This window comes from Mercenaria mercenaria, chromosome 2 (genome assembly GCF_021730395.1).
Source record: "Mercenaria mercenaria strain notata chromosome 2, MADL_Memer_1, whole genome shotgun sequence".
Classification (NCBI taxonomy): Eukaryota; Metazoa; Mollusca; class Bivalvia; order Venerida; family Veneridae; genus Mercenaria; species Mercenaria mercenaria.
Genome location: NC_069362.1, coordinates 118,070,937 through 118,206,548, shown reverse-complemented (window position 1 = coordinate 118,206,548; position 135,612 = coordinate 118,070,937). Strand labels below are relative to the sequence as shown.

At 36.4% G+C, this 135,612-nt stretch overlaps 4 protein-coding genes across 4 annotated transcripts; 1 reads left to right on the top strand and 3 right to left on the bottom strand.

Annotated features, from left to right (window-relative positions):
* Nucleotides 1-11,207: 11,207 nt before the first annotated feature.
* LOC128550070 (uncharacterized) lies at nt 11,208-19,905 on the bottom strand. Its single transcript, XM_053528103.1, has 3 exons — nt 19,876-19,905; nt 11,893-11,951; nt 11,208-11,670 (listed from the first exon to the last, which is right to left on the bottom strand). Exons 1-3 carry the CDS (start codon nt 19,903-19,905, stop codon nt 11,451-11,453), a joined length of 309 nt encoding a protein of 102 aa, XP_053384078.1. The 3' UTR covers nt 11,208-11,450.
* Nucleotides 19,906-20,546: 641 nt separating this feature from the next.
* Nucleotides 20,547-31,902, bottom strand: LOC128546016 (uncharacterized). The gene is made up of 7 exons (XM_053537662.1): nt 31,669-31,902; nt 26,946-27,428; nt 26,313-26,460; nt 25,624-25,881; nt 24,586-24,749; nt 22,115-22,154; nt 20,547-21,661 (listed from the first exon to the last, which is right to left on the bottom strand). Exons 2-7 carry the CDS (start codon nt 27,411-27,413, stop codon nt 21,618-21,620), a joined length of 1,122 nt encoding a protein of 373 aa, XP_053393637.1. The 5' UTR covers nt 27,414-27,428; nt 31,669-31,902; the 3' UTR covers nt 20,547-21,617.
* Nucleotides 31,903-55,325: 23,423 nt separating this feature from the next.
* On the top strand, nt 55,326-76,268 carry LOC123565040 (uncharacterized). The gene is made up of 3 exons (XM_045359034.2): nt 55,326-55,387; nt 66,999-67,083; nt 69,437-76,268. Exon 3 carries the CDS (start codon nt 69,470-69,472, stop codon nt 72,863-72,865), a length of 3,396 nt encoding a protein of 1,131 aa, XP_045214969.2. The 5' UTR covers nt 55,326-55,387; nt 66,999-67,083; nt 69,437-69,469; the 3' UTR covers nt 72,866-76,268.
* Nucleotides 76,269-79,681: 3,413 nt separating this feature from the next.
* Nucleotides 79,682-118,488, bottom strand: LOC123563011 (glutaminase kidney isoform, mitochondrial-like). The gene is made up of 15 exons (XM_053537647.1): nt 118,118-118,488; nt 116,223-116,319; nt 106,057-106,193; nt 101,014-101,143; nt 99,817-99,896; nt 99,316-99,479; nt 93,376-93,467; nt 90,986-91,044; nt 89,357-89,423; nt 87,964-88,014; nt 86,859-87,035; nt 86,247-86,378; nt 85,853-86,007; nt 82,483-82,623; nt 79,682-81,909 (listed from the first exon to the last, which is right to left on the bottom strand). The coding sequence occupies exons 1-15, from the start codon at nt 118,183-118,185 to the stop codon at nt 81,753-81,755; spliced, it is 1,707 nt and encodes a 568-aa protein (XP_053393622.1). The 5' UTR covers nt 118,186-118,488; the 3' UTR covers nt 79,682-81,752.
* Nucleotides 118,489-135,612: the final 17,124 nt, after the last annotated feature.

Genomic DNA, 135,612 nt, shown 5'->3' with positions numbered 1-135,612 from the left:
TGCATAAATGATCTCGCATAATTTGCGCTGTTAGTGTTAATTGGCAGTATCAAAATGAGGAAATCTATGTCAATGCTGATTATCGATATTCTATAAATAGCCTAATCAACATGTGGTCATATTTTCGCGTTTTTGATACGAAAAATTCGGCAGATCACTAGAGTTGCATTTATATAATATCTTACAATTTGTTAGCTATGACGAACATTAAGTTTATTCTGACATATTTTAAAATTAATACAACTTGCTGGAAAAGCTATGGGAGGTACAAACTGGTATTGTCTATGGACCGGAAATGTTTGGAAATTTCCGTGATGTCTCTTTTCCGTTGAAATTCGTTTCTATTTTAGCCATGGGTTATTGCTGTCAAAAGTCATCGTTCTTTATCATATACAGTCTTATATTTCGGGTAATTATGTATACAAATGACACTGCGGTTAGGAAACAGGTTTCCCAAGATCAGAACTTGAGTTGTCAGTCTGGATTCCAAGGCTAGGTTTCCACCTTTTCCATGTTATAAGCTACGTGACCTCTAGGGCAGTACAATGGTATGGTACGATGATAAGGAACAACCAATAGCTATAAATATCATCGCTCCAGTTCAGGTGACATGAGGTCATCGTTTATTCACGTGACCATAAATTTGCATATTTGTATTCCTACACGTGGTTGTTTTAATTAAAACGTTGACTTCAGTTTATGTTAATTTTAGCCGCCGAATTTACATTAAAACGGTATTAAGGCATTCCTTGTAGCATTGCATATTCTGCACGTTGTGTAGATAATTGTTTCCCTGGAAAGCCTGGAACTATTTTTGGGGGCAATGCCCCCAGATTTAACAAACCGTCTTTAAATTTTCTTGTCGAGCTTATGACCAAACTGATAACACACAGAAAACAAGTTCCAAAGTATTTACCAAACATAACTTTCATATTGCATTTTGCAATTATATTTTTGATCCAGATATGATTAAATAGATCTACACATTTTATATTAACAACAGTATGTGAAGAAAACTAAACTGCATTATAAATATAAATTATAATATTTTCTTAAGCGTTGGAATAAAAAAGACGCTTGATTTGATCACGTGATCGATTCTGAAATCGACACTTGTTTTGATCATGTGACCTATTCTGAAATCCAATAACTAGTTTCAATACGCTCAAAAAATGTCTTCATGATTCTGTGTGAAAATAGCAACTACTAAGTTCACTGATAAGCCGATAGATTATTGATTTTTTCATCGCCGTGCCTCGACACTGTTGTGGATGTGTATTAGGTTAAAGGTCAGTAATTCAAACCCTTCTTTGTTCCATATAAAAACGACAACTTCAGGTCGTCTTTACGTATCTTTAGAGAACATCACTTTTTCCTACACCTATTTTTCATGAAAGTTCTATCACAAATCAACGAAAAAATGAAAAGAAAATAGGGGGTTATGTAGTTCCTAGTGAAATGCCAATCAGTTGTGGTCTGCTACCCTAAAAATGGCACATATTTGCTCTCGTCCGCGCAATAAACACCTACTTCCGGTTTCGATCTGCAAAACTTGCCATGTGGGGTGTATGAGCATGAAAACCATCTCATTCCATGCAGAATGTATTCTAGTAGTGAAAAATGATGATTTAAGCACTCGTTCTACACGAATTTGCGCAAAAAAATCGGAAAATTAGGATCTATTTATTATGGACTTCTTCCGACTACATCACGGAAGCATTATTTTTCACTTGGATTCTGAAATATCATTCATTCCGTCATGAATAAGACCCAGAGGGATGCATTTTGTGCATTTTCTGACATTCCGGAGACAAAATATTGGCTTTTTAATCCCAGAAATCGCTGCTGAATAGGCGCATCTACTCAAAATATGGTCAAAATTCAAAATTTTTCAAATTTCACTATTATTTAGTATTGGAAACACCCTTTTATATCGTATACAACGATCTATGACTAATAAGACTAATTGCGATGTGTTTCGAGAAAGTCTTATTTCAGCTCTTATTATGGAGAAACTTTATCAGTTTGCGGCGATCAGTACCGTTTATCAGTAGACGAATCTATAAATATGCGGCAACATTCTATAGATCCCGATTCGCAATCTGTTAAAATATCTTTTCTGTGCAGGTGTTATTTCTAAAATATTATTTCAGAAAATACAGTGCTGAAATGAAATACTTTTCGCATGTCTGTGATTTATAAAAATTAATACTAGATCTATATGAAAAATAATAATAATAAAAAATAAAATAAAAAACAGTGTTTTACTTGAAATAGAATAGGTAGAAAAAATTCATTACTTATTCGTCAGTTTGAATTTATGACTTATTTGGTTCGGGGAGTGGGGAGGGGGGAATTAATTTGACAGTTTGATTTTTTGTAATTATTATCTAATCTAATAATCGTCAGTAGATTTTTTCTCTCATTGTTCGAATTCGTAAAATCAACTATGAACAGATTACTTCTGTTTTACACCAACTATTAAGAACATTTTAAAGCTTAAAGGCATATTTATGTACTTGGTCGGACCGTCCTTATTCGTGATTGTATATTATGTATAATTATATATTTTGATCTTGAAATCAGCTGTAAATCATTAATCAAAATGTCTTGTCCACAGAAGTTGCATAAAAATGAATTGAATTTCAAATAGTTACTAAAATTTAATACACAATTGCACGGTGCATATCCATATCGGCGGACTCTTTGCGAAATATGCTTTATCGGCGGTTTCTTGCGTCAGCACCGGCGATTCTTTGCTATAAACAGGTTGGCAGTTATAAAAAAAACAGATAAACATACCAAATTAATTAAGTTATAATGTTTCCAGATAGTCATTAGCCTAGAGCCTCTCTGTGCGTAATGCAGAGAGCCTGCCTATGCATAGGGAAAAAAACTGATATGCAGAGAGACCGCCGGTGCCACGACAAAACCGAAAGTAAGTGGTTTTGAAAAATTCCATTTACATTTCGGCCTATTTACCTTTATTATTTGGAAGAATATTGATAAATGAATACAAATAGTGCGCTTGATATATGTACGATATCAAAGCAAAAACTGCTAAAAGACTGTGGAAAAAGTCGGGTTAGTGGTCCATGTGAGTACACCATCAAAGAATTTCATCGAGTTGCGAGCAAAATCGCTGATAATTAAAAAGTAAACACTATAAAACATTGAAAAGACAATCTTATGTTCCCTGCTCGACTTATTTTTGAGCAGCATACCTATGATCATGGATGGCAGCTCGATTTTTCGCCTCCCATACCAACCTGGGCACTGTTTGAAGCAAAAAATAGCCGGTGCCGACGCAAAGAAACCGCCGATATAGCAGATTTCGCAAAGAGTGCGTCAATATGGATATGTACTGTGAATTGGAGAGAGAATCCTGAATATACATGCCATCTAGGGAAGGTTTGAATCCATGGAGATGTTGTCAAAAGTTATGGCATCAGAATCTTGTGGGCATGCAGTAATTTCAATAGCAACCACCACGCCACCGCAAATCATAGTCAGGGGAGATATTTTTTTACTTTTTCCTGAAATCCGACCTCACTATAGGGCCAATAGAAACGCGCTTATTACGGAAAAGTGCAGCATTTCCCAAACTGAGCATGTGCCTGATTCTTTAGTCTAAAGATCAGAACATTATGTATATGACGTGTTTAACATATAATGTTCGGGAAAACCTTGAAAAAGGACCGAAGAAAAAATTCATTCCCAATTTTTTATATAAAAAAAAACGCCATATCCGCGATGATAACTTGCCGCAGGGGCCCGTTATATTTTGGCCTCATTTTCTTGGTAATTATCCCTGCGGATGTACATTTATGTTACCAGTTTAATGTATTTCATCTATCTGAGGGTGCAAATGGTTTCTGATGGTGATATTCGAAGACAGAACCACCAGAAATCTTGTTCTTTTTCACGGGCGTTTCGTATCCTAATTTAATCGAACCTAACTGTATACGCCAGTTCGGTAGGTTCATTGATATGACGAATCACGGTTTTCATAGTGTTTAATGTATTTCTTATATTATGATATTGATAGTTTGAAATACAGGTGTGTATCAAATAACCTAAAATTGAAACAGACAATGTTATTTTGATCAACAAACATAACAAACAATATGAATAATAATATCATCATATATCATGTATGTTTTTAAGAAAACAGTTACTGACTTTTAGCAATAGTTGGAATGGAAAAAAGTTAGATCTGTAAACATATTTTTTACGGGTGTGTCTTTTAACTAATGACGACTCCTTATTAAAATGATGCTTATTTGTAATAAAAACATTCCTGACTTTTTTAATTGATAAGTATTGTACACATTAGAAACATAGCCTAGATTTTTTCAATGTCAGTTCAAGGAAATCCTGTTCCTTTAAACTTTCACATATTGGAATATTTTGACTTTCTTTCCAAACTTTCATAAGGTGTTACAAAGTTTGCCTGTTTCTGTTAGACTGTCAAGAACACATGATGTCAGGACATAGAGTGCAAACAGAAGTAATGAAGAAATTGAAATACATTGTATAGCTTTATCTTTTTCATTTTATCAAACCTGGCAATGAAAGGTTTTTGTTTGTCGATGAACAACTGCTATTGAACAAGACTAGATTCTTTTATCTTTACCTTTTGAACAAAATATAGAAGTGTATTGAACACAAAGTTAATAAATTTTATTGTTGTGCACTGTTAAAGTTGTGACCACTCCATTTCTTGCCACACGCAAGTGCATTACATAATGCCTGCAAGTACTTTTCTGACATAAATGGGTTACATCAAGTCTTGAAACTGCAAAGCATTTCTTTTTGACACTGGTGGCAGCAGCCACCAACTATGCGCTGTGGGGACAGAAGCAACTTACAACGTACAGTTTTGACGAGACTTGATAAACTGTATACGTTTATTAACCCTTAGCAACGTAACCATTAACAATGTATGGTTGTTTGTAACATAGTTTTGAGATCGAACACCTAAAGTTTGACAACTCTGTAAATTTGTATTACTTGGAAGATGTCTAAAATTCTGTTCAGTACAGTAATATTGCACTTTAAAATTTTTACTGCATGACATTTCAAACCACGCACTGTTTTAAATAAAAGGCATTTTCCAACAAAACTAGGTTGTAGTTTACACAAAAACTTGTTTCCCCACACACTTCGTCTCTTCATTAATTTTAGACATAAACAAGAGGCTCATGATGACCCGATATCGCTCACCTGTTAAACTTGGCTTTGGAATCATGAAGATACATGACCTAGTTGCAAACTTGGGCTATTGTTACTTTGCGAAACGGAACGAAACGAAACGGAAAGAAGGGCACCATACGGGGGAAATTTAAAAAATCAAATTAAAATTTTTAAAATCAATATATAATAGTAAATAACATGAACCGTGTATAAACTTTAGCTGTTGAAAGATGTATAAAGTCCGATGAAACTCGTGATTCGCAAAACATCAAGTATGTGGGTATTGGTATTTTGCGAAACTGAACGAAACAAAACTTAAAAGGGGTTAGATATATCGGTGAAAACTAATAAAACCCTATCTTTTCTTTGATATACATTCATAGTAGTTAAAACATAACACTGACGGATTATAAATGCATACATGCTAACAAGCACACTAGTAGTTGGACCAGAGCAGAAGCAGAACTATATGATGTACCGGATATATATATAGTCTGGTAAACATATAAGCTGTCGAATCATGTATAATGCCCGATAAAACTCTGCAAAAGCCAAAATAACCCTTTAAGGGGCCAAACCACTGCAACCCATGATGGGATCTGGCCAGTTTCCGAAAGGAACCGAGATATTATGCTAATACAAGTTGTGTGCAAGTTTGATTAAAATTGATTACAAAATGTGTTTTCTATCGTGTTTACAAGCCAAAATAGCAATTTTGACACTTTAAGGGGCCATAACTCTGGAACCCATGGCGGGATCTGGCCAGTTTTCGAAAGGAACGGAGATATTATGCCTAATATATACAAGTTGCGTTTGATTAAAGTCGATTGCACAATGTGGTCTCTATCGTGTTCACAAGAAATTGTGAACGGACGGACGGACGACGGGCGATCACTAAAGCTCCCCTTGACAGGTGAGCTAAAACAGCTTATTTGACCTTGTTTTAACTGATCTTTGTCCTCCAATGTTGACCATGACCGTAAACCCGCATGGTTTAAAGTTACAGTCTGCATATCGTCCCATTGTGGTTGTGTCATGCGATACAATAAACATTGAAAAAATGTTTTGGTAGACATGGAATTCTACCGACATGACTTGATCATTACATGACCATGGATTCACAGGCCAGAAGAGATCGTCTGGTAATCATTGAATGAACTGTCACCATTGTAGTTCCAGATGTTCTCAAGTTATTGACTGGAACCGTGTTCAGTCTCAAGGTTACTGACCTTAACATTTCACTCTAAAACAGAAGGTGTCATCCACCCACTACAGACATTCATCCTATTAAGATTGACAAGTCACAGCTAATGGTCGAATCATCCTCTAGTTCTTGAATGGAAACAAATGTTCCTCTGATAAAACTAGAGCTATCACTGGAATGATTACTACCTCCGCAATTTGTGAAAGGAAACTTAGCCAGTCTGTGTTCGGAGCCAGGGGCAATAAAAATGTCAATACAGAAACAACCTGCTGGAGTTACTTCACTGTTAATGAAGAAAATTCATGTATATATATGAGAAATATGACAGAACAAACATAGGGACGGGAACCAGTCTAGAGGAAACTAACTACATGTATTTCATGTTTGAAGTTGTGCAGTGGATAATCAAAGCCTTGAGATTTCTGGTGGTTGCGGGTTTTGTTAGATTTAGTTTCTGTTTAAATGCCAATCTATAAATATACATGAATGAGAAACAAATTAAAAAATATACAAATGTGCCTCATATCTTAGATGAACTTTGCCTGACCCAGCTTGTGATGTAACCGTGGGCTGGAAAACCTTATCATTGATAGATCTTATGTAATTCAAATGGTCAGTGTAAATGGATACAGGTTGAATCAGAACTGCTTGATCATTGATAATTCATCCAATGCGGAACATCCTTTGGAAGTGATTTGGAATAAAATAAAGATGCTATATGATTGTCAGAATTACACTTGTAACTTTGGTAGCGGGTAAACCCGCAACCAAAATACCAAACACGCAGTCAAGTTACAATATACTTAGACGCAACGTTAAGCTGATATATGCATTTAGTACATTTGAATAAGAAATAATTTAGATATCAAAACAAATCTTTAAATTTTCTAGTGAGTCATTCCACACCATGAAAATATCGTCTAAAAACCGTAGCCATACCTCTGGAATTATGGTTAAAGATTTCATAAAATCCTCTTCAAACTTTCCCATGAATAAAGATGAGTACGACGGTGCCATGGGACTGCCCATAGCCACGCCAATTTTCTGTAGATAATTTATGCCATTAAATTGGAAATGATTGTTTTCCAGCGCTAATTGAATAAGTTTGGCAATATCGTCATCAGGCAGTGTATTTATACCACTATCTTCTGATAAAAAGTATTTACACGCACGTATACCGTCATCATGAGGGATGTATGTATATAAAGACGACACATCCAGGGTTACTAGACAGGAATTAGGTTGGAGACGTATATTCTTCAATTTATTCATGAAGTCCTTGTGTCTTTTACGTATGATGGTAGTTTCTGCAGTCTGGGTTTCAGTAAAAAGTCAACATATTTTGAAATATTTTCTGTGCATGAGTTGTATCCAGATATAATGGGTCTCCCTGGATATCCCAGTGGTAGCGATTCATCATGAGATTTATGTGTTTTGGGCAATACATAAAACTGGCCCGGGGTATGCGTAACTCGTTTGGGAAAATGTCAAATTCATCACTGATTCTCTGGCAGTGTTTCTCAATTTCCTTAATACAATTTTGAATTCCACTTTTTATTTTTTCACATGGATTAAAATTAAGTTTTTCATAGTACTTTTCATCATTCAGTTGCCTCTCTACTTCATTTTTATAATCATCACTGTTCATTATTACAATTGTGCTAGATTTATCTGCCTTTTTTATCGCAATGTTATTATCATTGGCTAACTTGTGTAAAGCAGACATTTCCAACTTAGAAATATTACTAAATAAACGTGTAGTTTTCTCACTACGTAATAATTCCTGTGTCACCGCCTGAATATAAAAGTCTAATTATACATCACGTCTAGTGGGAGGTGTAAATGAGGATTTTTTTTTTTTTGTTAAAAAATGGTTTATCCTGAAAAGGGTTTCTCACTGAACTTTCATCATCGTTAAAGAAATAGTCTTTCAAACGTAAACGACGTATGTATTTAAAAGTTTCTTCCGCCAACTTAATTTTGTTGACGATTTAGTTCTAGGACAGAAACCGAGTTCTTTACCGAGCTAAATATATTCGTCATCTGTCAAATTTCGAGATGATATATTTAGAACGGTTGTCTTACCCGTCTGTATTTGTTTGAGCCTCCGTTTCTGTTTCCGCCATGTTTTATTTTTTGTTGTTTTTTTGTTTGTTTTGTTTTGGACGCGGATGAATCGCCTGATTCCTTTCTTTTTTCATATGTTTTTTTTTTTTCGTTTCTAACAGAAGTTTGTTCACCGCTGTCACTAGCATGTCCGGCGTCTTCCGTAGATATATTGGTGGCTGGATTTGTTTTTCCCCGTTTCGAACGGCCTCTGCATATGTTTTGCTGATGCCCAGGGCTGTCAAGTTTTTTTTGACGCTGCTTGAGGTTTTGTTAGACTGGATTTGGTCCCTTTTCTTTACTGAATTATTTTTGTTATGAGACTGTTTTTTGTTGTCATGATTCAATTTTTCCTTCTGTTTACCGCTATCTTGTTTTGCAATGTTTCTATGTTTTGCCGTATCTTTCAAGTGTTTATTTTCAACAGTGGATCTTTGTTTCTGTGGTTTGTTGGAAACAATGGCGGGACTACATATTTTAAACTCAGACAGAAAACGTTAATAGATATGGACCTACAATAGTATCTTACAATGCATTCCTTTATATAAAATACAGTAAAATACTTCTTAGAAGTTTGGCTGATTCTTTTTATGGAATAAATAAATATACGTAGTAAAAGGTGTATTTTTTCACAATGTGTACTTATCTAGACAATATTTATTTTAAATCAGTTTGCTAGTAAGTGAATTACATACACTTGTAATGCAATCAGGATTCTTGATGCTCTCAAATATACTTTTTGATTTTAAGTTAGAAATAATTGTGTAACAAGAACTTAACGACTCGTGTCCTCCTTTTAATAAGCAGACAATTTGTAAAAAAGGGAATTCTAGTTCTGCGTTAGTGAAAAGTTTCATCTGCAAAGAGAAATTCTTGTCTACAGTGCTTTCGCTACCATGTTTGTTTGTTGTTTGGGATTTCAGTTATGTAACGGCGGACATGTAACCTACCCAGTGTTTCTAGATTCTGTACCAGTACTAACCTGTTCTCCGCAAATAACTGTCAACTTCCTCACTTGAATCAGAGGCGGAAGACGAATTATTTCAGCTAGAATGTTTTTTTATTAAATCGTCACGAAGAGCATACGCCCCCGCGATCCATAGATCTGCGCTAACATTGAGCTTAGCGCGGAGGTTTTAGTTACCTTGACGTAGTATCATTGTTTTGAATCATGTGTAAGAAGTTAGTGTAATGGTCACTATTATGAAGGCATGAAAACATGAGGTTCTTGTAGCGGTAAATGAGAAAATGTAGTAAGCAATACTGCATGAACAAAATATTCATAATCATTGGCTCATATGGCACTAAAAGCGACATTTTGTTGGGTAAGGCAAATTGTACTAAAAAACGTTTTATATATTTATATAGAATATCATCAGTTTATTCAAACGTTAACTAATAATTACAATATATACAAATGTATTACTAATTTATCATATCAAAAAATTAAAACAAGATAATAATACAATATGCAGTTCAATTTGATAACAATGACAAACAATAATTATGACAGAACAAAAGACTGATTACGATTAGTGTGATGCAAATAATACAGATAATTAAGGAAAATGACGATGAAAAACTCATGTTGATTTTGTGTATTCATACAAGTATGTGATGTAAGATAAATTATATTCATATTGTAATCATAGATATAACAGTTAAAACGTAATGTTTACATAATTATGAAATATGACAGAATTTTAGCTAAACATATTAAGCATAAAAATTACACCATGTAATGTGAATATGTTCAGGTACATGTATATGTGTTAAATTATAACTGCCAAATTATTCTGTGTTTAATGGTTTGATCGAAAATATCTAAGTACTTCTGTTTCTTTTTTCAAATCATCATAACATCTTTGACAAAACAATTTTTGGTATAATGGACCTTGTTTGAAAACATTGCCTGTGATATTTGTGGGTCTAAGAGTCAAAGAAGTAACAAACTAGTGCCATTCTCCTTCGAATATACAGTAGCCAAAATCAGATTACCTATAAATAATTCATTCATATGAACTTACATATAATTTTTACTTTAAAGTAAATAACATTATCAGTGTCAAAATTGTTTTCGATACGTTTTGCCATAAGTCGTTTCGAAATTACGCCAAAAGACAACTTATAGACAGACCCTTCCTAAGTGGCATGTTAAATGAACAAAAGCGAGTATATGACATAGCAGTATTCATCTGGTTTGAACTGAAAACTCTTCCCCTGCCACCGCCCTCTTCTCTGGCTTGGCATAGAGGCAACAGGATAATCTAGTAATACATTGTAATTCAAATAATTTTACATTAAATGTTATAGAGGACTAACAACTGAAAATAAGATAAACTTGTGCAAATACCCAAAGTAAAACATACATACGTACATGTATATCTAACGTTGAATTTGTTTATGATTTAAGGGTGTTGTGGCATTTTCTAATCTTTCAAAAAATGGAATTTGTAATGAACCAAGGTCTGTGTACTTTGAAAAAATATATTTTTCCATTCCAAAGATCAGTTTGAGAAAATACAATTTTAAAACATGAGGTGATTTTATTGCTGCCAATGTGAGCCTCTTTTTTAAATTCATGTAAGATATTTTGTGACCTGCCCATAACGGAATCTTTTATAACAGATGTACCATTATTGTTAATTATATGACAACAGAAATATACATGTATATATCAAAGCGTTCATAAACATTGAAAGATTGTGCCAGGTTTACATTAAGTTATAATAATTTACAAAACAGATCAAATACAGAAATAAAAGATGAATAAGATTCAACATTACAGTTTGCAGTAGATTTGCTCCTTTCAAAACAAAACTATTTTTAAAAGTAAGTCTCCTGTGTGGTGTAAATAAAATTAGTCTGTACAGATGTTGAGCAGCTATATGCATCCTTGTCCTAATAATACAATATTGTCTTCTGTGCATGTGCGACATTTGGTTTACAATTTAGTACTTCTGCTTCCTGTTGTATTTGACCGGCTCAGTCCCTTATTCTTTTCCTTTTTATCCTCACGTACACTCCCCGACAGTGTGCCCGCCGACCGTGCCTGAGCGGAACGGTTTGCATGTATGGTTCTGCCGTCCCACGGGCGATTGTATTGATCACCTTTCACCTCTTCATCGTCTATTGTATTGTATGGACGAGCTTGCCGGTTAAATCTTTAAATAATAGTACTATTTATATGTAAAAATGTAAAGTAAAAACATGAACACTATCTGTAGAATTTACTTATCATAATTCTTCATGCTGTTTGAAACAGGTGACTTTTTAATAAACATTTTTTTAAATATTAGCTTGAAAATACAGGAATACTTATAACTCCCGCTTAAATATATTTCCAGTCAAGTTTATGTATGAGTAAGTTAATAAAATCTACATACTGATACCGAGGACTATTACCAGTACTCGCAGAATGTTCTGGAATTGTCATTGAAGAATCCTGCAAAAATAAAAAGCTAACTTTTGAAATTATCAGGACTCTAATGATTAAACAGCTTCACAAAACAGGTAAAGCAACTAGCTGAATGTACAAACAGCACTTTCTGTGAAGTATGTCTCCTTGTTTATGTATAGGGCGGCTTGACACATAAAGTATGTGCTCTTCACCACTGTACCTATGAGTCGTGCAACATCAAGTCTTAAAAATGAAATGAATGAACTGGCACGCAGAAAAGTGCCATTCAAATATTCCACATGACAATGCAAACACAACCAGCCGTGTCCAACTGTATAAAAACAGTTTGGTTAATTCCGAAAGACACGCATCAACACACCCCGACATGCACCAACAGTAGCCCGATGAACTCCCCGGAAACAATACCAGATAAATTCCCTTGCGAAGAATTAATGGCAAGTTAAGGCCTTTACGCGCGCGCAACGCTCCTTGCCTATCCGGCCCGAATCAAAAGCAACCCCCAAGCAAAACTGTTCACATGTCTTCTTCAAAGTTAATATCTTCCATGAAAAAGTGATTATGGAGATTATTGTAAACCATTTGTTTTAAATCATTATTCATTTTGTGTAAGGACCTGGCTGGATCCTTATTGAAGGTGGCCACCAGTTCAACCGTGTAATCACTATGAATATCGTAGATGATAAGACAAAAGTGTTATGTAGTAATTGTGATGACCATCTAATCTGCCTTCTGTTCCCAAAAATATTTTATATTATATGTGTCATTGGTTACTTGCATTTGATTCAGATCAAAACGGCTGCTGTTTGCCACCCAAAAAACATCTACTGAGTCAACAAGCAATCTATCCATCCTAATATCCATGTGATCATAAAACAATTCAGGCGGCGAGACCACATCCGAAATCCGAAACCACACTAACCTATATCTCAACCCTAAGACAACAACAACAATCCTCTCCAAATTGTGACAATGCGAGATACTTACCTTAACACAATGAGTGAAACCATTAGGGCACCGCCATAGAACCATGTAAACTAAAATTTCGAATTCCGAGTATGTATCAAATTTTCGTCCGAATTTTGGACAGAATCTCTAATATTTAAACAATTTCAACGACCAAAAGCTTCTAGATCACCCATTCGTCCAGACCCCCAGTCATACCGTACGAACCTCACCTGCCCGAACTAAAATGGACCAAGCAGAAATGCGCCGAACCGCCCCTCCAACACGCAGAGATACACCGCAACATAAAATCAAGCAGAACCAATTACCAAAGCATGTTCCGGATCTTGGAAAACTATCCCGGCAAAAATATCGTCCAACGGACGTAGCTGACCCCCAAAAAACTCAGACAAGCATCAAATGTCAGTATCTAATCAAAAATTTTAGTTAATATATTAAGAAATAAAGCATACAGTAAAATCTAATTTGAATCATAGAGTGAACAGGTGCTGGAAACAACCGTACGTTGCATCAAACTTCCATATACCTAAAAATGTAAACATGCCCGCAAGATCTTATTCCCAGTTATACACAGTGTTCGTCATTACTAGATGTAAGCGCCCACGACCTTGCCTCCAAACGAACGAAACCAAGCAGAGATGCATCGAAATGCAATAAAATTATATACAGACACCTCTTGGAATACTGAAACAATTTATAAACACCTGATTAACTCCGGAACGTTAGATAAAAACCCGTCGATTACCAAGCCACTACAATCTGACACGCGTCCGAGGTTAGTATCTAATCAAATATTTTCAGTTAATGTATTTAGAGTGAAAATATATGGTATTATCAAATACGGGAGTGTAAACCAGCAGTCCATGAAGCCGAAATGCCAGTTAGAGACAACTGCATTGAAAAACAGCTGGGCACCGTCTTAGAATTATACGACCCCCAAACACATCCGTAATTCAGTGTGCTCGCAAGTCATGCAATCACCCGCCATAACTACACACAACGTAGTAGGCTCCCAGAAAAACTCGGGCAAGCGTCAAATGTTAGTATCTAATCAAAATGTTTAGTTGATATATTAAGAATTAAAGCATACAGTACTATCCAATTAGAATCAAACAGTGAACAGCTGCCGGAAACAACCGCACGTTGTATTAAATTACCATACACCCTGAAGATGTCAACATGTTCGCAAGGTCCCATTCTCAGTTATACACAGTGTGCGTCACCACTGGATTTTGCCTTTAAACGAATGAAACCAAGCAGAGATGCATCGAAATGCACTAAAATCACACAAAGACATCTCGTGGAAATACTGAAGCAATTTACAAACACCTGAGTAACTCCTGAACGCCAGAAAAAGAAAGAAAAAACTCCGTCGATAATCAAGTTACTGTTAACAGACAGGCGTCCGAAGTTAGCTTCTAATCAATTATTTTCAGTTAATGTATTTAGAGTGAAAATACATGGTATTATCAAATACGGGAGTGCAAACCTGCGGTCCATGATGCCGAAATGTCAGCCGAAAGACAACTACATTTAAACACAGCTGGGCACCGCCCTAGAATTATATGACATCCAAATATAACTGTAAGCCAGTGTGTGCGTAAGTTATGTAATACCTCAAACATATTAAAAACAGTTATTCAAATGCCAAAAGGAAAGCATGGTACCGTCTTACACTGCAGCATTATAAACTGTCAGATTTTAACCAGTGTGCGGCATTACTTGTACTCTTGTTCCTGGACTAGATATGGTTATTTCTTAAATAAACTCCCCCTCACCCCTCAAAAAATAAAAAGAATTTGTCTATAAACTCTGTGAAAATATATCTACGTTTATGTATAGGGCGGCTTGACACATAAAGTATGTGCTCTTCACCACTGTACCTATGAGTCGTGCAACATCAAGTTGTAATAATGAAATGAATGAACTGGCACGCAGAAAAGTGCCATTCAAATATTCCACATGAAAATGCAAGTACAACTAGCCGTGTCCAACTGTATAAGAACATTTTGGTTAATTCCGACTAGATACTGAAATAGTTTAATACAATAATTTAGCACAACCATTCTAAAGCATCAAATACCACCACAATCCGATAATGTTACAATATGTAATTAATTCAGAATTAACAGTTCTATCAATTCAGTGTTCAATATAATATTCAAAATTTATAATTCAATATTCAATATAATATTCAAAATTTATAAAATTATAAAGGTGTGGGTTTACCAACAGCGATCTGCATATATTTAAAGTATTGAAATTAATATTTAAAGTAGCAGTCCTAAGGCAGTGAGTTTCATATATTTTTAAAGTATTAATTGAAGAGGAAACAAAAATAAAGCAAAATAAGGTGTCATGCATCCTTAGCCAGCACTACAGACACTATCTTTCGGTTCAGCCTGTGCTGGAAAAAAGACCCAAGAATATATGACATTATACATTCCTTGTGAAAATGTAGTGGTGCCTTAAACATGTTTTACTCAGCTGAAACACTCGGCACTCTAATGTCACACATTCAAAATGCAATCAGCACAACAGACATAACTGACTAAGGAGAAGACACAAACAAAGGATAATGGAATATTTAATAAGGTAAAGATTCTATTTATATTGTTTAGTTTTTTAGTGAAGAATGTGCTCATCTTTAATTTAAATTCCCAGTTGTATGGGCAATAAAAGTTGAAATTATCATCTATATTATTTAGTTTCTCTTAACAATAAGACAGGGGGGAGTGTTGGTCTATAAAATTTAGTTTCATATAAATGCAGACTGTGCAGTTTTTAAAATTTAGTTCCCAGTTGTATGTGCAAAAAAGTGGAAATTATTATCTTTAGTTTTTTAGTTCTCTTGAAAATAAAACAGGGTGGAGTATTGGTCTATAAAATTTAGTTTTTCATGAAAATAAACATGGGGAGTGTTGTTTTATAAAATTTAGATTATCTTAGTGCAGACTGTGATATTATATAATTTTAGTTACCAGTTTTATGGGTAGTAACAGTTGAAATTAATATCTATATATTTTAGTTTCTGTAGAAAATAAGACAGGGGGGAGTGTTGTTGATTAAACCGTAACGTATAACACAACGCATAAATAATAGTCCATCTATCTTTTAAAATATTTAAGCCATGTGCACAGACACTATGAAAACTAAAACACCAGTCTGCTGTACTAAAATACATGTCCGAGAAACGAATGTAACCCCTGTAGCCTGTTGTATTCTTGAATCTTACAATATTTACATAAATATTTCATCCCAGCCCTAATTAAATAGTTAAAAAATGAAATGGCACATACCTCTGAACAGTTTCCAAAGACATTTTACTTCTAAATATCTATATCATCACATTCAGTCCATTTCTATAATGTATCCTTTCTTGGCGGATTATATCCGAACATGACTACACTACGGCGCAGTGTTCACAAGGGCATCATGTACATTTCACAGTCTAAATAGACATTTCTAAAGAAAATTTGACTATAACAATTAGAGCAAATAGCAATGGAATTATAATAATACCATTCAATTCATAATACTTTACATAAACTTGGATCATTTCTATCGTCTGCTACGTACACCGGAAGGCACGGAGTGTAGCTTTCCTGCCGTACCATAACCGTATTTCAGTATGAGTAAACTGTATACTGACCTAGGGGTCTATATGAAAATTTTACAAATATCTTTAGGAAATGAACATTATGATAAGAAAACCGACTGATGCAAAATGTAATACAGTCTGTATTAGAAAATTAGCTGTACAAGTACTATTTAAGACATAACTGGATACTGGATCAGGTATTATAACCGTTCATTATCACTTACAATTCACCGACTATCGAATTGTGACGATAATCAATGTATTCTGGTACAAAATTAATGAAGAATTAAGGAGAATAGTGAAATTTTTACATTATCGGCTGATATGATACAGAGTTAGAATGAATGAATGAATATAGAAAAACAAAACAACCTACAATCTTATTTTGTCTTTATTTTTTATTTTTTTCTTCCGAATATATGATAAAATTCAGAAATTGTTTAAATATTAGAGATTCTGTCCAAAATTCGGACGAAAATTTGATACATACTCGGAATTCGAAATTTTAGTTTACATGGTTCTATGGCGGTGCCCTAATGGTTTCACTCATTGTGTTAAGGTAAGTATCTCGCATTGTCACAATTTGGAGAGGATTGTTGTTGTTGTCTTAGGGTTGAGATATAGGTTAGTGTGGTTTCGGATTTCGGATGTTGTCTCGCCGCCTGAATTGTTTTATGATCACATGGATATTAGGATGGATAGATTGCTTGTTGACTCAGTAGATGTTTTTTGGGTGGCAAACAGCAGCCGTTTTGATCTGAATCAAATGCAAGTAACCAATGACACATATAATATAAAATATTTTTGGGAACAGAAGGCAGATTAGATGGTCATCACAATTACTACATAACACTTTTGTCTTATCATCTACGATATTCATAGTGATTACACGGTTGAACTGGTGGCCACCTTCAATAAGGATCCAGCCAGGTCCTTACACAAAATGAATAATGATTTAAAACAAATGGTTTACAATAATCTCCATAATCACTTTTTCATGGAAGATATTAACTTTGAAGAAGACATGTGAACAGTTTTGCTTGGGGTTTGCTTCGGATTCGGGCCGGATAGGCAAGGAGCGTTGCGCGCGCGTAAAGGCCTTAACTTGCCATTAATTCTTCGCAAGGGAATTTATCTGGTATTGTTTCCGGGGAGTTCATCGGGCTACTGATGGTGCATGTCGGGATGTGTTGATGCGTGTCTTTCGGAATTAACCAAACTGTTTTATACAGTTGGACACGGCTGGTTGTGTTTGCATTGTCCTGTGAATTTGAATGCACTTTCTGCGTGCAGTTCTCTTTTCATAAGACTTGATTTAGCACGAAATAGGTACAGTGGTGAAAGATTTTATAAGTTCAAGCCGCCTATCATAAATAGAATTGCATTGAAGGGAATCCTGAAAATAAACAGCAACTTGATTTATCGGTCTCTAATGATTAAACAGCTTCACAAACGGGTATAGCAACTGCTGAATGTACAAACACACTTTCTGTGGCGGTGCCTTATTATAAACTATTCTATGTTACATGATGCATAAAAATTGTTGTTGTGGTGGTCTTGTTCTTTAATATTTTTGAATCGCGTGTTTACCGTGAAATTTGCTGACGCAAAATAATTGAAGGATAACACCTTAAATCGCAAGTATTGGGAGAAGCTTTTGGAATCTTTCAAAATGGTAAAAACTGGGGTTTTTTTTCACTGGATCAGCCCATGTATTAACGGGAGAAAAATCTTGTACAAACAAGGCAATTCACATGCTGTTATTCATGATTTTTATTTTGAAGCTTTGCAGGGAACTATTAATGCACAGATTAACACCTGTATCTGCTCTTTTTTCTCCAAATAATTTCCTTCGCCTACATCCATGGTTCACGGGATTACAGCTTCGGTTCGATTTTTGTCGATAACCGTGAATTTATAGAGTTGCGTGTAACTTGTGAGATTGTTTGTTTTTAGGAACTTTAAAAATGCAATGATTTTGTCGAAGTATCAGTCGGTATGTTTTTATTCAATTTCACACAGAATTCATATCAATCTTGAAAGCTTGTTGTACTCCTCTGCACGCAATAGTGTTCGTACCCAATAATCGAATGTAAAATTCTTATCTTGAATTTGTGTCCTGTTTACCTATTTTAACTATTGTAAAATTAGAGTATGTAACGTTTGTAAAACGAGAATAAGAACATTTTTCGAAACCTCAATTACTAGTACAGCTTTTGTAGTGTTGTTGAATTTATGGTTTCGAATGGAAAATGGTATCTAAATGACAGAATGATTAAAACTATGCGAAACGTAAAGTCTCACATGGAAAACCGATGCCTTAGTCTTTGGTCTGTTCTATGCAAAAAAATAGCGACATATATTTGTTTTGTGTATTAACGTCTACAAACGCCCTTTGGATATGTTTGTGAACTCGACATTCGTCTTGGTTACAACCATTCCCACGGGCTACTCCAGACGTTAATACAAAAGAAACGTGTATTATCCCTATATTGACATTGTTTTAAATAAGTAGTAAGACGCGTTATTACAGTTTTCAACAAGTAGTGACAAGCATTGAACTTTACAATGCGATGATATCACAACGTTACTTAAGCCATAATTTTTATGCTATTTGGATGCGTAAAATTTTGTTTATATTAATTTTGTTTCATTTCCTACTGTTTGGAAGTGAAAAAATGCAAATAACTGAAAATATTTATGGGTAATTTTTTTATTGTTGCTCTAAAACGCATGCCATACTTTGGTAAAGCCTGCATATTTGATGTTTCCGTCTGAAACAAGCAACAGTTTAGTTACTTAATTTCTTAATTGGTTTCGTAAAGCAGTCAGATGCAGCTTCAATATAGATTTACAAAGATTTTTGCTCGTAACTCAAGTAATTTTGGCCATGTTTCTCGTTTACTGACACTGTTCTTTCGCAAACATCTTATGTAGTATTTTTTTAAGATGTAACTCACATATTGATAACAACAACGTCCATGTGAATTGTACGATAACATACATGAATACAATCCACATACAATGCATTATTGCATGGTTTACTTTTTAACCTGAGCGAAACAGAATTTTGAGACGCAAATCGGTGACTTCATGGCATGAAAATACAGTTGAAAATAGTTGATTTAACAGGTGACATGGTAGTCTTCGTGTACAATGTAAATCATTTTATATAAAATTTATACAGAAAAAAAAACAACAGGAGGAAAGAATGTTAGATAGTCACACTGTATGTAATGCAAACATACAAGGGTTCTATCCTATTTTATTATTTTATATTGTATGTCCATGTCTATGTGACACTGTTTATAAAAGAGTTTTGTTTATCACTAAATTAAACCATTCTTACTACTCCAATCTACTTCTAAATTGGTAAAAGCTTACCGAACTGCCACCACTGCCTTGCGAAGCCATCCACTTTCTCTGCTGTTTTAAAATAAAATTGACCGTTATGTTATATAAAAAGACAATCAAGTTCAATTGTAACTTAAAGCACTTAATTTTCTGCAAAACGAACGTAATAGATTTCAAAATTAAATACAAGGAAAGATGCAGAGGTCTATTATGTGTAGCTGTATTCTTTAAACAAGTGAAGTTGAAATGGTTACTAAGATTATAGCAATGAAAGCACCAAAGATGAAAAGGCAAACGCAAACAAACAATTAATACCAGATCGTTGGAGATTCGTCACTGTTATGGCTAATACGGTTTGTCGTACGCCGATACAGGAGGATGAGGGGTGTTACAGTTTCATACGTCGAATGAAGACTCGGTCAAACCGAATCCGCCATTATTTGCGTATTGCGTCTATGCATTCAAGGCATAATTGATCTGCTCCGGTGAGAATGCCAAAAAAGGCGTCACTTTGGTTAAGCGGATGGTGATGGTTTATTCATTTATCGAACCTTAGGAGGCATAAACCACCCAGCTAATAAATAGTTGTCACATTTCTAATGTACATCTAATATTCTTGGTCTCTTTGGCATAGATATTCTTTGCATTCTGATTATTGTAACCCATACTATAAACATAATGGTCAACCTACAACTAAACAAGCATCATATTAATGTTCTTGTAATACAGTATGGTACGTGTCAAGCATCATATAATTTCTACATACTGCTTTTCATATATGTATTAAGCAGTCGAAAGACAACATGTTTTATGTAGTTCGTAATTTCAGTATTCTTTACAAGATTTGATCATTGAAAATACAGAATATAGTTTTGCACCTTTATAAGATAAAAGTAAGCCTCAATACATACAGTTTAACTAGATCACTTTTACATGCAGTTTGTTTAGATTCTTTACTTACAATAAAAGTTAGTAATTTTTAATTAAGTCTGGATGAAAATCACAATATTAACACAATACTGCTTAACATTTGAATGGCAAAGTATCGTTCTTGGATGCTGCTTACCTAATCTACAAGGGAATACTGGATACCTTTCTTAAGGAAAAGTTGTAGGGTAACAATTTTGAATACTTACAATTCTGCATTGTCATTTCCGGACAAGAATGATTTCTTCGCGTGCTTCCAAAAATAAAGCGTTCTGCATTTCAAATAACTTGCATTGAATACTTATTAGATGAGTTTTTAATGTAAGTAGTTAGCAAATTCATTAATGTTTCCACGGGCACCTGGAATGATGCTTCCTACAGTACATTAAGTTCTGTCTCATGAAATATCTAAACATAGTTAGTACTCCTGTCACATGAAGGTAGCCATTCCATGCGTGTGTCCTTTATAACTGTGTATCTTATAATTTAACTAAACAGCGTTATTTCATTGCTATTTGTTTTTGTTTTTTTAAACAATTTTAAACAAGAGCTGTCACTAATGGTGACAAATGCCCCCGCAGCGCCTTGGCCTTTGACCTGGTGACCTTGACCTTTGATCTGGTGACCCCAAAGTCAATAGGGGTCGTGTACTCAATAAGTACTATTAGCATGTGAAGTTTGAAGGTCCTGAATGCAGTGGTTCGCGAGTAAAGTGCCTTCATGCAAAAAGTTAACGTTGCCTTCATGCAAAAAGTTAACATTGTGACGAACGGACGGACAGTTGAAAACTAATATGCCTCCCTTGGGGACATAAAAAAAATATATCAGGAACACTCTATCTGAAATTAGCACTCACCGGGTTTGAAGGGAGACCCAATTGGTTGTAGATCTGTAACAAACGATTTTAAGTTACTGTTCTGTAGCTTATAGCAGAAAACATGGTACAGTCAGAAAATAGGATGAAGCGGAATAATTTTCATAAACAAATACGATGACGTGGAATTATTTACAGAAACAAAAGATGAGGTAGCAGCAAATATAATGATTGCAGAACTTTATGTAATGGGAATGATGGAATTAAATATGTAAGCTGATTAAAGCGATGTTTGCAGCAACATGATATTAAACAACGAGTATTTCGCAAAAACTTAGCCGAAACAATTTTATCATTTATCTAGTTAGAAATGATTTCTAGGATTAAGTACCAGTAACTGTATCGGATAAGAATAATGCATATTCCCACCTCAAAATAAATATAATATTTGTGAAAATGATATTTCCTTATAAGTGAATTTATAACTTATGATTTATTTACAAACTAATGTAGAACACAAACATTTACCCTCATCTCCAGTATCATTGTTTTGCAGAGTCTGAATCAACTGCAATGTAAAAAGAAAATAATGTGATCAGTCGTTTGAATCAATTATAAACTAATTGTTTTCCTGAATCAACTGCATCTTAAGGAAATGATACAATCAGTTGAATCGACTCTAATGCTGTAATGTAAGAAAAAAAATGTGATCAGTTGTCTGAATCAACTGCAATCTAAGAAACTAATATGATCAGATGTCTGAACCAACTGCAATGAAAGAATATAATGTGACCAGTTGTCTGAATCAACTGCAATTTAAGAAACTTACGCGATCAGATGTAAACTGGTCATATCTAAAACTTAATAATATGTCATCAAAATCACTCGACTCCCCAAAGAGAAAAATGTTGTTTTACCATCATTTACAAATCTTACAACGCAACACATTTTACTTAAGCGCTACATGAAGCATATTTATTAAATTTTGCATACATTTAGATAATTATTTTATGAATGTCATAAGGTAACTTCAAAAGAAATATTCAAGACATCGTCGCAAGAAAACTCGTAATTGTTTTGAATTTTCTAAGCAATCAGTACATTCGAATTTGTTGTTAGCACAAAAGGTCATAAAAAAACACAAACACAATAACTCTTGAAAGAAAATTTAACGTATTTAGCATATCTTTTAAGAAAATTAAATATCTAGACTATTGTGTCTATCTAATAAACTTAAGTCCACTAAGGCTACTCGCACTTACTTTCGGTTAGTGTTCATACATATTCATATATTCGTAATTTTATGCAGGCAAGATATCTTGCATTGAAAAATAAAGGATGAGAAATCCCGCAATAAATATTTGTCTCTAATGTAAGCAAATGTTCATTTTATTTATCCATTCAAAAGTGTCTATGCATGAGTTATCTGGGGACCAAACGCCGCTCTTCATGGAAATACTCCTTTCATAGCCGTGGGTATCGTATAATCACCCCTTGGATATTGTTCTTGCTTTTTAATTTTGTCTTTTGACAGTTCCTGTGATACGCAGGCTCCATAACCTCAGATCCCCTTCCTAAATTCCAGTTTGTTAAGTTCTGCCCATTGTTTTCTCGTTTGGGGCAAACTCATTATTTTATCTGGGGACCAAACGCCGCTCTTCATGGAATTACACGCCTCAACACGTGTATCATTGAAGGTTCCATGTTCACTGCCGTTTGAATACATCTGCGGATGTCTCTAAATTGCTTTTTGTACTTTTAGCATGTGTAAATGTTGAGTTCTGCTCAACCCGGGGCTAGAGGGCGTGGACGGTAGCATGCATTTCCACTACCGTCCATGAACAGGCTCAATCAAACCGAGCCTGCAACATTTTCGTTTCTGTCGTGTTGAGCGACCTGTGAAGTTTCCACTTTTCTCTATTTTATTATCACAGCAGCGTTGTTTGTGCCGTGTGGCGGCTGTAAAAAGTCTCCCCGTACATTCAGTCAGGGCTGTTATATTTCGATCTTCTCAGATCGTTCAGCACGACTTTTATGTCGTGTTATTGGTACTGTTTAGTTTATCAACAAGACCATTTCGGCCTGGGTGGTTCCAATACTCCCGCTTTCATAGCCGTGGGTATTGTATAATCACCCCTTGGATATGGTGCCTGCTTTTTAATTTTGTCTTTTGACAGTTCCTGTGATACGCAGGCTCCATAACCTCAGATCCCCTTCCTAAATTCCAGTTTGTTAAGTTCTGCCCATTGTTTTCTCGTTTGGGGCAAACTCATTATTTTATCTGGGGACCAAACGCCGCTCTTCATGGAATTACACGCCTCAACACGTGTATCATTGAAGGTTCCATGTTCACTGCCGTTTGAATACATCTGCGGATGTCTCTAAATTGCTTTTTGTACTTTTAGCATGTGTAAATGTTGAGTACTGCTCAACCCGGGGCTAGAGGGCGTGGACGGTAGCATGCATTTCCACTACCGTCCATGAACAGGCTCAATCAAACCGAGCCTGCAACATTTTCGTTTCTGTCGTGTTGAGCGACCTGTGAAGTTTCCACTTTTCTCTATTTTACCCTCCTTCCCAAATCCCATCCCGAAATGTTTTGACCTTAACAGGTTCAAATCACAGATGTTCATGTTGAAATGCATCTAATTAGCTCCCGAGACACTTTCAAATAGCACTTTGAAAAAAAAAATATTTTAGCCCAATAATGTTATTGTTTGTTTCTCCTGAAGTTTTCATTATAATGACTTTTCCTGTTGGACTAGTTTTTCAATAGAGTTATATCCTGTTTAAAACATGTACAGTGCAACCTCTGTAGAGCAACACCCTTTGGGAGATAAAAATATTGACTGTTATGTAGAGGTTGTTGTTCTGGAGAGGTAAACTTGATAGTATATTTCAGCTTAGGGAAATTTTGATGATGATGTTATATTGAGGATTTTGCTGAAGAGAAGGCCGCTCCAGAGAGGTTGAACAGTATATCAAAGTGTATATGTTACCAGCTGATTTTGTTGTGCTTCAGTTGCAACTTGTTCAGGTGTCTTTCCATGTCTGTTCTGAACCATGCATGCTTCTTTAAAGTCAGGAAGCTTTTGGCACCAGTTTACACACGCTTTATATCCGTACTTGGCACAGAAATGTAGAAAGTTTGGATAATCATGACCTAAAAATATTTATACCCTCTTTCATTGTATATTTAGGCAAACATATTGATGATGTTTATTTATTTCAATGTTAGATCGAAATGAACGTAAGATGCAATATTTTCACGAGTGACATAGCCACGGGCGATAATTAAGATATGGTGTTCATGAGTGAAATATATTTTAAATATATTTTATTCTTATTTGCACAACAAACAAATTTTCTTTTTATATCATGTTTTGACTAAATTTGCCAATTTTATTGTTTTACCCCAGTTAAAAAATATATAAATGTAGTTGACTCTAATATTTAGAAAAAAAAACAATTAAAGTATGAACACATGAAGAAAATAGACTATAACGGAAAAGAATACATGTAAGATAAATTCCTTCTTCTTTACAGTATGTACTTATTGTTTTGCTTTTATTGAGCTTAGAGCCGTTTTTCAACAATATTTCAGTCATGTAAAGGCGAGCAGTTAACCTAACCAGTGTTTCTGGATTCTGAACGAGTACTAACCAATTCCCAGCAATTAACTGACAATTTCCTCACTTGAATGAGAGGTGGAGGTTGAATGACTTTAGACACATTGTCTTTAATCACCCCGCGATCCGTAGATCTGCTTTCTCCCTTTTGAGCTAAATGGGCTGACATGAAGCTAACAGATCGCAACAGAATAGAATACACATGTGATATATCCTTGCTTTATTAGATTTATAACAGGGAACCGAGAGCGTATGATATCCGTCTTGGAAGTTTGATTTACAGGTCCGTATGAAAGGTTTGTGAATACGAGAAGTTTCTAGTTTTAATTCTTTTAAAATTATCAAAGGACATTAAAGGAATAAAGAATTTCACATAACAAAGGTACTACATTCTTAACTATTCATTACCGTTTTCATCTCCATATTTCAGAAGCGTTTCTACAAGAGGGACGCAGCTTGACCCACTGATAGTATCTAACAAGTCATGGTCGAAGTCCTCTTTGTTTACCCTAAGAAGTTCAGCCAGAAATCCCTCCGGATCCTCTCGTTTGAAGTTGGCTAGTAATTCTCTATTCATGAGATGCTGATTTTGAACATAAAGTATGTTTGTTCCAATATCTACGCTATCTACAAATACTCTGATCTCGTGGTCTCCAGGTGCTAAATCTGGTTTGAAAATGATTCATTAAAATTCAAGTTATTCAAGTAAAAATTTAGATTGTACAATTGTCCCTAATGCTGCAAGTCCGAGAATATTTTTAATTACTAAAACTGAACATACTTGTCCCAAGTATGGTTATTGCTAATGTTTAAGCATTGGATTACTTCAGGTAGGTTATAATTTGTTTGTTGTTGATTACAAGTACAAAACTGAGTTATCATTTACTCTCATGAAACGGAATTAAAACACATATTTGGATTCAGTGTTGTTACTTTTCTGGTCCATCGGGATCATTGGAATCCATTCATGCTTTCAAATGATCTTCTTATGGATTTTATGGTAATAAATAGGAAAACTTGCGCTTCAAAGTTTATTCGTTTTGATGGTATTTTTATTCAAAAATATGTTCTACTACATTAAAATGTATTTTAATTACCTAATGCACTGAATGACCAAACGTTTGATTGGATCTTTCTCGCTTCAATAAGATTTCTCCCAGCAGTTTTGATCTCGACACTTTTCACATCAGAAGGGTATTCAGCAGTTCCATCATCGAACAAAATAATCAGTACTTCCGACTTCGGCTAAAAAAAGATATCAATCATTATTCATTTATTGGTTTTGTTAACATCTTAGTAATTGCTCGAGTTTTAGCTAGAGTGTATGACTGATTAAGATGAAAATAACAAAATTTAATTAGATATAACTGTTACCTAACTGAACTACTTTAAGTGGCTATATTTGTTTGAACAAGTTTAGCCAGTGCAGAAGCTATATTTCACAACTTTGGTCAATTAGAATAGTATTTTCAATAAAGTCCGATAAAATGTAAGAAAGTGTTATTGTTTATTACATTTTTTCTTTAATTTCAATGAGGATGAATTGGTAACAATGAGATTGTATTCGATTACAGAAGCGTTACCGCTATTTTGAACGGTTGTTAATGTAAGGTTTAAAATTAGCCACTTAAAATCTTTGATAAAAAACTTTCACCGTCTTAACTTCCTAATTGTCATCATTTTATTGTAAAAGTAAACATTTAAAAATAGTGGATCTAATATCAAGTTACCTCTGACAGTGTTGAAACTGAATCTGGCTTGATAATATATCTACTTGCACGTGGTATATGAAATTCCCCGCTCTCGAGTTCCGATAGTCGATACTTTATTCTAGCTTCCGCTTTGTACCATTCTTCCCCGGAAGCTTCAAATAATCCAACCGACTCCCAGTCGACGACTATCTTAGAGAACATTTCTACAGCTGCTGACTTTACGGATTCTGCGCATGATGACAGCACGACAGTATTCCTCGATTTTGAAAATAGCCTTTTAAAATCGCCCCTTTGTCTCTGTATTTCTTGCCAAGTCAGAGTTGTGAGAAATATCACATTCACTGACTTTTCATTCCGTGTTGACTTTAATTTTAAAAAGACGGTAACAGATATCGTCTCAATATGTTGCGCAGTGGACTGCAACGACGTTCTCAATGTATTCGCAAGTGCTTTAGCATCATCCGCAGCAATAATATACACTGACATGTCTGAGGTCTAAAACTAAAAAATCATTAACTGAACGGCATAACTGGCCATAATCTATAATGAATTTTGTCAGTGAGTATGCAGGTTTATGATTTGCCTACACTGATTTTCTTTTTATATATAATTATATGTATATACTATATCTATAAATACACAATGATCTTTGTTATAATTATAACACTGTTATCGTGTAAAATAATGTTTCTCTCCCTGATTTGATAACATTAGCAATTAATGTAAATTAGGGCAATTTTGCAAGCAAAACATGACAATCAACATTTTTCAATTTTCCATATGACTCATAATAGTATAAAATGCTGAATGCTCTGCAGATGTCATCAAACTATCGTAAAGGTGCATGCCCACGGGCGCCTTTGAACGTGTTTGTCCTAATATTGTCCGTAAGTATTGACCTGGCACTCATTAATCTTCGCCAGTATTTTTGGGCGTTTTCGTTAATTTACGCATTATCAGTATCCTGAAAGTATCCACATTACTAAAGTAACATGTAAAGTTAATCGATGACACGTTGGCCTAGAGGGACTTCCACGCACGTTAACACGGGTTCGAAATCACTTGCTAAATAGATCCTTTTTTTAATTTACTGTATTGTAATGGTATCGTCTACATTATTTTATGTTTCATATTCATGAATTTTAATTGTTTTCTCTTGTAGCCTTTATTTTCTGGAATGCTGGTGACAGGTTTGCCTTTTTATCTAAGATATATTTAAAACAATTTTATTCCACTTCTTTACAACGGGTAAATATCTTTATTTATATGATTAATCTTAAAAAATGAACCATAAATATCACGATATGTTTGATCAAATGAGTAGTAAGTCTGCATATAAAATTTTGGGGAAGATATATAGTCAGACGTAGGACTCGAACGCACAATCCTGATATTGGCTGGTAAACGCTTTGTCCGCACAGCCACCTGCAAATGCGACAGTATATCAATGAAGAATGATATATGTAATATTTAGTTATATCGCTATTTATGTTCGGACACCGAAAATTAATTTACGGAAATATACGGAATATACATGAGTGCCAGGTCAATAGTTACGGACAATACAATAACTTGTGGACGAACGCACGTTGTTTATTTATAGATTTACCATCTACATGTATAACAGTTATTGATAGTAACGTTTACCAATGGTACGAGGGATGTTCGAAATGAATTGCTTATTTCTATCTAGAGACTTCAAATTTGAAGTTAGCCCAAAAGGGCTCATTTCATGCCCTCGAAGTACTCCCCGTGGCTAGAAATGCAAAGTTTCAGCCGATGTATCCACTTCTTGAAGGCGTCACGGTACGCTGATTTGGGCACAGTAATAAGGTACGATGAATGGCAGATCCAAGTGCTGTCGGACTGTATTTCGCCCAGCAAGGAATGATTTCAATTTCGGAAACAAAAGAATCACATGGGGCAAGGTCTGGGGAATACGGGGGGTGAGGCAAAACAGTTACCTTTTCTTTCTTCAAAAACGCCGTAACTATTGTGGAGGTATGAGCGGGGGCATTGTCATGTAGAAGACGGACATGTTTAAAACCAGTGGCAGGGCGTCGTTTCTGATAATACTTTTTCAGTTTCTTCAGTACTACGTCTTTGTAGTACTTTTCGGTGATGCTTTTGCCCTTTTTCACCGGCACTTTTATTGCGACTCCTTCACCAGAGAAGAAGATTGCATACAAAACCTTCTTTGCACTCAAAGAACGTTTGGCAATTATTGGGCATTTGCTGTGTTTAGTGGCCCAGATCTTATTGCTAACCTTTCTGACGGGCTCAAAATAATGGACCCAGGTTCATCACCTGTGACGACATTGGCAAACTGCTTTTTGTCATATTTTGGAAACATTTGAAGCAGCTTTTTGGCCACTTTAACCCGTTGCCTCAGTCAACAGATGTGGCACCCATCTAGCAGAAATCTTTCTGACTTTCAAATGCTTCTTCAAAATAAGGTGAACCGTTGATAGTGATATGCCTACCTTTCGTGCAATATCACGAACTGTAAATCTGGCATCTCCTTCAATCATTTCCTTTATTTTGGAAATGATTTCTTTACGAGATGCAGATTTTGGCCTACCTCATTTCGGTGCATTTTTGATGGACTCTACACCAGACTCAAATTTCTTTTTCCACCGCCGAACTGTGTCATAAGACACACAAGAAGGTCCATAAGCAGTAGAAAGTTCAGTCATCAGCTGCTTCAAAGAACAACCAAGTTTTGAGCGAGCTTTGATGTAAGCCCGTATTTCATCTTTCTTGTCGACGCTTCTACCAACCATTTTTACTACAGTGGTCAATGATTGCGTGTATTCAAATGGCAAATTTTATGTCTTACACTTAGTCTAACATGTACATTTATACACCGTTGTGTAGGTATTGAATAACCCTATACAGATAGGTATTGGTTTTTATCGTGCCCCACGTGGATATCGAGCTAGAGGACAATAAGCAATTCATATCGAACACTCCTCGTATAACTGGCGATACAAAAGCTAAGGCTTAGTCAATCAATTGACTTTTGATCCAGTTATAATGATGCAGATAATAGCATTTTACATGTTTTTTTTAATGATATCAAGAGAAATACAATTTATATCTAAGTCGATGTTAATTATGTGGTTTTCTAAGTTCCTGAGTTGCCCCAAACACCGACATAGGCTTTACTGTATATTGAATTAAATTCCTACCATAGTCCCCAATGTTTTGTACACTTAAAGCAAAATTCTGGGCTTTTCAACATGCAAACATTGTTATGAATGTACATGTTGTGCCAATGACGTAGGGGTTTTGTGGTGTTACTAGGGTCATAGGAGGTACTGATATACCATACCTGATTTGTTTATTTTTTCGTTAAAACCGTTGGAGATTTTGTGAACAGATAATGTTATATATAGCATCCAAAATGTTTATAAGTTACTTAAAACATAAATGCTTGATATGTTGCAGTTCGCAAAAAATCTTTATGTTCCAATATGTCGCAAGTATTTCATCGTATGAATCAAATTAACAAGATATTTTATAGATATTTAGTGACCGTTTTAATCAAGTTTCAAGTAACAAATTTGAGCCGCGCCATTGTAAAACCAACATAGTGCGTTTGCGACCAGAATGGATCCAGACCAGATCAGCGCAGCCTGGTCAGGGTCCATGCTGTTCGCTTTCAAAGCCTATAGCAATTAGAGAAACCGTTAGCGAACAACACGAATCCTGACCAGACTGCGCGGATACGCGGGCTGGTCTGGATCCATGCTAATCGCAAACGCACTATGTTGGTTTTCTCGTGCGGCTCATATAATGACAATCAGCATGTTTTTGGTCATATAAAACAAAGCATTTATGGCAAAGATATACATACATAAATAAATCAACATAATTACAGACAATACAAAACTATTTAAATGACATTATAATGGAAATTTCAAGAAGCAGTCATATTTTCAAGGGTGTTGTTTCTTAAATTAAAAGCATCTTTCATATATTTTGCTAAGTTAATTGTATAATCTTTTCTTGTTTTGAACTGACATAAAACAATTAAACATACTCATACAAGGCTAATATGCATAACAACTATGTTTATTTCTAAGTCTTCTTTATTTAGTACAACACAACATAAAATGAAATTCAGTTTCAACCACATTTTGGTTGCCATAATTTACATAACCGGTTTGCGCGCTATCGATGCCGTTATAACGATCGATTTCAATTTCTAAGTGATGTGAACTCACAACTTGGATGTTTTCTATGATCATCATTATCAACAAAAGTCAGATAATTTTCAAAACTAAACTGTTTTGGAAATTTACAATAATAGTATAATTTTGAAGAATTTCAATTGAACTTAAGGAAGTGGACCAGAAATGATATTAGACAGATTACGTATTCTCAGTTACTATATGATCACCGTTTTGGTTTTACTTTATTTATTGTTGTTGTTTTATTCTATTTTTTTTTTTTTTTGTAGGGGGTGGGGTTATGTTGTTTTGTTTTGGGGGGTTTCAGAGTCATGTGTGCGTTAATCTAGACCTGCGTACGAAGAAAGCCGAATTTGATAACAAACAGAAATTTCAGGGTGTCATTACGGGCATACTACCTTAAAACAAGAATTGACATTAACTCAGATTTGAAATCAGAATACAATATAGTATTTAGTAAAGTAATGACTGTATATTTTCTTCTATGATGCCTTTAATACTTTTTATTGTGTAAATTTACTTTAAAACAAATTATGTGTTCTTACCGGCTTTTCTTTGTCAAAACCTCTTCATATAGATAGTGCTAGCCGCGTAGTCCTTATTTTCTGTAACAACATGTGTAATGGTATGTAGTCCTTGTTTAGTATCAACAACGTATTTTAAGGTAGTCCTTTTTTATTAACAGAGTACGTAACAAGCTTCAGCATTTGTATAAATGGTATAAAAATCTATCTAATTCATAAATTTGTTTCTAAATGTAAATAAATTTTAATTAATTGTAAAAAAAAACTTGAATAAATATAAACAACTAAAATACCAGAATTTAACAGCTGTTACCGTGGCTTTTACATTTGAACAATGAAATGAATAAATTACATTTCCTTTAGTATTACTAACTGTTGTAAAAAAAACTACAAAAGTTATATATATATTTGAAATAAACACCCGTTTTACATGCAATAAGTACTTTGTGAAGATGAGGGTAGATCAAAATGTCCATATCAACATTATTTCATAAAGGAAATTGAACCTTGGTATATTAAGTTTATATACTTCAAAGTTAAAGTAAAAGTAAAGTTCCATGAAGCAATGAGCACACACCCTTGATCGAGACACCCACGTGTTTATACTGTGATGGAAAAATAGATATAGTGCCTTGTTACAGTGAGACAAATGTATGTGTTTGACGAGGGGGTTGAGAAAACACAACGAAAACGTAATATATAAAACGAAACGGACGAGCATAAGGACATCGCCTTGGCACTGACGGTAACCTTTTGAAACAGGTGTATATATAAAGGCGATATTAGCCAATCTCATGATATCCACTTAATTTAAAAGAAATGACCAAACGTATGGTTGTAACAATAATCATTATGAATAGTACTGATAATAACATCTTGTTTTTTATTTGAAATTAATTCGTTTAATGTGCTGAAGTTTCAATTGTGGGTTGTCTCATACTGAGATTTTAAGTTGAACATCTCAGAGACAACAAATATTGCTAAAGCTTAATCACAACCACGTGAAAGCAGTGTGTTTAAAGATTTAATATGAAGACTCTGTGGCATTCTAATGTTTAGCTTTGAACTCACAGCATATGACAATAATATAGGGTCGCAATAGCCTAAAGGAAACACAGTGCTTAAGTTTAAAGCAGACAGTAAAAGCTTACCGCACTTTGAGGGAAGTTTGTTGTTATAATGTGAATTATATGCTGTAATAAAAGATAACATCCAAATAATATTTTGTTATCTGTTTTAATGATTATTATTCTACCATACTATTTTGAACGAAGTTCACATTGTGATGATTTATTGGATAAGCGATAACTTTGATGCTATATTATACACACATATATATTTAAAATTCATCCACTTGAGAATTGTAGTTAAAACTTTTCCAACACTCCACACAGAATTGATATTGGATAATGTAAAGAATGTGTTAATATGAAATATTATATCAGGTAGTAAAATTATTTTGCGCGTCGCATTTGAACAAGACACTATGAAATGTATCTGCATAGCATGATGCGATATCATCTGAAAACAAAGCCATGGTACAATATTTATAAAATACTCATTTGGAATCTTACAGTGGACATATTTCTCATCAGCCCCATCAAACTTGACTCTATAATTTCTTTAAATGATATTTGTATATTGACGACTGCATGCGAAAGGTTTGATGGTATTATGTCAAAAAAATGTAGAATAAATTGAGATTTTCAAATCGTCCGAAATTTCCCCGCCACTCTGGCCAGCTGGATTGATATGGACACTTAGCCGCAATATTGGTCCGTCTAAGATTTTCTCATGTTCTTCAATGACTAAAACGTTACAAATTCCGCAGAAATAGTAAATGAATAATGAAATAAAAATAATAATAATAATCTACAGATCGTACTATATTTAACATTAAAAGTTGTTTGTTAAAAATGCATCACTAGTAGGAAAACAGTAGGCCTATATGACTAACAGTGATAATGAAATAAGTGGTTCTACATATTTTAAATTTCCTGTGTTTAAAAAAGCACTTTTTTTTTCTTTTTAGGCAATGTGATGAAGGACGGTTGTTTGGCTGATGGTAAAAGTTACTGCGGTAAGCCAAGGTTCAACAATCGTCTTGATCTATACTTGTTTCTATAGCAATACACGACGGTGTATTTGATGGTCGATGTACCGCCTTTCTGATGCAGTCAAATGCAGTTTTGGTGACACAGTTATTCATGGAAAGCCTGACAGAAGGAAGCAGTTATAACGAAGTGGACCTGTGAAGCGTTCTAATTCAGGGTTTCGCTGCAAGAAAGTGCCCCTGCTTAAAAGCTCAATTCAGCTAAAAGATTATATAGAATATACGATGCACTTTCATAGAATTCAGCGTATATTCTTGCAAAATTCTGGATCCTTATGCAACATCCATAAGTTTCAATAAATTCTTGCCAAATGCGTTGTGATAAATATCTTCTATCATTTCCCCCAGATCATGAACAAAGTGCAGAACAACTATATCTCCGACATCGCCTGTCACTCTGATAATTGTTAATAATACATGGTTTGACATTTTATTTATTATCGATACCAACAATCGATCTTTTGATAGTGGAAGTGAATTATATTGTTTGCAATGTCGGTAATTCAGTCTGCGATATCAAGATTGAATTTCTATATCGCTTACTAACTCCATTTCCAATTTCAGGATTTAAATATCTGATATCTAGAATAAATTCCGATGTCGCAAAAAAATATGAAATATCACAAACTCTCATTCTGAAAGGTGCTAATTAACAAACTAAGTGCTACTTTGTTATCAAGAATTAATCTCTGATACCAGAAGTAATAGTATACATAGTTTGCGACATCAAGAATGAAATTTCTACCATTGTCAAATTGTGGATCGAAATCCATGCAGACTTTGTAAAAGAAAAAAATCCTGATATATGTCGAATAAAATTCGTTTCGTTTTCGATATCGAATACTGAGTCCCTGATATTGACTTCTTTATTCTGCAAAAATTGCATTTCAGATATCAAATAATAAGTATTCGATGTCAAAACTTAACTTACCTATGTCAGTTACTGTGTATTAGAAGCAGAAAAGGCTTGATATTTTGATATCATTTTCATCCATCAAAGGTTCGTCGAAATGCCGCAAGAAACTAACTAGGTAAACATGGTAGACCTGTGATATGCGAGAATGTTCTGATACTGAATCAATGTGACTCATAGTGAAAAAAGTAATGTTGCTAATATTTCTTAACAACAATGCCGAAAAGAGGACAAGTTCACGGAAAGAGACCAAAGACATTCATTTTTAACGAACTAAAAGAGTTATTCCTGTCACATTTGTTTACTGCAAAATCAGATCACAATTACCCTGCTGTGACCAGCCTATTACTACTCTAACTGAAAGTGAGTTTTACATAACCAAATAGACAACATTGTCTCTTATTTTTTGTTATAAAAATGCCAAAAACCACATTCTCAATGAAATTTCAACAAAAAGCTGGGCATGTACCACTATAGCCATTCCATGTGAAAAATAGTGTTCAATAACCTGTCTACCATTATACGACTAGACCACCTGACTCATGCACTGGTTCTTTTAATGCTGACTCACAGACACAGGCCTCTATAGCGAACTGTCTCTGCGCCATACTGAAGACCTTAATCAACTATTGGGGACACAATTTCTGAAAACAGAATATGAAGGTAACAAATGGCTCTCCTTTAGCAGTGCCTGCCGACGAGGACACTTAAAGAGATAGCAGCAATTCTACGTTGGACAAATGTATTGCTTATACAAATGAAAATAATCTAGGGGTATTATAATTTACATGCTGGCAAATATCGGCCCGATGGTCTAAAACGCCGATATACTGCACTAGTACAGTCGAACTTCGATGGCTCGAACTCGAGGGTCCCGTGGAAATTAGTTCCAGTTTTCCGTTGTTCGAGCCATCCAAATGTCGGCCATTTAGAATTTGGGAATTCAAGGGCATGATGTGTTGCAAACCTTACATCGTAATATATTGTCATATTTTACCTAAATGTATGTATGATACGATGTTAAATAAAAAACGAACGCTGAAATATGCTTTATTATTTATTTTCAAACATGACATAGATACGGGAAAAAAACACAGATAAAACACTAATATAATTATAAGAGTTTGGTGAAGACAGCATCAAATAGAAAGACATGAATAGCAAACCTTTATCATACTCCAGTATTATCAAATATATTGTTTTCCAGTAGCCTACTTAGCTATCCCCGCCCAAAGATAAAACAGAAATATAAAATAATTATAATATTTCAGTCCATTACTTTTTTTAAGATTCCATATATGATTGGGAACATTTTAATAACTTTAAAATGAGTTTTATCCAAAATGTCAAAGTAGTGTATATGTATTCTCTAATAGAGTACATCGGTAATGCTAATAATAATGTACATTTGTACTAGGTTTAAATTGTTAAGATTTTAAGACATAAAACCTTCAAATGAATTAAATATATACATCAAATGTATATTTTTAACATTAAAAAATTCTTGTATAGATATCACGTCACAATAAAAAAATAAATAACTAGATTTCCAGATTTCCCCTATTGTTGTTGTTTGTGTTGTTGGTGATATTAAGCTTCCTCCCCCCTCCCCTCCCCTCCCCTCCCCTCATTTTATATACCTGAAAAGTGATTTGTGAGTGAATACAGTAGGTCACCTCATACACTCATAACACGATTCTCAGATGAAAGTCCTTGCCCCTCCCTTCCCTCCCCACTAACCCAGGATATTTACTCCCAGAAAATAATACGATTCTCAAATGAAAGCTTCACTCCTCTCGTTCCCCACCACTCATCGCCGCTCCCGGCCCATACATCCCGCCAATTCTCTCCTAGAAAAATGAAGCCTGACAGGGTTCAAATTTAGACAAGCATACAAGCTAAATGCTAGTGAAATTTTAAAATAGCTAGTGGGTTTGAAATGTACTAGCTAATTTTAGCTAGTCAATAATATAACAGGCAAATGTCTTCAGTTTAATTGTTTTGAAGGTACACATTTTTCTTCATGAAAGGAATGTTATCATTTATGTTTATGATATTTTATTGTTCAACACAAATGGCACAAGCTATTTTAAGCTAACAGAAAATATTTTTGTTTGTGACTGGCTACTAACAGAAATCAATCAGTAAGTTTTGGCCAGTAAAATATTAATGGAGTAATTAAATATTATTAACTTTAGCCAGTAGCTTTTCATTTTAGCTAGTGATCAAAAAGGGCACTAGCTAATTTCAGCTAGTACAAACTATTGTTAAATTTGACCCCTGCCTGACCCCTCCCATGCCCCACCACTCCCTCTCAACACACCCCGAGTGATTCTCTCTCGATGATTCTCTCCTAGAAAATAACAAGTCGCCTCCACGCTCCCGCTATCTCATGTATATTAGTGCGTCTGACCCATCTGCAAACAGGAAGAAACGAGCAATGGAAATTGATACCATCGCGGGACTTGAAAATCAGATTATATTTTTCAGGTACACTTGTACTAACACATTTAATAATCTACTATATAACCTTCTTTATTTAAAAGTGTTACTATGGACTACAATTGGCGATATAAGATAATCCTAAACCCACTGAGCCTTTGGCTCACAAAAGATTTTGTTCTATAAAATCGTGAATGCTTCAATATTTGAATATTTTCAAAATTTCATTGCCTTCTCAGCTACACAGCTTTCCTGTGAGAAAGAAGTACCAATTTAAAATGTATAAACCCAACTGTTCAAAGTTATAAACAACCAATCAAAGATCCCTGGTTAAATTGATGGTCATTATGTAAAAATTATTCTCAACTGTTTTCCCAATGATGCTAAGTTCAATTTCTGTAGGACTTGTTCCTAGTAGCCCGCATCGGTTACATGTGGGAAATACTTTTACAATTCAGAATAGGTCACTAATATATACTGGAACCTGCCCAGTTAGCTCTAAAGGGAGAGCGCCGATCTATGGATCAGGGGTCGTGAGTTCGATCTTCGGGCGGGCTGTAAGTTCTCCGTGGGGATTTGATAAAAAAACATTGTGTCTGAAATCATTCGTCCTCCACCTCTGATTCATGTGGGGAAGTTGGCAGTTACTTGCGGAGAACAGGTTGTACTGATACAGAATCCAAGAACACTGGTTAGGTTAACTGTCCGCCATTAATTAACTGAAATACCTAAAACTAACAAACTAATATATTGGAGATCAAACAGTATCTGATTATTTACCATAATATAGTTTCATTCCGTAGTGGGGACAGGGTGTGCTATGTGATGATGTGATGTTTATCTGCAATGGAAGTAAAGCATTAATTTCTTTTCTCTGAAATTTGTTTTCAGGGACACATCTGAAGAAAACAATTATGCTAGCTTTCTCAAAATAGTATTATGTGGCAATATCATTACATAAAAAGATAATATATTAAGATGTCCTAACTTTTTAGCATTATAGCATTTGGATACATCATTTATCTGACTGATTAATCATTTAATAATAAACATATTCTCATCATTCAAATCTGAAGTAATTTAAATAATATATGTTAAGTTTTCATGTGAGATTATCAACATTTTTCGCGCATGAAATGAAGGGTTTCAGATATATGGGGTTTTATTTTCCACTTCCACATGGAAATGAGAGTCATGTTGTGGTGGTCGGAATTTATATTCGTAATTTGTTATTTAGTAGGAAATGGCGAATATGCCGTTTATAAGGGTGCAGTGAAGCAGTGTTTGTGATAGGTAAAACTGTCTCGCTTTATCGGTTAAGAAATGTTACTAAAAGTTGGTAATGAGTACCATATCTGTATTGTTCTGCCACCGGTCACCGTATTGCCATTGGTATACTTGTCTTGTCGTTAAATATGGTATCAATATTATACAAAGATCTATAGTAAAGTCTACAAAACTATGTATCTTCTAAGTTGAGTTTTTGATAATTCAATAATCTGAGTTTAGTAAAATCCTCCTTTTTAACTTGATAAGGTTTCACAGGCTATCAACTAAGTTACATTTTTATGGTATACGGAATGAAACCCTATTTTGGATAGATGAATTCCTCCGAGGGAGAGAGCAACAAGTAGTCATTGACGGAGAAACTTCCCGTTCGTCTGTTGTAACTTCTGGAGTCCCACAAGGGACAGTATTGGGTCCAACGTTATTCTTGATTTACATCAACGACATCGCTGATAAAATCAGTTCCACAATTAGATTATTTGCGGACGATTGTGTAATACACAGGTCAGTTACATCCTCTGAAGATAATGCTATACTGCAAAACGATCTAAATAAATTAGTTGAATGGAGCGATCTGTGGCAAATGGAATTTAACGTGGACAAGTGTGCCATCATGAAACTTTCCACAAGACACAACAAAGGTAATTTCAACTACCAAATGAAAGGAAAAACCTTACAAACAGTAGAACATCACCCATACTTAGGCGTTGAACTATCTGAAAATATGAAGTATAATCTTCACATTGAAAATATAACAAACAAAGCTTCTAGCGTATTGGGGTTTATTAAAAGGAACCTTAAACGCTGTCCTTTGAAGGTCAAGGAGCGTGCGTATCAAACACTCGTTCGACCCAAATTAGAATATAGTATATTACGATATGGAATCCACACCAGCAAACTCAAATAAAACAAATAGAGTAAATCCAGAGGAACGCTGCAAGATTTGTGATGGGGAAACCCTATAATTACCAGAATCTTGGAAGTGTAACATCCATGATACAGACATTGAAATGGCAAACGCTAGCACATCGTAGAAAAACAGCTGATTTAGTATTAATGTACAAAGTGATGAACAACCTTGTTGCAGTACCGCCACATTATTACCCACAACCTGCAACAGTGCAAATTACTAGGCATAGTCACCCACTCAAACTGTTGACGTATAGTTGTAACCTGAACATTTATCGTTATTCATTTTCCCCAAGGACGGTCCTTGTATGGAACAGTCTTCCTACTGCAGTGGTTACATCAACAACGTTGGATAGCTTCAAGATCGCCGTCCAACAACCCGGCATCCATTGAAAAAATATGGAACATTGTACAGTGTATATAACAGTTAGATTTTAAAGTGGGGGCACGTTTTGGGAACAACCGACACCCACAAATTGTACAGCACGTTGCAGTTTTTAACCCCTTCCACTCAACACGATGTCCGCCTGCGGGTGAAGTTGAGGAACCTCATCAAAGTCAAAGTCAAAACTTATAATTTACGGTATGATTAATTAACACAGTAACTAGAGAAGATTTATAATATTTTGCAGACTATAGAAATGCTGCCTATACAGTATAACTAAATTTCACATTTTGTTAAAACTTCCTGAAAAATGAATGTAGGTGTATGAGCTTTGTGAAACTAATTTTGAACCAAAACATCTAGAGACATAGGCTACTCATTAGGCGTAAAAATATATTTGTTTCCGGTATCCCGACCTACCCTAAATTTTTGGCCCGACCCTAAATGTTTTATGGCCTTGGAGAATGTTTTTCAATTTTTTAACAAAAAGTTGCAAAACTACACGTTTTATGCTTTAAACATGGCCAGTAATGTTAGAAATCAACTTACTGATGCTCTAAAGGCATAAGCCCCTTATTTGTATTCATTTTTTGACACAAAAATCATTTCCGAAAAGTCTCCCTTAATAAAAAAAATCCAAAAAAAACACAACATTTTTAAGACCTACCTACTCTAATTTTTTTGAGCTTGTTACCGGAAACAATGAGTTTTTTTTAGACCTTAACTATGTGTCCCGTTAACTAGTACTCAGTCGGGAAAATGATAAATACACGTTTTTGCACATATCCTGAGTGTTCGTTCATATCTGAGTGGATGCACTGGTCGAGAGGGCTAAGATGCTTTTCTACGGAGATGAAGGTCCCGTGTTCGATTCCTGGCGGTGTGTCCTTGGGCAATGCACTTTTTTCATGATTGCCTCAGTCGACCTAGCTGTGAATGGGGGTAAGGTATAATTGGTTTTAACTGTTCTTACTATAATGTCGCTCAAAAGCTCTACAGGGTTCATTGTTTCACTAAGCGACGGTAAATAAAATTTACCTTTGTACCCGGTAAGTAATCACGAGTTGGGGTATGACTTAACACCGAATATGAGTCATATTCGCGAATATGAGATCAAATACCGAATATGAGATATATATTTTTTATTTATGAATTAAATTAAATTTTGTTTATATCAAACAAACATATTAATAAAATATTTCAGGCGAAATTTGGGTTGATTTGAAGCATTTATAAGGTATTTAATAAGAATAATTCACCCGAGCACTTAGAATCTTATATTCGTGTTTGCGGGGTAAAGACCGAATATGAGATGTAATTTTTTTAAGTGCTCGGGTGAATTACAGATAACTCGCCAATAGCGGGTCACTATCAACACTTTTAGCATGTGGTGAAGAATGTTTAGACTTTCATGATATCTAAACTTACTAACACTTAAAACTATTGCTCACATTCATTTAAATGTTTGATTTGTTTGAATCTATCTTTTATGTCTGAAGTTATGATGAAATATTTAAACCTGTCCGATTCACCAATAGGGGGTCACTTTTGCCAATAGGGGGTCACCTAGTTTATCATATTTTCTATCCATTTAAAATGGTCTTTTTTCTGACGAAACATGACTGTGGTATTGGAAATATACATTTCAAGGCAGAATATAATGAGAATCAGTATGTTTACATTTCAAACGGGAGATACTAGGTAAAAAGAATATAGCACTAGTTTTCACAGTTGTATTTCTAAGCATAATAAGCACCAACTATATCTATAACTAAAATCAAAATATTGATGCACAGAACCTTATTCATTTATCTAAATTTGCCAGTTCAAACCATTATTATATCAAGTCAACCATTGATTTGTATTTTTAAGCAGAATAAACAATCTTTTGATTTTCCCTGATATAGGTGATTCTTTATTGGCTAAATGGCCGCCTCTGCTTGATGGCACTTTTTTTCGTCAAAGTCAATCTAAAATTTGAATAGAAGGTGTGATATCACTTGAGAAAAACAGGCCTGTCCAAAAGCGCGTATCCGAAGTATGACTGCACTACCCTATCGGCCTTGACTGTTCGATACAGGGCCCTTTCGAAACTAGTCTTTGACTAAACGAACAACAAATATTAAAATATTAATATTGTTGTCATCATTAAATGTAACTGAACATCAGCATCCGTCTAAAAATAGTAACAAAATATACAGGGTGTGTATACAAATTTTCGTTTATTTTTATCTTCAAATCTTGTAAACACTTTCTACAGCACCAGCGATGCAAATCTATTTTTTGTCTTCGGAATCCTGGCACTGTGCTGAGTGCAACAGAAAAGTATACAATTTCTGTTTTGCAGCCACTCTTTCACTTTAAAAGACAATACATTTTCGGGATTTATATATTCAGATGACATATTGACACTGTCATGATAAATGTTATCTGAAATGCTGTCGCCTAGAGCACATGCTATAGCTGTCATTTCATTAGCGCTAAAACAACCCTTCTTTATTTTCTCCACTATGTCTATAACTACATCCGACTCTAAGTTTCTCTTTAACTCCCCCTTGTTGTTCACATTCTGCATATCTTATACATTTCACGCAGACAAAATTGGCATATTGCCCAAGAAGATCAAGATTTCGAAGTTTAACTACAGTATCCTATTTTACTTTTTTATTGGAGATTTTAAAAACTGGACCTGAATCACCTAAACATGTACATATCTCTTCATGTCTTTAACAGGCACAGGAAGGCATTCTGAAATGCTGTCAGTGAAAACGAACTCCAGAATAACAACAGTTTTGATTGTTTTCGTGTGCACACCTCGAAAATATCGTGCATGACTTCGAGGTCAACAGGAAATACAGCATAGGGCATAAAACAATCACATACAAGGTTTGTGTTGGTTTATGGGAGGGGGAGGGGGGCATTGTCTAAGTACTCCAGCTGGGGCACATCGAAAAAATTATGCTCAATATATTTTTGGAAAATAAAAACAAATTAATAAATATAGGATTATGATTATTATTACATGTATTATGATTTGTTTACTTAGTTCACTCTGTATATATTTCCAGATGTTGAAGATTGGTAATGTCAATAAACATTAGAAATCATTCAACAAATAGATGTCAGTCTTATTTATCTTCAACATCAGTTTCAACAGGACGCTGATTTCAAATCTCACAGTAAAACGACAAATCGCAACCGCTGGTAATCATCTTCAAAATGCCGGAAGTATCCTGCCCAGTTCCTGGCTGTGACTACAAGACACCGGATGTGGATGCCAGTATAATTGTTGAACTTATTAAGCACGGTGAGGATGCGTACACCGGATATTGCCATTAAGTGATAAGGTATTTTCCGAAAACGTGATTATTTTTCGTCAACAAGGTAAGTAAAACCCTGATTTACTATTGTATTATACTACTACAGAAGAAAAGAGCATTACTTTTCATAACTAGATACTGTGTATATGCTCTTACAAGCGTAAAATGAGTCAATCTTAAGTAGAAATGCTAAAATCTGTGATAAAATGACAAGTTTATCATTTGATAAATGCATGCCGTAAGCACATTTGTCCCGATACTATAACCTATTTGCATTGTGGAGAAAATCTGAATCGAACGATTTATTTAGTTACATACAAAGAAAAAATGTGCAAAATTTCAGCTTTGTAAATGTTCAAATCATGTAGAAATCGGTGATAAATGAGCGTCGATGGTGTACTGTGTATTGAGTTTTTAAAGTAATATTTGTACTGTGTATTGCAGTTTGGTGTACTGAGTATTGATATTGAAAAACGTACATTTTGTCAGCATTTATGGTCATTAGATAGACAAAGCATGTAGTTCCATTGGCCAAAATGATGGATTTTCTTTTTCTGTTTACAGATGACATTAGACTTCACAGCGAAAATAACAAGCACCAGTTTGAACACTGATATTACAACTTACAATTACAGCGGCATGCCAATAATCACTCCGAGAAACTGTCTAAAGACTAGCCATTGCCGATAAAAGGCACAACCACAAGTTCAGTCGTGAAGTTTTATAATAATGTAACTCAGGATATGATGACGATAAGAGTGGAAAAGGTCTCTCCTTATAAGAAGAGCAAACATGAAAATATGTTATACTTTTACCTTCATACTACAAAGAGATATAAACCTTGGTCAATAGACGACCTTTATCAATTATGGTGTCAATAGTTCAAAGGTCAAGGTCATAGGGGCTTTGAGTTTTTAACGTGGTTTCTCCTCAATAACCTTAGACTCACTTGACGTAGAACCCTCGAACTAGGTTCACTTGAAATTTTCTTAAAATAGTATAGTCAAAGCTATTTTTATTGTTTTAAATGCATTGTTCTGAAAGGTAATTAGCTCACCACTTTCTTCATACGAAACAAAATGTGTGTCATATGCACTGAGCAATTTGTTTTAGAAGTAGGAGGAAACAGTGCCATGTGTTATTCTTGCACACTTCATTTGCAAGATATATGTCATTTCTATGCAAACAGTTCGTTATCATTGTTATGTGATTAACTTCCCTGTTAACCAAAATAGTATATTTGTTGTCAAGGTCAACTTCAAGCTATAATAAACGATCGGGAACTGACTTGAAGATCATTCCGATATTTTCATATATTCAAACTGTTGAATGTAAAATGTTTATGATCTTTGGTTTAACATATTTATTCCAAACAATATACATAACCATATTTATATACTAACATTACAAGTACAGTTGGTGGAAAGGATTAGAAAGAAAGACAAATCTTATAGAGTTCTTCTATTATCTTATCATGATCTTTGCTATTTTATGAATATGTGTTTAGGTTTCAAGTTTGTTTAATAAATATTACAATGTACATGACTATTTGTTCTTTATCAAAGTAAAACATGGCTTTTACAATATTGCTTGTCAAATAATGTTTGGTAAAATAAATATGTCACAACAGAACCTATTTCAGTATCAATAACCACTCTTATGTAAACTCTAAGGTACACTCATCACATTTATGCAGTAACTAGCTACTTCTTTTAATGTCAATAAGTATTTGTCTGTTTGCTTTTCTCTTTCCTCTTAATTTAGCGTCAGAAATGCGGTCTCTGTTATGCAAGCAGTTGTATAATTGTAAAATCATTGCAAGAGTTATAAGCCTGCTCTTCAAAACAACTTGCAGTCTTCACTATACCTCATATTAACCAAGTTGTCGATGAAAACATTTTGCGACGTCAAAAAATATAGGAAACTATAAAATCACTTAAAGAAAACGTTTCTTGGCAAACAAACTAATTAAAGCTATTTATTCATTCATTTATTTTGTCACATTCTTTCATAAACTGTGTAACAATACTCTCCGAAAACCTTGTCTGTCCATGGAATTGCACTCTGTGTAACATTGAAAGTTCCATGTACACCGCCGTGTATGTGTCTCTAGATCATATTTTTGTACTGGTAGCATTGTGTAAATGTTAGGCTAGATGGCGTGGTAGGTAGCATGTTAGTGAACAGACTCCTCACCATTTGCCCAAATCAAAGGTTTCTTTCTGTTCTGTTGCAAATTGGTCCCTTTTGTAATCGGGTTCCTTTTTTAAACATGTATGTTAATATTTTCTGAATCGACAGTATTTTTTCTGCTTTTTTTTCTCTGCATATGTCTGGTGCTATTTTGTAATTTACTTTTTTGCGGTTTTGGTCGTTAGCACACGAACATATTCTCGTCATGTTGGTGGTGTTCAACAGTGACATCCAGTGACATTAAATTCGTTCGTCGAGCCAGTCATAAACACACATACACAAGTTGAATCTGCAACGAAAAAAAAAATCACAATATGATATTTATTAGTAGGACCGGGCTGTCTGCAAGATATTGAGAGTAAGTCTAAGTGGCATCCCAATGCAAAACTGTTTTTGAGATTCATTTAATATCAACTTAAACAATGCTCAATGGAAGAATAGAATATATCTATACATTTACAACTGGTAAGCATAACAAAAAATATTGCCCACTGTTGCACTATGGTGTAGTGAAATACGTTTAGAGCTTATTACATGAATTACAACAGAGTAAATGCTATAAATTCAAAGTAAAGCATCACGTATCTTCAGGGCTAAAGAAAATATTGTTTTTTACTTTGAAAAGGAAATGATAATGTACATTTTGTAAGATTCATTCTATAAAACTCAGCGATAATGTAAATAATACACAGTACAGTAAAATGTGATACAGGTCAATACACAGTACATATATTTGCAATACACAGTACACCACCGACGCTCATTTTTCATCGATTTCTCTGTCATTTGAACATTTACAAGGCTGAAATTTTGTATATGTTTTCTTTGTATGTAACTAAATAAATCATACGATTCAGAATTTTTATCATAAGACAATAAGTGACGATATCGGGAGAAATGTGTTCCCGACCTGCAATTATCAGATGATAAAGTTGCCATTTTATCACAAATTTTAGCGTTCCTTCATAAGATTGACTCATATCACGCTTGTGTGAGCATATACACAGCATCTAGTTATTAAAAGTAATGCTCTTTTCTTCCATAGTAGTATAATACAATAGTAAATAGGTGTTTTACTTACCTTGTTGACGAAAAATAAACACGTTTTCGGAAAATACCTTATCACTTAATGGCAATATCCGGTGTACGCATCCTCACCGTGTTAAGGCTCATAGTGTGACGCACCCAGCTGCTCCACCTGCTGCCGTCGCAAAAGTTGAACGAGTGCGCAGACCAGTCGTTACAGCTGCTGGAACTTCTGAGGATTGGGCTTACTTCCAATCTAGGTGGAATGACTATGTTACGGCAACAAAGATTGATGGACCTGATAAGGTCATCCAACTTATTGAGTGCTGTGATGAACCGCTTCGCAAAGATCTTACCCGGTCAGCTGGCGGAAGCCTTAAGGACAAAACTCATGATGAAGTTATGGCTTCTATTCGTAAATTAGCAGTGAGAGAAGAGAACACTATGGTAGCTCGTGTAACGTTACAGAATATGCGACAGGATAGAGATGAGACAATCAGGAGTTTTGGCGCACGTTTACAGGGTCAAGCGAACATTTGCAAGTTCATCATCAAGTGTGCTAACTGTAACGAGAATGTTAACTATACAGAAGCTATAATGCGCGACGTTTTAAGCAGAGGCTTGTGTGACCCTGAAATACAAATGGACCTTCTTGGTGATCAGAATCAAGCTATGTCATTAGAGGATGTGTATAAATTTGTTGAAGCTAAAGAGGCAGGCAAGCGATCTGCATCTCGCCTCTTTGACACACAAGCTGTAGAAGCGTCATCTAGCTCATATAGACGATCTAAACAACAAGCGAACAGAACAGAACAGGAACTCTGTAACTATTGTGGGAAGCGCGGTCATGGGAAACAATCTTCAGCAGCCACTCGCCGGTCAAACTGTCCAGCATATGGCCACAAGTGTGACATTTGCCAACGTGATAATCATTTTGAGACAGTGTGTCGCAGCAAGGACAAACCCTTCTCAAGACGCCCATCCCGTGGTAGACCACCAAAGCCAACATCAAGCGAGGATGCTGTGTTTGATAATTTCTGTACTGTGTTTGATACATCCCCATTATATTAAAACAGTTCAAATTCTGAAGTGTGCTCTGATAATAAAACTGTTCCTCTTGATCACCACGTGTATGACACGTTACATGACTCATGGGTACGACAGAAATCAAAACCACAACCATTTATAAATGTTGTTATTCAGACACTGTCACATGATTATGCTGTACTTGGTTTAGATACTATGCATGTAACCTCTATTTCAGCTCCTGTTACTGCCTTAGCCGATACCGGATGTCAGAGCTGCCTTGCCGGACTTAAGATAATCCACCGCCTTGGATTCAGCGAAAAGGACTTGGTACCTGTAACCATGCGCATGCATACCGCAAACAATGACTGCATAAAGATACTTGGCGCCATCCTCCTGCACATATCTTGTACAGATCCTAATGGACGCACTGCAGTTACGAAACAAATGACTTACGTCACTGACAGCTCAGATAAGCTCTTTCTCAGTAGGGAAGCCTGTGTGGACTTAGGAATTATCCACCCAATTTCCCACAAATGAATGTCCCAGTGGCCAAAAGTCTCAATGCCATCCACGATCCTACTGTAGCACCTTGTGGTTGCCCCTCACGCCAGCTACCCCCTCCATTACCGAAGACGCTACCCTTCCCTGCTACAGTTGAAAATCGTGAAAAGCTTCAACAGTACCTCCTTAACTACTATGGAGCATCCACATTTAATACATGTGAGCACCAACAACTACCTCTCATGGAATGTCCTCCAATGAAGTTAATGGTTAACCCAGATGCTAAACCGATAGCTCACCATACGCCCGTGCCAGTCCCACTACACTGGAGGGATGCTGTTAAGGATGGACTCGACCAAGATTTTCGACTGGGTGTTCTAGAGAAGGTTCCCATTGGTGACCCTGTTACATGGTGCCATAGAATGGTGGTAAGTGCTAAAAAGAATGGCAAACCGAGGCGTACAGTTGATTTCCAAGCACTGAATGTCCACGCTACTAGAGAAACACACCACACCGCCTCCCCATTCCTACAAGCCAGATCTGTACCAGCCGGCAAAAAGAAGACTATATTTGATGCTTGGAATGGATACCACAGTGTCCCACTTTGTGAGGAAGACCTCCACTTGACAACCTTCATCACTTCTTGGGGAAGGTACCGTTACAGAACTGCACCTCAGGGCTACATTGCTTCTGGAGACGGCTATACTAGACGTTACGATGAGATTGTTGCCGACATAGCCGACAAAACTAAGTGTGTAGATGACGCATTACTATGGGCAGATACCATTGAAGACAGTTTCCACCAAGCTGCTAACTGGCTAGACGTCTGCGGAAGGAATGGCATTGTTCTTAACCCAGAGAAATTTGTCTTTGGTGCTGACACAGTAGAATTTGCCGGTTTCGTAATATCTCCAACTGAAGTTCGTCCTAGTCCAAGGTACATTCGAGCTATCACTGACTTCCCTGCCCCCAACGATCTTACTGATGTCCGGTCATGGTTCGGTTTAGTTAACCAGCTATCTTATGCTTTCAGCATGGCGGACCGCATGCAACCATTCAGAAACCTGCTCAAACCAGACGTCCGTTTCGAATGGACTGACCAGCTACAAGAACTTTTTGAGGAATCTAAGAATGTGATTGCCAGAGAGATAGAAGAGGGTGTTACCATCTTTGACCCTGCTAAACTTACATGTCTGGCAACTGACTGGTCTAAAACAGGAATTGGTTTTTGGCTTTTACAAAAGCACTGCTCTTGTTCTACTGTTAAACCGTTTTGTTGTCACATGGGATGGAAGGTTACACTTGTGGGTAGTAGGTTTACCCACTCTGCCGAGTCCCGCTATGCCCCAATTGAAGGTGAAGCCCTTGCAGTTGCAGATGCTCTTGAGAAGGCCAGATACTTTGTCCTTGGTTGTTCCGACCTTGTCATCGCTGTGGACCATAAGCCCCTTCTTAAGATATTCAATGACAGATCCCTTGAAGACATTTCAAACACTCGCTTGCGGAATTTGAAAGAGAAAACCTTACGTTACAGGTTCAGAATGATCCACATACCTGGATTGAAACACCGAGCAACGGACTGTCTCTCAAGGCACCCTACTGGTGAAGCAGTGCAACTGGTCCTTCCTGACGATATTGCTATGGTAGATGTAGAATATAGTGTCGTGTCCACTGCAGTACTGACTTTAAATGCTTTAAGCATCAGATCAGTCACATGGGATAGAGTGAGAACAGCCACTGCAAGCGACTATGATATACTCCAGCTTTCTGACTTAATTGAACAAGGTATGCCGGCGACCCGCAGCGAGATGTCTGAGTCAATCCGAGGCTTCTTCCAATTCAGAGAAGACCTGACCACCGTTGATGGCGTCATCCTGTGCAAGGACAGAGTCGTTATTCCAGGCTTACTCAGGGATGAGGTACTAGCAGCCCTGCACGCGGCACATCAAGGCGTTACATCCATGATATCAAGGGCTGAGGCTTCTGTTTTTTGGCCTGGCATCACCCAAGCTATCAGTGACATCAGATGGAACTGCACCCATTGCAACCGTATTACACCTTCCAATCCCTGTGCTCCACCCATACCACCTACCTCCCCTGAATATCCATTTCAGTGCATTTGTGCAGACTACTTCACATACAAAGGCAATCACTACCTGGTTATTGTTGACCGCTACTCAAACTGGCCAATAGTGGAGAGAGCAACAAATGGTGCAGATGGTCTAGTATCCTGTTTACGACGAACATTTGTTACATATGGTATTCCGGACGAGCTTGCCTCAGATGGCGGACCAGAATTCATTGCCACAGTTACGCGTACATTCCTTCAAGACTGGGGTGTTCACCACAGACTGTCCTCAGTGGCATTCCCACACAGCAACTGCCGCGCTGAACTTGGTGTAAAATCAGTTAAACGGCTTTTAATGGACAACACTACAGAATCTGGCAACATAGACACTAATAAGGTGCAAAGCGCAATGTTACAACTGCGAAACACTCCTGACAGAGACACTAAACTTTCTCCTGCGATGTGTGTCTTTGGTCGCCCGATTAAGGACTTTATTCCAATACCTCCTGGCAAATACAAACCCCACAATACTTGGCAATATACAACTTTAGCTCGTGAAGATGCACTAAGAAATAGACATATGAAGTGTGCTGAACGTCTGAGCGAACATACAAAGCGTTTGTTACCTCTAGCAGTAGGGGATTACGTTCGTATTCAGAATCAAGTTGGTCCTCACCCCCTGAAGTGGGATAAGACTGGAGAGGTCATAGAGGTTAGACAATATGACCAATATGCTGTGCGCATCGATGGTTCAAGACGTGTCACCATACGCAACCGTAAATTCCTGCGTAATTACACTCCTGTACAGTTACCAGCGAAGAGACTCACAATCGAAACAGATTTAAGCATCACCAAGCCATCTCAGAACCCACCTGCACCTGTCACGCCCTATTTGCCACCTGTAACTCCCAATGTTCAAACCCCTCCACGGACACCAGCTGAACTTACACCAAGCCCCACTGGCAAGATACCAAAGACAATACAAACACCAATAGGCCCAAGAACGACATCACCTGTCAGGTCTGCTGTCCACAAGGGCTTTGGACGCCGCCTGTCTTTCCCCACACACCCCTCGAGTCCCGACAACTAACCACAGAGTGGCAGTCCTGATGACTCACAAATTGACATTGGAAAGACACCACAGAGTGGCAGTCATGATGACTCACAAACTGACATTGGAAAGACACCAGCCCCTCCAACAGACCCTGTACTGACACTTGCACCCGTGCAGCCAAATACTCGACAGTCAACCAGATCCAAGATTCCGCCAATTTGGCAGCAGGATTATGAACTTGACATGAGCTCAGTGCCATAGACAGACTGTTTTGTTGATGTGTACTTTTGTTTATTGTTCACCTTGTTTATTACTATATACATGTATGTGCCAGTTTGTTAGCTTTTAGTAAAAGTTTTGTTAATCAACATTGGACATCTAGTGAAATATATCAATTAGAGGATCATCTTAGTGTTGCACTACATAACATGACAATCAAAATGATTATAAACATACATACATGTCATTTTCTTAAACTAGTCTTGTCATAATTATTTTATGAAACTGAAACTGAAACTGGTTTATTTGCTTAAACGCCTATTTCTACATTTAAAACATATTCAATGGCGTTTTACAATACAAGTTGAAATAAAATATTAAATATAAAATATTTTAAATAAGATTAATTAAAACGAATCAAAATAGCAATTATTAATTTAAAGTCAATGATAATACTATATTTTAAAATACTACTAACATACAATTATCACAGACAAACATTAAATTTCTATCACTGTCACCAGCATCATTGTTTAAAACTCAGTCAAAACTTAGAATAATGCAAAGTAGTCTCTGAAGAAATGCGTTTTCAACCTTTTCCTAAAGCAGTCAATTGAAGAACTTTGTCTGATGTTCAACGGCAAATTGTTCCACAACTTTGGCCCTATAGTACTAAAGCTTCTATCACTAAAAGTTTTTCGCTTGTTGAAAGGGACGGTGTAACAGTCAACTGATGACTCCGAGGATCTGAGGGAGCGCTGGGGGATTTTCGGTGTTAAGAGTTCAATCAAATATGCAGGCGCATTTCCAACATGGCAATTGAACATGTACGTCAAGATCTTAAAGTTTATTCTGGCTTTGATCGGCAGCCAGTGCAAATTGTAGAGTGCCTGCTTAGAACTGTCTCTTCTTCTACGATTCAGAACTAACTTCGCACACATATTTTGAATGCGTTGCAGTTTTGCGATGTCACAATCAGAAATACCGTATAAAATAACATTACAGTAGTCTAAATGCGAAATAACCAGCGATAGCACTAAGGTTTCAGTTGCATCCTGAGTCAAATATTTGCGAATGTTTTTGATTCGGAAAAAATTCAACATTGCAATTCTACACTTTATTTTTATATGCTCTTTGAAAGTTAAAGTTTCGTCCAAATAGGCCCCCAAATATCTGATGTTACTCTGTCTCTTGATTTTATCACCACAAATATCTATCTCGTGAATGTTTAACTTATTCAACTGAGGGGCACTTCCAAGGCAATATGTTCAGTTTTTGAGGAATTCATTTTTAGTTTGTTACTGTTCATCCACTCATTTGAATCTGTAGCAAACTCCTCTAGTTCACCAATGGATTTAGCCTCGATGGATGGTTCGGGCTTAAAACGTGTGCTTGCGGTGTGGTCGTCGGCAAAGCCAAAGACGGAAATGGACGGGGGAACAATGTCAAAAATCGTTCCTGCGTACGTGAGATAGAGCCACGGCCCTAAACAGCTTCCCTGGGGACACTACACGTAAGCTCACGTGCTGATGACACTGTTTGATTCACACTCACGCGGCAGCTCCGTGGCCTCAGATATGAGTTCAACCAGTCCAATGCAACACCAGAGACACCATACTGACATTTCAAAACGTCCAAAAGAATATCGTGATCTACCGTATCAAAAGCTGCACTAAGGTCTAATGCTATCAATGCAGTCACTTCTTGATGTTCCATAGCGTCCAAGATGTCATTGATAAGTCTCAATAAAGCCGATTCGCACGAATGATGTTGCCTGTATGCGGACTGATTTTTCGGAAGGAGATTATGTTCATTTACATGTTTATTAAGTAAGTACAGTGCTGCTTTCTCTATCAATTTGGACAAGAATGATAAGTTGCTCACTGGCCTATAGTTTGAGAATATAAGTTCGAGACCAGCTTTCTTTAACAGAGGTCTAACTATTGCCTGTTTCCACTGCACTGGGAAGACTCCTTGAGTCAATGAAAGATTCACTAGTCTAGTTATAATTGGGAGGAGCTCGTTTAAATATGACTTCAACACTTTTGTTGGAATAACATCAGTTTCACACGACTTTGTTTGTAACTGGTTAATGAGTTTTCTAACTTCATCCTCACTAAGTTCATCAAATTTTCCAAATTCCGGCACATTTCTCATTGATGGTTTATAGTTTTCAAAATCTTTTAAGCTGTCCCGTATTTTCTGAATCTTTTCCATGAAAAAGTCAGCAAATTTGTCAGCTAGCGTATTTTCATTTTCAACAACAGGCATTGGATTCTCCGACTTGCCGCCGGTGAGATCTGTCACAAATTTGTAAAGTTTTTTGGAATCACCTTTGTATTCGAGCACTTTTTGGCTAAGAGTTCTCTGTTTTTCTAGTTTCAGTTCATGGTGATATTTATTAAGAGCAGTCTTGAAAATTTCATAGTCCTGTGGATTTTGGTACCTCCTCCACAAACGTTCGGATTTGCGCAGAATTTGTTTTAAGTGGCGGATATCCTCATTAAACCACGGTTTCGGATTTCGACAAATAATAGTTTTCTCTTTTAAAGGAGCGTGCTTGTCAATGATATTTTTCATTTCATCTTGGAAAATGTCAACATATGTCTCAATTGAATCACTTTCAATTTTCAAATCAGCAAGGTCACTAGCAAAATCTGAGTCATTTATGTCATTAAAGTTCCGGTAAGTAATAGACTTGCTGATGATGTTTCCTTTTTCACTTTTGTAATGACTTTTACTACACGATGGTCGGATAAGAAAGGACCGGGTTCACATGAGATAAGTTCAACACCATTTGCGACCTCTGTGATCACAAGATCAAGACTCTGACCGAACACTTGTGTTGGGAAATGTACATGTTGTTGCAACCCCATAGCACATAAACAACTGTTGAATTCAGAAATAGTGTTGGTGTCGTCATGTATATGTAGATTGAAATCTCCCATGATCATGAGATTGGGGTACTTGGAAATAACGTCTTCAAGAAATTCGAAAAAGTCTTTCACAAATTGCGTAGGTGTCGCCAAAGCTGGGGGTCTATAAATGCCTACACAATTAATGGTAATGTTTTTAAAGACCATTTGCCATACTCCGTACTCAAAACTTTCGGTGGTGCCAGATACAATTTTGCGCATTTGAACACTACTTTTACAAGTCAGAGCAATACCGCCACCCGTTTTGTTTCTACGATTCGCAACACTGAGTCTATAACCATCTTGATTTAAATCTGATGTTTCGAATTGGGATTGTTTTTCATCGGAATACCAGGTTTCCGTCAAAAGTGCAAAGTCAATGTTCTCGTCACGAAGCAATTGTCCGACTAGCACATCCTTTTTGACTACTGAATGACAGTTCAATGTTAGACAGGTGACATTCTCTGTATAGTTACTGAGTGTGTTTGATCGTTTTGGATATACAAGATTTGACACATTTACACCATATTGTTTCCTTTGTATTTTGTGACTTGTGTGTATTGCAGCTCCTGATCGGTAACTTCTAAAGTTTAATATCCCCAGACCTTTTAATCTTGCCAATAATTGTTGGTCAGGTAAAATCCATTGTCTGGGTATTGATCTATATTTCATTAGTTCACTTGCACTATAGGTTTTAACCAGGCCCTTAGGATAATCCATTATGTGATAATCCATTGTGTGCACTGAGATGGTGTTCACCCAGTTATGATAAAATCCTTTGTTAAAATCCAATTGTTTTGGACACAAATACTCCAAAAATGCAATTAGTAATCCAAAAACGAATGATATATTCATAAATGTCATATATTTATGTAACTCCAGAACAAAAATGAAGTTTCTACATAGTCATTTAATCACACAAAATCCCATTTATTTAGAGAAACACAATTTAGCAGCCTTTGACATTTGGCGCTCAAAAAGAATTTTATGTTTGATTCATTTCATTTTATATCTAGTCAGTCTTTGTTTCATACATTTCAATACTTCATGCCCAAAGACTTGGGGGGAGATATAGGATTATGATTATTATTACATGTATTATGATTTGTTTACTTAGTTCACTCTGTATATATTTCCAGATGTTGAAGATTGGTAATGTCAATAAACATTAGAAATCATTCACCAAATAGATGTCAGTCTTATTTAATAAACACACCCTGTATACGTGTTACTATTTATAGAGGGCTGCTGATGCAGGTTGCGATGACAGCAATATTAATATTTTGATATTCGTCGTTCTATTAGTCAAAGACTTCAGGAAAGAAATTGAGAATTTTCGGGCCAATTTTTCCATATTGAAGGACAGGTAATGAGTAAATGGTGTAAACAGACTAATTCTCCCAACTCAGCATCTCTCAGCGCAGCAACTGGGAGGCTGAATAGTTTCGAAAGGGCCGTGTATCGAACAGTCAAGGCCGATAGGGTAGTGCAGTCATACTTCGGATACGCGCTTTCCGACAGGCCTGTGTTTCTCAAATGATATCACACCTTCTGTTGTTCTGAAATAAGCCCTTAGGGGTATAATAGTACAAACGGGCTATATATCCCGTTCCGCATATTTCCCCAGCCTGTTGAGGTAAATGAAATTCAGGAAGTCATAGATCTCCAGGCTGAACACCACTAAATCCAGCTGTTTTTTATTTCATATAATATCCACTTACTTCATAATGGTTTTTCGTCATTTTCTAGCATATCAGATTTTCAGAGACATATTCCCATAAAGAACTAGATCGCTACTTTACAAAAACAAAAAGAAAATGGGGTGTTAACTTTTATATAAGAAAACTACAGTTCGTTAAATACAACCCCCTGAATTTACTACTTTTTGCTTCTTTCAATTTCTGTTTTGGAGACATTAAATTCTTACGCCGCCATTTTTATATGACCGTTTGAAAAAGGGGACGTATTATGGGAACGCCCCTGGCGGGCGGATGGCCAGGCGGGCGGGCGGCGTCCACAGACCTTGTCCGGAGCATATCTTCTACATGCATGGAGGGATTTTGATGAAACTTGGCACAGTTGTTCACCATCATGAGACGGAGTGTCTTGCACAAGAACCAGGTCCCTAGGTCTAAGGTCAAGGTCACATTTAGAGGTCAAAGGTCAAATTCAAGAATAACTTTGTCCGGAGCATATTATCTTCTTCATGCATGGAGGGATTTTGATGAAAATTGGCACAATTGTTCATCGTCATGAGACGGAGTGTCTTGCGCAAAAACCAGGTCCCTAGGTCTAAGGTCAAGGTCACACTTAGAGGCCAAAGGATACAAGAATGAAAAATTCAAGAATGACTTTGTCCGGAGCATATCTTCTTCATGCATGGAAGGATTTTGATGTAGCTTGGCACAGTTGTTCACCATAATGAGAGGGAGTGTCATGGGCAAGAACCAGGTCCCTAGGTCTAAGGTCAAGGTCACACTTAGAGGTCAAAGGATACAAGAATGAAAACTTTGTCCGGAGCATATCTTCTTCATGCATGAAAGGACTTCAATGTAGCTTGGCACAATTGTTCACCATCATGAGACGGAGTGTCTTGCGCAAGAACCAGGTCCCTAGGGGTAAGGTCAAGGTCACACTTAGAGGTCAAGGATACAAGAATGAAAACTTTGTCCGGAGCATTTCTTCTTCATGCATTGAGGGATTTTGATACAACTTGGCACAAATGTTCACAAGCATGAGACAGAGTGTCATGCGCAAGAACCAGGTCCCTAGGTCTAAGGTCAAGGTCACACTTAGAGGCCAAAGGTCAGATACAAGAATGACTTTGTCCGGAGCATTTCTACTTCATGCATTGAGGGATTTTGATGTAACTTGGCACAGTTGTACACCATCATGAGTCGGAGTGTCATGCACTGGTCCCTTCTTTTGAATTACTTCCCTTTGCTGTTACTATAAATAGCTTATATTGTAACTTTTTCATTACAAGTCATAGGGAAAAATCGAGACCACTTTTCTGTAGTACAACATGCATGTTACATCCAATTCTGACCTGTTTTTTGAGCTATCTCCCCTTAGTTGTTACTATAAATAACTTACATTGTAACTTTTTTATAATTGACAGTAGGGAAAAACCAAGACCACTTTTCTGTGGTACAACATTGATGTTACTTTCAAATTTTGGGTGTATTTTAAGGTATCTCTACCTGGTAAGGATTTTTTTTGTGGACTTAGAAAAATAAAAGAATTACAATAATTTCTAAAAATAAAACATTGTAAACAACTAGAAAATTAAAATTCCATTTGCAAATACAGGTGCTAGTGTAAAGAAATTTGCTGTGACGGGCGTATATTGTGACATTCTGGCACCTTTGTTACATTTTTATAAGAAAAATTTTTTGTTTGATTTTTCCATGAATTTGCATTCATTCTCAAGGTACACCTATTTTGCAATGATTCTGCTTAGTTTTGTTGCAAAATATTGAGAAAATACAGAGAAATGACATTTCATTACAGGTCACCCCCCATCCCCCAAAATATGCGAAATTTAGCCCTGTGCAAGCAATATTTCAATTTATTTTACCTTGTTTGTTGAATTTTCATTCAAGATCCATTTAATTGTTATGATGTTTGTCCTTTTCGTTCAGAAACGTGCTAATTTCAATAATATTTAGACAATTGTAGTGCTAAAATGCGAGAAAAGACATTTACTAGGTCCCTAAAACGGACCAAAATAGAGCCACCTGGTCGAAAATTTGATCTAAATTCCAAAATCACAAGAAATTTAAGAGTTTTCAGCCATTTGTCACAGTTTTACATCATAAGGAATAGATAAATGGCATTTTCATTGATTTTCGAGGAGTTTGACAAAATACCATGTATTGCCTCTCTGCAAAGTGGAAATTTGTAAATATCACTGTCATAATTATATAATGATACAAATGTATATTCTTACGTACAGCATCAATGTCAGAATACTTGACCGTGATATTTACAAATACTGAGCAATTTCAGTTCAACACCGATTTTTAGCTCACCTGTCACAAAGTGACAAAGTGAGCTTTTATGATCGTGCAGCGTCCGTCGTCTGTCGTCCGTCAGTCTGTCCGTGGGTGCGTGCGTAAACTTTTGCTTGTGACCACTCTAGAGGTCACATTTTTTACGGGATCTTTATGAAAGTTGGTCAGAATGTTCATCTTGATGATATCTAGGTCAAGTTCGAAACTGGGTCACGTGCCGTCAAAAACTAGGTCAGTAGGTCTAAAAATAGAAAAACCTTGTGACCTCTCGAGAGGCCATATATTTCATAATATCTTCATGAAAATTGGTCAGAATGTTTATCTTGATGATATCTAGGTCAAGTTCGAAACTGGGTTACGTGCCTTTAAAAACTAGGTCAGTAGGTCTAAAAATAGAAAAACCTTGTGACCTCTCTAGAGGCCATATATTTCATAAGATCTTCATGAAAATCAGTCAGAACGTTCACCTTGATGATATCTAGGTCAAGTTTGAAACTGGGTCACGTGCCATCAAAAACTAGGTCAGTAGGTCAAATAATAGAAAAACCTTGTGACCTCTCTAAAGGCCATATTTTTCATGGGATCTGTATGAAAGTTGGTCTGAATGTTCATCTAGATGATATCTAGGACAAGTTCAAAACTGGGTTACGTGCAGTCAAAAACTAGGTCAGTAGGTCTAAAAATAGAAAAACCTTGTGACCTCTCTAAAGGCCATATATTTCATGAGATCTGCATGAAAATTGGTCAGAATGTTCACTTTGATGATATCTAGGTCAAGTTCAAGAGTGGGTCACGAGCCATCAAAAACTAGGTCAGTAGGTCAAATAATAGAAAAACCTTATGACCTCTCTAGAGGCCATGCTTTTCATGGGATCTGTATGAAAGTTGGTCTGAATGTTCATCTTGATGATATCTAGGTCAAGTTCGAAAATGGGTCACGTGCCTTCAAAAACTAGGTCAGTAGGTCAAATAATAGAAAAACCTTCTGACCTCAATAAAGGCCATATTTTTCATGGGATCTGTATGAAAGTTGGTCTGAATGTTCATCTTGATGATATCTAGGTCAAGTTTGAAACTTGGTCAAATTCGGTCAAAAACTAGGTCAGTAGGTCAAATAATAGAAAAACCTTGTGACCTCTCTAAAGGCCATATTTTTCATGGGATCTGTATGAAAGTTGGTCTGAATGTTCATCTAGATGATATCTAGGACAAGTTCGAAATTAGGTTACGTGCAGTCAAAAACTAGATCAGTAGGTCTAAAAATAGAAAAACCTTGTGACCTCTCTAGAGGCCATATATTTCATGAGATCTGCATGAAAATTGGTCAGAATGTTCACTTTGATGATATCTAGGTGAAGTTCGAGAGTGGGTCACGAGCCATCAAAAACTAGGTCAGTAGGTCAAATAATAGAAAAACCTTGTGACCTCTCTAGAGGCCATGCTTTTCATGGGATCTGTATGAAAGTTGGTCTGAATGTTCATCTTGATGATATCTAGGTCAAGTTCGAAAATGGGTCACGTGCCTTCAAAAACTAGGTCAGTAGGTCAAATAATAGAAAAACCTTGTGACCTCTCTTAAGGCCATATTTTTCATGGGATCTGTATGAAAGTTGGTCTGAATGTTCATCTTGATGATATCTAGGTCAAGTTTTAAACTGGGTCAAATTCGGATCAAAACTAGGTCAGTAGGTCTAAAATTACTAAAATCTTTTGACCTCTCTAGAGGCCATATTTTTCAATGGATCTTCATGAAAATTGATCTGAATGTTCACCTTGATGATATCTAGGTCAGTTTCGAAACTGGGTCACGTGCGGTCAAAAACTAGGCCAGTAGGTATAAAAATAGAAAAACCTTGTGACCTCTCTAGAGGCCATATTTTACATGAGATCTTCATGAAAATTAGTGAGAATGTTCGCCTTGATGATATCTAGATAAAGTTCAAAACAGGGTCACGAACCTTCGAAAACTAGGTCAATAGGTCAAATAATAGAAAAACCTTGTGACCTCTCTAGAGACCATATTTTTCAATGGATCTTCATGAAAATTGGTCAGAATTTTTATCTTGATAATATCTAGGTCAAGTTCAAAACTGGGTCACATGAGCTCAAAAACTAGGTCACTATGTTAAATAATAGAAAAAACGACGTCATACTCAAAACTGGGTCATGTGGGAAGAGGTGAGCGATTCAGGACCATCATGGTCATCTTGTTCTAGTTAATTATCGTTATAATACATCAAAATGATATACTTATGTTGAAATATATGATAAATTTTCATAATCTACGAAGATTTGATCATTCCTAGAGGTAGATTTGGGTTTTTCGTGCTGCCCTTAGGTAGAGCAGTATTTAGGACATGATAATTTCGGTTGCAAGACCACCCATTCCTCAAACAACGCAACATAACTGTTTATGATAAATAAACGTAATTGTTCAGAGAGAGTAGGAAATACTATATCCAAAATAAATCATTTTAGGGAATATAATATATTTTGTATGATCTAATCTTTCTTAGTCCAAATAAATAGGACGTTTCGGGACAGCGTGATAACTTTTGATTGTTGCTGTCTCCGTCACGTCCAAATTAATTCTGCATATTTCTGTTAGGAAATCCCCAAGTAAAATCCGTTGGGAACGTTTCTGGTACAAGTACAAAGCATTTGTAATGATTAGTCTACATCTCTGATGAATTTATGTTGACATTAAAGCATAAACTTACCTCGCTGCCATTTTATGAATGTACATGTATCCCCACGACTTCGATGGACATACATTTTCGACGATGTCGGTATTTCCGGTTAATTTGCATATCCCGCGTATGTCAAGTGGTGATCACGTGGTATTTTGGTAGAATAAACAAATTTCATATGTCTTAATCAAATAAAAATGGAAGGTAAAATGATAAATTGATTAATATCAGCATACCGTTTTACATCTTTTGTTTAATCCCAAAACTGGTACTTCAGTGATACTCTCATTTAATCACTTAGAAGCATGGAAATAGTTTATATGTTCGTCTGCAGACACGGCCATCTTTGTTGTTATTGGTCGTGTCATGCTTTTTAAAAACCTATACCATACAGTAAAAATATCACGATCTGATTTAGATGACTCCCTTGCAGAATAAATTAAGAACGTTAAAGCCATTCTTTAATATGTACTTACATTGCACATGCCAGTTGTTAAGAATTCAGACAGAAATTGATAAAAAAAAAATCAAATCTACATTGTTAAATGGGTGTTACTTAATATTTGTTATGATTGGGTGCAAAGGTCTACATGAGTAACACAGAGTAGAGCCGATTTATGTAAGGTGCCCAAAGTTTAACAATCAATAATATTTAGTAAATGCAAATTTGAATAGGACTTACCAATAACTCACTGAAAGTGTATTAAATACCGTTGAATAGTAGGGTCTTTTATATCTTTGTGTATCTTCCTTTTAAAGTAGATGTCTCTTATTGAGACATAAATTCATTTTACTGTCAAATTGCCGAAAAGTGGAGAGCACTGTCTTCCGGACAGCTCTTGTTAAGTTATAATTACGTTACCTGCATTTCAAAATTTACTAACCTGAGTTATACAAATATTTTTTTTTCTTAATTTTTAAAAACATTTTTTATAGAGGATTTATAAAATATCATTATGTAAATTGTATTTTGTGTCTAGATCAAACTTAAAACTATTCAAGATAATGACTTTTAACTTGGAATATAGGTGGGTGGTGATTGATCATTAGCTGTTAACCAGCTCCAGAAAAAAAAACCTTTGAGTTTCTTGTGCTTTTGTATTCCATAAGGTCTGCCATACAACCTCCTCCCCGCACCCCAACCCACCCCACAACACACCAAAACACTGTCTGCATTGCATCACCAGCAACATACCCAAAATATATTTTCTTTGAATTTTACTTTCTACTCCTCTGGTCAGAAACTGCAGGCGTATATTGCCATGCTTTACATTTAGTTCCATTTAGAGGCCAAAATATCTCAAAATAGAAAATCCTTAAAATGGCTATTTCACATGAATCAGCGGATTGATCTGTGGATGGATCTTCACAAAACTTGGTCTGCAGCATCCTTGTATGATCCTCATTTTTTCTTTTTAGCTCACCTGTCACAAAGTGACAAGGTGAGCTTTTGTGATCGTGCGGTGTCCGTCGTCCGTCCGTGCGTCCGTCCGTAAACTTTTGCTTGTGACCACTCTAGAGGTCACATTTTTCATGGGATCTTTATGAAAGTTGGTCAGAATGTTCATCTTGATGATATCTAGGTCAAGTTCGAAACTGGGTCACGTGTCATCAAAAACTAGGTCAGTAGGCCTAAAAATAGAAAAACCTTGTGACCTCTCTAGAGGCCATATATTTCACAAGATCTTCATGAAAATTGGTCAGAATGTTCACCTTGATGATATCTAGGTCAAGTTCGAAACTGGGTCACGTTCCTTCAAAAACTAGGTCAGTAGGTCTAAAAATAGAAAAACCTTGTGACCTCTCTAGAGGCCATATATTTCACAAGATCTTCATGAAAATTGGTCAGAATGTTCACCTTGATGATATCTAGGTCAAGTTTAAAAAACTGGGTCATGTGCCGTCAAAAACTAGGTCAGTAGGTCAAATAATAGAAAAACCTTGTGACCTCTCTAAAGGCCATATTTTTCATGGGATCTGTATGAAAGTTGGTCTGAATGTTCGTCTTGATGATATCTAGGTCAAGTTCGAAACTGGGTCATGTGCGGTCAAAAACTAGGTCAGTAGGGCTAAAAATAGAAAAACCTTGTGACCTCTCTAGAGGCCATATATTTCATGAGATCTTCATGAAAATTGGTCAGAATGTTCATCTTGATGATATCTAGGTCAAGTTTGAAAGTGGGTCACGTGCCATCAAAACTAGTCAGTAGGTCCAAATAATAGAAAAACCTTGTGACCTCTCTAGAGGCCATATTTTTCATGGGATCTGTATGAAAGTTGGTCAGAATGTTCATCTTGATGATATCTAGGTCAAGTTCGAAAGTGGGTCACGTGCCATCAAAAACTAGGTCAGTAGGTCAAATAATAGAAAAACCTTGTGACCTCTCTAAAGGCCATATTTTCATGGGATCTGTATGAAAATTGGTCTGAATGTTCATCTTGATGATATCTAGGTCAAGTTCGAAACAGGGTCATGTGCGGTCAAAAACTAGGTCAGTAGGTCTAAAAATAGAAAAACCTTGTGACCTCTCTAGAGGCCATACTTGTGAATGGATCTCCATAAAAATTGGTCAAATGTTCACCTTGATGATATCTAGTCAAGTTTGAAACTGGGTCATGTGCCTTAAAAAACTAGGTCAGTAGGTCAAATAATAAAAAAACCTTGTGACCTCTCTAGAGGCCATACTTTCATGGGATCTGTATGAAAGTTGGTCTGAATGTTCATCTGATGAATACTAGGTCAAGTTTGAAACCTGGTCAACTGCTATCAAAAACTAGGTCAGTAGGTCTATAAAATTATTAAAATCTTTTGACCTCTCTATAGAGCCATATTTTTCAATGATCTCAGAAAATTGATCTGAAATTCACCTTGATGATATCTAGGTCAGTTTAGAAACGGGTCACGTTCGGTCAAAAACTAGGCCAGTAGGTATAAAAATAGAAAAAACTTGTGACCTCTCTAGAGGCTGTATTTTTCTAGATCATCATGAAAATTATGAGATTGTTCACCTTGAATGATAGTCTATTGTAAAGTTCAAAACAGGTCACGTACCTTCGAAAACTAGGTCAATAGGTCAAATAATAGCAAAACCTTGTACCCTCTCTACGAGACCATATTTCCACATGGATTCATCCATGAAAATGGTCAGAATTTTTATCTTGAATATATCTAGGTCAAGTTCAAAACTGGGTCACATGAGCTCAAAAACTAGGTCACTAATTCCAAATAAAAAAAAACGACGTCATACTCAAAACTGGGTCATGTGGGAAGAGGTGAGCGATTCAGGACCATCATGGTCCTCTTGTTTTTGAAAATGTTCCGCTTGGCCCCTTTTAGGGACCTTCAAAGCTAGAAATAGACAAGTTTTTTCATGGACTATTTGATGAATCTTGACTAAATTTTGTCTATAGCATTCTTGTTTCATCTTCTCTCTGATTTGTTCAAATAGTTCTGCTTGATCCCTTGAAGTGACCACCAGCACTAAAAATAGAAAATATTTTTTTATCCCCCGTTTTTGCAGCCCGCCAAGTTTCAGTCAGATTGCCCTAGTAACACTAGAGTTATGGCCCTTAGAAGTTTCTAGTGTTAACTATATAGGGTACTATAAATATGGCAATTTCTGCATCATAACTTTTTATATATTTGACCTAGAACTATGAAACTTAAACAGACTTTAGATCACCATAATATGGTCGTGTACACACAATTTCGTTCAGATTTATTTTGTAAATTAAGAGTTATTGCCCTTTAATTGCCTAAAAATCCACATATTTGTACATAACAAACTTACCATTAGGCAGAATTTCATTAAATTTCTTTCATTTCTTTTCCCTGAACATTTATTATTAACATGTGAAGTTGTTCACCCACACCTGGTCACCAACTTGCCTTGGTCACACCACCCCCCCCCCCCCCCCCCCCCCCCCCCCCCCAAAAAAAATATTTTTTTTCATGCCTTATTTTAGATTTTTTTCAAACCTTCCTTGAATACTTATCAACATGCAAGTTGTACCATGCCCCCACCTCACATTTCAATTAACTGTATTTAATTTTAAAAGCTAAGCTTATTACAGTAAGCATATCCCATTCAAAATAAATTCTTTAGTCAGGATCAAAGTATCATACATTTAAAACGCCCCCCCACCCCCCCCTTCAAAGAAGGAGGGGTATATTGTTTTGCAGATGTCGGTAGGTCGGTCGGTCGGTCGGTCGGAATGTAGACCAATCCGTTTCCGGATGATAACTCAAGAACACTTGGGCCTAGGATCATGAAAGTTAATAGGGAGGTAGGTCATCACCAGCAGATGACCCCTATTGATTTTGGGTCTGTATGTCAAAGGTCAAGGTCACAGTAACCCTGAAAAGTAAAACGGTTTCCAGATGATAACTCAAGAAGACTTGGGCCTAGGATCATGAAAGTAAGGAGGTTGGTCATGACCAGCAGATGACCCCTATTGATTTTGAGGTCTGTATGTCAAAGCTCAAGGTCACAGTGACCAGGAACGGTAAAATGGTTTCCGGGCAATAACTCAAGAACGCTTTGGCCTAGTGTCAGGAAAATTGATAGTTAGGTTGGCCTTGACCAGCAGATGACTCCTATTGATTTTGAGGTCATTAGGTCAAAGGTCAAGGTCACATTGGCCAAGAATAGTTAAATGGTTTCTGATCTTCTTGTCCAGAACCATAGGGCCTAGGGCTTTGATATTTGGTATGTAGCAAAATCTAGTGGTTCTCTACCAAGATTGTTCAGATTATTTCCCTGGGGGTCACATGGTTTATATAGACTTATATAGGAAAAAAATTTGAAAAACCTCTTGTCCAAAACCACGGGGTCTAGAGGGCTTTGATATTTTGTATATGACATCATCTAGTGGTCCTCTACTAAGATTGTTCAAATTATTCACCTAGGGTCAAATATGGCTCCGCCCTGGAGGTCACATGGTTTACATAGACTTATATAGGGAAAAACTTTGAAAATCTTCTTGTCCAAACCACAAAGACTATGGCTTTGATATTTTGTAATGTAGCATCATCTAGTGGTTCTCTTCCAAGTTTGTTCAAATTATCCCTCTAGGGTCAAATATGGCCCCGCCCCAGGGGTCACATGGTTCATATAGACTCATATAAGGAAAAACTTGAGAATCTTCATGTCCATAACTTACATCATTCAAATTTGGACCACATTGTATTGTTTTGAGTGGCAAAATGAATCTTGACATGAGTTGACCTTGACCTAGTGACCTACTTTAACATTTCTGTAGCTACAGCCTTCAAATTTGGACCACAAGCATAGTTTTGTGTACCGAAATGAACTTTGATCTTGAGATTGACCTTGTGACCTACTTTCACATTTCTGAAGGTACAGGCTTCAAATTTGGACCACTTGCATAGTTTTGTGCTCCGAATTAAAATTTGATCTTGATTTTGACCTAGTGACCTACTTTCACATTTCTCAAGCTGCAGCCTTCAAATTTGAACCACATGCATAGTTTTGTGTATTGAAATGAACTTTGATTTTGAGATTGACCTAGTGACCTACTTTCACATTTCTCAAGCTACAGACTTCAAATTTGGACCGCATACATATTTTTATGTTCTGAATTGAACTTTGACATTGATTTTTAACTATTACCTACTTTCACATTTCTCAAGCTACAGCCTCCAAATTTGAATCACATGCATAGTTCTGTCTACCGAAATGAACTTTGACCTTGAAATTGATCTAGTGACCTACTTTCACATTTCTCAAGCCACAGCTTTTAAATTTGGACCACATACACATTGTTTTGTACCGAAATGAAATTTGACCTTGAGCTGGTCTTGAAATTTGGAATTAACATTCAAAAATGGCTCAGTGGATGGCGCCAAGATCACTCTGTAATCTCTTGTTAGGTTAATAGGTTAAAGGTCAAGGTCAGATTAAACCAGAATGGTAGAACTTCTGTTTACAGTGAGCATATAATTTCTGTTCCTTGTGCAATTACTAAATGCATCAAGGGGGGCATTTCGTGCTCTTGTTATGTACTCTTTAATTAAACATTTGTTTTCTGTTAAATTGATTTTGACTAATGAAATTATTTGCTTCTTATTAACATCCTTAACTTTTTGCCCGATATATTTTTTTGCCATTCCTCACCACAGACCCTTTCGGCGGGGGATACCAATTAAGCTGTCTAGTGACAAATACAGAGTCCAGTATTAGTTGTAACAATGAATTTTATTCATTTCAGTGATGTATATTATATGAAGTTTCCCCTTTTTCTTTTTCAGATTGTTGAAATCTTCCATTTGAGCTTTCTCTTGAAACAAAGAAACATCAGCCCATAGTGACGTTTTGGATTTACATATGTCTTAGGTTAGTATTTTTATGCCCCCCTTCGAAGAAGGAGGGTATATTGTTTCGCAGATGTCAGTCGGTCGGAATGTAGACCAAATCCATTTCCGGATGATAACTCAAGAACGCTTGGGCCTAGGATCGTGAAATTTGATAGGGAGGTTGATCATAACCAGCAGGTGACGGTACAGACCCTATTGATATTGAGATCAGTAGGTCAAAGGTCCAGGTCACAGTGACCCGGAACAGTTAAACTGTTTCCGGATGATAACTCAAGAACGCTTGGGCATAGGATCATGAAAGTTGATAGGGAGGTTGATCATAACCAGCAGATGACCCCTATTGATATTGAGATCAGTAGGTCAAAGGTCCAGGTCACAGTGACCTGGAACAGTTAAACTGTTTCCGGATGATAACTCAAGAACGCTTGGGCAGTTGATAGGGAGTTGGTCATGACCAGCAGATGGCCCCTATTGATTTTGAGATCAGTAGGTCAAAGGTCAAGGACACAGTGACCTGGAACAGTTAAACAGTTTCCTGACTATAACTCAAGAACACTTGGGCCTAGGATCATAAAACTTGATAGGGAGATTAATCCTGACCAGCAGATGACCCCTACTGATTTTGAGGTCAGTAGGTCAAAGTCACAGTGACCTGGAACAGTTGAACGGTTTCCGGATGATAACTCAAAAGCACTTGGGCCTAGGACAATGAAATTTGATAGGCAGGTTGGTCATGACCAGCAGATGACCCCTATTGGTTTTTAAGTCAGCAGGTCAAAGGTTAAGGTCACAGTGACCCAGAACAGTTAGTTTCCAGACGATAACTTGAGATTGCTTAGGCCTAGGATCTTGAAACTTAATAATGAGGTTGATCATGACTAGCAGATGACCCCTATTGATTTTGAGGTCAATAAGTTAAAGGTCAAGGTCACATTGACCCAGAACAGTAGAACTTTTGTGTACAGTGACCAATTAATTTCTGTTCCATGTTCAATTACTGAGTGCATCAAGGGGGACATTTTATGTTCTACGAGCTCTTGTTAGACTTGTTGTTAAAACTTTTTTAAAAAGTACTATATTTTGTATTAACTGCTGAGCATATATATTGTCATTGTGCTGTTTGGAAGATGCTTTGGTACTTTTCTGATAACTGTTTTTTTACCAAACCATTTCAGTTTTACTTTACCGGTCAGTTAATTTTTTTTAGCTCAGCTGAGCACAAAGTGCACAGGGTGAGCTATTTTGATCGCTCACCATCCGGCGTCCATCCGGCATCTGTCCACACTTTCCTTTAAACAACATCTCCTCCTAAACCACCAGGCCAATTTTGATGAAAAGAATTGAATTCCATACAGAACTGTGATTGCCATGGCAACCAAAAGGAAAAACTTTAAAAATCTTTTTGTCCAAAACCACAAGTCCTAGGGCTTTTGATTTGGTATGTAGCATCATCTAGTGGGCCTCTATCATGATTGTTCAAATTATCATGGCCCTACCCTGGGGGTCACGTGGTTTATATAGACTTATATATTGGTAAAAACTTCGAAAATCGTCTTGTCCACAACTGCAGGGCCTAGGGCTTTGATATTTGGTATGTAGCATAATCTGTGGGCCTCTACCAAGATTGTTCAAATTATCCCCCTAGGGTCAGATATGGTTTATGTAGACTTATATAGGGAAAACTTTGAAAATCTTCTTGTACAAAAGCACATGGCCTATGGTTTTGATATTTGATATGTAGAATCGAATAGTAGTCCTTTACCAAGATTGCTCAGATTCCCCCCTGGGGTTAAAAATGGCTCCGCCCTGGGCGGCATATGGTTTAGAAAGACTTGTAAAGGGAAAACCCTTTAAAAAAATCTTGTCTTAAACCTTAAGGCCCAGAGCTTAGATATTTAGTATTTGGCATTTTCTAGTGGTCAACTATCAGTTTTGTTCAAATCATGATCCTGGGGTCAATATTAGCCACGCCCAAGGGGTCCCTTGTTATATGAGTTACATATGAAAAAATACTTCATAAATACTTCAAAAATTATCTGATCATATTTCCTAGACTGTTTAATTATAATTACCTGATGGCCCCATTTAATTAGAGGTAACTTGACAGTGATTTTTGACCTACTTTCTTGTTTTTTTAAGATAAAGCTTTGAAATTTGGATGACATGTACAGTTTTGCACACATTTAAAACTTACTTTCAGTGACCATGAATGTGACATACTGACCTACTTTCCTAATACTTTGGCATCAGTTTGACATTTGAAACATGTAGCTCATATTACTCAGGTGAGGGATCCAGGGTCATGATGACCCTCTTGTTTAAGTTAGTATGACCAGCAGTAAGTTTATGTACCTTTGTTATTAATGTTTCAGAGCCTATTAGGTTTGTCTGTCCAGTCCAAAACGATGGCGGCTGAAGGTGAGGAATCAAAGATGGCAAAAGTCGGAGAAATTTCTGCTCAATTGAGAATTCTCGGTGATGCACTTGATAATGATCCCGAGTTGAATAGATTAATCAGCAGCCTTGCACGTGAATCATATGTTGGGAGACATTATGCTTCGTTTACAGACTTAATCAGGCAGTTTGTGATGCTGGTTGCGCAAAGGGCAAACGTACCTGCAAGTATGGTAGAGAATGTTATAAGAATCTTCCTTTTTATGTGGGGAAATCAGGAAATAAGTGGTAGAGTCTTGCAAGAATTATATCCGGGAACATCTGTGGACATTCCTGAAACACCAATGGAAGAACCAGCTGAAATGTCAGTGGATATTCCAGAAGAAGTGAAGCTTATGGATGATGAATTTATACATCTGTACCACGAGGTTTTAAAAACTGGTCAACAAAATATCAGAAATATAAGACTGATGGTGGTTGGAATGTTTGGTGTAGGTAAAACATCGCTTGTAGAAAACCTTGTAGAGAAAGCAGATAGCAGCCAAAAGAGAATAGTTGAAAGCACAGTAGGAATTGATGTGACACATTGTGACATAACAGATGGTAAATGGGTTGAAAATCTTTTTGATACTGATGCAAGTGAAAAGTTCCTGGAAGTCATGTCAACATCTGGTTTGTCTGATATTTCAGTTGATAACGTTGATGCTGGTAGGGGAACATTTACAAACGATAGAAAGGAGAATCAAAACATTCATAGTGGTGTTGCAGATAAAGAAACAGTTATAATAAACGATAGAAAGAGTGAGTTCAACAGATCTTCAGGAGTAGAAGAGGGAAATAAAAGTCACGGAATATCACCAAGCCCACAAGAACATGACAGCAGTTTTGAAGAGTTTAAAAAGAGACTTTCAGATATGATGACCAGAGAGGATGACCCTCATGTAAGATCAAGCATCAGAGCTTTATTGAACTCGGCAAATGAACTGCACCAGCCACTTAATCCTACTGTGTCAATTTGGGATTTTGCAGGACAGTATATCTACTATTCTACTCATCATTTTTTTCTAAATTCTAGATCTGTTTATCTTTTGTTGATGAATATTAGTAAACCACTCGGCAGTTTGGTGCAGGAAACATCAGACTTCCCGCTTTCAGGCTTCCTTCACAAGGAATTTACCTGTCTCGAAGCATTTAAGTTTTGGTTGAACTCCATCCATATGTATAACACGCAACAGGTTCAGCAAGATGTTAAACCGTCAGTGATTCTAGTAGGAACACATAAGGATTGTCTATCTGGGAGTGAAGAAGAAAAGGAAAAACAGAAAGAAGACTATTTCAACGAGGCTTTGAAGTCATTTATTGGATCTCCAGTACTCGAACATGTTCATCGTAAAAAGTTTCTCATTAACAATTTAAACAAAGATGAAGATTTCGAAAAAATCAGAGAGGAAGTGTTGAACTTGGCCAAGAGGCAAAATTATTGGGGTGAGGCTCGGCCAGCTAAGTGGATATCTCTAGAGAGAACATTTCAGGGACTGAAATCAGAGGGGAAAGAAATAATCACATTTGATGAGGTTAAAGATGCTAATGGAAAAAATGAAATTCCAATAGAGAGTGAAGAAGAGCTTAGGTTTTTTCTACAGTTTCAGCATTCCCTTGGCAATATTCTCTATTATGAAACAGAATTGCTCCAGAACTATGTAATCTTGTCTCCACAGTGGATAATTGATGCATTTAGATGTTTTGTATCACATGTTCAAGACAAAGATCCCAAGCAGTTGATGTTATGGGTAAATTACGAGAAGAAAGCAATTCTAACACCAGAACTAATAGATGAAATCATTGACAATAAGGAGAAAAACAAATGTTTCAGAGATTATAAAAAGCAAATTATTGAGTACATGGAACATTTAGATATGATTGCCAAACCAGCGGATACTGTCATACATGGCTCTGGAAAAACCAAACGTTTAGAATATAGCAATCAAGATCAGAAAGTTGGCCGGTCGCTTTCTGAAGTTGATTTAGAAACAGACTTTGTCAACCCTCTATCCACATCAGATAGTTCTGAAGTCTTGTCTCCATTCACTCAGGCAAACGGGGTTCCATTGTCACATGGCACAAACAAGTTGAGTGGTCCACAAGCAGGTTTATTTGACCGGGACAAGAATACATCTGCAGCTCCAGCACCTGCAAGTTTCTACATTGTTCCATCGTTGTTGAAATCAAGACCTCCGAAGAGTGAGATATCTGAGCTCATCAATCCATCATGTAACGAGAAAACATCAATACTATGCATGAAGTTTAGAGATGGATTTATGCCACCATCAGTGTTCCATAGAATGTTAGCAGTGTGCATTAGAAAATGGGAAATAGTGGAACAAAAGGGGCAGTATCTATTGTTCAATGGTTTTGCAGCGTTTTATGTTTCAGATACATCCACACTTACTGTCTGGTTCCATGACAACATCATTTATGCCAGGGTTTCTTTTTATGAAAAGGTAGAAAAGTCACTAGATCTAGCACAGAAAATAAGGGAATTTCTTGTACAAAGTTTGACTGAAATTCTTAGAATATTACCAAAGGAAAGCAGAATTCTTGAGATAATGCCATTCGACGAATTCATACAATGCTCCTGTGTTACCGGTTTTCAACCAGATGTAGGGTTGTTGAGAATGAGAGATTTTCTATATAACGATGCAATAATGTGCAAACATGAAATACATTCTGCCAGAAAACATGAAAGCATTGGTCTGTGGTGTTACAAGTCCATTCAAAAACAGCTGACCACATCTGTACCAGACGTTGTATTACAAAGACGGCCAACAGTAAAAGAGCTAGGACGAGTCACGGGGGCGATCGGAAATGAGTATTTCCGACTTGGGATAGAATTAGGTTTGTCTAGTGCCTCATTACAGCAGATCAGAGATGCAGACAGGTTTCACCTTCCAACTAGAGTTTACCACATGTTATATACATGTTCATTACATGGACAGAATGTCTACAGCCAAGAGTTAACAGTTAAACACTTGCGAAATGCAATGATTGCAGTAGAGTCAGATATTGAAAAGTTTGACTGTGTGTTTAGTGGGGCTCTGGGCAAAGAAATAAAATTAGAAAAACGTGAAGGAGTAGATTTCAGTAAAAAACCAACAACTGCAGAGCTTGCTTTGCTTGCTGATGGTATTGGGGACGAGTACTGGCTGCTGGGAATTGAACTTGAAATACCAGAAACAACAATGCAGCATCTTAGAAATGACAATATAAACATGGCATCTCGAGTGTATAATATGCTACTTAAATGGAACAAGGGTGATAGAAACATACAAGAACTAGGAAAGGCAATGGTTCTGGTTGGGGCAGATCTTGAAAGTTTCTATAAAGTTTTCTCAAATGTACAGACTTGAGAAAATAGTTTGTTCGTGTAGGTGTGCGTTACAAAACAGAGAGTGCCAGTGGTAACATTAGAAGATACATGTTTTAAGTGTGGTTGTCAGTTACGTTTAGAGAGCAAACCATTCCTGGTCTAGAAACTACTTACACCAGTTAGGTTTACAGACAAGCATTATGTAATTGAAAAAGTTTAGAAAATATTATATAAATTTCTGTCAAACCAGAAAAACAGATCTCAACAAGTTTGAGGCTAACTGTTTAAAGAAAGAAAAGTTCATTTATTACGGTGATGTCAGTTGGTTTTATGTTTGCCCCTGAAGCCAAGACTGACTGCATATTTATCCAAAAAAGTATTGTGTTTATGTGCAAAATGTACTGTATGCTGTTTTACCATATTATGGTTGTGGACCTGTAATAATAATCAGCAATTTTGGTTTGTGAACAATTTTCTGTTATGGCCGAAGGATGCTGAAATCAAATACGGAGGATACGTAATTGCACGGAAATTGCCGATTGCCATTTTGGGTCCACTACCTTAATCTATCTGTATGTTCTCAAAAACATGTATGTCTCATATATAACTATGATTGAAGTGTTTTGAGTGAAACTTCAAAATTTCTATGCATATGTGTCTTGCGAATAGTCAGCTCCATAGACTATTCGGTTGACTGTACCTCCAAGGTCAAGGCCACAGGCCATGGCATGTTAACTTTTTTTGCACAATCATATATAGTATTTCGTGTCGCAACAATAACTACTAAAAGTATTAAGGGAATTCAATGAAGCTTCACAGGAATGTTAAGCATAATGCGAAGGTGAAGAAGGTGTGTCATGCACAAGAGGTAGATCTATATCGCCAAGTTCTAGGGTACAGCTAGACAAGGACAGTTACAGATAGTATTTAGTGTCTCAGCCATAAGCATATTAGTATTCCAATGATCCAAATGTTAAGCATAATGAAAGATGTGTCACATACAAGAGTCTGGTCTGTGCCTGTAAGGTCATGGCCACAAACAAGGGCATTAGCAATTTTATGCACATTCTGATGTAGCATTTTGTGTCACGGACATAACTTTTGAACAGTTCAGGTGATTCTAATACATTTTATCACAAGTGTTGGGAATATTTGTCGCTCACAAAAGTTTTCATATTATGTTGATAAATGACGTTTGATACTCAAGAGAATTTTTCATATGTTTGCAAAACCTATAGCTTAAGGCGAGCCCCTTGGAAATGTATCATTCAAAGCAGCTAGTTGCAAAACCATATCCAGTTATTAGACAGTATTTAATTTTAAAATTGAATTTGTGCCATTTGTGTTTCTTAAACAAAGTTCTTACTTTTCCCTGGTATGCATTGTCAATAATAAATTATTCCATTAAACTTTTGAAACTACTTCAAGTTATAATTCGCAATATTGGTTCTGTAGGCATATTAAACGAAGTATTTGACTTTTGACTATGAAAGATTAAATAATACTTCTTTAATTACAAAAGTAGTTTCAAAAGCTTACCTAGCACGATTGTTGATTTATTTTATTAAAACTTTGTAGAAAATTGATTAATTGATTACTTGATTACTAGTTGTCAGGCATTTTGTAGAATATTTAAAAAAAAGTACTTCAGTTTCCATGTATTGCAAATAGACCTCTAGCTATTGAAATATCCCAGTTAAAATTAGATTGGTGAATGAAGAACTTATCTGACCCTGAAATTGTTGTGGTTACTATGCATTAATATGTTTTGATGTCTGTTATAATAAAGATGCAACATATGTATAAAAATAAGATATGCATTTATATAAAAAGACAGTCTTGTATGAACTGAGAAAGTTGATTTTCAACACTTGAATACAAATGCAATGAATTAATACCAACTGTTCAGTAATACATGTAGTTCTTGTTTCTATGAACATGTATAATGTATATGCATCAGTATTGCCAAATAAGATAAATTTCATGTATAATGGTGTAATTATTTGATCTCTAATACTATATCTGTATAGCATTTTGTATGCACAATTATAGATACTTGTATTGATATGTACATTTTGTTAATTTACATTTCCAGAGTGAAATAAAGAATGCTCAGCTTAAAAAGCAAATTTATTGTTTTGTATGCTTTTATGGACATAACTTTTGAACAGTTCAGGTGATTCTAATACATTTTATCACAAGTGTTGGGAATATTTGTCGCTCACAAAAGTTTTCATATTATGTTGATAAATGACGTTTGATACTCAAGAGAATTTTTCATATATTTGCAAAACCTATAACTTAAGGCGAGCCCCTTTGAAATGTATCATTCAAAGCAGCTAGTTGCAAAATCATATCCAGTTATTAGACATTAGTATTTAATTTTAAAATTGAATTTGTGCCATTTGTATTTCTTAAGCAAAGTTCTTACTTTTCCCTGGTATGCATTGTCAATAATAAATTATTCCATTAAACTTTTGAAACTACTTTAAGTTATAATTCGCAATATTGGTTCTGTAGGCATATTAAACGAAGTATTTGACTTTTGACTATGAAAGATTAAATAATACTTCTTTAATTACAAAAGTAGTTTAAAAAGCTTACCTAGCACGATTGTTGATTAATTTTATTAAAACTGTTAAAGATTAAATAGTACTTCATTAATTACAAAAGTAGTTTAAAAAGCTTACCTAGCATGATTGTTGATTTATTTTATTAAAACTGTTTAGAAAATTAATTAATTACTTGATGACTAGTTTTCAGGCATTTTGTAGAATATTAAAAAAAGTATTTCACTTTCCATGTATTGCAAATAGACCTACCTCTCTAGCTATTGAAATATCCCAGTTAAAATTAGATTGGTGAATGAAGAACTTATCTGACCCTGAAATTGTTGTGGTTACTATGCATTAATATGTTTTGATGTCTGTTAAAATAAAGATGCAACATATGTATAAAAATAAGATATGCATGTATATAAAAAGACAGTCTTGTATGAACTGAGAAAGTTGATTTTCAACACTTGAATACAAATGCAATGAATTATTACCAAATGTTCAATAATACATGTAGTTCTTGTTTCTATGAACATGTATAATGTATATGCATCAGTTCTGCCAAATAAGATAAATTTCATGTATAGTGGTGTAATTATTTGATCTCTAATACTATGTCTGTATAGCATTTTGTTAATTTGTATGCACAATCATAGATACTTGTATTGATATGTACATTTTGTTAATTTACATTTCCAGAGTGAACTAAAGAATGCTCAGCTTAAAAAGCAAATTTATTGTTTTGTATGCTTTTATTAGATATTTTCACAAAGTGCTTTGTAACATTTTAATCAGGTATAAGATACCAAAGTTGTTGCATTATATTTACAGATCCTTCTTTCTTCTTATAAAGTTGATAATGGTGGCATTAAATGCAAAATGAATTTCAAATAGTTTGTGTTGTTGTTGTTGTTTTAGCAAACCGGAAACTGATTGTCATAATTATGCATTTATGTAAGTAATATTTCGCTTAATTTAAGGTCAGAGAATGTGTCATTTTCTTTTTCTATTATCTATTTTTGAAGCATACTTATAGCTCAGCTTTACCAAACCAATAATTAATTCAATACAGGTGAGCTATTATTCTAGGTGAATCGTCTAGAGTCCATTGTCCTGCAACAACATTTATACTTAAACATCCCTGAAATAGTTGATAAGAATTACATCAAACGTGGTATGTAGAATCCTGACATGACCATCTTTTTATTTTGCTTTACCCCCAGATACAAAGTATGTGGGGGCTATGTTGTTTTCACACATGTCTGTCCTTTAGCCCTTCAGACTATTGGTTCCGTATCTTCTTAACCACTGGGAAGATTTTATTAAAACCTGCAGCACTTTTAAATAATAACCTCATCAAGATGACTTGCAGAGAGCACAAGGTCCAAAGTCAAGGGCACACTTGGAGGTTAAAGGTCAAATAGCTTACCCTGTGTCCATTGACATGCACAGAGCACAATACAGCTCTCAATGTCAAGGTCACACACAGAGGTTAAAGGTCAGATAGCTTAACTTTTGACCGTTCCACATCTTCTAAACCGCTTGGAAGATTTTCGTAAACTGGCAATAAAATATTTACCACATCAAGATGATGTGCAGGTCACTCGGTCCAAGGTCAAGGTCACATCTGAAAGTCAGATAGCTTAACTTCGTGTCCGCTTCATATCTTCTAAACTGTTTCAAAGATAAAAAAAAAGATTCACCTGATCAAGGCGACATACCGGTACATAATGCACAAACCAGGTTACTCGAAGGTTAAGGTAACATTTAGAGCTATAAATCAGATAATTTAAGTTTGTGTCTACTCCATATCTTCTTAAACACTGGAACGTGTAATTAACGTCAGACGACATGCAGAATACACAACTCAGGTCGCAGTGTGTAAAGTCAAGGTCACGCATAGAGGTCAAAGATTAGATACTTCAAATTTCAGTCCGCTGCATGTCTTAAACACAGGAAGGATCTTCATAAAATTAGTGTCACTTTTTAACCTCATCAAGACGCATACAAAGTGCTCAGCCCAGGTCATTAGCTCAAGGCCAATGTCACATCTGAAGGCAAAGGTCATGATCACATCATTTTAATAACCTTTTCTCAAAACGGCATCTTGGGTATTAATCACTTGTAGTGCTGATCGTATTTCCACTTTATCCCTTTTAGTACTACAAAACGTGCTTAGCTCAATAAAGAGTACAAGTCTACTGGCCTTGGCGTCATGATTTCGATCCACATGCGAGGTATAGGTTCTCAGGGATTTGATAGGTCATTGTGTCTACCATTCGTCTTCGAACACTGGATTAATGTGGCAAAGTGGTAGTTACTTGCAAAGAATAAATTAGTTCTGGTATAGAATCCAGAAAATCTGGTCCGGTTAACAGCTCACCATTACACAACTAAAACACTGTTGAAAAATGGCCTTAAACCAAAGCCAGTTCGTTACTAGGTAACTGGGGTCAAGAACTAGGCTACTTGGTCAATAAATAAGAAAACCTTGCTAACATCCTAGAGGCCATATTTTCTACCTCACATTTATAAAAGTCGAAATGTTTGTTTCTATGAATTTTAGGACAGGTTCAAAACTGAGTTACCCGAGATCCAAAACTAGGTCACAAGTCTGTCAGAATGGTTGTCTCTAATTTGAATCGGTAAAATTTAAAAGTTTGATACTTGAGGTAAAGAACTATGTCACTGGGTCAGTCATTGAAAAACTGGGTTAATGATTCTTCATGATTTACATGATCTCTTGGCTGCCAGGGACCATTAAACGGCTACCTCTCATTATCTGCTTCATGTATCTCTTCAACACACTTGATCTGTTCAAATGGTTCATTTCAACCCGTGTATGTATCCACCACTGTTAACGCATAGCCTTATATTTTGAGAGAAAAAAAATCAAAATCAAACAACACCAAATCATAGAAAGACACGGTTGTTTCACATGAAAATTGAACAGCATATGAAACATGCATATTTCTCTATTAAACAATTGTCAGTATACGGATATATACAATGAATTCCGGAATAGGACTGCATAAAGGGGCTATACTTTCGGACAGTTCCCCAGTCACCCATACGGCGCGTCAAGCTACGGACAGAAACGTAGTAATCCGTACCTGAGTCGTACCTCAGAGTAGCCATTCGTATTAATCCGTACTAAAACGTATTCAAAACTTATTCCAAACTTGCAAGTTTCTCATACTTTTGAACATGCACAAAAGTTTGAGCGAACCGTAGCCATTTGAGCGTGACTTCAGTCCAATTTGACTAAAACTTATTCATCCGTAGTTAAACGTACTTAAACGTAGTTATCCGTGCTATTACGTACCTAGCCGTAGCCGAACGTAGTTATCCGAGGCTGCTCGTACTTAAACATAGTCGAACGTAGTTTACCGCAGACCCGTCCGTGCGCTGGGCAAGTTGCAAAGCGCAGTAAAACGTAATTCAACGTAGTACCTCGTACATATCCGTACTTATTCGCGTCCTGTATTGTTTTGTTTGTTTCCTGTTTCTCGCCATTTTCCCCGTACTAAGACGTAGTTATACACCCACAGACTAATCCTATCGGCACCGTACCTCAACGCACGGACATATCCGTATGTGTGACTGTAGCTTTACACACACCGTAATATATCTTTCTCCTTTACTCATTAGAATTCATCTGGTCATTTGATAAAGATCAGTGTCTCTTTGGGTTCTCCCTTTTATTTTTAATCCTTCGACTGCTCCTGTACCCTAAAGAACCTATTTTTATTTTTCTTTACTTATTTGAATTAAAAACTTCAAACATGATATAGTTGGTTTCCTCTCACAAAGCAGTAGTGTGGAAGTAGTAACCACTCCAGTAACATCTCTAGCTGAATCAGATATGCCCTACTTTACTAAGTCGAGCGCTCTGTCTCCTCTGACAGCTTGTTACGCCCCTGGATGGTTGGTTTGCCAGTAGACCATAAGTACTAGAGGATGCTTTGACCTCTAGTTGTGACTTGTCAATTTATATGGGATGATTGCCTGTAGTTAGTGGTTGACACCTACTGTTAGTGGTTGACACCTACTGTTACCGGAGTGAAATGTCAACGTCACAGCGACCTTGAGTCTGAACACGGTTTCCTCCAAACCAGTAACCTGAGAACACTTTGGTCTATAATGTCAAACTTCATGCGATGATTACCAATGATCAGTAGACGATCTATGCTGGCCTTGCGGATCAACGGTCATATAATGACCAGGTCTAACCATGCGGGTTTAAGGTCATGGTCAACCTCGGAGGACAAAGATCAGTTTAAACAGGATCAAATAGACTGTTTGTTATGTCTAGTTTAGTTTAATCATATTTTATTGCTCTCTGTTTCAATATTACACACAATATTACATACATTTTTAACACACAACAAAAAACAAAAGGGTCGGGCTACGAGTTATTTCAACATCAGCATACAGCCCTTCCCATGTCATGTCTAGTATTAGTGAAGATTCGCGGTGTGTGTGGAGGCAAGCTTTTGTGTAAACTACAATCTATAGTATTTTTGAAAAATGACTTTTATTGAAAACAGTGCTTCGTTTGAAGTGGCATGCAGCAAGAAGTATGCAATATTACTTTACTTCAGAACTTTAGGACTGTTCCAAGTAATACAAAGTTGTCAAACTTGAGGTGTTCGATCACAAAACTATCCACAAACAATCATGCATGTTAAGGGTTATCAAACGTATACAATTTATCAAGTCTCGTCAAAACTGTTGCAAGTTGCTTCTGCCCACCGCAGCGCATAGTTTGATTGATGATATGATGAACAAGGACTAACGTGGCACATGCATGTATAATAATAAGGCATAGTCAAGTCAGTATCGATGATCGGTGGTTCCTAATTTTTTTTAAAGAAACCCATCAAAGTCAACACTAAATGTACCTGGATATAATCAGTTTTTTTTTCACAAATATTAGAATATAGTTCTTTGCTTATTAATTAGGGACATGAAAAACAAATATCATATGCATGCATAGTTTCACTGTACAAGAAATCGGTCAGTTACATACGTTTGTATCGTATAACTATATACATGTAAAATTTGTATCCTTTATACGACATCGATATGAAATGTGTACATATATATAATTGCGTATGTACATGTGGTACCTGACGTTTCGATAAAGGAACAGAAGTGGAGCCTTGAACAAACAGTTCAACACAAATCTCCTACTGCTTGGTATCAATTTCAGTGCGGCAACACTACATAACTGGCAGACATGAAAAATTCATCAGCCTGAAATTGTCTGGTTTATGTGTAGTTTGTTTATGGAGAGAAGGGACAATTATAAACAAGTGACAGAGTTGCAATGGCTATACAGAAGTCCCCTACCGGGAAAAATAATTTTACTTGACCTTCAATAGTGACATTGACCTTTGACCGACAACCATGGGTCATGTGCGCGACACATAGCCTAATCGTGGGGAACATTTCTGTGTAGTATTAAAGAATCCTTCAATGCAATTAAAAGTAATGAAGCAGAAACAAACTGTTACCTGACCTTGAACAGTGACATTGACCTTTAACCAACAAGCATAGAGTCATGCGTTGTCTCATCATGGGGAACGTTTGACTGTAGTACTAAGATAATCCATCAATGCATATAAAAGTTATGGAGCAGAAACAATTTTTATTTCACCTTCAACAGTGACCCTGACCTTTGACCGACAAGGATAAGTTATGTACGTGCATACTCTACACATACCAAGTTTTATGAACCTAGCTTGAATACTTCTTGAGATATCGCAGAATCCAGATTTGCGGACGGACAGACGGACGTTCCTATATGTGTAGGTTATTTATGTGGCTACTCTTTTGTTCTCTCTATTGTTCTTTTAGCCACGTAAAAGAAAAATAGCCGCATAAAAGCCTTACTGAATGAATGACATCAAAGAAAAAGTTCAGTTACCTATTGTTCCTATAGCCATCTAAGTATACAAATGTCGGCTCGGACACACGGACGGACGGAGGGCATTCCTATAGTCCGCTCCGGTGTTCCACCAGTAGGGGACTGAAAATCGAACTTTCAAATTGCTAATACACGCTTGTGCAAATTAAATGCTAGTGCAATGTATATAAAATTCTAGTTATACACAAAAATCCCCTTCTGTGTGTATATCTGTTTTTGATAACGTAAGTTCTTTTACATGTAGATAAAAGTCAATGTTTATAGTATCAAACACTTTATGTGTCACGTACTGCCATTTTCCTAGTAGTCACCGCCTGCACGTGTTCACTGCCACACCTTAACACTGCATGTTTTCTGCGTGTTAGTATTACATGTAGCTCATTGTTTCCCCCAAATACTTTACAAACGTGATCTGTACCATTACCCGGACATCTTTCAGATCAGTCGATATTATACAAATGTTTAATTTTTTCATTGATATCTTCGATCTGAAGTTCTCCCTCTGGTGTCGGATGTTTCTTCATATATTCCAGAAGAATCTTTGCCACATCGTCATGTTTGAACCGCTTAGCATCATCGTAAGCTGTGAAGTTCCATCTAAAAATGCATTAAAAGACTCATGGTAAAATGGTTTTACATAACGTGAAAAAGAAAACCACATCTGAATCAATTTACTTTAAGGTTTATGAGTACTAGTATATCATCAAAATGGTAAACAAACACTATCTTTACCAACAGTCTACCTGTCCAATATATGTTCTACCGTGTACGACCGTGAACTGTACTGTCCCGTTCGTCTGGAAACTTAAAATATTCTCAAAAAGTTGTCTTCATTAAAAATGAATGTCATTTGTAAAGAAATAAAAATAAACTGTTGCTGAAAACTACGTTGAACTTCCTTCTTGTGAAATTTCAGCACTGGAACATTATTACAATTTCTATGCATCAAAACGAAGATATGTAACAATTCTTTGAAAATGGCGTTGAACTGCACACATGTTTGACCCATTATGCAGTCATTTTCCGATATACTTTTCCATTTTCATGTAAAACAACCCTTTCTTTCTATGAGTTGATGTTGTTCTCAAAGGGTAAGACTTTGCATTTATTTACACGTATGCTGTGCTGTGAAAATGAAAAGTAAACAAGATTTTGTAAGTGGCATAGTACCTGTCTTTTTGATGAGGATTAACATTACATTTCTCGAGCAGAAATCGAACGATTGACTCGTGTCCTTCGGCAGCGGCAAGATGCAAAGCTGTTCTTCCATCATAGTCGGCAAGCGACATGTCCATACCCAGTAAGGCGTACCTACAATGGATAAAGTATTAGTCCTTACCCTGTTTAATTTCTATAATGAACTTGACATGTCCATCCGTTTTCAATTTGGACAGAACCATTAACTGTTAAAAGGGGCGCTTACCAAAACGATACTGACTGAATAGCGAACAGTGCAGATCTTGATCAGACTGCACGGATGTACAGGCTGATCATGATGTAACGATTACTGAATGCATAAAGGGAAGTAATTCCATTAATATGCAAATTTGTAAACCTGTCAATTGTCATTGGAGTAAGATGACAGTATATAAGAGCGATAAATCACCTTTGGTGATGAGCTAGCTTTTCACTGACGGGATTTGTGTGGCACTGAAACGTTACAAATGGTGGCAGCTGTGGGATGAAGTCAACTGCCAGACTGGAGTTGCCTTACCCATGTAATTCCTAGGCCAAATCTCGGGACGAGATTTCTCGGAGGGGAAAGTAGTGTAACGATTACTGAATGCATAAAGGGAAGTAATTGCATTAATATGCAAATTTGTAAACCTGTCAATTGTCACTGGAGTGAAATGACAGTATATATGCACATTAAATCACCTTTGGTGATGAGCTAGCTTTTCACTGACGGGATTTGTGTTGCACTAAAACGTTACAAATGGTGGCAGCGGTGGGATGAAGTCAACTGCCGGACTGGAGTTGCCTTACCCATGTATTTCCTAGGCCAAATCTCGGGTCGAGATTTCTCGGAGGGGAAAGTAATGTAACGATTACTGAATGCATAAAGGGAAGTAATTCCATTAATATGCAAATTTGTAAACCTGTCAATTGTCATTGGAGTAAGATGACAGTATATAAGAGCGATAAATCACCTTTGGTGATGAGCTAGCTTTTCACTGACGGGATTTGTGTGGCACTGAAACGTTACAAATGGTGGCAGCGGTGGGATTTGTGTGGCACTGAAACGTTACAATGATATACACTGGTCGCAAAGGCAGAATCAATCGTGTTCAACATGCCAAGTTTGGCCAAAATACATACTGGTGTTCCTATCACGTGTATTACATTATTTATCAAGGTGGTAAGGAGCTTTGTAAATTGGTAAACCTCAGTTAAGTGTACATGTCACCGTTGTCGGCAATAGGTTAGTTTCAGGTTGTAAGCTAGATGATATACGGTCGCTACATATAACTTAAAATTCAAATCCGTTCTTAATATGATATTTCGTGGCCTTTATTTTTAAGGTCAATATCAAGAACTGACCTAAAAGTATAGATAGAAAATACCGCGCTAACTAAAAAACAAGAGGGCCAAGATGGCCCTAGGTTGCTCATCTGAGTAAGACACCATAACATTGTAAACATGTTTGACCTACTGATTTCATGGATACAAATATTCTGACCTATTTTCATTAAGATTGGACAAAAAAACTTGGCCTCTTGAGTGTATACAAGCATTTTCTTTGATTTGACCTAGTGACCTAGTTTTTTATACCACATGACCCAGATTCGAACCAAAATTTCACGAAAACAACCATTCTAACAAAGGTTCGGGAGGATTGGAGCAAAAAAGTGGCCCTTAGAGTGTATACAAGCTTTTCCTTTGATATGACATAGTGACCTAGTTTTTGACCCCACCTGACCCAGATTTGATATCTTCATAATAACAAATATTCTGTTATTATTATATAAAGTTTAATGATGATAGAATCAAAAATGTGCCCCTAGGGTGTAAACAAGCTTATTCTTTGATTTGACCTGATGACCGAGTTTTTGACCGAACATGACCCAGAGAAAAATTCATCCGATATTTCATGCAGACAAACATTCTGACCAAGTTTCATGCACATCAAATGAACAAGAGTGTTAACAAGCTTTTCATTTGTTTTGACTTGGTGACCTAGTTTTTGACCCCATATAATCCAGTTTCGAACTCAAGATAAACATTCTGACCAAGTTTCATGAAGATATGTTCATAAATGTGGCCTCGAGAGTGTTAACAAGCTTTCCCTTTGATTTGACCGGGTGACCTAGTCTTTGACCGCATATGACCCAGTTTAGAAACTGGCCTAGAAATCATCAAGACAAACATTTTGACCAGGTTTCATGAAGATAGGGTCATAAGTGTGGCCTCTATGTTGTTTACAAGTTTTCCCTTTGATTTGACCAAATGACCTAGTTTTTGACCCGACATGACCCAGTTTCGACCCACGCCTAGAGATCATCAAGAAAATCATTCTGTGCAAGTTTGTATCAAATCAAAGCATAAATGAAACCTCTATATGGCTAAAAGGGTCAAAATAGAAAATTTTGCCCCTTTCAGGGGTAGTAACACTAGAACTCATGATGGAATCTAGCCGGTTTTCGAAAGGAACAGAGATCTTATTGTGACTTAAGTTGTGTGTAAGTGTGGTTAAAATGAACTATAAAATGTCACTTCTATCCTGTTCACAAGGTAAAAATCAAGAAAGTTTGGCTCTTTCAGGGATCAATCAGGGGTCGTAACTCCAGAACCTATGAATGGATCTGACAGATCCATCATGGAATCCAAGAGTTATTGTTGTTAAAGATATTTTGTATCAAATCAAACCATAATTGAAGTCTCTATAATTATTGCTGCAAAAGACAAAATAGCAAAGTTTGGCCCATTAAGGGGCCCTAACTCTGCAACCCATGATGGGATCTGGCCAGTTTTGGAAAGGAACCGATATATTATGCCAGTACAAGTTGTGTGCAAGTATGATTAAAATTGATTGCAAAATGTGATCTCTATCGTGTTCACAAGCCAAAAACAGAGATTTTTGGCCCTTTAAAGGGCCATAACTCTGGAACTAATGATGGGATCTGCCCAGTTTTCGAAAGGAACCGAGACATTATGCTAATACAAGCTGTGTGTAAGTTTAAAAAAATTGATTACAAAATGTGGTCTCTATCGTGTTCACAAGAAATTATGAACGGACGACGGACAAAATGCGATCACAAAAGCTCGCCCTGTCTCGTAGTGACAGGTGAACTAAAATCAACTGGAAATTTCCTAGTTCTAGCATGATCGATACCACAGACACTTGGAGGTCAAACCCTTTCCGCCTCTGCCAAATATCAGCCAATGATTTTAGTCTTTTAAAACACACAGGACATATGTCTCAAACACTGAATATTTTTTGTTTTACTTTTGGGGAGGGGGTGGGGGCTTGGCCTTCAAGTGTCTGTGATCGATTCTGTTGACAATACTGCATATCGATATAGCAGTACCGGTTAGCTACCTTCTCATAGCAGTGACGTCACCATTGAAAGCACTGAAGAGTACGTTGACAACATCTTGGGCCTTGGACTCCACGGCACGACCTCGAGGATCGTACTTCTTGCTGGTATGTTTGAGATTGTCGTAGTTGTGGAAATTAAAGTTAGCCACCAGTTCCTAAAGAGCAAAAAAAAATGAAATGAAAATAGGCGAATCTAACTCTTCTTTGCTGTAAATGTTTGACTAATAGTTGTTGAAAATTCAGTAATGTTTCTGTATCGCGTTTTATACCAAGACGAAAATGTTTTTGACGTATTACCATTCAAACTTGGTACACTGATAAAATATCTCATGAAAAGTGGTACCTTAGTACTAAATGATATTCTTCTCCAACAACAGAATTCTAATATCCATACCTCACAGAATTGTACCCCTCTGCTGCTGTTACCCCACTGGTCCAGTGGAGGGGACCAGGTAAAAATTCCCATCAAATTTGGAATTACAAGTAAAACTCCTCCAGCCACGCCTGACTTTGCAGGCAGTCCTACCTGTACATAAAAATCAAATTGTGTTTTTACAATGTAGTTTAATTTTTATGTTCAAAAGAAACGTCAAGTAAATAACAATAAAAAGTAGTTTTCTTTGTGTACATTTTACATCCGGTCATAATTTAGTCTTAAACAGTTTCTATCAAAATATACAAAATTATTTTGGAAGCATACAACGCCATAAAGCAAAATGATTGCAAACATCGTCTGCTTGAGTCTATCCGTAATGAAAGTGTACCATCCCTTATGCCCCTAGCACCGGCGTAAGATGAACTTTATTATTTCAGTATATTGTATAAACTCCATGATCACCAAATGACCAGAAATAATAATAAAATCCAAGTATGGGGCCACATTTTGTTTTTAAAGGCTTGTCAGAATTATGAGCTTATCTGAGACAAAAAGTAAACGCTATTTCTTACAGACGTGTCTTTAGGAACATATGTATGCTGAGAAACGTTTCTCATTTCAGTAACATACCTTAAAAGCAAACTGCCCGGAATAATCGTACATGCCGCATGAGTGCATCAGTGAAAGAGTATTTCGTACAGCCTCTGAGTTAAGCACCTTATCTCCCGTTGTAGGGCATATCCCGCCATTGGCTAATGTAGCCGCTATAACAGCCCCGGATTGTGCAGTTACCTCGATTGAGCACAGCTGCAAATAAATCGGCGTCATTATATACATGATTATTATATAATGTAAAAAAGGGAAGACATGAAAAAGCAAGATAAAAAAAAAAACACTAAAAATAACAGCGTTCAAAAATGCAGCCCCTAGGCCCTATAGCATTACATTTTTGGATATGTACATCATGAAATATACATAAGAAATACATAGACAAAGTAAAATATGCACACCAAACAAAATAGCATTGTTGGACACCGCCTCGGCACGGTCATTGGCTTTACCAAATACACAGAAAATTGTAACGACTAAAATCCAACGAATTTTGGTATACAGAATCCCCATAAAAATCAGGTTTCGTTAATAATTAGATTTTAAGACCAAGCTCCAATAAAGGCTGCAAATTTACGCAATTTCTAATTATTAAGATGATAATTGGCAATACATTATGTAAGTAGGTTACGTTCATCGAAGTCTTCAACATAAAAGAACACGCTCTTGTAAACCGAATTAACTGAAAATTTATATCCATTGAAAAAAGGTATAAAAGGAGACAACCCTATATAGTAAGCACAATCAATAGTCATGTACAAGTAACGGATCCTACAAAAGAGGTCAAAAACTTCGTTGGCATTCGTTGTTTGTCGTTCTGGCGTGTTAGCGCCCTTTACCCGCACCAACATGCCAACACGGCAAATATGGCTTTTGTCGTATCGGCACACTAGTTTGTCGTGCTTGCGTGCTGGCGGTCTTTAAACACGCCGACACGCTAGAACGAAATGGCAGAAATCAGCCATCATAAGTACTACACTGCAGTAAGGCCAACGAGCAGGAGAAATTCAACAAAGAATCAAACACAAACATGTACAGTACAACCTCTCCAGAGCGGCCCTCTCTTAAGCAAAAACCTCTCTATATATATGTACTTACAAATGGCTGCTGGCAAGGTGATACTTACTTGGAAATAAAACTCTAAAGTTTCTACCAGATCAGCTTCAGATGGAAAACACTGAAATAACAAACCATTGAAAAGCATGGCAGACTATTTCATAAAAAAGTTAGAAATTCAAATTAGACACCGTGTCCATATCTGTTTTATACGTACCAATCTAATGTAAAGAGAATCTTTAGAAAAACCATGTGCAAAACAATTGCTGATGACGCCAAATATTGACTTAATTCAATACTGTCTACTTTTTAATTATGAGGGAATGCAACATTGATGAATTATGAATGTTCATATTTTGTACAAGTTTCAGTGCCGTAGCCAGACACAAATTTTAACTGAGGCAATCTAGCGGGATCCGGGGGCATGCCCCCCGGATTGTTTCCCCAGGACGTCTCTGGTGCGTTCTTAAGCACTCTCAAGTCCTATATTTCACAGCTACGTTCATATTTTAAGACAAAATATTCATAACAAGGATAATTGGGGATTTATCCTATTCTAATATGGTCTCGGATATAATCATTTTTGTAATTGAAAGGCAATAAAATTAGAAAACCACCAGTAAAGACATACAACCTGCTATTTTTCAGTATACTAGTAGTTTATTAGTTTATAATCAGGGAGTGGGGACTGTGTCCGTGTTTGGGTGGGGGTCAAGTGGTTTCCCACTAGAAAATTTTAAAATAAAGGATGAAAATTAAATGGTGACCTCTGGTGCATTTTTTGGTCTGAATTTTAAGGTATGGGAGGGGGTTCCCTTTCATTTTAATGGTGGGTCAGTGGGTTCTCTTCCTGGAAAATTTTGAAATACAGATACGAAATTGTGGCATATGGTGCATTGTTTGGTCGAAAAGTTGAGTTACTGTATGGTGATCCTCTCAAGTTAGGAGGGCCCTCCCCCTAGAAAAAATTGAAATACAGGTATAAACTGGTGGCCTCTGGTCCTTTTTTTGGTCTCACTTTTAAGGTATGTGAGGGGGTTCACCCTCATTTTCAGGGGGATTTTCCCCTGAAACATTTTGGAAATTCGGTATGAAATAGTGGCCTCTGGTGCGTTTTTGGTCTAAATTTAATAAATAATAATTATTGGGTTCGACTTTGATGAGTAGCTCACTTCTCACCAAAAGGGAGATGGGCATGGACACGGCTATCAATATGGCTGTTAGGATTTCTGCCTCACATTGCCTCAATGATGACATGAGGCAGATTATATTATGTTATATTCTCATGATATTAATATACCTTTTTTGAACTTTTATAACTGAAATTTTCATCAGTGTGAAAGGCCTACTTTTTCTTCTTCTTTCTTTTTTGCTCCTCAAATTCTAACCGAGGCAACTGCCTCGGTTTGCCTCAGTGTGGCTACGGCGCTGAGTTTTACTATTATTTAGAAATCAAACCTTACTTTGTTTTCCCTCATGTAATAACCCAAGGCAAAGTTTCTGTCTGCGGTAGCTCTTTCTGACAAATACCTTAAACATAACAAAACATGGATTACAATTTACATGCTAAAAACTGTGAACAGCCGTCAGGGTTAGTATACTTTCAAATAGAAGCGTGCTGAAACATTCTATATAAGGCTGGAATTGTAATCGCCTAGTTTTAATCTTTGTATTTTCAGTCGTGCTTTTCATAATTCCGGCATGTAGCTTTACTGAAGCCTATACAAACTGCCAGCACAGATCCTAATCTTTAAGCGTGAATGTCATTTGTAATAAGACACGATTCCTGAAAAGTTCCTTTCCAATTATGTGTCCGTTGTTTGTATGAATGTCGAATTAGGAAATAAATAGATAAGAAAACATACTGTTCAGTCCGTCACCTCATATACACAAGCACCCGAGTTAAAGGGAAAGGCAACGTTGTTCTAACGTTAACTCTGTCTTTTAGGGGCCTCCGTGGCCGGCCGAGTGGATAAAGTCGCTGACCTCGAATCACGTGCACCTCTTTCCTCACTTTAGGCGTGAGGAAGCCATCAAGCTAACTTACGGAAGGTCGGTGCCCGCCCGTGATGAAATAATACACGGAGGGATAACTGGAGTCTTTATCCACCACCAAAAGCTGGAAAGTCACCATATGACCTATCATTGTGCCGGTGCGACGTTTAACCCGACAGAAACACAAAAAAAACCTCTTGTTTGTTATATCTTCTTTTATCAAAGAATTTTCAAAATCGGTGTAGAAAATGAGAAAGTAACGAGTAATTTCAATATATTCAAGTATTAATAATATGGAGGCCATTTTGTTTCACTGGCAAAATGGTGGTTTTAATTTATCTTTACTTTTTTAAATATTTATTTCAACTGTATTTTCTTTATTCTGTAAAATGAAATGTCCACTTTATCTAACTAGAAGGAATTAATTGCCTTCCATCTTAAACTCAAGACAATTCAAACTTCTATCTATTTATTAATAGGATGATGTCATAAATACATTAAAATGGTTACCATAGTTAGCCAGTCTAACTTTCAAACTGCAATATCTTTTTCAGTGTTGGTCAAAGACCCGAATTCAAAAAGGGTAAATCGTGAACCAGGGAATAAGGTACTGTTTAGTCCGTTCCGACTGGTCAGTAATGTAACATATCATAGAAGTCATTTTTAATTGAAGCATTTTACAGCTTTTATCTTTATTACACAGTGAAGTTTGACAGTATTTGCTACATTTGACGTGTATGAAAAAATGTTTCATAAAACGGGTCTCTACTGCCATACCAACTATGTAAATAGGGTGGTGGGGGGCGCATATCATTTACGCGAAAAACACTCAGATAATGCATGTTTATTCATATGTTTTTCGTCCGTTATTTGATGAATTAAGAAAGTTCTTTAGTCCTTTTTAAAATGTGATAAGTTTCAATTTATGGAAGGCCCAACACACCATAACGTTATAATTGAACTCTTGGGGAAAACAATTGGTGGTCTGTAAACTAGGGGTCCGATTTTGAATATTATGTCAGTTCTTTGAAAGAATTGTAGATGAGCTTCTTTTAAAATTAATAATTTATTAGGAATTCTTCCTCTTATAAACTTACACTGAGTTGTTGAATGTGACGTGTTCTTGACCTGACAATCTCTTCAGCTCGTCCATCGCCTGCAAAACAGCACCTTAACTATGTAAGTTTTACAGATTTCAGTGTAAGAACATACGATGCAATTATAACTCTCATCTGTGGCATAATAGCTAGGTCTGTTGAAAGATAATTTGATCTTACATATAACACATAATAATTTTCAGTTCATGTATTTTTTTTCAGTAGATTCTATCAAATTTCAACCGCGAGGTATGAAGTGTAAAATAATATTCTATGAACTTATAGGTACGATTACGTTGAGACGTAGATCAGTATTTTTGTGTTCTTGTAAAGAATAATTATATCTTAGGTCTTTTTTATAATTTTTTTTATCGTTGACAGAAAATGTTAAACAAAGCTTAATTGTTTTGTTGTTGTTGTTGTTGTTGTTGTATTTAAATCAGTACTTAGCAAAATTCGCACTTATAATAGTTTACTTGTAAGTCTTCCAAAGTGCCTGTTATCTGCAAACGTTTTACGGTCCTACATGTCCTAATGTAAAAAGAGAAGTTCAAATGGTCTAGCCAAAATGTATGCAATTGTCACGTTATTCATATTCAGTTCATTTTCATCACCTGTACATTCTATCTTGATTGATAGTGATTTATATGTACAGTCTTTGATATGTCTGACAACCAATGCGTTTAAAACTAAGTTATCACGCCAAATATTAACTCTGCTAAAACATCTAAAGAAAATCAATTTCTAGGAATAACTGAAATATCAAAGCTCTAATCCATTGCAAACTACCAGTTAAAATGTTGAAAACGAATATGTATAATAAAACAGAAGTAGATATGAGCAATCGGATACCGAATAATGTATGGTAGCTGATTTTTTGCCACCATCTCGTTCTGGCCTGTTAGCCCGTTTGAAGAGCATAAACACGCCAGAACGAATAGAAATATCGCGCCAATGCGACAATATAATAATTTGTCTTTGGTTATACATGCACATGAGAATATCCGGTTCGAGGGTTATTTTTTTCGGTGGTTACGAGGCTGAAATTCACAGCTGTCGTTTTGCCGCCCAAGCCAGAAAAAATACCTTATTTGTCGTATATCGACGCGCTTTCTTGACTTTACGTCTTGACGTCTCCGTATCTCATTCGTCGTATCGGCGCACTAATTTGTCGTTCTAACGCGTTGGCGTTCCTGATACCCGCCGACAAGCCCGGACGAGATGGCAGAAATAAACCACTATGACAGATGTGTTTCGATTTATGATATTTGGTTTTTCCCATTTAACTATGTTACATATCTCCAGAAAACTGTCATACCCCGTTCAAATACCTCAAATCAGGTTCGTCATTTTTCGGAGTCTACAAAGAAAAGTGTTACCTATTCTCTATATGACAGCTGAGGGTCCAAAGGCAGGGACCAAACGTTCTTGTTATTGTAAATTAAATCAGCAGCGGTCAGTCGGTTATGTCGGAATATGTCACATAAAGTATCAAATCTGCATATACTAGTACATATCGGTATTTGTACGACAAAAACACAATTGAATTGTGCCTGGAGATTAAATCGTTATTTAGGTAAATTTCATTCTATTTTGTTTAAATGTTTAACAAAACCCGTATTTTCAGCATATTTAGTATTTGTGAATTATGTCCAATATGAATAAATAAAACAATATTATTATAAGCTTTACATAAAGAAATGCGGGAACAATAACAAAGCTTGTGGATAAACATACCGTCGTAGATGAAGCATCAAGGAAAAGATCAATGATGCATAAATAAGCATAAACAAGCAGCTTTACTTCTAGATAGAAAACATTTATCAAAATATGTGTCTCTCAATTTCACTTCAAGAAAGCTTCGTGTGTGGTTGGTATGACATTGTAAAGTCACTATACATTAGGGAGAAGGAGAGAGAGAACGAGAGAGTTTATACGAACAAATCACCAATTCAGTACACTGTTCTACAGTAACATCAAATAGTTTAGCATGCATGTTCCACAACAAATCCACAAAATTAATTTTCTGAATTAGTTAAATGCTTAAACTTACTTAATCAAAGCATTTCATTTACAAGCCAGCTAGAGATATTGTGAAAATGCGCACACATACACATAGAAAAATTAAATAGAAAAAATACATAATCGAAGCATTTCATTTACAAGCCAGCTAGAGATATTATGAAAATGCACACACATACTTTTCTGAATTACTAGTAGTTAAATGCTTAAACTTATTTAATCAGAGCATTTCATTTACAAGCCAGTTAGAGATATTATGAAAATGCGCACACATACACATATGAAAATAAGATAAAAAGCTTATGTAAGCGAAGAATTTCCTTCACAAGCCTGCTAGAGATATTGTGAAAATGGATAAAAGAACTTACATAATCGAATCTGTCAGCGATGACCAAACCTTTCTTCAGCAGTGAAGATGTCACGATTGCACCGGCATTTATCATAGGGTTGTGAGGTTTGTCTGTGAACGGTATAAGTATACACTTATTTCATGGGTATTTGGAGAACTGTCAAAACGAGGTAGCAGGGAAGACTTACAAACCGATAGTCCGAGGGCAACTGTTCCAAATGTAATATCGTTACCGAGGGACAATAGTTTGACTGCGCGGAATAACTCTTCTGTAATAATGTTGGTGGATATAAAGGAGACACAACTGTTTTCTAAGCTTTAATCTATAGGAATGAATATTCTATGTACAACAAACATACAAGTAAGAGAGTGGTCAGTGGGCGGTGCTTATCAGTAGACCTGATAGCTGTGATTCGCCAGTGGACTAGCCTATAATGTAACATCTCCCTTCTTCATAAAAAAATGAAACACATCAAACAGTTAATTAGCTCCAGCAACTGTCAGTTCAAAGCAATAAAAGTCTCATGAAAGCTCAGCCTTCTGCTAGAGATTGATTAATGTATTCCAGGTAGACTATCAAGTTACAGTTCTGTTCCATTCGAATGTTTATCACTTCACGGCTCATTTACAATCAAAGATCTCTGTCTGTTTCAAAGCTGTAAGATCATCACTCTAATAATATAGCTCTAAGTAATCAACTATATTTCATTTACTTATCTTGAGCATCATTCATTATATCACCAAAATATATATAATATACACACACACACATTATGAACTATTTCATCACTTTATAACAGTAAATATTAATTATCATATTGATCAAAAAGACAACCTTTGAGGTGGTTTAATACTACGACCTGATCTTGTTCTATAAGTGGCTGGACTGGCCTGGGGCGGATCAGTTACTGTTGTTTGTGGGGATTGTGTTTTTTGCGGAGATTGCTGTGTAGGTTGTTCCAGCGAGGGTGGGGTAGAATATTGAGCTTGAGGCATGTTAGACTCAATTTGTTTGGAACTCTCTGTAGAATTATTTGTGTTGTGTGTTGTTTGTAAAGGGAAAGGTGCTGTGCATTGTTCATGATCTGTGAATGGCTGTTCGTTTGACTTCAGAAGATGCTGCCTATTTCTTCTATAGCTGCCACCATTTTCAGTTGTGACAATATATGACCTATCATGTACTTTTTTCTCAACTATGGCAGGTAGCCATTGTTTTCCCTGTCGGAGCCTTACACCTTCTCCAATTTCTAATGGTTTGAGCTTGTTTGTGGACATATCATAGTAACCCTTTGAGATTTGTTTTGATCTCTGTAGGTTGCCTTTGATCATTTGTTGGTCAGGCACATTGGGATTTAGTTTCTCAGAAATTACAGGAAGTGTTGACCTGAGCTGTCTGCTCATTAATAACTGAGCTGGCGATTTACCACATGCCAGTGGGGAATTGCGGTACTCTAAAAGTGAAAGATATGGGTCCTTTCCAGCTTGTTTTGCTTTTGTAAAGAGTGCCTTGATTGTTTTCACAGTGATTTCTGCTAATCCATTTCCTGACTGGTGACCTGGGGAGGAAGTGACATGAGAAAAATCGTATGCGTGTGAAAACTCTTTGAACTCTGAACTATCGTAACAAGGCCCATTAACTGAGTATAACACTTCCGGAATACCATGGCGGCTAAAATAACTTTTGAGTTTATCAATCACAGATTTTGACCTTGTACTAGAAAGCTGACTGACCTCGAAATACCTACTGTATGCATCGACTAGCAGTATGTAATCGTTGTTGTTCCAGTAAAATAAATCTGTAGAGCAAACTTGCCATGGCCTGTCGGGAATTTCTGTGGGTTGCAGAGGTTCTTTAGTGTTTGAACACCTGTGTTGTATACATATTGGGCAGCTTAGTACTTTTGCTGTTATGTCTTTGTACATACTAGGCCAGAAAAGTATTTCTTTGGCACGCTGTGTACATTTGTCTACACCTAAGTGTGAGTCATGCATTTTTTCAAGTATCATTGGCCTTAATTGTTTTGGAATCAACATTTTTGATCTTTTCAAGATGATGCCATCAATCACAGATAGTTCGTCTCTATAATTCCAAAACTCTAATACTTGACTGGGGCAATTGGCTCTGTCATTTGGCCAACCATCTAAAATGACCTTGGACAGATGTTGCATTTGTGAATCTGATTGAGTTGCTGACCTGATTAATTGCATTTTACTGTCACTCACAGGTAAGTTGGACATGACTGTGTGTACATGATACTCTAAGTCATCTGCAATTTCTGGATATTTATCAGGTAAAAATTTGCGAGATAAAGTATCTGCCAGGGGGATGTTTTTTCCCGGCACGAATACCAGATCTATATCATATTGCTGCAGCTGTAACAGCATGCGCTGTAGGCGAGGAGGCGCAGAGTGCAAGTCTTTCTTCCAGATAGCAAGGAGTGGCTTGTGGTCTGTTTGGCATGTGATACGTCTACCGTATGTATATTGGTGAAAGCGCTTGCAGCCAAATAGTATAGCATATAGCTCTTTTGTGATCTGCGCATAATTGACCTCTGTGGGTGTTAATGCTTTTGATGCAAATGAAATTGGTTTGTCATTTTGCATGAGAACTGCAGCAAGGCCATATTTGGAAGCGTCGACTTGCAGGGTAACCTTTTGTTTTGGGTCAAAGTATGCGAGGATAGGACCTGGGCTTTGCGTAATGAGCTGTTTGACCTTTTGAAATGCATCTTCATGGGGTGTATCCCATCTGAATTCAACATCTTTAGACAAAAGTTGTCTTAAAGGGGTAGTTATTTCTGATAGGTTAGGTGCAAATCTTTGCAGATATGTTACCATCCCAAGTACTGTTTGAAGTTCTGAATTTGTTGTGGGTGAAGGCATCTGTTCAATAGCTTTAACTTTGGATGGGTCCATTTTTAAACCTTTAGATGTGAGAAGGTGACCGAAAAAGGGTATTTCACTTTTCCCTATCTCTGTCTTATCTGGGTTTAGTTTGATGCCCATTTCTCGACATCTTTGCATGAACATGTGGAGATTTGTGTTGTGTTCAGTGTGGTCTTTACCATAAACCACAATATCATCAACAATTGTCGTTACACCTGGCAGATTTTCAAGGCACTGATCCATTTTTGATTGAAACAAATCATTTGCACATGAAACTCCAAAGGGTAACCGTAGAAAACGATATCTTTGAAATGGCGTGTTAAAGCATGTAAGGTATGAAGACTCCTCTGTAAGTTTTATGGACCAGTAACCACTACGAGCGTCAAATTTAGAGAACACTGTAGCATGTGACAACTCAGGAAGTATGTCATCAAGAGTCTTGTTTGGGTAGTGTGGTCTCTTAATGGCATTGTTCAGGTCTTTCGGGTCTAAGCAGTTTCTTAGAGATCCATTAGATTTTTCAACAGTGACTAGACTGTTGACCCATTCAGTTGGCTCTGTGACCTTAGCGATTATGTCCTGGGATTCCATATGGTCGAGCTCTGCCTTGAGCTTGTCCTTAATTGCTATGGGCACTTTTCGTGGAGGATGTATAACTGGAGTTGCATCCTCGCGTAAATGTATTTGACATTCACCAGGTAGTTGCCCTATACCTTGAAATATATCAGGGTACTGACCTAGTACTGACTCTTTTGTTGGATGTGAGTCTGAGCCCGCAGCTAGGACCAACTTCATGACATTAAGTTTCAAACATGTTTGTAAACCTATTATGGGTTGTGACCTTGTATCTACTATATAGAACTCCTCATAAAATGTTTGCCCATTGTATTTTAATGGCAATTTGATGATACCATCTACCTTTAACGGCTTTCCGTCATAGCCTGTTAAACGCTTCTGATTAGGCGTTAGTGGGCCTGCAATCTTAAGAGATACATAAACAGACCTTGGAAGGCAGTTTACCTGTGCACCGCTATCAATTTTCATGGAAATTGGTGTTGAACCAATTGTGATTGTGGCAAATGCTTGATTTGTGATATGATCATGCTCAACTGTATTGACATAGAATTCATCATCATGGGAAGGGGTGTCAAGGGAGGAATATTCAAGATCAGATGTAGTATCAAAATGTGTTACCTCATTGATTTTGTTGTTAAGCTTTCTCCTTCTGCATACTTTGGCAAAATGATTGGGTTTTGTACAATAATCACAAAATTTCCCTTTAGCGGGACACATGTCATTATATCCATGCTTTGAATTCCCACAATTATCACAGAAATTGCTAGTCCTATGTGTATCATATTGTCCACCTTGTTGTTTCCCTTGAAATGGTCTCTGTTGGCGATCTTGGGGGTTTCTAGAATAAGTCTGTTGCATTGTACTCCGTGTTTTCTTCTGCGCTGCCCTGTACATTGGGTTTTGTCCGACTGCATTCACTGACTGTGACTGACAATTAATGTCCTTGACCTGAGTTTGACTCAACTCATAAGTCCGTGCTATATCCATGCACTTTTCAAGTGTCAGTCCCGATCCTTCGCTTATGAGTTTTTCTCGTATCTTGTGCGAGCGTATTCCAAACACTATGTGATCTCTGATCATTTCGTCAATGATTGTGTCTGGATAGCCACAGTCCTTAATAAGGATTTTCAGTTCTGTTACAAATTGTTCAAAGACTTCTCCTTCTTGCTGAATTCGCGATTTAAATTTGTATCTGCTGTATATGTGGTTTGACTTTGGTGCACAGTAGTTTGCGAAACCATCATAATATGTTTGCAATAACTTCTTTGCTTCTGCGTCAATGTTCCATGTTGAGAATATCTGCCGTCCTTTTTCCCCTACCCACAGCATTAGATAATTGCATTTTGATTCCTCGGTTTTCTTTTCTAGGGGTCCACCAAACATAAATTCGGCATACTCTTTAAAACGCTTAAATGCATTTGGCAAATCATTTGATTCCCAATCCATCCTGGGATTGCTTTGTGTTTCCATCTTAACAATGGGTTTTCTTTTTTTATACAAACAATAGTCCGCAGAATATTTAATTGTTAAATCGGTCAGTAATAATTAGGCACAGAATAAAGTCACTTTACTTCTGACACCATGTAATAATGTTGGTGGATATAAAGGAGACACAACTGTTTTCTAAGCTTTAATCTATAGGAATGAATATTCTATGTATAACAAACATACAAGTAAGAGAGTGGTCAGTGGGCGGTGCTTATCAGTAGACCTGATAGCTGTGATTCGCCAGTGGACTAGCCTATAATGTAACATCTTCTGTTACATAATTAGTTTCTGAAAAGATCCATTTACTCGTTAGAGGGCAAAAATTAAAACTGTTTCGCCGTTACCACATGCCTGGTGTAATCATAGTCAAAAATGGCGAAATATCAACTTTTGCGACTCGACGGTTAACAAAATATAAAAAAAAATAATCTGAATTATTATTAAATCTATATTTATTGTCCTTTCCATTGGTCTAGATGTAGTCACATGATCAATGATAAAAAGTCGTATTGACTCGAAGGCGGGGCCAAAAACACGCATTGACCTCCAGCTGTGACGTCATCACGGTTTGACATCAAAACAATGCGACGTCGTACACAATTTACCACGAAAAAAGACTTTAAGGCTGCAGATATTTGTATTTAATGTTTATACTTATAAGTAGTCTGGATTTAATAATAAAACAATTGTTGCCTTTTATGTTCGGTCGATATGTGGATTTATCGACCTGATAAAATAAACCTCGGGCTGCGCCCTTGGTCGATATCGCTTTTATCAGGTCTATAAATCCACATATCGACCTCACCAAAAGGCAATAATTGTATAATATATTATATAGAAGCCTGTCTGTGGGCTTTATTTATAAACAATGATAACACTGAACTGTTTACTTTTTTAAGATCTGTGTGTATATACACTTCTGATAGTTGAACATTTCACGTTTTCAATAGATATTACTATAAAAACAACATGATATAACCGTATGAAATAAACTTAACAAAATCCATACTTTGATAGTCGAGTGTGAGCTCGTTGAAAGATCTTCCACTGGGCTCTTGCCCTACAAACCTGTGAACAACATCTGGGGATAGGTCGTTCAGCGTGAGAGCGTATGTTAGGGGCTTAACTACTGACTGCAGACAGAAAGGAATATTTGTTTCCCCTAAGTCATACCTGGAAAATAAATTAAAAAAACATTACTTTGCCACAATGAAGTACCGTTAATAGTGATAAAATACCACATGCTATTTTAAATAAGCATGACGCACCAAAGGAATTTGAAAACTAGTTTTATATAGTATATAGCCCATATAGAACATTACAAAAAGTATGTTTCAAGCACCTGTGTGACGCACCGGCTTTTCATACTTCATCAATTCGTTACATGTAATCGGGTGGTTCACGGTGGTAACAATATAAGACAACAGATACATATTTATAACGGGTTTGGCCTTCCATAGACCACCTACTGTACAAATGGATCCTGTGCAATGTTTTGGATTTGCCTTACCTTTGGCCATCTACTGTGCATATGGACACACCCCAATGTTTTGGATTTCCTCTGGCTAGTTGTGGGATATACTGCGCTGGCTGAAATTTTTTTACAAACATGTAAAGGCAACAAAATTATCATTTTATGTAGCGTGTTTTCAAATTAAATGTTTTCTCATTCTACATATCGTGGGCTGAGCGCGAATCTATTGTAACTGTTTATAAATAAAGAACAAGATACAATAGTTTCGAGCTTAGTCCTCGATATACACGCCAGATATGGTTAAAATGCATGTTATGCAGTGCTTTTCTTTGCGTTATTGTTCCGCTTTTGCCTTTTTACTTTGATGTTTCGGCGTAAAATCTATGTTGAGTGCGCATTACACACAGCGTAGAGAAATCTCAGGGATTTAGAAAGAATTCAAACCATTTCTTAAAGCTTTCTATGAAACGTACGTTCAGACTTTCTTTATCACTGCTAACAAAGATATTTTTGAAAACAAGAGCAAACTTTAGTTTAGACAATAATCTCGATTTCTTCAAGTATGAAAGCAGGCCCTTGCTTTTTATTATAACAAACAGTGGTGTTGGTGGATACTAATTCATTTTTTGGTTTACAAAGACCGCGAAGTATTAGAACAAAATATATAGCATCTACTTTTACATGTTTTTAAAATATAGTTACGCCAATAACACTTAATATTAGCAAAGTGAACCAACCATTTATTCGTTCTTTTCGATAATAACTATCAAATAATGTCCATTTCGATATTTTATTATGCACAAGTACCTAAATCAAATGTATATATGAATAATATTAGCTCTAAATTCTACTTGGGTAAGATTTTTAAACTGAAACATAATCTTAAAGAAAACGCAGTGATTAACATCAGTTCAGGTTACGCGTCTCATGTACTGTTTTGAAAAAAAGAATATTTCCACAGTTTTAGCCAAAAGTATCTCTAAACCTGAAAACTTGAGAGTTTGAGTGGGGAAGGTGGTCCTTTTACTTACCATTGTTGGTAAAAATGATAAAACATAAAAAGTAAGGGTAGATTTCCCGGAAGCACAGCGCATCCCAAATACAGTAATAAAGCCATGCATCGCAAAGTAGGCCCACAACAAAATGAAGCTCTCGATAACGGAAAGGTAATGTAGACGGGTTGCTTCAAAAATCATAAATATTACATTTGTATTTAAAACAGTAGACGCTTACCTTTCCTTTCTCGTTGTACACACATTTTTCGAAAATTTTGTCAATGATGTCAGTGAATGTCCTGAATTCTGGTATAACAAACTGGCTGGTCAGTGCTTTTGATATCACAACTATGTTGTCAGAAACACAACTGAAAAGTTATAGAAATAGTGTGGAATATATTCAGATTATTACCAGAATGTCACGCCAGATGTAATTCTGATTACGAGAAATACTACTTTCCGTCCCGTATGTTCTGTCTCCCTTGTTCGGTTTGTTCTAATCTGAATAGGCTGAACACCACTAAAGCCGGCTGTTCTTTATTTCATATAAAATCCACTTACTTTATAACGGTTTTCCGACATTTTCTAGCATATCAGATTTTCAGAGACTTATATTCCCATAAAGAACAATATCGCTACTTTAGAAAAACAAAATGAAAAGAGGGTGTTAACTTTTTATATAAGAACACTACAGTTCGTAAATACAACCCGCTGAAATTATTCCCTTTCGCTCCAACTCATTTACTTCGAAAACCACCCTTCGCTCGAACACATCGTCAGGTCACCTTATAATGTATATTTTTCGAACTACAGATAGCTCGAACAAATCTGGCCGGTCCCGTCCAGTTCTAGCGAAGGAAGGTTGACTGTATGTACAAGGGTTACCAAACAGACCTGGGTAAATCAAATTACATTTAAAACAAGAGATCACAGAGTGATCTTGGCGCCCACCAATGTGCCATTTTTGAGTGTTCCAAATTTCAAGACTTATTGACTACCTCAAGGTCAAATTTCATTTCCGTACACAACACTGTGCATGTGATCCAAATTCAAAAGCTGTAGCTTGAGAAATGTGAAAGTAGGTCACTAGGTCAATGTCAAGGTCAAAGTTTGTTTCAGTACACAATCCTATGCATGTGGTCTAAATTTGAAGCCTGTAGCTACAGAAATGTGAAAGTAGGTCACTAGGTCAATTTAAAGGTCAAGGTTCATTTCGATACACAAAACTATGCATGTGGTCCAAATTTGAAGGCTTTAGCTTGAGAAATGTAAAAGTAGGTCACTAGGTCAAAATCAAGGTCAAATTCTATTTCAGAATACAAAACTATGCATGTGGTCCAAATTTGAAGCCTGTACATAAAAAATGTGAAAGTAGGTCACTAGGTCAATGTAAAGGTCAAAGTTCATTTCGGTACACAAAACTATGCAAGTGGTCCAAATTTGAAGGCTGTAGCTTGAGAAATGTAAAAGTAGGTCACTAGGTCAAAATCAAGGTCAACTCATGTCAAGGTTCATCTTGCCACTCAAAAATATACAAGTGGTCCAAATTTGAAGGCTGTAGCTACAGAAATGTGAAAGTATGTCACTAGGTCAAAATCAAGGTCAACTCGTGTCAAGGTTCATCTTGCCACTCAAAAATATACATGTGGTCCAAATTTGAATGTTTTAGTTATTGACAAGAACATTTTAAAAGCTTTTCCCTATATAAGTCTATATGAACCATGTGACCCCCAGGGCGGGCCATTTTTGACCCTAGGGCGATAATTTGAACAAACTTGGTAGAGAACCACTAGATGATGCTACATTACAAGTATCAAAGCCTTAGGCTTTGTGGTTTGGACAAGAAGATTTTCAAAGTTTTTCCTTATGTAAGTCTATGTAAACCATATGACCCCAAGGGCGGGGCCATATTTGACCCTAGGGGTATAATATGAACAATCTTAGTTGAAGACCACTAGATGATGTCACATACAAAATATCAAAGCCCTAGGCCCTGTGGTTTTGGACAAGGGGTTATTCAAAGTTTTTCCCTATATAAGTCATTATAAACTATGTGACCCCCAGGGCGGGGCCATATTTGACCCCAGAGAAATAATTTGAATCATCTTGGTAGAGGACCACTAGATGATGCTTCAAACTAAATATCAAAGCCCTAGGCTCTGTGGTTTTGGATAAAAAGGTTTTCAAAGTTTTTCCCTATATAAATCTTTGTAAAATATAGAAATAAACAAAGGGCCATAACTCATTCATAAATTGTTGAACCAGTCTGATTTTCAGGGGGACACAACTAGGGTACCAATACATCATTCTGACAAAGTTTGGTCAAAATCCCCCTAGTAGTTTCTGAGGAGATGCGATAACGAGAAATTGTTAACGGACGGACGGACGGACGGACGGACTGACGGACGGACGGAATGACGGACGGACGGACCACGGACGCAGAGTGATTTTAATAGCCCACCATCTGATGATGGTGTGCTAAAAATGGACACAGACGTGATCAATTGAAAGTTTGCGCAAAATCAATTAAATAAAGGGAAAAAACTTTATAATGGATGCGCCTCGGAACGTATCTACCGTTTCTCATAATTTATCTGTGAATCGAATAATGTTAACCTTGAAAAGAAGCATGAATTTTGGATCCATATTATCTCCCTCATACCTCCCCTCACCCCCACTCCAAAAAAAAAAAAAGAAAAAAATATGATAAAAAAATAAAGAAAGAAATGAACGATTTCAAATTATTTTTCAAATCACATCATGATAAGTATGCTTGCAAAGTCTTACGTTGGTGTTGTGTAGATATAGTATAAACTAAAGGACATCATAATTGTTTCTGGTACCCTTCAACGGATTACAGACAGGTCATCCGATCAATGATTTAATAGCTCCTATTGTACATTATCTCTGATAACGAACTAATTACGGAAAGGTGTCCAAAGAGGACACGGTTGCGGTACAATCTAATAGGCTCTAAAGTTACAGCAGATAAGGTGCAATCCTGTGGTTTTAACTGCTGCCCATTAAAACGATTTTGTTAAGTATCAGCAATGTACAAGTATTTTCTATATTTTCATTTTGTCATTGGTTAAATACATGAAAGAAATGAGTGTGCCTTTTCTGTGCGGGAATACATACACTGTTTCTATTAACCATACTGTATATAACAACAAGAGATCACAGAGTGATCTTGGCGCCCACCAATGTGCCATTTTTGAGTGTTCCAAATTTCAAGACTTATTGACTAGCTCAAGGTCAAATTCCATTTCAGTACACAACACTGTGCATGTGGTCCATACATGTGATCCAAATTTGAAAGCTGTAGCTTGAGAAATGTGAAAGTAGGTCACTAGATCAATTTCAAGGACAAAGTTCTTTGTACACAAAACTATACATGTGCATCAAACTCGAAGGCTGTAGTTTGAGAAATTTGAAAGTAGGTCACTAGGTCAATCTTAATGTCAAAGTTTATTTTGTACCACATGTATGGTTTTGAGTGGCAAGATGAACTTTGACATGAGTTGACCTTGATTTTGACCTAGTGACCTACTTTCACATTTCTATGCTACAGCCTTCAAATTTGGACCACATGCATAGTTTTGTGCACCGAAAAAAACATTGACCTTGACATTGACCTAGTGACCTACTTTCACATTGTTGTAGGTACAGGCTTCAAATTTGGACCACATGCATAGTTTCGTGTTCCGAAATGAAATTTGACCTTGATTTTGACCTAGTGACCTACTTTCACATTTCTCAAGCTACAGCCTTCAAATTTGGACCACTTGCATAGTTTTGTGTACCAAAACAAACTTTGACCTTGACATTGACCTAGTGACCTACTTTCACATTTTTGAAGGTAAAGGCTTCAAATTTGGACCTCATGCATAGTTCTGTGTTCAGAAATAAAATTTGACCTTGATTTTGACCTAGTGACCTACTTTCGTATTTTTCAAGCTACAGCCTTCAAATTTGGACCACTTGCATAGTTTTGTGTACCGAAATGAACTTTGACCTTAAGATTGACCTAGTGACCTACTTTCACATTTCTGTAGCTACAAGCTTCAAATTTAGACCACATGCATAGGATTGTGTACCGAAACAAACTTTGACCTTGACATTGACCTAGTGACCTACTTTCACATTTTTGAAGGTACAGGCTTCAAATTTGGACCACATGCATAGATTTGTGTTCTGAAATGAAATTTTACCTTGATTTTGACCTGGTGACCTACTTTCACATTTCTCAAGCTACAGCCTTCAAATTTGGACCACTTGCATAGTTTTGTGTACGGGGCCAAATTTGAATGTTGTAGGCTATTGACAAGAATATTTTAAAAGCTTTTCCCTATACAAGTCTGTATGAACCATGTGACCCCTAGGGCGGTCCATATTTGATCCTAGAGGGATAATTTGAACAAACTTGGTAGAGAACCACTAGATAATGCTACATTACAAATATCAAAGCCCTAGGCTTTGTGGTTTGGACAAGAATATTTTCGAAGTTTTTCCCTATATAAGCCTATGTAAACCATGTGACCCCGGGGCGGGGCCATATTTGATCCTAGGGTGATAATTTGAACAATCTTAGTAGAAGACCACTAGATGATGTCACATACAAAATATTAAAGTCCTAGGCCCTGTGGGTTTGGACAAGAGGTTTTTCAAAGTTTTTCCCTATATAAGTCTATATAAACCATGTGACCCCCGGGGCGGGGCAATATTTGACCCCAGGGAAATAATTTGAATCATCTTGGTAGAAGATCACTAGATGATGCTTCATACTAAATATCAAAGCCCTAGGCTCTGTGGTTTTGGACAGGAAGATTTTCAAAGTTTTTCCCTATATAATTCTATGTAAATTATAGAAATAAACAAAGGGCCATAACTCACTCAAAAATTGTCGAACAAGTCTGATTTTCAGGGGGACACAACTAGGGTACCAATACATCATTCTGACAACGTTTGGTCAAAATCCCCCCAGTAGTTTCTGAGGAGATGCGATAACGAGAAATTGTTAACGGACGGACGGAAGGAAGGACGGAGTGACGGACAGAAGGATGACGGACCACGGACGCAGAGTGATTTGAGTAGCCCATCATCTGATGATGGTGGGCTAAAAATAACACCTCTGTGAATAAGAGCTATAAATTTTACATTTATTGCTTATATTTATTGAAAAATTATTAAGATACACAGCTTACTTAAAGAGAAACGCCTATTAAATTCTGGAATAAAAAAAGTCTGCAATTTTTTGCTGAACATTTTATTTTTCACTTACTCCAGAAATGTTTCTTTGTCCATCATACCCCTTAGCTCGTGCTCATCGTGCAATTGCCTCTCTAATACGTTACGAAACTTTTGCATCGTCTCATTCAACCGGAAGTCGTTATCCCGCAGTCCGGTCTCTTCCAACAACTGTTTAAAAATAGGAAAGGTCACGATAAAAGCAAAATCTGAGAGTTTTCGACGTTTTAATGGATGTCAAGGTGCAGCTCTCACCTTAACTTATTAACAACTTTCCCTCGGATGTCTGGTTATGGTCAATTACATATTTGGTACTTGTTTAGATCCCCCGTAGTTTGAGTCACATAATCGCAAAAGAAATGTTCCCGTGCATGACGTTTCCCCTACGGAACCTTATGAACAAATGATGCACCATTACAGATTATATACTCAAAATTAAAATTCTGCGGGTTGAACAACGCTTCAGCAAGCGCGTGTTTTGTGGACAAGCTAAATTTGACCATAAAATGACTTTTTGCACATTGTAACAATAACTTAAGGTATCATAAAGTTACTTATAACGAACTCTGTTGAAAATTTTTTTTCTAACGTCAGATTGGATTAAACAAATGCTCTTTTTCATCTGGATAACCATAAGTGACAGTAATTTGGAAAACTTGTATAAGCCAAGAAGCATAAGCATTAGCATTCATTCTAACACGACCAGCAAATAACCTACATATAGTGGACGCAACTTGACCCCGATGGTTGACCTTTGTATTATAATACATAACAAGAGATTACAGAGTGATCTTGGCGCCCACCAATGTGCCATTTTTGAGTGTTCCAAATTTCAAGACTTACTGACTAGCTCAAGGTCAAATTTCACTTCCGTACACAACACTGTGCATGTGGTCCAAATTCGAAAGCTGTAGCTTGAGAAATGTGAAAGTAGGTCACTAGATCAATTTCAAGGACAAAGTTCTTTGTACATAAAACTATGCATGTGCATCAAGTTTGAAGGCTGTAGTTTGAGAAATTTGAAAGTAGGTCACTAGGTTAATCTTAATGTCAAAGTTTATTTCGGTACACAAAACTATGCAAGTGGTCCAAATTTGAAGGCTGTAGCCTCAGAAATGTGAAAGTAGGTCACTAGGTCAAAATCAAGGTAAAATTACACTTCAGGACACAAATCTATGCATGTGGTCCAAATTTAAAGCCTGTACCTTCAAAAATGTGAAAGTAGGTCACTAGGTCAATGTCAAGGTAAAAGTTTGTTCCGGTACACAAAACTCTGCATGTTGTCTAAATTTGAAGGCTGTAGCTACAGAAATGTGAAAGTAGGTCACTAGGTCAAAATCAAGGTCAAATTTTATTTCGGAACACAGAACTATGCATGTGGTCCAAATTTGAAGCCTGTACCTTCAAAAATGTGAAAGTAGGTCACTAGGTCAATGTAAAGATCAAAGTTTGTTTCGGTACACAAAACTATGCATGTGGTCCAAATTCGAAGGCTGTAGCTTGAGAAATGTGAAAGTAGGTCACTAGGTCAAAATCAAGGTCAAATTTCATTTCGGAACACGAAACTATGCATGTGGTCCAAATTCGAAGCCGGTACCTTCAAAAAATGTGAAAGTAGGTCACTAGGTCAATGTCAAGGTCAAAGTCTTTTTCAGTGCACAAAACTAAGCATGTGGTCCAAATTTGAAGGCTGTAGCTTCAGAAATGTCAAAGTAGGTCACTAGGTCAAAATCAAGGTCAACTCATGTCAAGGTTCATCTTGCCACTCAAAACCATACATGTGGTCCAAATTTGAATATTATAGGTTATTGACAAGAAGATTTTAAAAGCCTTTCCCTATATAAGTCTATATGAACCATATGACCCCTAGGGCGGGGCCATATTTTACCCTGGGGGATAATTTGAACAAACTTGGTAGAGAACCACTAAATGATGCTACAAGTAAGTAAGTAAGTAAGTAAGTAAATATTTTATTATTGTGACATGTGCATAACATAATATATATATAATATATAATTATATAACAATATTTCAGACATATCAAAAGGCACCCGGCCCAGTGGGCCTATAAGTCACCAAAGAATGAAATTCGTATAATACACGTGTGAAATTAATGGCTTACAATAATGTTTTTACAAGTGAAAGAAGTCAAGAGTTCAAAATCTTTATGAAATTTGTTTTCAAGGAAACTTGAAAGGTTCATATGTAATTGTACAAAACAGTTTTTAACTGATCATCAATACATTGGTTATACACAAAAGAGACATAATTATATACAATATGTATATGTACAATACATGGGCGACAAAGGATTACTGTAGAATATAAATACAGTCACTTATTATGTTCTAATAACGGTTCATGAGTAAATAACGTTGCTCCTATGAAGATAAGCTCTCACAATGTATTTAGCGGTTTTTCTCGGATATGAATTAAGCACAAAGGACATTTTGTCAGTCAATGTCATATTAGTGAAATCGCTGTTGCTTAATAGATCACCAAATGTTCTACTTCTTATGTTGTTATAGAGTTCACAGTTAAAAATAAAGTGTGTTTCGTCCTCCACAGCTCGCGCATTACACAATCTGCATAGTCTATCCTCGGGTCGCTCACCAACATATCTACCTGTCTCTAGTCTCAAGGGTAAAATCCCACATCGTAACTGACTTAATAGCGATCGTTCATATTTCTTAAGGTTTATCAAAACGTAATCCTCACATTTAAAATCATGTTTAAACGTTTTATATGTTCGCAGTTTAGGAACTGTTTGAATTTCCTGGGACCATTTGTTTGCATAATACGCAGTAATCAAGTTCTTTGCTTGCGGCAGGTCAATAGTAATTTTTAAGTTGAAGTGACGGGATAATCCAATATAGTCCATTATCTGCTTAATTTCACTACACCAATTATTTGTACACTTGTTGAAGTCAAAATTAAACACTCGTTTGGTCAATCTGTTATCGTTCATTAAGATAAGTCTGTTCCAAAACCGCAACATAATGCCCCATCTGCGATACATGCTAGGTATCCATCCCGTATCACCATTAAGGGCCAGTGTGGGTGCGAATCGATGAACTCCGAGGAAGAACCTTAATGCACGGTGTTGGACATTGTCTACACTCTGGTACTGTTTAAATCCCCACACTGAAGCGCTATAGTCTAAAATAGGGGCTACACACGAGTAGTACAGCTTTTCGTAGGATCGAAACCCGAAGTCTTTCAGATGGTGCACTTTACTGATGATACTTCCCAACGCCCGGCCAGCTCCTTTTAACAATACTTCACTGTTTAATGTAAAGCTGTTCTTTTCATGGAAAAGTATTCCTAGATATTTGTATTGTCCGACTGTTTGTAGTACATTATCCCCGATTTTAAAACAAGCGTCACTTCTTTGAGTTCTACCTTTCCTAAAATGCATACATTTGGATTTTTCAGTGTTAATGATGACCCTCCAGCGCTTGCACCAATCGTGTATAGTGTTAAGCATAGTCTGCAAATTTATTTCCGAGTCAGTTATCAGCACAATATCATCTGCATACATCAATATTGACACTTTAAATTCATCAATAGTTATTCCAAGTTCAAGGTCATTGACCTCTTGGACAAGGTCATTGGAGAATACAGAAAAAAAGTGTCGGAGATAAGTTACATCCTTGTTTAACACCTGTGAGGCAGTCAAACCAGTCAGTCAACTTGTTGTTTATTCGGATACATGAGCTTGAGCTGGCGTAAACATTTTTAATGGAATTGTATATTTTCCCGTCAACTTTATTAAGAAGCAACTTGTATAACAGCATATCTCTGTCTATGAAGTCAAAACATTTTTTTAAATCTATAAAGGCTGTAAAAACATTTCTGTTGTTTCTTATAATGCTGTCAAGTGTGAATATATGATCTTCTCAAGATCTGTTTTTCCTAAAGCCGTTTTGCCAATCGGCAAGTAATCCGTTACTTTCCAAGTAATATGACAGTCTTTTATTAATAAATGAACTGTAAAGTTTGCTGATACATGAGAGAAGACTAAGGGCTATATTCATAGACAATACTCCAACACCACTCATTGAGTACACTCAAATAAATTGCCTAACGGTCACGTCATTACTCAGGAAAGATTCCATTTGTATTCATAAAGGTGAGTGACAGTCGAGTCAACTCCCAAGAGTGAGTGACTGTTGAGGGAGGTCCTGGGGTCCCTTGAGTGTTTCGCAAGGTCTCATAATGTAAGATTAGATGATAAATTTACAATATTTAATTAATTTGAAGGTAAGATAACAGTGTCATGTTAAAGCGGAAGTTCATAATTGTGCAAGGTATTTTGGAAAAATTATTATGTTCTTTTTTTAATACATGTTTTTGAGGACGACGAAAACGCAAAATAATACCCAACAAGTTAAAAGACTGTTTAATTAATATAATCGGTTAAAAAAAGACATAGGAAATCAAATATACATCTACGAAACCTAGCCTAACCGGGCTCATCAGTCACTCACAGAAACACACGACGTAGTAACAAATATTTACATTTCACAAGCCTTGAGATCCGTTCATTCATACTGAAATATATACAATTCGTCAAATTAAATGTCATGAAGAACCAATCATTATTAAATCTCATTGTTTAATTATACAAAAAGATATGAGCCGTGCCATGAGAAAACCAACAAAATGCGTTTGCAGTCTGGTCAGAAGCCATGCTATTCGCTTTCAAAGCCTACTGCGAAACTATTTGCTAACAGTATGAATCATGAGCAGAGTGCGCCGATGCGCAGGTTGATCTGGATTCTTGCTGGTCACAAACGCACTATGTTGGTTTTCTCATGGTGCGGCTCAATTATGTTTTTAGTAATTGCAATTTAAAAAGATACGCTGGCTGGCATTCGGGAAACACCAACAATTAATGGCAGAGTTAAAAATTCAGTTGTTTAAATAAATTTCAATTCCAGCGAAAGTTAAACTCTGTATTTCTAAATATTAATTAAATTATACTAATGCAGATGAGTAGATTGGCTGATGGACGGACGAACAGACAGAAGGATGTATTATAAAACAAATAGACAAACAAACGGATGGATAAACATACAGACGAGCAATAAGATGACAAGTTCCAACTACAAAAATAATGATCAGCACTTTTGTATATTTTTGATGTTATTGTCATATAAACCGTTATAATCCTCTAAATCCATTGTGTACAATGAAACCATTACTCGAGCTGTCCTTCCGAAAGTTAAGATTGAGTGGAATTTATGAATATGACTTTCGAACTCCACTCACACTCCCGCAAGGTCTACTCGAGGTCCACTTGAGTGATACTTACCCAAGTTTGAGTCAAGTGTGAGTTTGAGTGACGACTATGAATATAGTCCTAATTCCTCTGTAGTGTAACGGTACTCTCTTGTCTGAACTAGGGTCTTTAAGGATAGGGTATATAATCGACTTTCTCCATACAGACGGTATTATACTGGAGTCGAATACAAGCTGAAATAACTGTTGTAATACCGCTATAACTGCGGGATATTTCAGGACGTCGTATGGGATCTTGTCATAGCCGCAGGCTGATCCGGATCTAGCGTGCATAATTATGTCAGATATTTCTTTAATAGATATGTTTCTATTGAGCTGTGAATTTGGTGTGTAAAGCGGGTCTTCAATGTTAAGTTCCAATAATTGTTTGTGTATTTTCGAGCGGTTATAGTGCATTTCATCAAAGTCACTGTCATCATCACGATTATAGAGGTTCCTAAAGTCTGTCTTCCAGCGTTCAAAAACAAGACTTTCATCCCTGATTAATCCACCGTTTTCATCAACTATCTCACATGGTATTGTTTTATCCTTTCTCGGACCTAAGTTCTGTATTTTTCTCCAGAAATCTGTAGGATTGCTTGTTGTCATTTCTTCTATATCTAAAGCCTGGCACTGTCTATATAAGCGTTCTGATTTGTGTAAAAGTTTATCGAACAAATTCCTCGCTGCTACATATTCCGCACGCATGATATTTCTTATTCGTCTATTATTGTTACATCGCAAAAACGATTCTTCTTTTGAGCGCATGTTATTCCATAAGGTATTCAACTCATCACTCCAGTATGGTTTTGTATGTTTGAAACGTTTATTTACACGTTTGGACGAGTCAAATTTTGGTATTTTTAACAACATTTCTTGACTGATAGTGTCACAGAGATTACTGTATATTGAATCTATTTCGGTCTGTGTCGCGCGGGCGTTTTCTATCCGTGTAATGATATTCATAATAGCCATTCTTGAGATATCATTATCCATAAAGTCTAAGGGGATTTTATTTAATTTAAAACGTACATCACCACTGGAGCTGTTTTTGATTACACTGTTTGCTGAATGACAATAGCCAGTATCGAATTCGGCCAACAGAGCTGAATGGTCCGGTAATCGTGATCTCTCGTTTACTAATCCGTGTAATCCGTGCTGATCTGCTATCTCAAGGACAGTTAGCACTTTGAAGTTTTTACAGTCATTGAACGTATCATGGGGCACACAGAGGTAGTCTACAACAGCTTTTCCTTTTCGCGAGATTGAAGTAAAATTATCATTATCAAAACGACCATTCAAAGTGCAAAATTTCGAGACATTCAGGAATTCTATGAAATCGTGACCATGCAGATTAATACTATTGTCTAGTACCCTGCGCTCCGGTATAAAATCACAGTCATGTATAATATCCGATAAAGATCCAATTCTTGAATTAAAATCTGCACCAATGAACATTTTGTCACTATCACTGAGTGTATAGATTTGTGTTAACAAGTGCGCAAAAAAAGTCTGTGCATCACGACCCCTAACTGAATTTTCTGGAGGTAAGTAACACGAGAATACTATAAAATCCTGTTCCGTTACCATGTGTTTAAATTCCAATGCAATAATCCCCTCGTATGATTTATCAACAACAGTTACAGTATAATGGTCCATTAGCCACTGTTTCACTTATATTCCAACACCGCCCGAGGCTTTCGGTGCACTCCGATGTATATCCGTTCTATTATACCCATACCAAGAATAACCGTCAACCTCGATTACGTTTTGATCCGCCAATTGGGTTTCACATACCGTTATTATATCCGAGTTCAAAGCATTGATGAGATTAACACGTAAATTGTTGTTTTCCTTTGTCCACCCACACACGTTTAAATGTGCTAGTTTTAATGACCCGCTAGGACGGGTTACGTCCTATTCCCGCTCTTCATTGTTTTGGTGTCCTAATCTGCTGCGTTGAACAATTTGACCATTTGCATCCACTCTCAGGTTATGACTGTCTGGAAGCTGACGTAATATAGTCCGAGCATTGCGTTCAATTAGTCTCTCAGCGTGCGATTTGCTACTTTTCACGTACACCTTTTTATAATCCTGAGAGTGTTTAAGTTTCATTTAATTTCGCAATACCAGAACCTTTTCATCGGTATTTTGGAAAGTGATTTTCACTAAGGGTGGTCTGTTGTTGAATCGTGCTCTAAGACGTGTGGCCCCTGTGACCAACACGTTCTCTGATACGTCACTGCCTATTGCGCTTATAAGGTCATTTGCCTTTTGTAAAAGGTTTTCATCTTCCTGGAATGGTATTCCGCTTGCCGTAACAGATATTTCGGAGTCGTCAATATGCCTGTATCTGTGTTGACCCCAACCGCTGTTACGTGTATATATACCGTTACCTGCCTGCGTTATATCGCCAAGATCACTAGCTGGGGGGTTAATCGCAAGTGTATCAATGCGAGATTGCATTGACTGAATTGTAATCAGCATATCGTCCATCCGTTTAGCCTCTTTGCCTATATCTAATGACAACTCATCACGTAAGGCCCGTACCTTAGTGTCAATATTCTGCATGAGGTCCGATTTTAATTTATCTAGTTTGGATTCAAATAATTTCTTCAGACCCTCTTGGCTTGCTTTAAGGTCAGTTACTGCTGATAATAATACGTCTAGTTTTTCAGAGTCTGAGCACTTTTTGGTAATTCCTGATGTACTTCCGGTCGCCATTGTTTGAGGTGAACTAAGCACTATAGATTTCTGTACCTGGGTATGTTTTACAGGATCACAGGTCAAGATATCGGGGTCAGCGCCACTAGATTCAAATACGCTGTTATCATTAATGTTATCTGTTTCATACAATACCGAATTAGTCTCTCGTAGAACTTCACTGACGTTCAGAATGTTCGAACTATCTGCCGAACCTCCGGCTCTAAAATGCTTACTTGTTGGTTTTATATCTCCAGAGTCACTACCACTACCACTACTTCCGACATCTTTCCTTTTTCTTCTTCCCATATTTATCCATCATGTCACAAAAACACCTAGACAAGTCTTAAAGGTACAAGGTCAATTTTCAAAATCCCTTTGTTCGTCACTCAGGTATACACAGGTGAATTTGAAATCTCACTTTCTGACAGTTATGCTGATTAAATACCTCTGCATATGTCCAACACTTTTTTTAATCATTGGCACCAAGATCTCACAACTATTTAGAGTTCTTAACGAAATTTATATTCCACTCTTTGACGAAATTTCGACTAAATTATCCAGAGCAAAAATTTTCACTTCATACCGCCATTTTTCACACCTCATGTCTCCCATTACAAATTACGCTACATTACAAATGCCTAAGTCCTAGGCTTTGTGGTTTGGACAAGAGGTTTTTCCCTATATAAGTCTATGTAAACCATGTGACCCCCGGGGCGGGGCCATATCTGACCCTAGGGGGATAATTTGATTAATCTTAGTAGAAGACCACAAGATGATGTCACATACAAAATATCAAAGCCCTAGGCCCTGTGGTTTTGAACAAGAGGCTTTTCAAAGTTTTTCCCTATATAAATCTATGTAAATTATAGAAATAAACAAAGGGCCATAACTCACTAAAAAATGTTGAACCAGTCTGATTTTCAGGGGGACACAATTAGGGTACCAGTACATCATTCTGGCAAAGTTTGGTCAAAATCCCCCTGGTAGTTTCTGAGGAGATGCGATAAAAGAAATTGTTAACGAACAGAAGGACGGACGGACGGACCACGGACGCAGAGTGATTTGAATAGCCCACCATCTGATGATGGTGGGCTAATGAGGCACGGCCTATTATTGAAAAGGAGTGAACGCTTAATCTCTTTGCATTCATAAATTTAAAATTGACGTAGATTTATCGTGATATAGATTTACTGCAGTGGTGTAAAACACGAGCTACTCGAGAAAATAGAAATATAAATTTGTGTAAATATATATATTAGTGCATTGGAAAGTTTTAACTTATCAAATGTATACATACTTTGATACCGCACTGTATACAAACTAATATCATACTCAGAACGGTACACGGCTACCCTAAGCACCCCTTATTTCTACAATGAAATAATCGATATGAATAATCAGCCTTAGGTCAACCATCGCGGTCAAGTTGCGACTACTATACATGTAGAGCATTATTCTGCAATAAACCATTCGCGTGCAATGACGTCATCCGATCCAGGTGCGTAGCACGGTCGTAAAAAGTAGTTACCATTTTTTCTAACACAGTTGATACTATTATGTCGTGTTAGAATCGAAATAATAAGTTCCCAAGTGTGATTTATCGTAGAATAACCCGTGTTTTTTGTTCTTATGCGAAACAATATATCACTCAGGCCTACGGCCTTCGTGATATATTTTTACGCATAAGAACTCAAAAACTCTGGTTATTCTACGATAAACCAAGTTTGGGAACTTATTATTTCTTAAATAAGATACAAACCTACGATCAAATAGATAAAGATATAAATCAACAGCATTACTGAGTATCAAAGTTGACTATATCATGCTCCTACAATTTTACACCATCGTTATACATACGAAATATTTCACGGACTTCACGAGTGTTTTCTTGAAAAATACTGTTCTCAATAGACTAGCAAAATGAACTTTAAAACCAAAATTCTAAATAAAAACTGAAGGCATCCTGATCTAGCCTTTTAAGCAATGCGAGAGCTAGATTTAAATGTGATTGAACGGTTCTCTGATTCTTTTTCACAGTCGTAGAAATGTGCCGGTTGATAATGATTGTAAACCAAGGTAGATCAGCTGACTTGATAGCCTCATTTTAAACATTTAATGTTCAGATCATCGTGAAATTTAGATATGCAAATGCAAAATATATAAAATGTGAAGAAAAAAAACAGAAATACTTATGAAATGTTGTATGCTTACATTTTTAAATTTATCCATGGAAACGAGTTCATTTTGATCACACAGGAAGTTGAACAACTTCTCCTCAAAGTCCTCCATGCCGGAAGAAAGTAGTTCCCTGAAAGAAAACATAGTAATAAACAGCACCGGAAACGCAACCACTGATTATAAAATGTACGCACTGGATCTCAGATTCTGTTTATCAAATGTTTTACATTAGGCTAAGCCTAACAGACTGAAATCATGAAAATACTAATTATTACAATACGTTTGGACAACAATAAACATCAAATGTAAATACATAAACTAATGAAACATTTCTTTTGTTGTTGTTCTAGCGTGCGTGATGCAGAAAATAATTACTACAAGCCTTATACATTGTTAACATTTGCAAAGTTCTATCATAAGGATGGTTTATTAGATCTAGCAAATTATTTTTTTGAAACATCAGTAAATGAACACTGAGTACTTATTTATATGGTTGATTTTCAAATTAGGTATTTTTTCTTAATTTGCTTTTCTTATCCTGGCTGTGCAACCAAGACAGAGTTATTAAACAGCGTTAAGCATATATTTGATAAAAGCATGCACTTTGCTCTCAGAAAGGATATTGATATAAGACCAGTTGTATTATACCTGTCAAAGACACTTATATATCTAATAAGGATGACTACCCGTAATAGGCCTCAATTTCACCAAAAGCGTACATACAACTTGGTAATGTAAGCTTTGAAAATTTCAAACGATAGAAATAAGGTGCATATTGACAAGTTATATAGTGACAGAAGTTCTCAAAATTTTCCTTTAGATTACCTCCCCTGATAATCTTTTTACATGAGTTATCTCCCTTGAAAACTAGAAAAAAAATAATTTTCTCCTTTTCCCTACGGAAAATTTTAGATTTCTTTTTGATATTTGTATCAGAAACATATAATGCAGCTTTCTACCGCAAAATTTTCTCGAAACTCAAGTTCAAATTCTTATAATCAAAGAAATTATATATTTCCCATAGGCATCAATGTTAACTTAAATACCGATTATCTCCCCAAAAAGTGATAAAATTTGAAAAATCTCTCGGTGAAACGTTTTTAATTTTGAATGTCTTAAGTGACCAAATTTCATTTAAATATTACAACCCAGTTACAAGATATGAAATATGGCTATTACACCATGTTATCCTTAATTAATTAACCAAAATGCATCAAGTTTCTAAAATTATTATTACCGCCATTTACATAATTATTCGAAGTTGACTGTACAACCATGACAAATTTGAAATAAATTTATTCAATAGCTACATCCGTATTTAAAATCTGCCTTTAATTTCAGACTGTTGACATATTCAAATATCTATTAAATGCAAATATAAAATTAGATAATGTTTTAACATCGCCGCTTTTTAGATACGTACATATTAAAAGAGGGTGATTACAAAACGTATTAAAGAGTAATTAAACATATGAGACGTGCCATGAGAAAACCAACATAGTGGGTTTGCGACCAGCATGGATCCAGACCAGCCTGCGCATCCGCGTAGTCTGGTTAGGATCCATACTGTTCGCTAACAGTTTCTCTAATTGCAATAGACTTTGAAAGCGAACAGTATGGATCCTGAGCAGACTGCGCGGATGCGCAGGGTGGTCTGGATCCATGCTGGTCGCAAACCCACTATGTTGGTTTTCTCATGGCACGGCTCAATTATATCTTTCTTATAGGGATGATACTCGGTTTTGTTCCCTAAATATATTTTTAACGAGAACACACGAAAACTTTTAAATGTCATAAAATGTTACTTAAATGTGATATTGAGGACTGAAATGCAATTTATGGAAAGAAGTTGTTTACCTTAGGGAATAAAAAGCAATTTTACCGAAAGGAGTTTAAATAAATAATGCCGAAGTATAAATATAACTTACTCTAAGCCTTCCTGCCATTGTTTAAGGCTCGATATCCTTCGTTTAAGATTCTGTGGATTGTCAGACATCTTGTTTGTTTTAAATTAATTATTTTGCTCAATGACTATTTACTTATACCTACACTATATATCAAATATTATTCAATAGCTTTGCCACAAAGATAGACTTTTTTCACACAGGTTTTAAAAGTATGGTATTATCTGTTCAGTGACACAATTCCATTGAGCGCGTCCAATAAATGTTAATACAGACGGTTTATTTACTACAAAACTGTTTTATTACGTGGATCATATTCCGAACATAATTATATCTTATGTATTTTCTCATCCGAACTAATGACCTATATTATAAAACACAACATCTACCGCTTTTGTTTTTCTTTCTTTTTCCTTTAATGTAAATCTGTAAATATCCAGGCGCGAAAGTAAGAAATACTTCAAAAAACAGGCTGATCTTTTCTCTACTTACATGGAAAACTAGATTAGACCTACACATGCATGCATTTACAGTTAAACAGACAAGGTTTCATAATTTCCTAAATAAAATGGTTTACGATTACGCCCTTTTATCAAACGATGATACGATGTTGTTATTTCTGGCGGGTGTGTGTGTGGTTGGGGGGGGGGGGGGGGAGGTCAGTCAGTTATTGGAATATTAGATCTAAAAAGTTAGCACATGAAATTTAAAAAGCAATTGTGATTGGCATAGTTGCGCCACTCGTGAAAAACTGAATCTAAAAAAAGATACATTGCTTTTGTACTGAAATTTCATGATAAACTAGGTATTTATACACGTTTGAGAAGCCGGTGTAACATTAAGTTTTGACCCCGTTGAAAATTGACCCCATGGGTCATTTTTCAACGGATTTAATGATCAATTTTCAAAGTTGAAAATTGACCCTGCCCGTTATTTAATGACCCACCCACGCGTAAAAGTTTGACCCTCGTTGAAAACTGATCAAATATAGTCAGGTCATATTTCAACGTTGAAAACTAATTCCAATAATCTTACGCAATATGCCCATTACCATACAGATGGAAAATTAATATTTCTGTACTTCTTTTTCAGAACTTTAAGTAATAAACGTTTAGTTATACATTCGAGCGCGCCACGAGCTAATAATAAAAAAATCATCGGCAATAAATCTTAAAACCCAGCTGCAAATCTTTCGATGCTTATTAACGAACTGATCAACTACAGTCGGGTCATATTTCAATGTTAAATTCAAAAGCTCTCATCGATTTTGGGCCGTTGGTTCGAGTGACAGTACTGACCTGGTTGTTTATTACACATAATTGTATCACTTGTATATCAGACAAAAAGAAAGCATTTGTTTTGGTATTTAACGAGGGAAATTGCCTAGTGTAAGATAAGACACTATATCAGTTTTTGGTGAGCAATTTGGCAGAATATTTGGAAAACATTTCTCTAGTTAGGTCAAACGAAACATGAAAAGCCTTTTCAGAATTTTTCAGATTTTGAAGAAATTATCCGATCAGACACCTTTAATACCATGCTTTCAGCGGAAAGTATGACACATTATGGCTTTAAGCGTTTTGTGACACAAGCGATCCTGCTAGAAATATGCGTAGTTAATGGTTACCGGAAAAGGGGGATAATATTACCGATAACCTAATGCTCTGATCGAAATGATAACTGATATTTTAGACCGTTTTTTAGTTACGCGCAATAGTGCCTATATTGTCTTCTCACATTTTATATCTCTGATACGTCTTAGGTTTATGTAATATACATATTTGTTCCATTTGTGTACAGTGTATGATTCAAAATGTATCGGAAATGTATACATTTGTGAATGTTTTAATTCTTAAATATAGTCTCATATACTTCTGATTAGAAGGGTCACATCCATTATATATAATTGTCGATTGTCGATTTGTATGTTACATTTTATGCATGTATGTGAATGAGACTTAAATAAAGATTGAAACTGTGCAGTATTAAAAGTAGTGCTTTCCTTACCATGCAGTTATGTATTACATCTATCGTCTGTTTTAACATTATATTCTAAGCCTTATGTGAATTAAAGGGAGCTAACTTAAATAGTTTACAAGAGTTCAATGTCCTCTCTGCTGGGTGGTTTAATGTAGAATAAAATACCAGCCATCAATACACGCATGATATATTGGACATTGTAATATATGGCTACATCATCTGACAACCGACCTACATTAAATGTAACAGTACACTAGATGAATTAAAATTATTTCGGATATGATACGTTCAATGTACCCCTACAAATTATACGATTGTAGTAGACTGACGGATTTAAATGGGGTAAATGCGGTGCGAAATGTTGAGGCCCTGCATGTCACTTTTCCTTTACATATTTCACATATAAAGTAACATGCACTTTAAGTTATATAAGTTGGACAATACTGTCATATTTAATTTTACAATGCCTTATATGAGGGTCATTGATTTACAGTACATGTAAAACTCTTAATGCTGGGGACGTGGATTCGAGACCAACTGGGATCACGACCACACCTCTTATGACACCTATACTGGGTTCGAAAGTATTTACGGGTCTAAGAACAAGACTAAATATCAGATTTAATTAGATAAATGCGACTTACAGCGGACACACAGGTAACACTGTCTGACTACTAAACCACGGGTCATGAGTTCTAGCCCCCGCTCCTCAGACTGAAATTACTTATATTGGGAAAAGAGTCCCGTTTAAAGGGAATTCCTATAGTTTTTTATGCGCATCTTTCTGCGCAGCCGACACTTTCTATGGAAAACTGAACTGAAGTCAACATTTGTTGAAACATGTTACAGACAATCTAAAATATGAGGAATTTTGAATGAAATAACATTTTTGATAAGTTATATCAGTAATCAAATGTTGATACTGGTTTATGTTGTATTGACAAGTATCATGCCTGACAGGTATCTTGCTATTTTTGTGGTTGTGTTTTCACATCGCATTTTAGAACAAAGACAGTGTTGTTCATATATTAATATAAGATAATTGACTTAGTACTGATAAGACAATATCACCTTTCAGATTATTTAGTATTCAATTATAGAAAAAAATAAGAATTTTTAAAACTTTTTTTTAACTTTTAGCAGACATACATGTAATCAATTTGGCCAGGTTTGCGCCATTTCCGTCCGAACAGGTGTTGTATTCTAGCGGTCTTAACATAAAATTTAGCCTGGTGACCCATACATTTTTAGCCATTTTTATGCTCACAATACAATTATCTATACACAAGAAGAAAAAGAAAAAATTCTATGAAAGAGTTTTTTCAAAATTTAAAAAAAATATTCTTCACTATGGGTATTTTTCATTGAAAAAGTTCACAAAAGTAAATATGAAACAATATTTTTTTTCATTTTTACCCATTATTGTAAGGATAGAGTATTACAAATATGACTATGATATCAAATAAGTATATAATAAAATCTGTAAAAAGAAAAATCCGTATTGTGCTGCCTGGATGTATATTTTGGTTGGTATTTATAAAAAAGCAGAAAATTATGGAAATGTTCAAAAATCGCTGGCAGTTTCAGCAACAGTGGGTGTGTTCAAAACAATTTTTCACAAAAACAAACCCGGTGACCTATTGTTTTTATTTGTTCATTGTTTTCAGCACAAATTTTCCTACCATATATGTGAATTTAAAAAAATTCTATGAAAGGAAAAAAACTATAGGAATTCTCTTTAAGGGTGCGTTACATCTGGCACGCTAAAGAACTAGGGACGGTTCTAGAATTGAAACATATTCTGTATATTGCACTATCCTCCAGTTAACAATCCTAAGTCTTCTAGAGGAGTCGCCAATATGGGTTACTATAAGCTTATAAACAAACAGTAAATGCAACTCCAGTATTGTGTTTTGACATGTATAACGTTTGATAAATTGATAAATAGATCTAAATTGGTATCAATATACAAGTTTTTTATTCCTTGCTTTTTATTTCAAAAATATTCCTTGACAAAATTCTTCTTGAGTGTTACGTGAAACCTTAATAAACCCTAATAGTATGAAGAATTAAGACAAGTTACTGCTCTCTCAACAGCAATAGACGATAATGCTTTCTGTTACTGAAACAAACTGGGTATATACCGTATAGGTTTTATATATTAGCATTGACGGAGACACAATTTCTTTAACTTACAATTACTAACAGCGACACACATTTTTCTCTACGCGGGCCTAAAAAAAAGAATTATTTCAATATTAGTCACCCTAGCCATTTACACTTTTAACCTGGTTTTTAATGTAGAGTGACATAACAGATTTACAGGAGAATGATGGATTGATTTCTTTCCTACTTAATTATACCGTGTTTTTATTAACTTTTTGCGAGATACGGTTTTTTCGAGTACATTTAGATTACGCACCCTGGGTTAGGACGCATCAGGTTCACACGATGCTACGACAGTACGATGGCACGTTGATGATGTCATGACAGTGCGACAATACAATGATTATGACACGACAGTACGATTGCACGATGATTATGACAAGGCAGTACAATGGTGGTGGCGTTCAGGAATGAAAGAACAATGTTCGTGGTACTGTACCGTCGTGATATCCGGCCTAACTGATGTGACAGTGATAGCACTATGTCGCGAAGTATTCATAGTACTGTCACTTCTTCATCATCGTGATGTCGTGCTGTCGTGTTATCATCATAGGGCCATCGTAATAACGTAATATCGTGTGTACCTGTTATGCTGCGTTTACACTTAGCCACGATGTCTACGATGTCCACGATTTGAGAGAAGCGTGGTGAGCGTGGGGGCTCGTAGGATCGAATCGTGGTGATCTAGAAGGAACTTGGTGGAATCGTGATGATCGTAGGGATCGTGACAAAATTTTTGACAGTCAAAAATTTTGCCACGATTACCCCGATTTATCTTAAATCTTGAGAGAGCGTGACAGAACGTGGAAATCGTTGTAGAGCGTAATGCAGCTTAACAGACCTTAACGTAGCGCATCAGATCTTGATCCTCCGTCGTATGGAGATCTTGGTGAACTTAGAAACACGATTCTAAATTCAACTAGATCTGGAGGCATCCTTACATAGTTAACGTTGGAGCCAACATCTTCACGCCTGAGTTCTGTGTTGAAAAGTTGAGGATATTGTCCCAGTCTGTGCCTTCGGTTTTCACTTAACAATGATCTCACCCAACAGGTCTTAGACCTTCTATTTCTTCTTCTCCTTCCTCTCTCTTCTATCCTGCCCTGTTCCGTCCCTTGTTGCTGCTGCCGACAAGAAACTATTATAGGCATACACGAAAATTGCAAATTCAGCATCTTGTTCAGCTCTTTGATGCATAGCTCGATCCTCTTTGGAATCTCTGGAGAGAATGTGTGGGTGACCCTTGCCTCCCATTTATACTCCAATCGTGCTCAAAACGTGACCATCTTGATCAAATCGTGGCCATAAATCGTAGGAGAGCTTAACAAAACTTGATAACGTGAGAGATCTATAACAGAGCGTGACAAAACGTGATAGCATATCGTAGTAATCGTAAGAGAACTTGAAAAAACGTAATGAAAATCGTGGCGGAGATCGACCAGAATCGTGTTAGCTTCGTAATAAAACGCTGCAGGTAGTGACAAAACGTACTGGGAGCGTAAGTAAGCGTAGGAAAGCGTAGTAATACAATATCCGTGCAATAAATCGTGAAGCTCCGAGCTTTTCTTTAAATCGTGGACATCGTGGACATCGCGGCTAAGTGTAAACGCAGCATTACGGCAGCGGCAGCGCGAAGTATGATTGTGTCTTCATCATAGTAATGTTATGTTATTCCCTTCGGGCAATCATACTGCCGTAATATCGCGCGTACCTGTTGCGGCAGCGCGAAGTATAAACATGTATTCTTCAACGTTATGGGGGATGTCGTGTTATCATCATAGGACCATCGGACTGTCGTGATATCGCGCGTACCTGTTACGGCAGCGCAAAATATGATTGTGTCTTCATCATCGTGATAGCTAGATCGTGTTATCACCATAGGGCCATAGTACTGTCGTGATATCGCATGTATATCTGTTGCGATAGTGATATCACGATCGTATTACTGTAGTTTTGTTCGCTTTTCTGTATCTCACAAAAAGACACATGCGGATATATACGATCAAAAAGTTACCCTATGGCTTCCATTATTAATGTTACTTTTATTTGTTCGTAGGTGGTATTGACATAACATTCTTTTACCTTCTTAGTTCTTAATGTATTACAAAAGTAACTGATTATAATAAAACTAGTAAGACGATAACACATTGCCATTCAACTACAGAATTATAAAGAGATTGTATTATAGGTGTATTATACAACCGAACCAGTAAATAATCATTATCTACAATATAACACCAAGCGACAGCTGCTGATCATGGGGACCAATCTCTATTAAAACTACAATATTGAATTGTACAACAATATTATCCACATTTAAGAAATACTTCTATCACCACATGCAAACCGTGTGTAAACTGTCTGTGATGCAGTAAAATACAAGAAACATATATGTATATAATTATAGAATAAAATGACATTGTCTACACAAAAATACTGTTTTTCTTCTTCAAATTGTGGCAAACGAAATAGGAACGTAATAACTATTGATCGGCCGAACAGTGGCGACACATAACGTAGTATACAATATTCGAGACTCGGACTGGCATAAATTAGACCATGGCTTAAAGGTAAAGGTTAAGGAAAATTTTATTCACCGTTGCTATGTGAAAAAAATAACATAAGCTCTGTAGATTTAAAACCATTTATACCTTACCCCCAGCAATTTGCTGGTACCCATTTACAGCTGGGTCGACTAAGGCAATCGTGATAAAGTGCCTTGCCCAAGGACACACCGCAATGGGAGTAGCCAGGATTCGAACCAGGGGCCCTCACCTCCGTAGGAAAGCGTCTTAGCCCTCTCGACCAGTGCGTCCACTAGACGAATGATTCAACAACCATGGTTTTCCTTGTCTGCGCAGTTAACTACACCATACTGTTCGTTATAACATGGCATTATTTAACCACAATCCGGGTACTAAGTACCAAAATTACTTACATACAGAAGTAAAATATTTTATTTTGGTTTGCATCCTATCCGATAACTATGGTGGCTGATTTCTGCCATTTCGCGTTTTCGCCTCGCGACCCCGCCGAGTGAAAACACGAGAATTTACAAGTTAAAATGGCGGGGGCGCGGGGCGAAAACTCGCTATTAAGTGGGGGCGCGGAGCGAAAACACGATAATTAGCGGGGTCGCGTGGCGAGATTTAGTAACTGGTATGTCGGGGGCGCGTGGCGAAAACACGATAATTAGCGCTGCTTAAACGTCGAGTTTTTGCACCGCGCCCCCGACATTCCAGTTACTAAATCTCGCCCCTCGACCCAACTAATTATCGTGTTTTCGCTCCGCGCCCCTGCTAAGTAGCGAGTGTTTGCTCCGCGACCCCGCTGAGCGAAAACACGAAAATTAACAAGATAAAATGGCGGGAGCGCGGGGCGAAAACTCGCTATTTAGCGGGGGCGCAAAGCGAAAACACGATAATCAGCGGGGGGCAGGGCAAGATTTAGTAACTGGAATGTCGGGGCGCGGTACGAAAACTCGACGTTTTAAGCAGCGCTAATTATCATGTTTTCGTCTCGCGCCCCCGACATACCAGTTACTAAATCTCGCCCCGCGACCCCGCTAAACAGCGAGTTTTCGCTCCGCGCCCACGCTAAATAGCGAGTTTTCGCCCCGCGCCCCCGCTATTTTAACTTGTTGATTCTCGTGTTTTGGCTCGGCGGGGTCGCGGGGCGAAAACGCTAAATGGCAGAAATCAGCCACCATAGATAACCTATTAGAATTTCGAAAGCAAATAATCTTATCTCATCTCACAATGTAACCATTCAAACATCGTCAGGGACGGTCAAAATCTATATCGACTCGAACTTAATTCAACTATAAAAATAGTTATCTGGACCACAAAACATGAACAATCGGGAGAAAATATAGCCCTAAACAAAAAATGGCAAAAATGTAAAGATAAACACAGAATATCAAAAGGTGTCTTAAAGCCTAGTCGTACGTTATGAAAAGATAAACACCCCGAAATGACAAGAAGTAATCTTCTTTTACGTCTCACCAATGTACAAACTTACATAATATATAAGTAACTACCAGCAGATACAAGTACATGGCCACTCGACACAAGGCTTAAGTGACTAATGCTTCTACTACAACATAAATAGCAAGTTAAAATACTGATCATATTTTTGCTAACTTTACAAATAAAAATCTCCCATACCGTAACTATTGTATATAAAATATATCATAAAATAAATATTTTAAAGCACCGAATATCAAAAATGCACGCTTTAATGAAATTGCACGCTTTAAAAAAATGGTGCTACGAAATCCGTGTTTCCTTCACCCGGCCTGTGTCTGTCCGTATAGGGACAACTTGATACTTTATAAGTAATATTAATAACAATAGCCTACGGTAAATCTTGTTTTATTTTGCCCTCTTCAAGAGGAGCCAAATTCCTTACAAGCTGCTATCAAATGTATCGAATAATACACTTTCTGATAAATGATAATGGAATAGTTTCATTTAGGCATGCGTACATATTCATTTGATATACGGGAGGAGGGGTCCGAATTGAAATATCCAGTTTTTACAGGAACGAGAAGCTTTGGAAGAAGCCCATATTGCTACATTCTTACTGATATTTTCCTGTTCTTTTGGAACCAAGGATTCCATTCAATATCTACGTAACAGAATTCTACTTGCTAGGGACACATTCCATTACCTCTTATGGACCGAGTGTGCTATTATCTTGCTTGGTTGCATTCTATGCTTCAAATGGGTCTTCATGTATATTTACTGGTGACTCTTCCACAGTCAGTGTAAAACAGTTAGATCTACATCCCGTTTCCTATCTTAATCTTGTTTTTGATCATGAAGAAAATGAATATGGCTCATGTATACTTATGGAAGAGCATTTTATTTTATGCTTTTCAATGAAATACTAAAATTTATCGGTGAAATAAAATTGATATTTTCACTGTTTCAAACAGTGAAAATATCATTTTTTATTTTTCACTGGTACGGAACTACACTTGAATGCGAAAGAATATGAATTATAAATAATGGAACATTTCATGAAAAATATACTTCAGTAAAGACATAGATATAAATTAATATTTACAGGATCATGAAGATATAGATCTACGTTCCATCATTAAATAATCTAAAAGAAGTCTGGAAACGTCATAGGACTATTTGAAAGTTATACGCTATAGATATCGTGACGTCATGAAATTATGACGTCATGATGCGATGCACGTGACGCTGCGCGGGTAAAATTGACATAATTTGTTTAAAACCATTGAAAATACATAAAATAAAAAGAAAATTTGTTTGTTTCAATGTAAGATTCAGCGCCGTAGCCACACTGAGGCAAACCGAGGCAGTTGCCTCGGTTAAAATTTGAGGAGCCAAAAAAAAAAAGAAGAGTAAAAAGTAGGCCTATCACACTGATGAAAAATTCAGTTATTAATGTTCAAAAAAGTAGAATCTATATTAATATCATTAGAATATATCAGAATATCATTTGCCTCATGACATTAAATAAATTGAGGCAAGGTGAGGCAGAAATCCTAGCAGTCTTATTGATAGCCTTGCCAGGTCCGGATTCAGGGACCGGATCGAGGAGGCCCGTGCCCCCATCCGCCACAAGTTGACTGAGAAGTGACCAATTGCACCCAATTATTTATTATTATTATCATCAAATTTAAGCCCAAAAAAGCACCAGAGGCCACTATTTCATACCGATATTCCAAAATTTTCCAGGGGAAGGGCCCCGTGACCCCACTAAAATGAGGGGAAAACTCACTACAATACATCAAAATTTTGACCAAACAGTACATCATAGGCCCCCATTTCGTATCTGTATTTCAAATTTTTCCAGGGCGAGAGCCCCCTGACTCCCCTGAAATGAGAGGATTCCCCCTAAAGTATCTCAAAATTTAGACCAAACAGTGCACCATAGGCCACCATTTCGTATCTGTATTTCAAAATTTTCCAGGAAGAGAGCCCCTGACCCTACTAAAATGAGTGGAAAAACTCCTACAGTACCTCAAAATTTAGACCAAACAGTGCACCATAGGCCACCATTTCGTATCTATATTTCAAAATTTTAGGAAGAGATCCCCCTGACCCCATTAAAATGAGGGGGGAAACCCCTTCCATACCTTAAAATTTAGACCAAGAAATGGACCAGAAGTCACCATTTCATACCTGTATTTCAAGATTTTCCAGGGCGAGAGCCCCTGATCGGACTAAAATGAGGGGTTCCCCCTAAAGTATCTCAAAATTTAGACCCAAAAAATGCACCATAGGCTACCACTTCGTATCTACAAATTGAAATTCTAAAATTTCCCATGAAGAGAGCCCACTGACTACACTAAAATGAGGGGGAAACCCCCTTCCATACCTTAAAATTTAGATCATAAATGCACCAGAGGCCACCATTGCATACCTGGTTTTCAATTTTTTTTCAGGCAGAATGCCCCCCTGAACCCACTAAAATGAGAGGATTCCCCCTACAGTACCTCAACATTTAGACCAAAAAATGCAATATATGCCATTATTTCGTATCTATATTTCAAAATTTCCTAGGAATAGTGCCAACCCCCGACACCCTAAAATGAAGGGTTACGCCCCATTCAGTACTTCAAAATTAAAAAAAAATAATGAATAAAACATCAGAGGCCACCATATACTTGTAATTCAAAAATTTCTAGGGAGAGACCCCCTGACCCCCCCCCCCCCCCCCCTCAACACGGACAGAGCCCCTCACCCCCACCCCCACCCCTCCATTACCTATCCCCTCTCGGGCTATAAACTAATAAACTACCAGTAAACTGATAAACAGCATGTTGTTGTATGTCTTTACTGATGGCTTTCTGATTTGATTTTAATAAAGCCTCAGTTATCGTTACAAGTTATTAATGTATTTTTTTCTTAAAATATGAAAGTAACTGAGATAAATAGGGTTAAAAGAACGATTTTTACTGTGATGTAACACAACAATTCTGGGGGGCATGCCCCCGCACCCCCGTAGATTGCCTCGGTTAAAATTTGTGTCTGGCTACGGCACTGAGATTGAAATATATTTCACACGTGAACACAATAATTTACATTTTCACTCGTGGGTGCGCCACTCGTGAAAATATTTGATTATAGTGTTCACTCGGTGAAATATATTTCGATCTTACACTGAAACAAACAAATATCCTCTATGTATCAGCCGCATTTTATCTGTTAACACGAAATTTCGTATTAATAAACTCGATTTTTCGAGTAAGTAACTGAAAATTTCGGGTAAAATCTCAAATTTTTTACTTAGTAAATTTCGGGTTACGTGTCTTGAAATTCTTAGTTAAGGGTCCCGAGTAACTGACTCGAAATTTCGAGATAATAAACGACACACACCCGCCGTATATACCACGTATACTACTATATTTGAGTTAGTCTTTGAAAAAAACGTACAAAAGAAAATCATTGTTTTTGATATTTCAAATCACCCTGTATGAACATTAAAACTGAATCTTATGGAAAGATGGAAGTCAGAAGTCATGAAGTTAGAAGTCAGAAAATTGGAAGTAAGAAGTCGAGAACTTTCAAGCGAGAAGTGCAGGAGTCAGAAATTAAAAGTAGAAAGTACGGAAGTCAAACGTCCCTCCAGGGCTTCCATAGAGTCTGCTTATCTAAAAGGTTACCTACTACTTTGCTTTTGAGTAAATATACTTTTGTTTCGTAATAAAAGATTTCTAAGGTATGGGACTTTTTAATGTAGCGAATGTCTCTGAACTTAATTCTGCATTTGGATAACTGTACTGGTATGAACTCTCAACCTCCCCACAACCCTGTGATAATAATTTGTACCAATAAATATACGTATCGATTATTTTTGCAGTCTGTTCCAGCATATCAATTAGGTATGTAGTTACTAGACTTTCAAATGAATTTTAATGGATCGGAACGGTCATTGCCCTCAAAGCATCATGGTTGAGCGTATTTTGCAGTTTGCTGCTTAGGGGAGAAAAATGTTGTTTGCAATAAAAAAAAATGATGATACTTGTTAACTCTACAAAACTGATGATCAGTGCTAAATGTGTCTTTCAAATGATTTTGACATGATTTATCTTCCCTGTATTATTGGTCTGTCCTGTCTTGGTATACCTTGTAAACTTGGTGTGATTTTGATATGTTAGTAACACTTTTTATAACATTGATGTACATGCATGTATCTCGTTTACTCTGCTGAAAGTCAGAAAAATCAAAACACTATATACTCGGAAGAAGCAATAAAACCTGACACCAGGAGGGACTACGGGTGGTAGAGGCAATTTTAGCGCATACGAGTAAGTAGGGATTTATTTGTAGTATTGTCAATTTGAATGATTATATCCTTTCCGCTACCGTAATGTAGAAAAACGTATTAACTAGCGTCTGATGGCCCTTCAACGCTTCCATAGAATCAACATTTACTAGTATTACACGAAATTCATTTGAAAATATTTCTGAAATGTCTATGTCTGCAGCTCTCAAATACGGAAATATCTTTCATCCGAGGCATATAATGACACTTTCAGACAACATCAAAAAGGACCTTTTGAACGATTAAAAAGCCTTGCTCCGTTACGGACGTCGTGGGATGTGTGTTTTTTTCTGAGTTCAAATATTTTTCGTACATGAAAAGCTGACATGTTGTGCTAAAGCCAAGGTATTTTCAAATCGTTAGAAAGTGCTTAAAATTGACTCCCCATTAGCAAAAAAAAGTCCACGCGCATATATTTAGACGGGATGAGCCCTGTGCGTGACCCCTGACTATAGACCAATGCATATGCGGCTTTCGTTTCCGCATTGTAGTGAATAATCAAGGCCTTTGTGTGGTTTATCGTCTGATTTAACATGGGTCAAAGTTCAGTAGCACAGGAACTGAACGACGAGGGCGTTAGACCAAGTGCTTAACCATCCAAACGTCTTAACGATGAACCGTGGTAAATAAGACGATAAACCATAAGAAGACCTTCATTGTTGTCATTTCCATATGCTCAGTGAAATATTCGATATTGGTGTATCCGAAATGTGATGAACCCGACGTCATGTGGCGATTAGACGTCATAATTGACATCATAATGTTCTCTCACCAGCCCGCGTGTCAACCATGCTGGTCCATATTGATCTAACTGGCAATCAAGGGTGTAAGTAAAATGTCTCCCCTTTGGTGTGGGGATTACTCTGCTTATAAGTTTGTAGATATAGGTTATATTGCAGTAATTCTGTCAAAAATGTGTTTCCGTCGTGTAGTCGAAAGAAGTCCCTAATAAATAAATCCATTTTCGCGCATTTGCGCGTAAATCGGGGGCCAAATGGGCATTATTTCACTCGTGGAATGAATTTTACATAAAAGAGAACACTTTTCATGCTTATATTCGCATGTTTTCGAGTTGTTTACTTGAAAACGAAAGTAGGGTGTTTATTCTGCGGACCGCTTTCTGAAATGCAGCAATATGAGGGTACCTGACTTCAGTTGACTTGCATTTCACTGCATACTATTCAACACCCCCTTTTCTTTTCGTTTTCTTAAAGCAAATGTATGGATATCTTGTGGAAAATAGGTCTACGATGGAGTGAAAATCTAGAAACTGTAACAAAATTGTTCTGAAGTAGCTGAATTCTATATGAAACAATGAACAATTTCTTTTATTGGTATATAGCCTATACAACTCCAATTACATTTTGATATACGGTTAAGTTATGTTATAATGAATATGTACGGTACAGCAATTGTTTCAAAATGATAAGTTCTCTTTCTTCATATATTTGCGACTGCGTAACCACAGAAATCCCAGAATAAGCCCAGAAAAATCCAGAGAAAAAAAGCCCAGAAAACATGAAAACAGTCCCTTTTATACCAGTTACAATCCTCCTAATAGGGAACGCTATCTTTAGCCTTGCTAGCTAGGTAGCCTAGACCCTATAGATTTATTGAGCTGTATGTTGCAGACACAACAACTATACACTGACTATAGCTGACCCCAGCATCCTGCAGAAAGTTGCAGAGATTCTCTGCAATGAAATACTCTAAGGGAAAGATAACGAGCTTTATAAAATTATAACAAGCGGAACCATGTTAGAATAGTTATTTATAATTTTTAACCACTTGTAAATATGTTTAACCTCTGATATTACCTAGATTAAGTTCTTTTCAACTTTAACTTTTAGTTCTATGTATCTAAAGATTACTTTTGTTCAAAATACTTTTAATTTATGATCTGTGTCGACAGACTGAAACTTAAATCTTTGTTCTGCTGCGAGCAAGACCAGTAATTCTTTTTTTTTTTTTTTCATTATATGGATTTCAAATTTTCTTGAATAGCACAAGCAGGCCTCCAAACTTTTCCCCAGTTTTCTTTTTTGAATTAACTCTTTCTGTTTCAGCATTTCGTAAATATGTCCACGATTGCCATTCATGTAATAATAGGTACTGACGTAAGAAGGTTAAAAAAACGGATGCGAAATATGATCCCTAGCATTCCTACAGTACAATTTAGGCCAGGTATATTTTTTACTTACATAGTGTTTCAGAAAATGTATACCCTGTTATCAAAGTACGGATTGCCAAAGAATATATTTAGATAGCAATAATTAAGTAAATATATGTAAAACTGAACGCTGCTTTTACTTGCGCAGATATTTTTATACGTGCGCAGAGGTTTTTTTTAAAACTAATACATGCGCACGTGTTAAAGTATACGTGCGCAGATGTTTTTAAACCAAAACGTGCGCAGATGTTTTTAAAATAATACATGCGCACGTGTATGTGTTAAGTTACACGTGCGTAGATGTTTTATATCAATACGTGTGCATATGATTTTATACGCTATATATGCGCACGCACTAGTTTGAAAGAAAAAACAACATCAGCGCACATATAGGTTTTTGCGCACGTACTACTATAAAAAAAAACATCTTTGCACGTATACAGTAATACATACGCACGTAATAGCTATAAACTGTGCACGTTATAAGTTACACGTGCGCGGATGTTTTTTAACCTAATACGTGCGTACGTAGTAAGTTATACGTACGCAGATATTTTTCATGCCAATACGTGCGCAGATGTTTTTTATACTAATACTAGCGCGCGTATTAGTTATTACGTGTGCACGCATTAATATAATAAATTATCTTTGTCACATTTGTGCCATCGTACTTCAAAGGGCCGTTTGGCCTGGCTTTTTAACTTAGTATATAGGCCTGCTTTGTTTTAAACAAGAGTTCTGTTGATTGTTTATTTACATACTGCTAAAAATAAAACACAATAATACTCTGTGATACTTACATAAAATAAGACACAACTTCGTAAAAGATATTTGCAATACTACCAAAAATGATCCTTTTAACCTGCCATTAACTAGAAATAATTAACACCGCACAAGAAGTCAGGTAGTTAAGAGTTGAATTACAGTAATTTGGGCATTACTTTCGACAGGGTTATCTGAAGATGTAAAAATAAGGAGAGAAAAAATCTTGATAATTGCGTTGAATATTGTAATCGAGTACAATATTGTAATGAAATTTCAACATTTAAGATATCAAATTGTAAAACATGCAATAAAAACATTGTAGGATAGTTTCTGGCGTATTCAGCAATTTTTTACACCATGAAGCGTAGCAAAATAAGTCCTGTTAATATATATCAATGAACAAAATATAGACTTTAACTTTAACTGAAGATTAGCAAGAGGAACCACATGATATTTTTGTTACTCACATTCACTTGCACATAGCTGCCAGACTATCGGATCTATCTCCTCAGTGCTATAATTATTGCATACATTGTATTTTATATATGAATACAATTTTGTAAATTTATCATTCAAAAGTATAATGTATATAGATCGAAAGAAAGGAATTCGAAGAAGTGTTTGGTATAGTATATAGCTAAAGAACTATGAACCATTCTTTACCCATTGATCGTTTTGAAAGGAAATGTACACTTTGTAATAAAAAATTTAATAGGCGGTGAATTTCATTACCTCTTTGAGTGTGACATTTAAGGAAAAATTGGGGAAAATCATGATAAGATATTATTTTAACCATCCCAGCTCATTCAAGCTACACGTCCTATAAATGAATGTAAAATTAAAACAAGACTCATTCAATTAGGTCTATATTGTAAGATAATTTTGTCTGAATTTAGATAACTTCTTTCTCCAGGAACTGTGTTAATTTCACAGATGTGATTGCACATGGCACATGTGTAACTTTTTTTGTTACTTCAGTTGGATGTTCGTATGCACAGAGCAACGAGCTCTAAAAACAATCTGGATGGTGCGCAATTAGAAGACCTGTATATGCAGAGCATACATGCTTCTTATGATAATTGTAATGGCAGTGGAACATGTAAACCCTACTGTTGAAAAGTGTTGTTCCTTTATCTGGACTGAGAGGTTCGGGTCGCCGACTTCGAATCACTTGCCAATCATGTGGTGGGTGCGAAACCTCGCTTGTGATGTATAGAATTCTCAAAGTTTTTTGCGAGGAAGCCATATAGCTTACCGACGATCAGTGGTTCTACCCGTGTTTTTATCACTAAAGTAATCACAGCACACCAAGGCATCATGTCCCAAGTAGGCGTGAAAGTTTGAAAGATCGTTTAACTAAATTTGTCCTTCAGTGTGTCAAAATAATAACAACTACTGCAATTTTTAAATGAAAACTAAGACTCTAGAAAGCTGCAGAACACGTCCACCCATGGCACCGTATACTCGTATATATTACTACACACAAAATACAAGGAAAGTTACATACCCGTTTCCCGCCATTCGTGCCAATATGTCCGACGTTCGATTATGGGGCAGGGTCATTTTTCAAGTGACTCTGTATCAGAACAACCAAGTACACTAGTCCTAATCCTTGTACAATTCCTGTTCTTAATTAATCACCCGTTTGTGAATAACTTATGACAGATAAGAACACAAAACGGTAGCTGATGATTAGGATCTTATAATAATCGATACTGTAATAAAAAACAATTAAAAAGATTTCCTGATTGCGTCCATTTTAACAGAAAAGGCGCTTGTATTGTTACCTACTGTAATTCATTTAGGAGCCATGTGTTAAATGTGATACGTGTGGCTGATACTCTGGAATGTCTTTATTGGTTTTTCTCCTCATATGATGTTCTGTTCAAGTGTTAGAGGTTATAAACCCTTTAAGCAAGCTGTTGTTGTGGTTATGGCTGTTGCTTTTGTTGGTGTTATTGATGTGCCTGTTGCCGTTGTTGTTGCCAGGGAAAATAAAATTACAAATACATTATCAACCGATACCTGCGCAACATGTTCAAGTCGATAGACACACTTACTCGATTAACACTTGTACCAAATCAGATATAGGTCTTAATGTTGCATATTAAAATGTAAACAAATTCCAAAA

Coding starts and splice junctions, on each gene's coding strand:
- LOC128550070 (XM_053528103.1), bottom strand. CDS start 19,905: ATGGCTTCGCAAGGCAGTGGTGGCAGTTCG. Junction 11,952..19,875: donor AAGGCAGTGGTGGCAGTTCG/GTAAGCTTTTAC, acceptor TTATTTTTGCAG/GATTCTTCAATGACAATTCC. Junction 11,671..11,892: donor GGTAATAGTCCTCGGTATCA/GTATGTAGATTT, acceptor TATTATTTAAAG/ATTTAACCGGCAAGCTCGTC.
- LOC123563011 (XM_053537647.1), bottom strand. CDS start 118,185: ATGTCTGACAATCCACAGAATCTTAAACGAAGGATATCGAGCCTTAAA. Junction 87,036..87,963: donor CTTTAGAGTTTTATTTCCAA/GTAAGTATCACC, acceptor ATTTATTTGCAG/CTGTGCTCAATCGAGGTAAC. Junction 86,008..86,246: donor GAGGGGTACAATTCTGTGAG/GTATGGATATTA, acceptor TTTGCTCTTTAG/GAACTGGTGGCTAACTTTAA.
- LOC123565040 (XM_045359034.2), top strand. CDS start 69,470: ATGGCGGCTGAAGGTGAGGAATCAAAGATGGCAAAAGTCGGAGAAATT.
- LOC128546016 (XM_053537662.1), bottom strand. CDS start 27,413: ATGTCAGTGTATATTATTGCTGCGGATGATGCTAAAGCACTTGCGAAT. Junction 24,750..25,623: donor GAAATATGGAGATGAAAACG/GTAATGAATAGT, acceptor AAATATTTTTAG/GTCATGATTATCCAAACTTT. Junction 21,662..22,114: donor CAATGATACTGGAGATGAGG/GTAAATGTTTGT, acceptor CGTTTGTTACAG/ATCTACAACCAATTGGGTCT.